Source organism: Macrotis lagotis, chromosome X (assembly GCF_037893015.1).
Source record: "Macrotis lagotis isolate mMagLag1 chromosome X, bilby.v1.9.chrom.fasta, whole genome shotgun sequence".
NCBI classification, from domain to species: domain Eukaryota; kingdom Metazoa; phylum Chordata; class Mammalia; order Peramelemorphia; family Peramelidae; genus Macrotis; species Macrotis lagotis.
This window is the reverse complement of record NC_133666.1, coordinates 510,640,946-510,785,124: the sequence shown is the minus strand read 5'-3', so window position 1 is coordinate 510,785,124 and position 144,179 is coordinate 510,640,946. Positions and strand designations below refer to the sequence as shown.

Sequence of the window (144,179 nt, the reverse complement as noted above, 5' to 3'; positions counted from 1 at the left end):
CTTGTTTATTCATAAATTCTAATTTTCTTATAAAATATCTTTATATCTAGGTCATATATTCATATTGACCTTTTCTTGGTAAATAGTTTAAGATATTGGTCTATGCCCAGTTTTTGCCATACTGCTTTCTTGTTTTCCCAACAATTTTTACCAAATAAGAAATCTTATCTCAAAATCTAAAATTTTTATATTTGTCAAATAAAAGTTATTATGTTTATTTGCTGAATCAAATTACATGTCTACTCTGTTCCATTGATCTACTTTTCTATTTCTTAGACAGTACCAGATAGTTTTTAATAATTCTTCCTTTTTAATATAATTTAAGATCTGGTAGTGCTAAACTTTATCCCTTTATGTTTTTTCACTGTTTTCTCTGATATTCTTGACTTTTTGTTTTTCCAAATGAATTTTGTTATTATTTGTTCTAATTCAGTAAAAAATGGTAATTTAATTGGGATGGAATTGAAAGCATAAGTTAAAGTAAAATTTTCCCAATTAATTAAATCTGATTTTATTTGCATAAAAAGTTCTTTAAGCACTTTGTTTATATAGCTCCTACATTTGTTTTGGCACATATACTCCCAGATATTTTACGTTACCTAATTATTTTAAATGGGGTATTTTTGCTATTTCTTCTTTCAGAGTTTTGTTTATGACATATCAGACTACTGTTGATGTCTGTGAATTTATTTTATATCCTGCTACTTTGATAAAATTATTGTTTCAGTTATAACTTTTTAGTTGAGTCTTTGGAATTTTCCATCCTGCTTCCCAGTTTTTCTGGAAGTCTTTGTTGAAGATTGAGTCTTTGCTCCAGTTATTGGGATCTTTAAGGAATCAAATGAAATAACATTTGTAAATAACTTAATACAGTTCCTAGTACACAAAAGGCACATAATAAATGTCTCTTTCCTTCTTCCTATATAAAATAAAAAGCTATTCTGTTCAGTTATTTCTGAATATTTATCATCTAGTTTATTCTCCTAATGTACATTTCTATTTTTAATGAATACTAATTTTTAATGACTACTGCTTTATAATCTAGTTTCATAAGAGCACTATCTGACCTCCCTTACCATTTTTTCTTATTGTTCATAAGAAACTTTACTTTTTTTGTTATTCGAGGCAAATTTTGTTTTCATTTTTTTCTAACACCATAAAAATAATCCTTTAGAAATACTTTAGTTTAATTTTTATGGTAGTGAATAAGCAAATTGATTTAGGTAATAATATCATTTTTATTATGTTGGTATAAAAATGTTCTACATCTATAGTGCCAAAAAACTAATAAGGAATACCTACAATTGGCAGGTTGACTTAAAAAAAGCATAAATTAACATAATTTATGCTGTATTTTATATTTATTTATTTTCTTAAATATTTCCTAGTTACATTTTAATGTAGTACCAGTGATTTTAATACCTCTGTTCTAAATCATTAATAATTAGAAAAATGCAAATTAAAGCAACTTTGAAGTTCTACATCACCTTCATCAGAGTGGCAAAGCTGATAAAAATAGACAATGACAAAATATGCAAATATACAAAAATATGATAGGCAAAAATGTTGAAAGTGTTTCAGGAAAATAGGAATACTGATGTATTGTTGGTGGGACTTTATTTCAGAAAATTATTTAAAATACTGTCCCAAAAGTTCCTAAATTGATCCAGCAATACATTAGATCAATGACCCCAAGGAGATCAAAGAGAAAAAGAAAGCTTCTATGTGTATAAAAATAGTTATAGCAACTCTTTTGAGAGAGGGGGAAAAAAATTGAAACTAATGGACTACCCATCAGTTGAGGAATGGATGAACAAATTAAGGAATACAAATATAACAAGACTATTGTGAGGAATGGTTTCTGAGAAACTGACAAGATTTGCAGGGACTGATGCAGTGTAATGATGAAATGATGATGATGATGATGATGATGATGATGATGATGATGATGGTCTTTTGGCTTTTTGTTTTTGTTTTTAATTTTTGCAAGGCAATGAGGTTAAGTGACTTACCCAAGGTCACACAGCCAGATAATGTATGAGGCCAGATTTGAACTCATATCCTCCTGACTCCAGGGTCAGTGCTCTAACCATTATGTCACCTAGCTGCCCCTGTCCTTTGTTCTTGAAAAGGACCATCAGGGAGATAATGCAATGATAAGTACATGAATTGAATTTGAGTAAGGGGGTTCTGTGCTAAATCACCAGCCTTACTTTCTCCTCCAGAGCCATCTGGGTCCAGTGACCAGAGGAATAAGGATGACTGGAGATGACCCTGGAAGTGAGGCCATCAGAATTAAGTGACTTGCCCAAGGTCACATAGCTAGTAAGTGTCTGAGATCCAATTTGAACTCAAGTCCTCCAGACTTCAGGGTCAGCACTCTACCTATTGAGCAAAGTGAATTGAGAAAAACAAGGAAAACCATTAAAAGCAAGGTGTTTCAAGAAGTCTTAGGGCAATTTTAAGTGTCTGGGTAGCTCTATAACATAATATCAACATTGCAAAAATGAACAATTTTTAAGACAAGAATTCTGATTAACACAATCACAATCTCAGAGGATCAACAGTAAAAATGATTACATGCTATTCACTTAAAAGAAAAGAGATGGACTAATATGTAGAATGAGATATACATTTTTGGCCATAGCCAATATGGAAATTTGTTTGATTATACTTACTTGCTACAAAAGTTGTGTCTTTATTTTCTGGAGGGATATGGAAAACTGAAGAGATAAAAGATAAATCTTGTATAATTGGATGGAACAAAGTCTAAATTAAATAATAAAATAAACACAGTCTGACTTATCACCAAAATAACAACAACAATAATAGTAAGTATTAAAATGATACAGATTTGATTAAAAGTGTTACTATTTAGCACTTTAAGGAATGTTCCATTTATAGCTATGGTTTTTAGTGTTTGTAATATAAATGACTGCATTTTAGATTGTGTTGTATTTTGCCAGGATTTTTTTTCTGAAGTTATTGACACATCATGTGCTTCTTATTATTTTGTGATTAGCCTGGTCTAATATAGCTATCATTTCCTAATACTGAACTATTCTACATTCCTATTATATAATCTAACCTATATTGTGTTTTCATGTATTTCTATATACTCTTAGCTAACATTTTATTTGATATTTCTCTGATAATTTAGTAATAATTCAATTTTTGTATCACTATTCTTCAGGGATATAGGATTATAGTTTTCTTTCTCTGCTTTCTTTTTCCCTGATTTACACATCAAGATCATATTTTAGGACAGAAGAAATTAAATAGAATATATCCTTTTTCTGTTTCAGCAAAAAGTTATGAAATATAATAATTAATTTTTCTTTAAATGTTTAATAGAATTCAGTTATCTCTATCTGGTTCTGGAATTTGTTTTCTTTTATGAGTTCCTTTATAGCTTATTCAATTTCTTTTAATGAGATTTGATTCTTCAAATTCTCTATTTCTTGTTCAGCTCATCTAGATTTTTTATACTGTGAATATTGATCTTTTTCATTTAAATAGTTTTTAATAAATTTCCTTTATATCTTCTACAATTGTAATTTCTCTTTTTTAGATTTTTGGTCCTGGCAATTTGTTTTTCCACTTTTAAAAAAAATCACAATAGTATTGATTTGTCTATGTTACTTGTTCTATTTGCCAATGGGGGGGGGTTGCTTTCAGTATTTTACTCTCTTCTTTGAATTTTATATTTTCTATTTTGTTGTTTATTTAGGGTTATTGACTTTTTTTTAGTTTTGATTTTTCTAGTTACATGCCCAACTCATTGATCTATTATTTCTTTTTTACACTGATAAAAGTGTCAAAAGATCCAAAATTCCCCTAAGGATCACTTTGCTGCTGTAATTTTCCTGATTTTATCGTTTATTTCTATAATTTTTTGACTTAATAATTCTTTAGGACATTTATTTAGTGGCCAATTAAATTTTAATCTTTTCTTCAAAAGTTCCTTATTTATTATAATATTCTTACTTCTTAATCAGCAAAAGATGTTTAATAATTCTGATTTCTGAATTTGTTTATAAGATTTCTATTTATAAGATTTATAAGATTTCTGTTTATAAGATTTCTAAATTTGTTTATTTACAAATAACATCTTAATATTATTATAAAATAACTTTGACCTCATGAACCCCTGAAAAGATCTTGGAAATCTTTAGAACTCCTTGGGAAACATTCTAAGAACTTTTACCCAAGCATATGTCAAATTTTTGTAAAGCTTCTATGAATAACTGTATTAGGTACAAAAGCTTGACTGTGTATACACACATATATGTGTGGATTTGTATACAGATATGTGTATATGTATATGCAGGTCTTATATGCCAATCTAAAGAGATAGAACTTTATCCCAGAAGCAATGGAAGACTAATAAAGATTTTTGAGCAGGAAGGTGTCATAAAGGTCAGATTTGAGTTTTGGAACTATCAATTTGGCAACTCTATATAAGATGAATTAGAAAGTAGAAGAACAACTGGAATCAAGGGGACCAATTAGGACAGTATTGCTATAGTCTAGGCAAGAGGTAAGGAAGGCCTGAAATAGGATAAAGAAGCAAAGATGAGGAAAGATGTGAAAGAGGTTGTGCAGGTAGCATTAATGAAATTTGGTTAGTGATTGGAGATGGGGATTAAGGGAAATGAAAGAGTCAAAGATGACTCTAAGGTTACCCATCTTCATAATTAGAAGGACAGTTGTGTCCTCAACAGAAATGGAGAAGTTTGAAGAGAGGTAGATTTAGGGGGAAATGAATTTTGATTTGATCACACTAAGTTTGAGATGCCTGGAGGACAAACTGATAGAATTGTCCAGAATCAGGTTTGCAAGACTGGGGTTCAGGAGAAAGATAAGGGCAGGAAATATAGATTTTTAAAAATTCAATGTTTTATTTAAAATATTAATCCCAATATTACTACTGTTGCTCAAAATAGTGATGTTAGTTGTGGCCATAAGACAAGAAAAAGAAGTTAAAGGAATTAGAATAGGCAATGAGGAAACAAAATTAACACTCTTTACAAATAATTTGGCATTCCTAGAGAATCTTAGAGGATCAAATAAAAAAATTAGTTGAAATAATTAACACTTTTAGTAAAGTTGTAAGATATAAAAGAATTTCACATAATAATAAGAATTTCTAATATGTAATCAACAAAGTCCATCAATAAGAGATGGAAAAAGAAATTTTAAAAAGAGTAAATTTTAAAAATAATTGCAGTCAGTATTAAATGCTTGGGAGTATGACTGTCAAGACAACTCAGAAACCATATGAACACATGGATGGTTCAACATTAGAAAAACACTCAACATGATTAAACATATCAATAGCAAAACCAACAGAAGTCATATGATTATCTCAATAAATGCTGAAAAAGCCTTTGATAAAATACAGCATCCATTCCTATTAAAAACACTAAAAAGTTTAGGAATAAATTGAGTTTTTTTAATAATAAATAGTATCTATCTAAAGCCATCAACAAATATTATATGTACTCCTGACTCCAGGGTTGGTGCTCTATCCACTTCACCACCTAACCACCCCCAAACAAATATTATATGTAATAGGAATAAAATTGGAGCATTTCCGGTAAAATCAGGAGTGAAACAAGAATGCCCATTATCACCATTGCTATGCAATATAGTATTAGAAATGCTAACAATAGCAATGAGAAGAAAAAGAAATTGAAGGAATCAGAATTGGCAATGTGGAAGCAAAGCTTTCACTCTTTGCAGATGATAAAATGGTATACTTAGAGAACCCAAGAAAATCATCTAAAAACTCCTTGAAACAAATCAGCAAAGTGGCATGACAGAAAATAAACTCACATAAAACATCAGCATTTCTATATATGAACAAAGAAGCCCAAGGGCAAGAGATAGAAAGAGAGATTCCATTTTAAAAAATATACAACATTAAATACTTGGGAATCTATCTCCCAAGACAAACCCAGAAACTGTATGAACACAATATAAAGCACTTCTCACCAAAATAAATAATTGGAAAATTGTCAAATGCTCATGGTTAGGTTGAACTAATATAATAAAAAAATGACAATTCTACCTAAATTAAATTTCTTATTCAGTGTCATACCAATCAAACTACCAAATAACTACTTTACTGAGCTAGAAAAAATAATAACAAAATTCATCTGGAGCAACAAAAGGGCAAAAATAGCAAGGGAACTGATAAAAAAAAAAGGTAAAGGAATGTGGCCTAGCTCCACCAGATCTAAAACTATATTTTAAAGCAAAAGTTATAAACGCTACCTGGTACTGGTTAAGAAATATAATAATGGATCAGTGGATTAGGATAGGTTCAAAAGAAGTCACAGTAAATGATTACAGCAATATACTATGTGACAGACCCAAAGACATTAGTTTCTGGGATAAGATTTGTCACTATTTGAAAAAACTTGTTGGGAAAACTGGAAAACAGTAAGGCAAAAACCAGGCATAGATCAGCCTCTAACAACCTTTACCAAAATAGAGTCAAAATGGATACAGGATTTAGACAAAAGGAAAGATACCATAGATAATTAATAGCTCAAAAAAATACTCTATCAGATCTATGGAAAGGGGATAAATTTATGAACAAACAAGAATTAGAGCACACTATAAACTGCAAAATTAATTATTTTGACTATATTAAAAAGTTTTTGCACTATTAAAATCAATGCTGCCAAAATTAGAAGGAAAGAAAAAAATGGGAAACAATCTTCACAACCAGGAGTTCTGATAAAGGTCTCATTTCTTTTTTAATATATCTTTATCTTATTTTATTTATTTATTTATTTTAAATTTTTGCAAGGCAAATGCAGTTAAGTAACTTGCCCAAGGCCACACAGCTAGGTAATTATTAAGTGTCTGAGGCCAGATTTGAACTCAGGTACTCCTTACTCCGGGGCTGATGCTCTATCCACTGTGCCACCTAGCTGCCCTCATTTCTAAAATATATAGAGAATTGCATGAAATTTATAAGGTTACAAACCATTCCCCAATTGATAAATGGTCAAAGGATATGAACAGACAGCTTTCAAATGAAGAAATTAAAGCTATATAAAATCATATGAAAAAATGCTCCAAAATATTATTGATTAGAGAAATGTAAATTAAAACAATGAGAGATCATATTACACCTATTAAACTGGCCAAGATGAAAATAAGGGAAAATGATCAATGTTGGGTTGTGGGAGGATTGGGACCTTGATGCATTGCTGGTCGAGTTGTGAATGGTTCCAACCTTTCTGGAGAGCAATATCGAACTATGCCCAAAGAGCAATAAAACTATTCATACCATTTGATCTGGTAATTCCAATTCTAGGTCTAAATCCAGAAGAAATAAAAAAAAAGGAAAAAATCCTACATGTTCCAAAATATTCATAGCAGCTCTTTTTGTAGTAGCAAAGAATTGGAAATTGAGGGGATGCCCATCAAATGGGGAATGGCTAAATAAGTTTTGGTACATGAATACTATGGAATACTATTGTTTCATAAAAAAAATCATAAATGATGGGACTCTAGAGAAGCATTGGAATGACACACACAAACAATCCTTCTGAATCTGATGAACACTTTATAAAAATTATCTCTTATGTATCTCTTTCCCTTAATCCTAATTCTTCATACCAAAAATTACCAATTTGTAAACATGTTTATCAAAATATGTATGAATAATGCTAACCTGACTATTTGTTGCTGGGGGAGGGAAGTTGGAAAGGAGGGTGGAAGGAAATTTTGTAACTTAAAAATATTCATGGATAAAAACAAATTTTTAAAAAGAAACTATATGAATACAGTTACAAAATACTTTTCATACAAATTAAATCAGATTTGGAAAAATATTAATTGCTTATGGGCAGACTAAGCCAATATAATTTTTACTTAATTCTACATAATTATTTTATCATTTTATGTAAAATATTTAAGTAAATTAATAAATAATTTGATTTACTTATTCAGTGCCATGCCAGTCAAACTTCCAAAAATTATTTTAGAGATCAAGAGAAAAAAAGGAACAGAATTCATCTAAAAGAGCAAAAGGTCAAGAAATATCAAGTGAATTAATAAAAACAGTTGTGAAGAAAAGCAGTCTAGCCATACCAGATCTCAGACAGTATTAAAAAGCAGTAATCATCGAAATCTTCTGATCTTGATGCTAAGAAATGGAATAGATCAGTGGAATAGATTAGGCACACAAAACTCAGTAGTAATTGACCACAGTAATCTAGGATGTGATGGACACAAAGACCTCAGTTAACTATTTGACAAAATCTGCTAGAAAAAAATAGGAAAACAGTATGGCAGAAAGTAGGTTAAATGAACACTGTATAGCAAAATAAGATCAAAATTGATACATGATTTACACATAAAAGGTGATATCATGAGTAAATTAAAAAAAGCAAAGAATGTACTTATCAGACCTTTGGAAAAAGGAAGAACATATGACCAAACAAATGCTAGAAAGCATTACTAGATATAAAGCGGATTAATTTTGCTTTAAATTTAAAAAATTTTGCACAAACAAGATCAATGCAACCAAGAGCAAAAAGGAAGCATTCAGGGGCTGCTAGGTGGTACACTGGCCTTGGAATCAGGAGGAACCAAGTTCAAATCCAGACTCAAATACTTGATAATTGCCTAGCTGTGTGACCCTGGGTAAATCACTTAATCCCATTGACTTAAATAAATGAATAAAATTTTAAAATAGAAGGAAAGCAAAAAATTGGGAAACAGGTATCTCTGATAAAAGACTCATTTTTCAAGTATATATAGAATTGATCAAAAATTTATGAGAATATCAATCATTCCCCAATAAATAAATAGTCAAAGGATATGAACAGGTAGTGTTTTTAAATGAAGAAATAACCCTATCCATAGTCATGAAAAAAATGCTCTAAATCACCATTGATTAGAGAAATGCAAATTAAAACAACTCTAAGATACCACCTTACTCTTATCACATTATGTAATATGACAGAAAAGGAAAATAATAATTGTTGGAGGAGATGTGGGAAAATTGGGACACTAATGCACTAGTGGGGATATTGTGAATTGACCCAACCATCTGTAGAGCAATTTGGAACTATATCCAAAGGGCTATAAAACTGTGCATATCCATTGATCCAGCAATACATCTATTAGGTCTATATTCTAAAGAGATTAAAGGTGGAATGAGTTCACAAGAAAGAGTAAAAAAACTCACAAGTACAAAAATATTTAGAACAGTTCTATCTGTAGTGGCAAAGAATTGGAAAATGAGGGAATGTCCATCAATACAGGAATGATCAGACAAGTTATGGTATATGAATATAATGGAACACTATTGTTCTTTAAGAGATCATGGCCAGACTTCAGAAAAGCCTTACATAAACTGATGCTGAAATGAGCAGAACCAGAAGCACTTTGAACATATTAGCAGCCACATTGTGTGAAGATCAACTATGATGTACTTGCTCAACTCAGCAGTACAATAATCAAAGACAATTCTAAAGGACTTGTGATGGAAAATGCCATCCACATTCAGAGAAGGAACTGTTTAGTATGAATGTAAAACAGATTTTACTATTTTCCATTTTTAAAATTTGTTTTATGTTTCATGGGTTTTTTCCTCATTGTTTTTTCCCTTTTGTTCTGATTCTTCTTTCGCAACATGATTAAGATAGAAATGTGATTAACATAGTTATATATGTACAACCTATATTAGATTGCTCTCTGTCAGAGGATAAGGAGAGGGTAGGGAAGGAGGGAGAAAAATGTGGAACTCAAAATTTTACCAAAAAATGATTGTTGAAAACTATATTTGCATGTAGTTGGAAAAATTAATTAATAAAAAGGGGAGCATTGTGGAAAGATCTATTATACAAATGCATTTATAGTAACTTTTTTGTTACTAAAATGTAAAATTTAATCTATACATCAATAATTAAACAATATATATTTAGGCACCTACTATGTGCAAGACACAAACAGAAATATATACATATATATATATACACATATGGACAACACATAAGCTATGCATGATACATTGTTTAGTTTCAATTTTCTTTTTCATTTTTGATATTGAAATGTTTGTGTTTGATATAAGGGAAAAAAAAGAAAAAAATCTACTTTACAGATAAGAAAATGGAGGGAGCTCTGAGACATTAAAGGATTTGTTTGTGATCATAAAGCTAATAAACATCAGAGATGGAAATCAAACCAGGTGTTTTGATTACAAATCTGTGCCCTCTCTATTACATAAAACTGTCTTTATAATCTCTAAACTATTACAAATAATTCAATAAATAAGTATGTGAAGAAATATTATTTTAACATTTGCTGATTGATAGGTTTTAATTTTTCTTGAAATAGAGCAAACCAGATTAATTGATAATTCAGTTCAAGGACTATATTCCAAGGGGGAAAAAGTCACCTTAAACTTAAATTATATTCATCAATTATATTTTATTCATAGAATATTTTAAAACAAAACTTGTGTTGCATGATTCTTAAATAAGCATCTTTTTTTAAATTACTACTAAAATCCTTACATGCAGAACATTGTTCAAAGTCCAAAGAATATAACTGATTTCAATGGTGGTGATGATGTTGTTTAAACTGAAGTCCACAATACCCACAAGTTGCAGTTTTAGTCTCTTTGTCCAAGTTTATATACACTTCTGGATGACCCAGAGCTCCTCCACCATCATACGGCATCAGTTTTCACTTCACTCACTAGTTGCTCTGCTGTCAAATCAATTGCAAAATTTTCATTTACCTCTTTCTGACGACCAACAAAGGGAATCTTCCTGTAATCTTTATCATCATAAACCTGGCCCGTGTGGGTAATTTTCCGCCCCGAGGATGATGTCTTCACACCCGAACACCCCGCGGTCAGACGGAGGCCCCGCACCGCCCGAGGCAGAGGCCCAGAAAGAAGCGTGTGAAGGTCATTGTCCCCGCCGCCGCCGCCGCTATCTTCCGCGGGCTATAGTAACTTTTTTGTAAGAGCATAGAATTGTAAATTGAGGGGATGTTCATCAATTGGGAAAGTTGTGATTGTGATGAAATATTACTGTGCTATAAGAAATGGGGAGATGATGCTTTCAGAAAAATCTGTGAAAACTGACATGAACTGATATAACCTGAAATAAGTAGAACCAGGAGAACACTATATACAGGAATAGCAATACTGTAGGATGTTCAACAATGAATGACTTAGTTATTCTCAACATAAAATGATCCAAGACAATTCCAAAGGACTCATGATGAAAAATGATATCTACGCCCCAGAGAAAGAACTGATGGAGTCTGAAAGCAGATTGAAGAGAATACTATTTTTTAAATTTTTCTGTATTTTTTCAATTTTTTTCATTTGTCTTTCTCTTCTTCATAACATAATTAATGTGTTTCATGACTGAACATATATAACCTATTATCGAATTGCTTACTCTTTCAGGGAGGAGGGAGGTAAAGGAGGGAGGGACAAAACTTGGAGTTCAAAATTTATTTTAAATGAATGTTAAAAATTGTATTTATATATATAAAGACATGAAAAGTAAATATTATCTTTAAAAATAACTAAGCAAATAATTTTTATTTATATTTTCTCACCAGGTGGACACTAAAACCAGTTAAAGAGCTTTAAATTTTTTAAATTAATGCCACCAAACTTAATTTGCTTCATGATAATTTCTATTTAAATTAATAAATTTTAATATGTAAACTATAAAAAAATATTTAGTCTCTTCAAGTCATTAGAGCATAGATTTAAAGCTAGATGTCATCTAATCCTACCTCTTCTTTTTATAATAGGAAACTGAGGACTAGATTGGTCTTGTCTAAAATCATCAGTAGGATTCTTTAATTGCTTTTCATTTTTACCTTTTTAATGGTCATAATATGCCAATACATTATTCTAATTCCTTTTTTGCCCTTTGTATAATTACATAAAAATCTTTCCAAATCACTTTATAATACCCATATTCAATCATAATAGCATTATATCATTTGATTGGTTGTCCTTTGTTCTCAAATCTGATCAAAATGACTTCACTATATTAGAATCATGTTACAGTATAGTATGTCTGTGGTTGATCAGACCAACATGATTTCAGGATGCTCTACCAAAGGTGCAGCACAAATAGGTCATGCTATCACTTTCATGGATTCTCTAAATTTGTGCATCTCATGCTTCTTTTGAGCTTTTATATTATTATCATATTATGTAATCAATGAATCAACAAGTTCTTATCAAATACGAACTATTTTCTAGGCTCTGATGTTAGTTGAACATGTATCCCTAGTTTAAAAACCCTTCTAATGGAGACACTGGGTATTGTCACTTTATCTTCAAAGGAAAAGAAATGGGATTGGGAGGTGTGGAGGATGGCAATTTTCTCTCTTATTGGAGAGATAGAAAAGAAGCAATGAAGAGAGATTTAACAGGAGGGGCCGCTAGGTGGTTCAGTGGATAAAGCATAGGCCCTGGAGTTAGGAGTACCTGGGTTCAAATCCAGTCTCAGACACTTAATAATTACCTAGCTGTGTGGCCTTAGGCAAGCCACTTAACCCGTTTGCCTTGCAAAAACCTAAGGGAAAAAAAAGAGAGACATTAACAGGAAAGCTATGTAGCACAGTGGATAGAGCATCAGCCCAGACTTAATAATCACCTAGCTGGGTTATCTTGGTCTTGTCACTTAACCCCATTGCCTAGCAAAAATGAAGGGAGAGAGAGAGAGAGAGAGAGAGAGAGAGAGAGAGAGAGAGAGAGAGAGAGAGAGAGAGAGAGAGAGAAATTCTTTCCTGAGTTTATGCCAAGTTTGAATAGTCTTTAATGAAAGAGTCTAAGAAACAGCAAAAAGTGAACTATTATCTTTGAAAGAATATAATGAGATAATTCTGAGAGAACTGAGTTTAAATCTTATTTTGTGAAGAAAATATTCTGCCAAAATTTTCTGAAAAATTTATAGAACCACCCTGAGAGAACTGAATTTTTGGACAGTGGTTCCAGTGTTTTAGAGGAGTTAGTGATTGCAGTATATTGTTAGATGTAATTCTGTATCTGACCTTTCTCACAGCCAACACATTGTTGAAATATTAATTTATGTTTTATCTTTATTTGTCACTATTAATGAATCATATGGGCAGTAATATTGATATTTCTCTAGACTATGAGGCTGGGATTTGAGGCTGAGATAGGAAAAAATGCTTAGGGCATAAGAGGATTGTTTCTCTAGTTCTTATAAATTGGGGTAGGAACTCAGAGATTATTAATATACCCATATTTGTGATAATTTATGAGATAATATCAGAATATACACAATTGTCTTTGAACCTGAGACCAGGGGCAGGCCAGGGACTAGAAGGTTGATATCTGTCCTTACCTGAAAGGTATTACTCTGCACCCTACACCACCACAAAACTACAACATGTGGGAATGTTAAGTTTAGAAATGGAAGGGGAAAAAAAACAACTTGTTATAATGCCAATATCAAATATTTGGAAAAAATCATAGTCTCTGAGAACTGGAAAACCTCAGCTGCTATTTTTGTCCATCCCTACCCGAAAAGAATCCCCATTATAATATAAACACAAGTCATAATCCAGCTTTTCCTTAATGCCTTCTAAGAAGGGATAACATTCCACTTTTCAAGGCAGTCTATTCTAACTTATGGACAATTCTAATTGTAAAAGTTTATTTTTCCTGATCAAGGCAGTCTATTCTAACTTATGGACAATTCTAATTGTAAAAATTTATTTTTCCTGATATGAAAGCTAAATTGAATTCATTGTAATTTTCACCTGTTACTCCTGATTCTGTCCTCTAGAGTCAAACAGATCTAATTTAATCTAACCTCCAGATATGAGCCCTTCAGATACTTGAAGATTGCTATCTGTCCTCATGATTAAGCATGGCCACTTCCTTCAACTGATTTTCAAGTCTTAGGCTCAAGCCTTTTTTAACCTACCTAACTGCCTCCTCTGGATACCCTCCAGCTTATGAGTAGTCTTCTTAAACTATGATTCCCCAGATCTAAACATAATGTTCCAGAAAAGGTTTAATGAAATCAGAGACTAGTAGGACTACCATCCCTTGCTTCCTGGAAGTCAGCCTTCTCTTAATGCAGCCCAAGATAACATGAGATTTTAGGCTGCCACATCATAGTTCTGATTCATAGAAGTTGTAACCTACTAAAAAATGCAAGTTCATTTTCGGAACAAATGTCATCTAACCATGTCTCACCATCGTGCACAACTGAGGTTGATTTTTTTGTATTAAAATATAAAAATTTACATTCATCTCTATTGAATTTTTCCCACAATAGATTTAACCTGAAATTCCAGTCTAACAAGATAATTGAATACTTTTGTGTTATTGTCTGGTCTTTTAGATTTTCCCAGGAATTGGAGTCAAGTTCTCTGGCCTATAAACTGTAGGTTCTGATTTCCTCTCCTTTTTTTGAAAATTGAGACATATTCCTTTTTAAATTTTTTAGTACTCCCCTTTTCCCCCCCATATTTTTTCAAATGCCATGTATAGTAATCATAACATCTATCTTTTACTTACAGTAAAATAACATCTACCTTGTCTTTCAGTAACTGGGGATGTAGTTCATCTGAGTCAGGTGATTTGACTCAGATGGTAATAAGGTGGAATTTTCTATCTCCTAACTTATCTTGGATATCTATTCCCTATTAAACATTTATACTCTGTCATTTACAATGAAAAACTCTTTCTCTTTGGTAGAGAAAACTGAACTCATTAAGAATAACTTTTCTCTGCAGTCAGTTGTCATCATTCTATCTGTTCCCAAAACAGTTCTCATTCTTTCTTTCATCTTGCTTTTTCTCTCAATATATCTTTTTTTAAAAAAAAATATTTTTTTTCTTGGACACTATTACACTGTTGGTGGAGCTGTGAACTCATCCAACCCTTCTGGAGAGCTATTTGGAACTATGCCCAAAGTGCAACAAAAATGTGCATACCCTTTGACCCAGCAATACCACTACTGGGTCTATATCCTGAAGAGATGAAGAAAAAAGGTAAAAACCTTACTTGTACAAAAATATTTATAGCAACCCTGTTTGTGGTGGCAAAGAATTGGAAATCCAGTAAATGTCCTTCAATTGAGGAATGGCTTAGCAAACTGTGGTATATGTAGATCATGGAACACTATTGTTCTATTAGAAACCAGGAGGGACAGGATTTCAGGGAAGCCTGGAGGGATTTGCATGAACTGATGCTGAGTGAGATGAGCAGAACCAGAAAAACACTGTATACCCTAAAAAGCAACATGGGAGTGATGATCAACCTTGAAGGACTCACTCATTCCATCAGTGCAACAATCGGGAGCAATTTTGGGCTGTCTGCAAAGGAGAGTGCCATCTGTATCCAGATAAGGTGCTGTGGACTATTCCCTTTAATTTAGAAAAAATTTAGAATTTAGAAATAATTTAGAAAAAAACAGATATTTTATTGTCTGATCTTGTTACCTCTTAGAATTCTTGTCTCTTCTCTAAGGATATGATTTCTCTCTCATCACACCCAATTTGGATCAAGGTACAACATGGAAACAAAGTAAAGACTGACAGATTGCTTTTTGGGGGGGGGGGAGTAAGATTGGAGGGGAAATTGTAAAACTCAAATAATATCTTTAATAAAAATTAATAAAAAATATGTTTTTGTTGCCTTTGCTTGCATAACTTGCCTCATCTTATAATGACTTTTAACACTTTTAATACTCCTTTTATAGAACTGTGTCATACCAGAGTTAACATCTGTTACCTGGACTTACTCCATCTTCTGTACCTATATTCTTAAAATTTTAGTCATTGATGAGTTTCCTGTGCTTCTACATCAGTCTCTTCAGATAAATCCTATTTTCCCTCCACATTAGAATTGTGTCTCCAGAATTCCATTCCTGAGCATCTCCACACCAAACTGGATTGAGTTACCTATAGATTAGTCCATGCAATCCTACTAATTCTTTCTTTGAACCATTTGAAATCGTCTTTTCCAAAATCTAAAGTGTATGTCTGGATTTCTCTCCTGTATCACAAATTCTAGAAGGGAATGACTTTCCCCCAACATGATTTTCACCCCCCATAACCTAGTCCTCTCTGTGAGTAAGAATCAGATCTGTAATAGAATTTGTCTTACTTCTATCTTTTAAAGGATGAAATTTTAACCATGGCAATTCAAAAGGTATTAACTGACTTTGGATCACATGTTATTCTGGATCACATAACCAAAAGAAGGAAAGAGGATGGGATATTTTTCCTGATGCTCATGACCTCTAAACCTGTCCAAGACAACAATTATGTGCCCAAGATAAAGCAATGTCAACTACTCCAGACCCTAGAACACCAGGACCCTGAAAGAAGAGAAACAACAACAAACCAACACCTACCTTAGGATCACATGGCACTCCTTCCCCTCCTAGCCACCCTTGACCAGTAGTAAGGCTGCCCTAGTTTAATCTCAGGCTTGCAACATAATGCAAGTTTGTCCTTCTCCCCATTCTCTTTTCAGTGTCCTGTAGATTCAAGCTCCAAACTATAAAAACTTACTGAAGCAGTAATAGTCAGACCCTGGCAGTTCTCTGTACTACAAAAAAAAATCTCTGCCAGAGAGGGAGGAATAGAGGAAAATGGGAAAGACACATGTCAGGGTATGAAAAAAAGGTCAATCCCAACCTTCCCTTCTCCTTCCAGAGTGTCCAGGATCCAAACTCTGACAGAAACAATTATGGCAACAATAGAACTGGCATAGCAACACTCTGTGCTGTTTGGCCAGTAAACTGAGGAACTGAAGGAACAGGGTGTGGAAACTGTGCAGGAGTGTATGGTACTTCACTAAGCCTGAGCAAAAGAACTTATTATCCAATAGGTTCAGTTTTATCCCTCAAAAAGTCACTTCTGGTAGAGATCCTTGGCTAGACCTAGAATTGCCTAATGTAGGAGGAAACAGACCCTTTGAGATCTAGCCTACAGGAAAACCACCATCAAAAGGGAGGGAGTCAGAAAGTGAATAATAGGAGAAAATAAAGGAGTGGGGGGGAGACCAAAACTACTAAAACTCTCAGGAGGACAAAAATGCAAAAACCTGGAGCAAAAACAAACAAATCAACAAAGAAAATATTAACAGCAGAAAGAAATATGGCCTCCAGATGTATTAAATGAGTTCAGACATTTGCATATAAATATTGCAAAACAAAAGTAGCACATAGTACTTGATAAGTACTATGAAATTTGAGGAAAACATGGAAGATACATTTTCCTGAGAGGTGCAAAAGAGAAGTGAAAATTAAAAGAGTAGAATTTATGACTTGCACATCAGAAATAATTGGGAGAATTAAAAAAAACCTTGTATGTTCAATAGCAAATCTCAAAGAAACAAAAGAGAGGGCTGAATAGGAATGCAACTACACAGACATGAAAGCTAATCCTGAAAATAAAAGAAAAAAGCAATAGCATTAAAAGGAAATGTATTCTCCCCTTAAGTGAAACAATTGCTCTGCTTTTTTTTTGAGTGACAATTGGGTTTAATTATTTCATTATTAAAATAATCTTTGTTGTGAGAATAAACATAAATTCTCCTCCGCCCAAAAAATAAAGATAAAAAAAATCCTCAAGAATAGTGAGAAAGGAAAAGTGTACTTAAGTTTGTGTTCAAATTCTAGCTTGCAGATCAAACTTTCTGTTGAGCTCCAGTCATTTCAACAGAAAAATTTGAAAACCCCCTGTTTCATTGAAAGTCCATCCTTTCCCCTGAAAGAGGATGATCAGTTTTGCTGGGTAGTTGATTCTCTATTGCATTCCAAGTTCTTTTGCCTTCTGGAATATCATATTCCAAGTCCTATGTAGATGCTGCCAAATCCTGTGCAACCATGACTATAGAGTCATGGTAGTTGAATTCTTTTTTCTGGCAGCTTTTAGTATCTTCTCTTTGTCTTGGAAGTTTTGTAATTTGGTTATAATATTCCTTGAAGTTTTTCTTTGGGGATCCCTTTCAGAAGGTGATCAGTAGATTCCCTCAATTTCTATTTTACTCTGCTGTTTTCTTTCTCTCTCTCTCTCTCTCTCTCTCTCTCTCTCTCTCTCTCTCTCTCTCTCTCTCTCTCTCTCCCTCTCCCTCTCCCTCTCTCTTTCTTTCTTCTTTTAGGTTTTTTGCAATGCAAATGAGGTTAAATGGCTTGCCTAATGCCACACAGCTAGGTAAATATTAAGCGTCTGAGGCCAAATTTGAACTCAGGTACTCCTGACTCCAGGGCCGGTGTTCTATCCACTGTGCCACCCTGTATTATATCTTGAAAATTGAAGTCTAGGCTCTTTTTCTGGTTGTGACTTTCAGGTAGCCCAATAATGTTTAAATTTTCTCTCCTGGATCTGTTTTCAAGGTCAGTTGATTTTCCAATGAGACATTTTGTTTTGGTTTTTGCAAGGCAATGGGGTTAAGTGACTTGCCCAAGGTTAAGTGACTTGCCCAAGGTCACACAGCTAGGTAATTATTAAGTGTCTGAGGCTGGATTGAAAGGTGCCCCCTCCAATGACATATTTTATGTTTTCTTCTAATTTTTGGTTCTTTGGTATTGTTTTATTGTTTCTTTTTTTTTAGGATTTTGCAAGGCAAATGGGGTTAAGTGGCTTGCCCAAGGCCACACAGCTAGGTAATTATTAAGTGTCTGAGACCAGATTTGAACCCAGGTACTCCTGACTCCAGGGCCGGTGCTTTATCCACTGTGCCACCTAGCCGCCCCTGTTTTATTGTTTCTTGATTTCTCACAAAGTTCCATTCTACATATGAAGGAGTTATTTTCTTCAGAGATGTTTTTTGTCTCTTTTTCCAGCTGGCCAATTCTGCTTTTTAAGGCTTTCTTCTCCTCATGTGCCTTATGGGCTGCTTTTTTCCATTTGGCCTAAACTGGTTTTTCACATGTTATTTTCCTCAGTACTTTTATATATTTCTTTCACTGAGCTGCTGACTTGGTTTTCATGATTTACCTGCATTGCTCTCACTTCTCCTCTCAATTTTTCCCCTACCTCCCTTAATTGTTTTTAAAAAGCCTTTTTTGAGCTCTTCTATTGCCTGAGTTCATTTTCTATTTCTATTGGAGGCTTTGGATACAGAAGCTTTGACTTTGTCATCTTCTGAGTGTGTTTTTTGATCCTCCATGGGACCAAAGTAATTTTCTATGGCAATATTCTTCTTTTTCTGTTGTTTTCTCATTTCCTCATCCTATGACTGATTTACTGCACTTCCAAGGCTTTTTTTTGGGGGGGGGGTGTTTGGAAAACCCCACAAAGACCTTAATTCCTCCAAGGTCTTATGAGAGGCTTTGACTGCTCTGTTGCTTGTGCTCTGGTATGTGGATAACCACAGGCCTTTCCCTCTGCCCTGGAGTTGTGAAGAGGGTCCCTGCTCCACTATGATAGTATGGGGCCCAGACTGTGACCTGGATTTGAGTGTGGGCAAACAGCAGAGTCCTGCCCTAGGGAGAGCAGAGAGGCCTCTGCAGTCTCACCTGACCCCCTTACAGTCTGTGGGCTGGGAGCTCTGGAAGTGCTGGGTTGCTCTGCCAATTCTAGCTGTGGGTTCTCACCACACAGCTGCTCTAAAGCCAGCATTTCACACTTACTCTGGTGCAGCAGAGTTCTCTCGTCACCCTTTCAAGCTGTCCCTGGTGATCCCTGGACCAAGAGGTCTGGAAACCTCCCCTTCTTCCATGTGCCCAGATGCCCCCTAGGGACCCAGGCGTCCCACAGACTATTCCTGGAAGGCTGGAACTGGTTTTCTCTGGCCCAGTTGCACTGTGCTGCAGCTGTGCTGGGGCTCTTTCCAACTTCCAGTCCCAGTGAAACAGTGCAGAACTTCTAAGTTGTCTTGGACTAGAAAATTGGATAACTCAGCTTTTCTGTGGGTTCTGCCCCTCTAAATTTTGGCTAGAGTCAGGGAATTCCTGCATTCATGCTGCCATCTTGGGTCTGCCCCTATTGCTCTGCTTTTGACAAAGAACTTAACCATCTGGATAACTGAAGTTCCCCATCACTACTATATCGTGTCTCTAAGTAAGTCTTGTGATCTGTTTTCGAAATTCCTCATCAGTTTCCTTTTTTTTTTCTAGGTGGTCTGCAGTTTAATACAATGACAAAGCCACCTCTCTTTTTTCCCTCTATTGATCTTCACCCAAATACTCTCAGCAATGTTTCCTTAACTCTGGTATCTGAGATTCTCATTACAAGTATAACAACATAAATCCCAAGTCACTCCTTTAAACTCTACTTTTTCTGTTTAATAAGTCATCTCAATCCAGAGTTACATTTCAGTTATTAATTTTAGCCAATCAAATCTCGGTGTTACTTGTGGAAGAAAACATTCTATATTCTACATATATTCAGCCAAAATCTGACAGAAGTAGTTTAATAATAAGCATTTGTGCTTGAAAAGAGGTAACATTAGGCAAAGTTCCCCTACTTAAATCAGAATAGCCCCTGATTTAAGCAATTTCAACAAGCTTTGTATCTAGGATTGAGATCTATAAGCACTTGGTTTTTTTTTTAATTGATATTTTGATAATTGTATTTAAACATAATTGTTTCTCCTTCAGGCTTCTCAGTGGTAAACAAAAAGATACCTGTCAACTAGATTAAACAATAAAATATTCCCACTTTCAGTTACCATAAATTCTCTAACAATCACTCTGGAAATCAATAGTCTTCTATTTACTAGAGACAAATTAGATATTTGATTTAAAGTAGACCATGGTACCTATCTGACATTAATTCTTAATACTAGATTCTATGGATCTATAAGTTCAAATGTCCTCATTTCACTAATTCTTCTAGTTCTTTGCACACATAACATTTTTGTTTGTATTATCAGAACAAATCAAATAGTATGATTATTTTTATAACTTTTTTATGTATTTCTAAACCCTACAAAAGATTTCAATTTTGCAATTTCCCAGCTATAAATGAATGTATCTATTCTTCCTCAGCTTCAACAGCCTTGAATTTCAATGCTTTTAATTATTTTCAGCTGTTTGATTTTGTATGACATCTCAAAGTTTTTTTAATTTAAATTTCTTTGATTAATAGTTTGTCTTTTCTAAGTGACTAATGTTTATATATCTTTTTAAAAAATTCATCCCTATCCTTATAACATTCTAGACATAAGCTTTTGGTAATCATCTGTATGAAAATGATAAAACCAATGGCATTAGTAAGTAGGCTACTTAGTAATGGCATGTTGGAGAAGTAACAATAGAGAAACTGAAACTTAGGAAATCCCTGCTCTTTATGTCTAGGTATGAAATTATTCCCAAAATGGACCTTGTAGCTAAAAGATTCCTTTACAGGACTTTGCAGAAATTTCTTATTCACTAAAACAAAATGAGATTTTATATATGCCATGAAGTAATTTTCATACTCCATAAACTTCCTACCACAGGTGAAGTCGCAAAGGTCATCCTATAAAACTCTCTGCATATGGAATGCCCATTTGTTTTTCTAACAAAATAACCCAAGAGATGCAATGTCTTAACCTAAGGGAAATTATTTTTCTCTGAATTATGAAAAATCAGCTCTTTAACCACTATTAAGTAACAGAAACAAAGAAAATACAACTTCCATGCCTAAAATAGTTCCTGGGTTTCCTTTGTGTTACAAGAACCAAAAATCATATTTGTAAAGCTTTAATCCTGACCTGGACCTATAGCCATCAAAAAATATGAATCAGAGAATCACTGGACCATCAGTATACAAGAGCTGAAAGGCAACTTAAAGACTCCCTTAATTCTACTATTTCCATTTACAATGTATAATGTTTATAACTTGCCAACACATGAATATGTTCACACATTTGGATCCACTATTTCATTGTAGGTTGATTTCCCTCTTATATCAGAACTTGTTTTAAGATTGAAGTATTCCCAAGAGTTAATTAATTAAGGTTCCATTTATACACTTTTGCTACTTACAGTTCAGTGGGTTATATTCAGCCTAATGCATATTAAATGGGAATTAATGAAGGGATTAATGTGTTGCTTCTGTTCCTAAAGAAATAAATAGCCATGCAGGCACCTCATCATCAAATATACCTGTTATTTTTCATCTCTTTCCTCTTCTCTTCCTCTTCTTCTCCAAATTTTGTTTGGTTTTTTGCTTCCTTTATGTCTTAGACTTACAGGTTGTACCTAAAATGACATGCAAAAAACTCTTAGGAATATTCAAATGTCATAATAATCTTCATTGACATTGGTTTCTTGGATTCCCTAGCTCCCTTCAAAGCCCAGAACAAACACCATCTCATACATGAGACCTTTCTTGATCTCCCCAGCCATCACAGCCTCCTGCCTCCAGCGCAAACATAATACCTGCATTTATTTTGTTTATATTTTTTGGTAATGTCCCCTCTATAGTTATCCTCTAAATCAGTACCCAAAGAGAACAGATTGAATTACTAGGGAGAATTCCAGGTTCAGAACTGCTCTGTGGATCTGTACTTCTGAAATTATAGCTCATGAGACCCCCACAAGTGCACTTATCAATTGTGTCCTAATCAACTAGGATACAATTAGTTCAAAACAAAGACACTTGCTAAAATGCAATATTACATAGAAGAGCAACCACAAAACATTTCCTCCATAAACATGAAGCTCGTTGTTGCTGTTCAGCCATATCTGACTCTTTGTAACCCCATTTAGGGTTTTGTTGGCAAAGATACTGGAGTGGTTTGCCTTTTTTTAGCTCATTTTACAGATAAGAATGAAGTAAATGAACATAAATAATAAGAGAAAGATGAATTCAAACATCTGTGAGACTTCATCTCATATTTATCAAATTGGCAAAAATAATAAAGGATGAAAACAGACTATATTGAAGGAGCTGTAGTACCATGAACTGACCCAATGTTCTGGAAAACAGTTAAGAATTATCTAAGAAAAGTTCTTAAATTGTTCATGCCAACACTAGGCATTTGCTCCTAAGAATTCAAAGACAAAAAAAAGGGGTCATATATAGAAGAATATTTATACTAATTTTTTATAGTAGCAAAATACTGAAAGAAAGTAGTTGTCCATGGATTGAGGAATAAAAGAAAAAAAATGTTGATTAGTGAATGTAATTCAATTGTAATTTGCCATAATAAATGACAAATGTGGAGAATTCAGAAAACTGCAGAAAGAATGCTATGAACTAATGTCAGGTGAATAAAAAAAGAATAAGGGGAATAATATACACAATTACTACAAATAATGTAAAGGATAACACTAACAGATAGCTGAACCCAGATTAATTGAGTTAGTACTGGAGAACAGATAACAAAACTCTATTTTCTTTTCCGTAGTGAGATGGGGCATTAAGGTCATAGAATATTACAAATATTCTTAAATTCAATTGCTTTGTTAATCAGTCTGATTTCAACATTTCATTTTGCTGAAGTGTTGATTCAATGGGAGGAAGAGATATTGCAAAATCATCATGGTAAAAAAATATATTAATAAAACTTAAAAAGAAGCTATGATTAAAAAGGAAAAAGAATTATGTATTCTAGTCCACTTCTCTATAATTTGTCCTCCATCTGGCTTTATCTGAAAATGATATTAAGACAATATGACTTAACTGGGTTTCTCATTTTTTTCTATTTTTTTTCTATTTTGAAAAGTTTTAACCAAATAAAAAATGCACCAAGGTTTTCTTTGAAGAGGTAAATAAAGGAATTAAGAGTCTATTTGATTTTTTTTACATCCAAAGATAACAATATATTTTCATTGGATATAAGATCAAGTTATAGCAAATGATAACTATTTACCAAAAAACTATCACAAAAAATAATTGCAGTTTATGTATCACCTGTTATCCAGAATAAGTAGGTAGAGAGATCATACAAAGAACTTTATGAGACCCACCAAAATTAAAACAGTAAATACATTAATATTTAGTGACTTCAGTGCAAAAGTAGAATAGTACAGAGTAGGATAGTAAAAATTACATTGAAAATATGATTCAGGAATTAGGAGGAGGAAAGGCTACAAAACAGAAGCCTTTCACTTACACATCCTATGTATTTTCTTAAGAAAAGAGTAGGGAGAGATTGGATATATTGAGCATTTAATTACATTGCAAAAATGAAATAGATTATATATAAATATATAATATATAAATAGAAGAAAATTAATAACTTACTAATGTGAGATTCACATAGGAAACATTTATTTTATTCAGACCACTATTTAGTTGGAACAAAAATGAAAATCAATATCAAACCAGCAAATTAAAAATCAAAATATGAGACAAAGTAGAATGTAATTGAGGCAATTCCAAACTTACCTATTTAAACACCTACTTATTGCTTATTGGGTACTGCAAATGGAGAAGAGACTATCACAGACTATCACATTTTTTTAAAGAAGCTGAGCAGATGTAAATTAATTGTTATTAGAAGAAAAAAAGTAACCTAGAAAACATTTTAACCAGGAAACATTTGATCTTTTGATCAAACAGAAAGATATGGTAGCAAAGGCTTCCATTGGTTTAAAATGTAAATTGAATTTAAAAATTTGTTTTACAAATTTATTTTACAAATTTTCTAGAAAATGATCTTGATGAACATGAGCATTATTGCTTTATAAAATAGGAAGAAGCTGTAGAAATAAAATTATTTTGTATACAACTACTGGATTTATACCCTGAAGAGATTATGAAAAAGGGTAAAAACATCCCTCGTACTAAAATATTCATAGCAGCCCTGATTGTGGTGGCAAAACAATGGAAATTGAGTGAATGTCCATCAATTGGGGAATGGCTTAATAAACTGTGGCATATGTATGTGATGGAACACTATTGTTCTATTTGAAACCAGGAGGGACAGGATTTCAGGGAAGTCTGAAAGGATCAGCATGAACTGATGCTGAGTGAGATGAGCAGAACCAGAAGAATACTGTGCACCCTAACAGCAAATGGGGGTGATGTTCAACCTTAATAGACTTGCTCATTCCATCAGTGTAACAATCAGACATAATTTTGGGATATCTGTGATAGAGAATACCATCTGTATCCAGAGAAAGAATTGTGGAGTTTGAACAAAGACCAAAAACTATTACCTTTAATTTTAAAAAAAAAAATCTCATTATGTAATTTTTCTATCTCTTATACTTTATGTTTCTTTCTTAAAGATATGATTTCTCTCTCATCACATTCAACTTAGATCAGTGTAAACCATGGAAACAATGTAAAGACTAACGGACGGGGGTGGAGGGGGCAGAGCCAAGATGGTGACAAGAGCAGCTCTCTCATAAATCTTAGAAACTAAGGACTTTAACTAAATTTTTGAGAGACAGAACCCACAGAGGGACCCAGTGAGGCAGTTCTCCTACTCAAGGTAACCTGGAAAAGAGCAGAAAGGCTCTGCTCCCCAGGGTCAGAGGGACAGCCCACCAGAGGGGGTGGCCCGCCAGAGGGAAAGAACTTCAGCCTCCCGGAGGCAGCCCCAGGGTGCTGGGAGCCACAGATCACAGCCGCGGGGAAGTTTCCTGAGCTATGCCCCAGGGAGCACAGGGCACAAATTGGGGGAACAGTGGGGGACCTCTGCCAAAGTGAGCTCGTGAAGCCCAGCCCTCAGGGCACACAGAGAGCATCTGGACCATAGCAGCCCAGATCCAGGAAACAGAAGCAGGAGGAACTGGTAAGCAGGAGCCCCCAGGGCATGAGCCCAATTGAACCTAGGGAGGGGAGTGAAGAGAGACTGCAGAGCTCTGTCCTCTGCCCCTGGAACAGGACTCTGGGGATCTGACCACATTCAGATCCTGATCACAGTCTAGGCCCCCCTCATAGAACAGCAGGGCCCCCCCCCACCTCAGCCCCGTGGCAGAGGGGGGCGCATATGGTCATTCACAGAACGGGAGGGAAGACAGAGCCTCACACACAGAGACCCTTGTGGGAGTGTCCCAAAAGCTCAGGAAGCACACCAAAAACAGGCTTAGGCTGGGAAAATGAGTAAGCAGAGAGAAAAAAAGAAAAATACCATTGAGAAATACATTATCTATGATCCCAAGAAGGATCAATATACTCAGTCTGAAGATGAGGAAGCATAAGCTCCTGCATCTAAAGACTTGGGGCTCAGGCTATGACAGAGCTCAAAAAAGACTTTGAAAATCAAATGAGGGAGTTGGAAGAAAAACTGGGAAAAGAAAGGAGAGAGATGCAGGAAAAACATGAAAATGAAGTCAGCAGCTTCATCAAGGAAATCCAAAAAAATGCTGAAGAAAATAGCATGCTAAAAACCAGCTTAGGTCAAATGGATAAAACAGTTCAAAGAGTTATTGAGGAGAAGAATGCTTTAAAAAGCAAAACTGGCCAGATGGAAAAAAGAGATAAGAAAACTCTCTGAAGAAAACAAATCCTTCAGACAAAGAATAGAACTCAAGGAGATTGATGAATTTACGAGAAATCGGGACTCATTACTGAAAAAACCAAAAAAATGAAAAATTAGAAGAAAATGTGAAACATCTCATTGAAAAAACAACTGATAAGGAAAACAGATTTATGAAAGATAATTTAAAAATTATTTGAATACCTGAAAGTCATGATCAGGAAAAGAGCCTTGACATCATTTTCAAAGAATTACTATAGGAAAATTACCCTGATATCCTAGAATCAGAGGGCAAAATAGAAATGGAGAGAATCCACTGATCCCCCCAAGAAAGAGATCCCAAAAAACCAACCCCTAGGAATATTATAGCCAAGTTCCAGAACTCCCAAGTCAAAGAGAAAATATTACAAACAGCCAGAAGGACACAGTTCAAATATCATGGAGCGGCAGTCAGGATTACACAGGACTTTGCAGCAACTACATTAAAAGCTTGTAGGGCTTGGAATACCGGAAGGCAAAAGAGCTTAGAATGCAGCCAAGAATGAACTACCCAGCAAGGCTGAATGTCCAAGGCTGAATGTCCTCTTCCAGGGAAAAAGATGGACTTTCAATGAACCAGGGGAATTTCAAATGTTCCTGTTGGAATGGCCAGAGCTGAACAGAAGGTTTGATCTTCAAATACAGGACTTAGGTGAAGCATAGAGATTGGAGGAGAAGGGGAAAATATGAGGGATTTAATGATGATGAACTACATGTATTCCTGCATAGAAAAATGACACTGATAATACTCATATGAATCTTCTCAGTTAATAGAGCAGGTAAAATGAGCTTTCATAGTTGAAGCACAGGAGAAATCTGAATTTGTAGATAAAATATGGTATAAAATGGAGTCAATAGAAAAAAAGGGAAATGTAATAGGAGAAAGAAAAAGGAGAGGGGGGGAATAGCTCAAGATATTTCATATAAGATTTTTCTTTATTACAATGAGCTATTGCAATGATATGGACCATGAGGGGAGAGCAGTCAGATATAACACATTTTCTTTTTCACTTCTTGCAAGGGGCTGGGATTGGATGGCCTGTCCGGGACCATAGGGCCAGGTGGATGCTGGGCCTAAGAAGTGGTATGGAGGCTCAGGGCCTCTTGGCCCCAGAGCCGGGGATCTATCTGCTGCACCACTCTACACTACCCTACAGCAGAGTCAGAGTGAAAGGAGAGAGAAAATATAGTACATGAAAGTGGAGAAATACAAAAGGAGGGAGTTGCGATCAGCAATGGCAATGGTGGAAAAATATGGAAGCAACTTTTGTGATGGACTTATCATAAAAGAATGTGATCCACCCACGACAGAGTTGTTGGTGTTGGAACAAAGACTGAAGCACATTTTTTATTATTATTATTTGGGAGGGTGCAGGGCAAAGATTTTTAATACAATTTCTTCAGCATCAAGGAAGATGAAGCCACCATATTTGTATTCAAGTATAAGAGTGTGGGGCAAAGCATCTTTCAAATTTTGTCTTTTTATTTAACCTGACTCATGTTCTGTTTCCATAGTTGCAAAATGGGAAAAATTAATGGTTTATAATTCACAGAGTTGATATAAGGATCAGATGAGATAGCACATAATCTTGCAAACCTTAAAATTATATAAATTCTAGTTATTATCATAATGGTGTGAAACTTTGAGTGTCTGTGAAAAGGTCAAGAGTGTATTAATTAGCAGACTACTTGCCCTATTAGCATACACTACCTCCTCACATTTCTGTATCAGTTCATTTACATGGATAAACAGAAAAGACATAGAGTTTGAAAACTAGAGAACTCCAAGTTCCAGAGAAGTTTGGTGACTGTAGGGGAAATGACTGTTTCCTGGTTTATAGTCAAGCCTACAGAGATACAAATGCGAAAAATACATTGGATAGTCACCTTGAATTGGGTTGAGATTTCTCACTGAGATGAAAATGTTAAAAATATTAGGAAAATAAATAAACAAATAAAATATTAGGAAAATAAATAAGAATACAATACAATAGTTAATATTGGTTTATGGCTTTCTAAATGAATATCAGTAGCACAGCAGATAGAGTTCTAAGACTGAAGTTAGGAAGACTCATAAATATGGCCTCAAAAACTTACTAGCTGGATGACTCTAGGCAAGTTACTTAATCCTGTTTGCCTCAGTTTCCTCAACTGCAAAATGACCTGAAGAAGGAAATGGTAAATCACTCTAGTATCTTTGTTGAGAAAATCTCAGATGGGGTCATGAAAAGTTGGACATGTCAAAAAAGAACAACAGCAAAACTGAATATATGGCACAGAAGGCTCATTTCTGTTTGAATTTGATGCTACTGAATCAAAGAGAAAAACAATTTTAGCTCTCTCCACAGTGATGACACTAAGAACCAAAATAAAGTAAAAACTAATAAACAAATGGTGGTGATGGTTAATCTCTAGCCCTTAATGCACTTTCACTCAGCACCTCTCGCTTCACCACCCACCACATTCTGGGCAGCAAGCAGAGTTACACAAAACTACTTATATTGCTCACAACAGAATTCAATTGCACACTCCAGTCTACAGCCTCTTTCCAGTACTGCAGAGATCTGAACCACCCAAATTTGCTCAAGCTATGATAGCAGTGAGGAAGCACTTTGTACTAACACAGAGCTTGGCCAAAGTATGGAAGATCAGAGGGAAAAGGAAGCAAAATATGTGTGCACAGTTATATAACTGTCCTCCACACCTGAGAGAAAGAGCATCGGATTGGTGTGAGTTCTATCCCCTCAAAAGTCACCTGGGACAAAGAATGATTCTAGAGAATCATGAATTGCCCAGGAGAGGAAGCTGGGCACTCTGAGATTCAACCCCCTTGGAAAATGCCATCAAAGTGGAAGGAATTTTAAAAAAGTGAGCAATGGGGTAGGACAGAGTTTGTGTGAAATTTTCAAAGGTCCCAGGTACCTTAGAAGCTTCCTATCCATGAGGAATACAGAGACAAAAGAACTAAATAAGTATAAAAGCCATGAATCAAAAAATAAAAGTTTAGAACACACAAAAAGGGATCTTAAAATTTGAAGAGAATGGGGAAGGGGAGTGAAATCCTTTCCAGAATATAAAATTTTGAAAACAAAGAAATAAAGCAGATTGAAAGGAAAGATAAAAAGGAGACCTACTTCTCTAAGAGGGGAAATAAAGGGGTGGGGGGGGGACAACAAAATAAAAGCAAGAAGAAAAAAAGATCTAACAAGCAAAGCTCCAAACTAGGGAAAAGCATAATAAGTAAGGTATGGATGGATGGATGGATCTTAAGGGTGAGTGAAAGAGAGATGATTGGAATAGAAACCAGCAGAAAAAAAATAAGTTAAAATAGTTGAAGAATTATAGTATTGCATTTCTAGAAAGAAAATAAAATTCTAATTTGGAAAAAATTCTAATGTTATGGAGAAAAATATGAACCTTGCTCAGAATTTTGATTGTAAATGGATTAACCAAGTAATCCAAAATTATTTCATTTAAAAATAACTGGAGAAAACTGGAACATAGTGCAGAAGAAATTCATCTTAGACAAACACTTTACAATATATTTCAGAATGTAGAAAGGGGGAAAATCTTTGCAAAGATTTTGTATCCAAGATATTAAAAAAAAATCAACAGATCAAAGCTATTTTCCAGCAGATAAGTAAAGAAGATAAACAGTTCTCAAAAGAAAAACTATTAACAATCACATAAGAGGGGCGGCTAGGCGGCATAGTGGATAGAGCACCAGCCTTGGAGTCAGGAGTACCTGGGTTCAAATCCAGTCTCAGACACTTAATAATTACCTAGCTGTGTGGCCTTGGGCAAGCCACTTAACTCTGTTTGCCTTGCAAAAACCTAAAAAAAAAAAAAAAACAATCACATGGGAGAATGTTCAAATCATTAACAATAAGAGAAATGCAAACTGAAATAACCCTAAAGGTTTAATCTTCAGCCAAAATAGTAGATAAGATGATACAAGATAGAAATAGTCAATGTAAAGGTATTTTGGGAAGATAGTCAAACTGATGCATTCTGGTAAAGCTGTCCATTTTGGAGAATAACTTGACATTATGCAAAGTGGCTAAAATGCCTATATTCTTTGATGTAGAGATTCCATTATTGAATCTAAACTCCAAGCAGGCTAATGATAAGAAGAAAGTTTCTATTTATACCAAAATATTTATTTAGCAGCATTGTTTGTGATAGCAAAAAATTGGGGGGGAAAGCAGATACTCATTGATTAGGGAATGGTGAAAAAAATTGGTGAAAAAAGGAAAGAAAGAAAGGAAAGAAGGAAGGAAGGAAGGAAGGAAGGAAGGAAGGAAGGAAGGAAGGAAGGAAGGAAGGAAGGAAGGAAGGAAGGAAGGAAGGAAGGAAGGAGAAAGAAAGAAATGTAATGAATATAGAAAGAACATGGAAAGATCTACAAGAATTGGTACAGGACAAAAGAAACAGAGCTAAGAAAATATACAAATGACTACAACAATGTAATCAAAAAGAACAATATCATGCAAAAGAGCAATCAAAAGTGAATGTTTAAAAATTATAAAGAATAAGCATGACTTGAAAGAGGAAATATGAAAAGAAATACTATGGTCTACAAGCATTTGACATTGAACTTGTTTTCAAACTTTTTCTATCAATCAGTTTTACTGATGTTCCCCCTATCATTTTTAAATCTTAAAAAAAATTCTATTAGTTATGTAAATTGGGCTTCTGGGAATCGCAGGGAGGAGGGACAAGAAGAAAGTACAGTAATGTAAAAGGATCAAAATATATCAATAAAACATTTTTAAAGAGATCATTGCTAGAGGGAAGCCAAGATGGCAGGGGAAAGGCAGGGCCTCTCACAAGCTCTTCCCCAGACCACTCCAAATACCTTTAAATAATGACTCTAATCAAATTCTAGAGTGGCAGAACCCAGAAAAAGAGTGAGAGAAAAAAATTTCCAGCCCAAGAAAGGGTCTGTTGTTCTGAGGTTAGAAAGGACTGCAAAAAAAAAAAAAAAAAAAAAAAAGCAGAATTGGTCAGATGGAAAAGGAGACACAAAAGCTCTTCAAAGAAAATATTTCCTTAAAATGTAGAAGGGAGCTAAAAAAAAGTTGATGACTTTTGATAAATAAATAAATAATAAAACAAAACCAAAAAAATGAAAAACTATGGAAAATGTGAAATATCTCATTGGAAAAACCACTGACCTGGAAAACAGATCCAGAAGAGATAATTTAAAAATAATTGAGTAACCGAAAGTCATGCCAAAAAAACAGAGTCTAGACATCATTATTCAAGAAATTCTCCAGGAAAACTGCCCTGATATCCTTGAAGCAGAGGGTAAAACAGAAATTGAAAGAATTCACTGATCAGTTCCTGAAAGAGATCCCAAAAAGAAAACTACCAGGAATATTATAGCTAAATTTCAGAACTCCCAAGCCAAGGAGAAAATATTACAAGCAGTCAAAAAGAAATAATTCAAACATTGTGGAGCTACAGTCAGCTTCTATATTGAGCTTCCACATTGAGGGCTCATATGGCTTGGAATATGCTATTCCAGAAGGCAAAAGAGCTTGAGTTACAACAAGAATCAACTACCCAGCAAAACTGAATACACTCTTTCAGGGGAAAAAATGAAATTACCAGATTAAATGACCAGAGCTGAACAGCAAGTTTGATCTTCAAGTACAGGATGCAGGTGAAGCATAGAGAGGGTGGATGGGAAGGGCAAATCATGATAGATTTAATGATGTTGAACTGCTTGTATTTCAGCATGGGAAGATGAAACTGATGACTCATATGACTCATTTATCAGGGCAGTTAGAAGGAGCATATATATAGACAAGGCAAAGTTGAATTTGAAGGTATAATATATTAAATATATTAATAATAATATATTAATATAATATATTAATATAATATATTAAAAAGATGAAATTAATAGGGGAGAAAGGAATGTACTGGGAAAAAGGGAAAGGAGAAGTAGAATGGGGTAAGTTATTTCACATAAAAGAGATAAAAAAAGCTTTTGCAGTGAATTGGAAGAGGGGGAAGGTAAAGGAGAATCCATAGATCTTCCTCTCATTGGAAATGGCTCATAGAGGGAATAACATACACACTCAATTGAGTATAGAAATCTATCTTACCTGGCCAATATGATCAAAAAGTATAATGATCAATCTTGGAGGGGAGTTGGGAAATCTGGGACATTAATGCATTGTTGATAGAACTGTGAACTGCTCCAACCTTTCTGGAGAGCAATTTAGAATTATGCCCAAAGGGCAATAAAAATGTGCACACCCTTTGATCCAGCAATACCACTATTGGGTCTATATTCTGAATAGATCATGAAAAAGGGTAAAAATTCCACACATATATAAAAATATCTATAGCAGCTCTTTTTAAAGTGGCAAAGAATTGAAAATTGAGGGGATGTCCATTAATTGGAGAATGACTGAACAAATTGTGGTATATGTATGTGATGGAATATTATTGTTCTATTTGACATCAGGAGGGATGGGCTTTCAAAGAAGCCTGGGAAAAACTTGCATGAATTGACACTGAGTGAGATGAGCAGAACCAGAAGAACACTGTACACTTTAACAACAACATGGGGTGATGATCAATCTTGATGGACTTGTTCACTCCATCAGTGCAATAATCAGGGAAAATTTTAGCTATAATGGGAGAATAACATCTGTATCCAGAGAAAGAGCTGTGAAGTTTAAATGAAGTCCAAAGATGATTATCTTCAATTTTTAAAAAGAAGTCTTATGTATTACATAATTTTTCTATCTCTAATATTTTCTTTCTTCCTTAAGGATATTTTTTCTCTCAACACATTCAATATTGATTTATGCATATAATGGAAACAAATATAAAACACTATCATATTGTTTTCTGTTGGAGGGAGGAGAGGGAAGGGGAGGGGAAAGAATTATGAAATTCAAAAAATTGCAAAAAATGATTGATAAAAATAATATTGTATATAATTGGAAAACAAATAAAATATTTACATTAAAAAAGAAATCTATCTTACCCTAGAGGAAAAGAGGAAAACAGGAAAGGAAAGGAATGGGAGAAAGGGGATGGGGGAGGGGAGGGAAAGTATAAGTGATAGAAGAGAAAGAAGATTGTGGGAAAGGGTTGTCAGATGTAACACACTTTTGATGAAGGAAAGGATAAAAAGAGAGAGAATAGCATAAATGGGGATGGAGGAAATAGAATAGAGGGAAATACAGCTAGTAATAGCAACTATGGGGGGGGGGAATATTGAAGCAATTTCTCTGATGGACTTGTGATAAAGAATGCTCATCCATCCTAAAAACAGAGCTGATGGTGTCTGAATACAGACTGGTGTACTTTTTTCCCCCTCACTTTATTTTTCTTGAGGTTTCTCCTTGGGGGGGGGGGGGCTGGAGGGGGTAAGTTTATTTGTACAACATGACTTTTGTCATAATGTTTTTCATGGCCACACATTTTTAACCTATATCAAGTAATTTGTTTTTTCAATGAGGAGGAATGGGGTGGGAGGTAGGGAGAGATTTTGGAACTCAAAGTTTTGGAAGTAAATGTTGAAACTTCTTTTTGCATGTGTCTGGGGGGGGGGTAATTTAAAAACTAAATAAAAGAGAGCATTGCTAACGCTGAAAAGAATAGTTTCAGTTTAATGATGAAATTGTCTTCTAGGCTATAGAATTAGGAAGAGAGAACAAGTGAAAGAAGGTACTCTTTGTAGATCACTTTCAAAAGGATTTTGGCCCCAAAATAGAGGGGAAATATAGGGTGATAGCTAGTGAGGTTGGAAGATTCACCTGAGTATTTAATGATAAATTAAACATAAACATTTCTGTGCTACAAAGAAGTGGCCAGTAGACAGGGAGAAACTGAAGATAAATGAAATGATAAGGTGGGGGGGGGATTGCTGAAGAAGATAATACAGAATAGGGAGACATTAATGTGGAGGGGTTTGCTTTAGCAAGGAGAAGGATCATTTCTCATTTTGGGAAGGTGTAAAGGAGTGCATAGTGGGTGAAGACATCTGGATGTTGTGAGATGAGGAGCGGAGTAGAGGGAGGTCTTGATGAATGCCTCAATTTCTTCAGTGAACTATGAGGCAAGCTTCTCAGAAGAGAGAGTAGATGGATGGAGAATCTGTGAGAGATTTGGGGTTGGGGGATGAAAAGGTTTAGAAAAGCCAGTATGATGGGAGTCATAATAAAATTATTATGGAGATGAAAAAAAGGATTGCCTTGCTTCAGTGAGGACTCAGTTGTGATTATGTAACATAAATTTATAATGCGTACATTCTACACAATTCCTTGGGTTTTTGAAGCTCCATTAGACAGCATCTGAATAGACGCAAAGGCAGTGGATGGTGGGAAATCAAGACTGGGGCTTATTGTAACAATAAGAGATATAGGATAAGGAAGCAAGGGACTCAGTTGAGTGCAGAATTGAATTGGTTAATCAAGGACCCAAGGTAGGGAAGGAAAGAGAGTATAACTAGTACAAGAATGATGACCTGGGAAAGATCTGGATGATTGGGAATTGGAACCAATGGTGAGGACCAAATATAGGATTAGGTAAGGTAGAGAGAAAGTAGGATGACAAAAGATTGTGTTCAGAAAAAGGAATTTCAGAGTTCATGAACACAGAAGGTAAACACTTATATACATACTGGAAAAAAGGGTATAACCATCTCTATGTGTGGCTAAGGTGAAGTGAAAGAGTAGATCACGAGAAATGAGGAAATTTAATAATAGCAAGGGTTCTTGAAGGAGTAATCAATAAATATGTTGAAATGGCCAATGTGAGGGCAAGAATTGGTAAGAAGAGAATGAATGTGAGCTAAGCACTGAACTTGTTGAAAGCAGGAGAATGTCTTGGGGTGGAATGAGGTCTTTTTGCAGATAAATTATATTAAATCCCAGAACACTACGTTCTCCTAGATAAGGTGCATAATAACTCAGAATTTGACCTTACATAAGAAACTAGATGGACAAAGATTGCCTACTGTCCAGAATATAGCATATTATTGAATGGAAAATTTCACAGAGTTGCTCCATCAGTACAAACATCTTGGACAAACACTGAAAATTGACAAGTTGAGCCCAGAGTCAAACATAGGAGGAAAGGAGAGATTTTCTTTTAGGTAATTGCATAGTGATGACCCTGAAACAAAGACCCATCTGTCTAACACTAACATTATTCCATTTGTGCTATATTACTGCAAGTCTTATAATATGGTAATCTCAGAAGAATTTAAACTGAGGATCAACCAAAAGTTATAATGGATCTGAACAAACTAACACATTACAATGAATTGCAAAGGAAAAGTGGCATAAAGGATATCATCAAAGGGGTATGAGTAGATCAGCAGTTGGATCGGTTACCTAGGAATAACTGACAAAATCATTGGTCTGCTTATTGTTAAACATGAAATGTCAAGAAATAAAGAGGAAATCCTTGTGTACATTAGGTGGGCAACACTCCCCCCACTTCAAACTACATTATGATAAATTTATAGAGCTGCATAGGAGGGCAGGTTATAGATGGGTTTTGATCTGTATTGTACATTTTGCAAATGATCTTGTACCTTATACCAGTGTTGACCTTTGACAAAAGGATTACTTTTTTAGGAATTGGATATTTCAGGTTTCTATTCATAGTAACTATTTGAGTTGTTTAAAATTCTGTAAGAAATGTTAATTGTCAGATTGTTATTGCCAGTGTTTTCTATTGCCCATTTCCCATTTTTTTGGAGTCAACAATTTATTTTAACAGGTCTGGATGAAGCTACATAATTGCATGCAATGTCTTCTTTTCATGTTTACCCTCTCTTCTTATTTGTGTTTATTTTTATCTTTGCTCTCATAATTGATATCTGACTGTATACAGATGGCTGATTCAAAAAATAACTAACCCAAGTTACATCCTGTCCAAATTTAGTAAATTATTGTTTTTATGATGATGCTCACTGTTCAAAAGTCTAGCAAATACTATCTCTCTTATTAGGGAAAGTCTTCCTGATATAGTTTTGAAGGTTCTATATAGTCCACATATATTGTTGGACTTTTTCATTTCTTGATTCTGAACCATATTTCCCAACAAAATTTTTCCTGTTCTTTCTTTTTTTCATTTACACACAAAGTCACTGAGAATGAAGGATGTTGTGAAGGAGCCTAAGGTAATTTCTACAATTCTTCATACTATGATACAAATGCTTGCAATATAAGCTGCAACTATCTTGATAGTATTATGTTTTTCTTATCGATAGAGAAATAGATGGATAGATATCATAAGCACTTCAAGTAGAGATGACCATGTGTCCCATGGAATAATACTCATTTCTTTTTGTTGCACAAAAATAGTAATTCTTCTATTTGATTTTCCTTTATTGTAGAAATTAGGCCCTCCTTCCATTCAGTGCAACTTCTTTTTATCTTAGGTTTACATTTTGGGGGAGAATATCAGGATAGATCTGGTTAAATTTCACCAGTAGCGTATTAAATTATTGGTCATTAGAAAAAGATGGTCGAATCCAATAGTTAAATTACTGATAGTAGATGGTCTAAGAATTATGTAATTCTTGGCAGGTTCTTATTCCCTTCTGACATTCATCCACCATTGATACATAAAGGAAATGGCTATGAATATAAACCATTTTGTGTTTTTGCCTATTTAGGGGGCTATTGTAATAAAAAAAATTTCAAGTGGCCAACCACCTAATGATGTCTCTTCAAACTTTCTTTGACTATTCCTCAGATGTTACAGTCTATCATTTAGGAGAAATAGTTGTTAGAACTTGTCCTCTGCTGGCAGAGTTGCAAGAACTCAAGCTCACCTCCAAGTCATGGGTAGGTATGACTTCAATAAAAAAAAACGCATCAACCCCCCCCCAAAATGCAGTGCTATCAACCAAACCTAGTAATAATAGTTCACATTTATATAGCATTTCTCGGGGAACAAAACACTTTACTTATGACAATACAGTGAGGTAGAGGATAAAAACAACTAGGTAACAATCAGTGACTTGAGCTCTAGACCTGGAGTCAGGAAGACCTGAATTCAAATGTGGCTTCAGTCACAAGCTAGCTATATAACTCTGGGAAAATCACTTACCCTTTTTGTTTCAATTTTCTCATCTGTAAAACAAGGTAATAATAACATCTACCTCCCAGGGTTGTTTTGAGGCTAAAATGAAATATTGGTAAAGTGACTTGCAAACTTTAGAGCATTATATAACTGCTAGCAATTATTATTATTATTATTATTATTATTAGCATTAGCATTAGCATTAGCTATTAAAAAAACTATTTTATGAGGAAGCCAAAGCCAAAGGGGGTTATTGATTTGTTCATAAGTCACAAAGTCTAGCATCAGACCTAACATAGCCAGTATTTTAGCCTAGGTCTCCTAACTCTACCGTGCTTTCACCACACCATACCTGCTCTTCAGTGTAAGGTAGTCTCCAGATATCATTTGACTGTTACAGAGAACTTTGAAATTATTGTCATCAATCAATATTTGAAATGATAACCTAGCAATACCCAGAAGTGGAAAGCCACAGAATAAAAATACTATTTGTGGGGGGGAAGGAAAGAGTAGGGGGTTCAGACCCAGGAACCTCAGATTTCATTGATGAGAACTCCCTATGAGGGAACTGTCCCAACCAATATACAAAAATAGAGTCTGCTCTGTAGTTTATAGTCATAGATATCTGTCTGGGATATTCAGAGGTTGGAGAAATAAATGTCAAACCACTCTAGTAACTTGCAAAAGAAAACAGCCAATGGGGTCATGACTGAAATAACTGAACTTCCAAAAGGTTAAGTGACTTTTTGGAAATATATAGTCAGTATGATTACTAGTCTTGTTGACTCAGAATCCAGTTCTCTATTCACTAGACAATCTTGCCCTCCATTAGAACCATATATGAATATATAAACTACAAATAATCAACACCATTCTGTGTGTTAGACAGTGACAGAAATGCTCCTCTATCTCTCAAAAATTCAGATACTTTATAATCTTTGTGGCTTACACACTGAGAGATGAACCTTCATATGATTCCTCTGTGGAATTCATAGATCCAACTGATGTCTTCTTTTCATAGCCTGATGCTCCCACCTTGCACCTCTCCGATGTCAAATTAATATGTTCTTTTTGAGTTCGGACTTATAACCCTAGGTTCTAGGTGAGGCTTTCAGAAACTTCCTAATTTGCTTAATGGAATGTTATACAACTTCTTGACCAAGACTCTTCAGTCTAGACATCTTATTCTTTTACTGGTGGGGGTAATCTGAGATTTACATTAACCCACTATGAGGCTCAGTGCCAACTAAAAGGATAATGTACCTTCTTTGTAACCAACTTTTCTTTCTGTGATGTCAAGGTTGCTATCTGTCAGATTATGGGACATAAATTTGTAGTAGATACAATCAACACAATCTCCTGAGTTTCTCCAAATCCATATGTCTTCAGTATGTGACTAGGACCAAAGGCAATGTATAGTGGGACTGATGCAAGGCTGAGGCTTGGCAGGGTAAGAACAGAGATAGAATAAAGGGACAAGGGACTCAAGAGAAGAGAACAGTCTAAAAGTTGAATTGGTACATCAAGGAGTCAAGATAAAGAAAGGCGAGAATGTAACTAGTACAAAGTTGGTAGCCTAGGAAAGAACTGAAGGATGGAGATATTGGAGACCATCCATAGTTAAAATCAAGAACAGATACAGGTTGTAATATGGAAGCAAAGGTGAAATGAAAAGATTGTGATCTTTTATGACTTTTTATTACGAAAGGAATTTCAAAGTACATGAAGTTGAAGGTAGAATGCTGGTGGGGAACTGACAAGATCAAGGGTATGATCATCTTGATGTGTAACTGGTAGCTTAGAAGGACAGGTCTTAGGAAATGGGTATGTTGAGGAACTGGGAGGTCAGATGTTTTAGAGAGTATTAATATGAGTATTTTCTGGTTTTCGAGGCATTTGAACTACAAATTACTTCCTGAATTCACAGTGTGTGCATGTGTATATGCATATGTATATCTGATAAATAAAATTTGGGGAAGATGGGGGTGAGTGAGGAAGCAGTGATATCCTACATTCATAATATCTCATGTTCTAGTACTAAACTTCTATTAATGTAGCATAAGATCAAAATGGCTTTGGGGGAAAGTACATCACACAATTAACTTAATATTTTCATGATAGCTCCCTGAAGTCTCTAAGTCTTTATGACTTGAATTACTGTTAAATTTTTTTAAATGTTTTTTAACCCTAAATGCACAGCTATACATTTGACCTTAATAGATTTCACATTAATTTGAGCCCATTTTTCTAGTTTGTTGAAATTTTTCTGAATCTCCATTCTGCCTTCCAAAATATTATATTTTTGCAGATAGAAGAATTCCTCCATAAGAGAATATCTAATGATCTCCACTCTTCTGTACCCTGAAAAATTTTTAGCAAGAAGTTAGAGCTTCTTGAAACAGATCTCCAAAACAATTAGGCTGCATATTGTACATTCTATTCAAGAATTCTTACTATTTAATCAACCAAAAAACAAATATTTTTTAAGTACTTAATTAACTTAGGTACTAGTTTGAGTATTGAGGATACAAAGATAATATAGTCTCTGCCCTCAAAGAGTTAACTTTCTACTAAGAGAGACAACACATCCATACATTAGTCTATAAATAATAAATCCAAGGGAAATGGGGGGGCACTAGCAAATGGGGTTCAAGGTGAGGTCACTCACAAGAGTAGAGGCAGAGGCCACACCTAAGGGGCTTCTGCTTAGGAAGAACCCCTTGATGCCACAATGCATCACTTGGGTTGTTGGATCAGAAACTAGCAATTGACTTTGGGAAAGTATACATATTTATACTGTTTTGGGGGGAAGTACAGTGTGACTTATCATTTACATTCAGGCAGCTTTGGGTAAAGCTAGAATGTTTACATGAGGCAACATTATCACTATAAATTTCGTCACATATTTTACTTGTAAAAAACATCAAAAAGTCATAGCAACGATACCTCTGCCAATGGATGGTCATCACAGGGCAGAAGAAAGTTTTCACCTCAGCATAAATGCAGTTTTTGCATAATTAAAATTTGATTATTAGGTCATCATCTGAGTAGTTCATAAAAAGGTTGAAAAAGACATTTCCAAGGACAAAACCTTAGGGAACAACAAAAGAATTTTTTCTACAGTATCATTGATCCATTATTTAATTTGTCTTGGGTATGGTTGTTCCAATAATTATAAAAGCACCTAAACAATTAACTCACATTGCTCCATCTCATCCATAAGAATATCATGTGAGGTTTTTTCCCCAAATCCATTGATGAAATCAGATATACTTTATCTGGTATGAAAATACTTTCAAAAGAAGAAATGAGATTAATTTGCCATGATTTGTTCTAAGTAAATGAATGATCATTCCTACTAAAAACTATTTCCCTTACTAAGTGCTCATAAAGTATCTATAATAACTATGAAGTTCTGTATTATAGATAAGATTTCTGTTAATTTAATCCTATAACCATTTATTAAAAATGACTATTCCAATAAAATGTTTGTTGACTGACTATTGGAAGAAATAAAAGGGTTGGATAAAATCTGGTGTCCATATTCATAGAGAATATAGAGTAAGGGGATCTAACCTATAAATCTCTACAATGAAAATAATATCTAAATTCCTATGATAAAAAAAACAAATATAATTTTATGTGAGGAATATGTTGGAACCCTGGGTTCAGGATTTACTACTTACATGACCCTGAAAAACTTCTCTGAGTTTCAGTACCCTCATCTACAGTTTGAGATAATAATACATTGCACTACTGTTGTTACAAGGATGTTGTCAGGAAATAACACTGCAAATTTTGAAATGTTTATGTAATTACTATTGCATAACATCACACTTCTTGTGGAATTCTTGAAACAAGAATTGGGTGTCCCAAAAGTCTTAGTGCCAAGTTAAATTTTAATAGCATAAATAATTATGCTTTATTAGTTTAATACCATTAAAACTTTGAGGACACTGCAGAGAAAAAAGAAATTTCATTCGGAATTATGATGCTGCTGAAATTAACAACACTGTATTCTTTGAAAGAAAAAATAATTTCTATGTGAGGTCCATGTCAAGGATCAGAAAGAGTCTTTAAAGCAGGAGTTCATAACTTTAAAAAAATTTTTTTGATACCTACATTTCAATATAATTGGTTTTCTTTGCAATCCTATGTATTTTATGTTGTGCATTTAAGAATATTATTCTGGAGCAGCCTGGTGACTCAGTGGATACAGCACAAGTCCTGGGAGGACCTGAGTTCAAATATGGCCTAAGAAACTTAAAAATTCCCTAGTGTGTGACCTTGGCTAAGTCACTTAACCCCATCACCTTGCCAAAAAAAACTGAAAAAATTTTTAAAAGAATATTATTCTGAGAATGTGTTCATAGGTTTCAGCAAATTGCCAAAGAGGTGTAAGACACACACAAAAAATGTTAAGAATAAAGGTACCAAAAAAGCAGTATTTGAGCTGAGCTTTAAAAAATGAATAGGAGTTCAAAAAGTATGAGGGATGGAGGAGGAGAGGGGAAATTCCAGACAAAAGGGACAGTATAAACAAAGGAAAGGGATTAATCCCTTTTGGTTGGATCAGAGTACATTGGAGGCAGTAGTATGCAGTAAGGCTGAAAAGATAAAGTGGTATCAGATTGAAGATATCCCTCAGGACTAGGCAAAGGAGTTTGAACTTTACCCAGTAAGCAATTTGGAATCATTGAAGAGTTTTGAGCAAAGGTGGCACAAGACTAGACCCATATGTGAAAAAGGTGAGGCTTGCAGTTAGGTGAAGAACGGGTTCAAAAGGAAAGAAAGAAGAGTCAGGGGAAAAAATGTTAAGAAGGCTATTGGGGGCGGCTAGATGGCGCAGTGGATAAAGCACCGACCCGGCCCTGGAGTCAGGAGTATCTGGGTTCAAATCCGGTCTCAGACACTTAATGATTACCTAGCTGTGTGGCCTTGGGCGAGCCACTTAACCCCATTTGCCTTGCAAAAACCTAAAAAAAAAAAAAAAAGGCTATTGGAACCATCTAAATAAACAGTAATAAGATCCACTACCAGGGTATTGGCAGTAAGAATAGAGAATAAAGGATGAAAGGAAGAGTTATTATGAAAGTAAACTAAATAAGATTTCATTATTGGCTCCTTATAAAAATTACAGAAAGAAAAAAATGAAAGATAACACTAAAGTTTTGTAGACTGAGGGAGTGGAGGTTCTACTGAAAGAAATAGTAAAATAACGATAAGTAGAAATGAACATAGTTGGAGTCATGCTAAATTTGAGGAGCTAGAAGGACATCTAGGTAGAGATAACCTCAGACAATGAGAGAAGTGAGACTGGAGGTTGATGAAGAGGTCAGGGTTGGTGAGAGATTTGGGAGTTAGTTGTGTGGAGGCAGTAGTGGAAATAAAATTAAACTAAAAGTACCTTCCCTAAAAATAAATGAGATTAGGGCAGCTAGGTGGCACAGTGGATAGAGTACAGACACTGGAGTCAGGAGGACCTGAGTTCAAATCCAGACTCAGACACTTAATAATTACCTAGCTGTGTGACCTTGGGCAAGCCACTAACCCTGTTGCCTTGCAAAAACCAAAAATAAATAAATGAGATTGCTAAGGGAGAAAGTGTACAGAGGGAAGAGGACCAAGGACTGACCATTAGGGAACACACATTTTAATGGGCCAGAGTATGAAGAGCTAGAAAAGGAGACAGAAAATGAACTGTTGGAGGAAGAGTATGCTGTCTCTGAAATCAAGAGAGGAGAATCCAGAAGAAGTCACACAAGGTTCACAGAGAGACAGGTATGACTAAATGACTGGACAACAATAACAATTTCATTTTTACAGTAAATTGGTGAAGACTATAAAGGATTAAAGAAAATGTTGGGAGGTGAGAAACACTGAGTACAGGCAACTTTCTTTCAAGAAGCATGCTGCTTGTAAAGAAGGGAGAAATTTGAGTAGCTGAATGGGTCAGGAGGGTCAAGGGAAGACTTTCTGAGGGATTAGCAGTTTGTTATAAGATGGAAAGGAGCCAACAGACAGGAAAGAGAGAGAATGATTACAGGAGCAAGTTTTTGGTAAAAGGATCAAGGATGCTGAACATAAATTTAATTTCAGTAAATAGAAGAGGTAAAGTTTATCAAGAAGATCTGAGTTTAGATCTGGTCTCAGACACTAACTTTCGACCTTAGGCAAGTTACTTAAACTTCTGATTGCCTCAGTTTCCTTATCTGTAAAATAGGGATAATAACAGCACCTACTTCACAGGATTGTCATGAGGATTAAATGAAATGATATTTTTAAAACACTGAGAATATGGCCTGGCTTGTAGCAGATGCTATATAAATGCTTATTCTTCTCTCTTCCCCTATTTCTTCTTCTGAAGAGTAAAAGAACACACAGTGGGTAATGATGCCAAGAAGTTTTGGGAAGGAGAGGAATCAGATGGATTCAATTTACTCAATGAAGTAAGAATTTAAATCATCTAGTAACTGTAGAGGAGAGTGATAGAAATGTGTCGGAGAGGAAAATATTTGAAACAATGCTGTGAGGAAGGGAGCTAGGTCATCGATAAAAACAGAGAAGGCAAAGACTCAATGGCTGTGTGGGGCCAGTTGAGGTTATGCGCCATAAATTGGCAGTGAATACAATCAGATTGATTCATCAATTGATGAGAAAACAGAGAAAAGATGTGCTCTTCTAAGCAGTAAGAAGAAAGATTTTTGTAGAGCCACAACCCTAGATTGTAACCTAAGGACAAAATATCCCAAGTAATTTTCCCCAGATCATAAATTTAAAAGCCACATACCAATTGGGATTCTAGGATAGGAGAGTAGGAGGTTGCTTTTAAGATTCTCTCTCTCTCTCTCTCTCTCTCTCTCTCTCTCTCTCTCTCTCTCTCTCACTGCTTTAGAATAGTAAGAAATACAGCAAATAAAAATAACAAAAACGGTAACAATCATCAGGGGAGATGATAAAACAATTCTTCTCAAGGTAATTCCTATAGAAAAAGTAACAAAAAGCTGAATCTCTGAACTATACCTAATATTCCTACTGAACTTGTCTGCTGCAGAGATTTATGTACCTAAGTGTCTGTTTTATACTGAAGTCTTAATGCAGCAGTGTTCTGCAAGGAGCATGCCACACTCAATGGACAGAAGTCCCTGCAGACATCTGATGTGAGTCAATTAAAAATACATTCTTCTAAAGGCATTTGATGCAAGAATCACTTAAAGATATGTTCTCCTATGAAGAAAGAGCATTATTTCTGCAGTTATATAACTATACTGAAAGGACTTAGCACCTGAAATAATCTTCAACAGAAGCTACCAGCCCCAAAGATGCACAGAAGACAAGAGGTGGTAGAGAACCAGGAGTTGGAAGAAATTCAAAAGTGCTAAACCTGTTTCTTTGTTATCTAATGGAGAAGGGAAGAGACTTTCAGTGAGAAGATTGATTATAGGAAAAGCTTGAGAGAAAAACTAGCAGAGACTGCTGAAACAGAAAAAAAGAGCAATTGAAAAAAGGAGTTAATACAACGAATAAATACTATGGATTTCAGACTCCCCAAGAGAGAACACATTGGCAGTAAATTCTATGAGGAGGAGCTAGGTGGTACAATGAATATAATATTGGACTTAGAATCAGGAAGATCTATCTTTTTGTTTTTTTAGGGTTTTTTGCAAGGGAAATGGGGTTAAGTGGCTTGCCCAAGGCCACACAGCTAGGTAATTATTAAGTGTCTGAGACCGAATTTGAACCCAGGTACTCCTGACTCCAAGGCCGGTGCTTTATCCACTACGCCACCTAGCGGCCCCAGGAAGATCTATCTTCAGAAGTTCAAATCCAGTCTCAGGCACTTGATAACTTTGTGACCCTGGGCAAATCATATAACCCTGTTTTCTTCAGTTCTTCATCTGTAAAATGAACTGGAGAGGGAAAGGGAAAATCACTTCATTATCTTTACCAAGAAAAAATCAAATGGGGTCACAAAGAGACAGAAACAACTAAAAAAAAATTATGAGTCTCCATAAATGATGCCAGAATACTCACAAAAATCTTAGAATGATTCAGGTATGCACTGAAAGGATGTACACAAGAAATGAAAGAAATAATGGTAGAAATTAGGATAGAAATTAGGTTTCTCAAAACAGTATAAATAAGTGACTGAAGACTTTAGAACAAAACATTAAGAAGCACTCAATAAGCCAGTAAATTCTCTGGGGGAAAAAACAGGTTGGGGTGGGACAAGTTTGGAAATGAGGGGCGGCTAGGTGGCATAGTGGATAAAGCACCGGCCTTGGAGTCAGGAGTACCTGGGTTCAAATCCGGTCTCAGACACTTAATAATTGCCTAGCTGTGTGGCCTTGGGCAAGCCACTTAACCCCATTGCCTTGCAAAAACTTAAAAAATAAAAAAATAAAAAATAAGTTTGGAAATGAAAGAGTAGAGAAGCAAAAAAAATGAGAATGATAATTTAATAAAATCAAAAGACAAGAAGTTTTCAAAAACATATGATCCAATAAAAACTTTAAAAACTCAAGTTGGACTATTATAATCTAATTAAAGAATTAGGGTCTTTTGGGAAAACATTATGAAATAAAAAGCCTAAATGCCATTTCCCCAAAGTATTAGAAACAGGGCAAAATTCAGATTGCTATAATCCAAAGGACACTTATGCTGCAGTCAACATTCAGAACTATATTTGTCAAGCCTATTTCCCTGCAAAAAAAAAGCAACAAAAAAGATCAAATGTCTAGTTCATATTCTTTTCTAGTCATATACTGCCTTGATGACATTATATTTCTTCTTTTACATTCCTTATTCTCCATTTGCTATAGTCCTCACACTCACTATCTCTCCATTACCCTCTACGTAATATACATTTTCAGTTCTTCAAAACATCTTGTGTTCTACGTCATTCAGAAATGCAATAGCAAAGTAGAAAGTAGCAATAAAAATGTGATGTGTATAGGTACATGTGCATATACATAGATATTCCGTTATTTCTGGAAGAAACTTTTGAGGATCTTAAAAGAGCTTTATAATTTCTGAAATATAATCTAAATACAAATGGAGAATTTAGGAAAAAAAAGAAAAGAAATAGATAAAATTTAAAATAAATAGAAAATTGACATGGCATAAAAATACTATATTTAAGAACAAAAAATTAATAAACCATTCACAAGTATGTGTATATATGTATGTGTTTATGTGAAAGAGAAAGAGACACAGAGAGACAGAGAGATGGAAAGAGGATCAATGTGCCAAAACTTAAAAAATGAATACAGTTTGTAAACATGTAATAGAGAGAAAATAAAGAATATTTTCAGAAATCAAAATACATGATTATATATAAGTAAAAAATAGAATTTAAATCAGAAGGTCTTTTGTGTGTGTTTGTTGTGGATCCCTTGTCAATCTGGTAAAGTCTAATGAACTTTTTTTCAAATTACTTTTTTTTTAAAAATATGACTCAATTCTCTGTATGTTTTAGAAATGAGTCCTTTGTCAGAAACATTAGTTGTAAAGATTGTTTCTCAGTTTCCTACATTTCTTTTGATCTTGGTTACAGTGGCTTTGTCTGTGTAAAAGCTTTTTAATTTAATGTAATTGAAATCATCTAGTTTGTTTTTAGTGATGTTCTCCATCTCTTCCTTAGTCATGCACTGTTTCCCTTTCTATAGATCTGACAGGTAAACTAGTCCTTGATCTTCTAATTTGCTTATAGTATTGTTTTTTATGTCTAAATCCTGTATCCATTTGGATCTTATCTTGGTATAAGGTGTGAGATATTGGTCTAAGTTTTTTCCATACTAACTTCCAATTTTCTCAGCAGTTTTTATCAAAGAGAGAGTTTTTATCCCAATAGCTGGACTCTTTGGGTTTATCAAACAACAGATTACTATAATCATTTCCTGCTATTGCACTTAGTCTATTCCACTGGTCTACCACTCTATTTCTTAGCCAATACCAGACATTTTTGATGACTGATGCTTTATAATATAATTTTAGATCAGGCAGGGCTAAGCCACCTTCTCTTGCACTTTTTTTTCATTAGATCCCTGGAAATTCTTGACTTTTTATCAAATTACTGTTTTTTAAATGCATAAAATAAAATACATAGGATTACAAAGCAATTCAATTATATGGAAATGCAATTATCCAAAAAAAAATTAAAAACAAGTTTCCAGAATCAGGTTAATCCCCAATTTAAGGGAAATAGATACCCTACCAAAAAAAAAAAATCAAATGTGGGGCAGCTAGGTGGAGCAGTGGATAAAGCACCAGCCCTGGAGTCAGGAGTACCTGGGTTCAAATCCAGTCTCAGGCACTTAAATAATTACCTAGCTGTGTGGCCTTTGGCAAGCCACTTAACTCCATTTGCCTTGCAGAAACCTAAAAAAAAAGAAATCAAATGCCCAAATAACAAAACTAAAAATAGAGAACTTCATCAATTCAATCTCAGAGAAATAAAATAAACCATAAATTAACACATTTTTAAAAAGCACCTGCTCCAAATGCCTTTACAAAGTCTAACAAAACTTCAAAGAGAAATTCATACATTTGACATTTCAATAATTGTAATCAATCTATTATTATCTCTTTGATGTAGCTATGCCCTCCAGTGAAACCGATCACAAGTCATCCCTACCTTCCCATTCTATGTATCTCCTGTCTAGATTCTCCCATAGATCTACTATTCTATATATCTTCTGATATTGCATGGATATAAATGAAGCAAAAATATTCTCAATTGGTTAACCCTTATTTTCCCCATGTGACCAATCTGTCTTTTTTCTGGCTGAGTATTTTCTTTGATGGTATCTTTTTTTTTGAAAATTCTCTTAATTGCTATATGTTACACAAATCTAATGTCTATCAAGTAACTGTGTTTTGCCCTTATGGTGATCTTCCACTTTTATTCTTTTAGAAACAGTGATATTCCCTGACTCTGCTATTCCTCCCTATGTGAATATTGAAGTTAAAAATATGGGCTTTTATTTCATAGCACCTTCTCTACAACATAGTTTTAACTAATTGCCTGAGGACCCCAGGAAGCTAATAACTTACCCAGGGTCATACATCTAATATAGGTCAGAGATATGAATTGAAACCAGATCTTCTGCCCTCTAGGCCAAGAATTCAGAGAAATCTGGAAAACCTGTAAGACCTCATGTAGAATGAAGATAAATAGAACCCAGAGAGTCCTATAATAACATAAATGAAAACAACACTGAAAGACAATATAATTTAGAGTAAGTGAAATGATCAATATTGGCTCCAGATGACTAATAATGGTACACTCAATCAATGTTTTAGTTGAGAGATGGCAAACCATGAGTGCAGAATATTACATATTTTATCAGTATTGACTCCCTTTTTGTTTGGTTTGGTTTTTACCATGGAATGGAGTTAAATGACTTGCCCACAGTCAAACAGCTAGGTAATTATTAAGCGTCTGAGGTTGGATTTGAACTCAGGTCCTCCTGATTCCAGGGCCCATGCTCTAACACTGTACTACCTAACTGCCCCAATGGTTCCCATATTTTACTTCACTTTTGTTTTTCTGTTCTACATATGAATGGTGGGATAATTGGGCATTGAATTGATATATAAATCAATATGCATATAAACTGTGGGGTTTTTTGTTTGTTTGTTTGTTTTTTTAGGTTTTTGCAAGGCAAATGGAGTTAAGTGGCTTGCCCAAGGCCACACAGCTAGGTAATTATTAAATGTCTGAGACTGAATTTGAACCCAGGTACTCCTGACTCCAGAGCCGGTGCTTTATCCACTATGCCACCTAGCGGCCCCTAAACAGTGTTTTAAAAATGCCACCCCAAAGTGACAATTCTGAATTAATCAAATTTTAGGTATTTCTTTTCTCTACATAAAATCAGAATGGATTGAAAATACAATTAAAATTCTGAGGATCTGTTGGTCTTTTTTTTATTTAATTTATATGTATACTATCCCAGAAGCTCTATTATGGAAAAGTAAAGAAACTTTATCCAGTAAAAAAAAGTTCTGATTCAAAATTTAGTATAGGCTCAATTTTATCTCCATATTTCCTGTCATCAAATCATAGGTAAATTTCTTTATTTTCTAGAACCATAGTCCTACTCACTTGAAAAACTGATTATTTAATATACCCACAAGAATATTGTGCTTGCTTGTTAGCTCAAAATCAAATGTATATTACTTATGGGTCCTAATAAAGGGATAGTTCTGTGTTTTAAAAGGCTTTATAAAACCCTTCTTAGAAAAAAGATCAAACAAAAAAAGTGGAAAAGTAACAAATTATTACATATAACTGAAGACAAGTTACTTTTCTCCCTTCCCAAAGTTAAACTGTATAAAACCTGAATATTTTCTATAACTGAAATTTTTTCATGGTATACAATTTTTCTTTTCTTTTCAAATAGCATTAATAACAAAAGCTAACCTTTATACAATATTTTAAGGTTTGCAAAGCACTTGACATAAACAACAATCCTGTGAGGTAGGTTACTTATCACATTGGTTTTATAGTTGAGGATATATTTTTTTTTATTTTTTTAGGGTTTTATTTTTTGCAAGGCAAATGGGGTTAAGTGGCTTGCCCAAGGCCACACAGCTAGGCAATTACTAAGTGTCTGAGACCCGATTTGAACCCAGGTACTGCTGACTCCAAGGCCAGTGCTTTATCCACTATGCCACCTAGCCACCCTGAGGATACATTTTAGGACTATGCTGGGGATAATATAAAATCAAGTGATGTGCTCATGAAGATATAAGGAAGAATCAATATCTATGATAAATTTAAGCATGTATTCACGAACATGAATATGTTACCAATATGTTAATATTCTGAGCATTACATAATCTAACATATTGATTATATGTTTTGGTATTGTGCACACTCTAGGTAATAATAATAGCAACTAACATTTATATAGTACTTTAAGATTTACAAAGCACTTTACATCATTTGCCTCATTTGAACCTAACAACATACCTGAGAAATAAATACTATTACCTATCACTATTTTACAGAAGAGGACACTGAGCCTGAGAGATAAGTTTCTTGTCCAAATTCACATAGCAGGAAATATCTGAGGTAGTGGTTAAATTCAGGCCTTCCTTATAATAAATTCAGCCTTCTACCTACCTGGTATGAAAAAAATAAAAATTTACTTTCTTTTCATGAAATCCATATATGGTTTGTGATGGGTGCTTCTCTCCCTTTCATACTGAAGGCAACAACACCATAGCTCTTTGCCTCAACATTTGTTCTTTCCTTTTAGGTGAAAGAGATTGGAGACTATTTCACTTTTCTTTTGTTTTGTTTCTGTGAAGCAATGGGGTTCAGTGACTTGCCTAAGGTCACACAGCTACTAAGTATAAGCATGTGAGGCCAAATTTGAACTCAGGTTCCCCTGATTCTGGGGCTGGTGTTTTATATACTTCATCACCTATATGAGTCACCTTGTATGAGTTTTGATGGTTCAGGAGAGCAAGTCACTCTGGGATTAGGAGTGAAGTCCATTTTGGCTTTTGCAACTAATCTAGCACCAAGGACCCAGCTCATTGCTTATTGAGGCAAAAGCTCATTCAGCAGCATTGTTTTATTTATGTGATAGGAACTGTGCCTTGTAGAAATTGATATCACAAAGGGGAGAGTATGTAGCCCCAAAGTACTAGGAGAGGAATTATTTATACATCAATTATTGCTATATCTGTGTGTGTGTGTGTGTGTGTGTGTGTGTGTGTCCCTTTGTAAAAGCAAACTGATGAAAATTAATTAAATAGAGCTAATGTCCAAGTCTCTAGAAATCAACATTGGGAAGAACCTCACCAAGACTGGGGGCTTGAACTAATAGCATTAAAAGAAGAAATTCATTAAATCCTCAAGGGTACTGGTAGAACAGTGAGAGGAAGCTATAGTCAGTATCATGCAGAGATGATAAATAACTGGGCAAAATATTTGCTAAAATTGTTTAATACAAACTGAGAAATAGGTTGATGCAACAACATTAACAGTACATCACATATTTTTAGCATCACTCATCTTTCCCTATCCATCCTCTATAAATGATAAATTAGATCCTAGAAAAACTTCTATTAGGATTGGCAGTGGTCCTGTTTAGGGAATTTTCTGTGCAGGAAAGGCTCTCTACCAAGATGGCAGCTACTTTTTGTCTTAGAGCTTGTCTTCAAGACTAGAGCATGAAGAGATTAAGCTACCTGCTTGGCATCAGATCAGCATTATAGGTCAGAAGCAGGGTTCAAAACTCTACTCTTCCTGGTTCTAAGACTGACTCTACTCCCTATTCCCCATTGCCACTATTTACAGAGCAGAACATCATAGCACTGAAGATGACAACACTTGGGGGTTCTAGTCTTTGTTCACAGGAACATAGCATCGGGGTTCAGAAGCTGCCAGTGTTTAGGTTTCATAGCTCCACATGTTCTGGAGCATTTTTTTCAGAAGACTTAGTATAAAGATCTGAAAGACAGCCATGATGAGATGGATAAAGTAAGAAAAGCCTGGATTTCAGTTTCTGTGACCCTGGCCATGTCACTTAACCTCTAATTACCTCCTGCAATTTTCTAAAGCTATAAATTGCTGCTCAGGTGTTAAAGGGAGTTCAAAATATCAATGAAACCATAAGTTTGGGCTAAAAAATTAGAGCAGCAGCAGCATCTTGATTATAATCAATAGCATTTAGAGCTAATAAGTGCATAACTAGTATTTTGCACCATCCTGAACACTTGAAATAGAAAGTGATAATTGCAGAAATATGCCCAACATATCTTTGATCTTCCCTTTGCTGCAATGGCCTGAAAAGCATTTGGTCCGTCTTTGCAACAGCACTTTTCAGTTTGGGTACCATTGAATATTCTTTTTTATTTCTGCAGAAGTTTGATTGCCAAATAGCAATATTTATAAATGACATTTTCTAGTTTTATTCTTTTTTTTTAATCCCTTTATGGACCCTTTGGAATTTAAGTCGCTGCAAGGGCTCTCTTTTGCCATAACACTGGGAGGTGTTACAGAGTGCAGTGTTCCCTGGGAATACAACGTCATCATGGTGAGTGCTCAGGCCTTCCTTCCACGAGTGCCTGGCTGGCTTGGGCGCCGGACAAGCGGCCTTCTCGGGCTCGTACTGATTCCAGCAACATGTGCTCATGTGTCAAAAGAAAATGTCTGCCACCCTGAACAATATTCAAACCACATTTCATTTGGCAACACGTTCAGGCCCGGTTCTGATTTAAGCACAGTTCGCGTCTACTGAAGGCGTCGGAAAGCATCTTGAATATTAAGGAAAGGGTGCCGGCGCGATGTCAGCTGAGCCGCTGCCCCCACCATTCTCTCCGGCCACATGCTTCTGTCTGTCAGCTTCTGCCTCATGATCCCCCTCCTGCTGCGGCATTGATTGGGTTTCAGGGAGGAGAAAGGCGACCCGGGGTTTAAAGGGCTCTGACTCCCACCTGTCATGTATCATCCACATGGCCTAACTTGCAAGGAGCACGTGTGCCTTGCTGGAGGACTCTCCCGCTGTGGCTCGCTTGTTGCGCTCTCGGGTGCAAGGAAAAGCGGGTCACCGAGCCGTCCTCACGGTCACCTTGGAAACGCCCCAAAATGAAACTGGCTCCCCCGGCCACGCACACAGTGCTCGGATCTCCACATCTCCTAGGGCAGCGGCGCCAGAGGGCCGGGGCCGCTGGGCGGGGCGAACTGAAGCCGGGCTAGGCGAAGAGGGAAAAAAAAGCCGACCCGGCTCAGCCAATAGGAGGCGCGTATGCAAATACGAGCCCTGTCGCCTCGGTAACCGTGATGCACCTTGACCAATGAGAGCCGAGAGGGCCCCGACTGGCGTCCGCGATTGGGAGCGGGGAAGGCGGCGAGGAGACCAATGGACTGGGGAGGCCGGCGGGGGCCGGCTACTGGGCGGGGGTATGCAGATGTGATTTGAAAAGCCGGCGGGAAATCCGAGTTTCGCGGGAGGACCTTGGCGCGTAAACCGTATCCCTTCATTCATTGTCAGCAGCAGCTTCCTGGAGCCATTTTTCAGCTGCCGGCCGCAGCACCGGGGCTGCCGCCGCCTCCTCGCAATCCGTTGCATCGGCCGCCCCCGCCACCTCCATCCCCCCTCACGGCCCGATATCTGTGCTGCCGGGACCCTCCTCTCTCCGGAGCCCTGATTATTTTTGGCCCCCGGGGCCCGTGCATTGCGGAGAAATAAAAAGAAAAGAGAGAGAGAGAGAAAGGGGGCTTGGAAGCGCCCCGGCGGGGAGGAGAGAAGGCGGAGGAGAGACCGGGAAACTCCGACTGAAAATAATAAAGAAATTGAAAAAAACCATTATAAAAAATTAGAGCAATAAAAAAGAGCACGCGCAAGAGATGAGAAAGGGGATCCAGCCCGCCCTGGAGCAGTTCCTGGTGACCGCCGGGGGTGGGGAGGGGGCGGCCGTCGCCGCCGCCGCCGCCGCAGCCTCCATGGACAAAAGGGCAGTGCTGGCCAGCCCCGGCTTCCCCGCCGGCGCGGCCCCCGGCGCTTACATCCAGATCCTCACGGCCAACAGCACCGCCGCCTCCTCCTGCTCCGCCCTGCAGAGCGGGGGTGCTGCCGCCGGCCCCCCGCACGCTAGCGGCCCCGGCGCGGAGCCCACCGCCGGCAGCTTCCTCTACTCCACCCCGCACGGACCCTCCGGCCGCGCCGGGCTGCTGCAGCAGCAACCAGCCCCGGGCCGAGGCGGCGGCGGCCCTCCGGTAATGCCTCCCCTCCCCCGCCCCCGGGGGCGCCTCCTCCCCGGGGCCCCTCGGCGCCCGCGACGCCAGGCCCGGGGAAACTTTCCGCGCGCCCCCCCCCCCCCCCGCGCCCCGGGTCTTCCCTCGCCCTGCCCCCACCCCACCCCAAACTCGAAGCTTCCTCTTTCTCCGGGCGTCGGAAGGGGTCACGCCCCGGATGGAGAAGAAGTTGGGGGGGAGGGCGACACAAGTGGGGGGCCCGGGGCGGCCTCGGGCCTGGGGCCCCCCGGCGCGGCCGCGCCGCGCTTTGGACGTTCTGGGACCCGGCACTGCCGGCAACAAAGGAGCGGGGGAGGGGCGGGGGCGTGCTGCGCGGGGGCGGCCCGGCCTGGACCCTGGGGGCCCGGCCCGGCCCGCCCTGGGCCCCGCGGGCCCGGCCCGGCCCGGCCCGCCGCGCTCGGCCTCTCCCCGGCCCCGCCGCTGACGTCTGGCACACGTGCGCCCAGGACGCGCCTGTGACTGGGGAGCGGGAGGGGGCGCTGGCGGGGCCGGGGGCACCCACTTCCTCCCGCCGCGCCTGCTCCCCGGCCCGGGCCGCGCAGGCATCCCCGCAGGCCGCCCCCGGCGCCCGGGCCGCTTCGGAAATGCCCCTCCAGCAGCAGGTCAGTGGCGGGCCGGGCCGGGCCGGGCCCGCGGGGCCGCGTGCGGGTGCGGGAGGGAAGTGAGTAAGCAAGAAAAACCCGCTAACTCGGGGCCGGGGCCGCGGGGCCCGGGCAGGGCAGGGCTTCGGAGCCCCACTCACCCCGGGCCCGCGGCGTGCGCATGGGCGCAGTGCCCCCGAGGACCCCCAGCCCCCCATTAAGCGCCTCTGGGGGTGATGTTTGGGGGGGAGACTCCGAGAGCCCCTCAGCGCTCCCTCCCCGCCCCCAGCCCGGGAGGCCCCCGTGGTAGGGCACCCCTCACCCCTGGGTGATCAGATGAGAAAGGGGAGTCAACGGGACCGGACCAAGGTCACACGGCCCCCGGGGGCCTTCCAGGGAGGTGGATGGAAGTGAATCCCGGCCCCCCCCACACCCCCCAAGAATCCAAGCCTGGAATTCTTAGAAGGAGGAGGTGGAGTTAGAATCCGGGTGGCTGGGCTTGGAGAGAGAGATGCAGGGTCTGAGGGGAGAAGTACGGACGGGAGCTATTTAGGAATAATAAACACTGTGTACCTCCGCAGTCCTTCCTCTCTGGGGCTGGGATTTTGGGCTGCTAAGGAATAAGTAAAACTGAATAAAACAGAAAAATGGAAGCAGTTCTTGCCCTTGAGGAGCTAGGGGCGGGGAGTCAGGGGGAGGTAGAGAGCAAAGATGCAGAAGTAAAGACAACATATACACATAGATAATATATATATATATTTGGTAAGGATATAGCTATTAGAAGTAGGAAGGTTGGGCGAACATGATGGGAGGGATAAGAAAAGGTTCAGACAGAAGAAGAGACAGCTCGGTTCTTTGGAGCTATTTAGGATTAAAGTACTCTGTACCTCGATAGTCCTTTCTACATTTGGGTCTTAATCTATGTTCTACCCAAAATACATGAAGTAAATGTTTAATCAAGTTAATAGTCAAAAAAGAGGCTAGCCATCTATAGGGGGAGCAAGGGAATTGTTAAGCATCCCTAGTTTGTCTTGATTTTCTCATACACACCTCAGTACACCATGCTTTTTATTAGTAGCATTGTATCACTGACTTGACCAAGACAAGCTTCTACATGTTTTATGTCTATTTGTCTTGGTATAATTCTACCACTGTATTACAAACCTGACCTGTAACACCCAAGCACACGCTTGCTTCTTTTAGGTCTGCGCTGAGATTTGGGTGATAGTGGGAAAATGTGAGAGCAATGAAATGCTTCTCTCCTGGTAACTAGTTAAGAGAAAATACAAATCTCTGGTTTAATTCTTGAGTGACAACATGGCAGAGTTGGACTAGAAATCAGGACCACCTAGCTATATAATTCTATTGTTGATGGCCCCTTTATTCTTCCCTTAAAATAGGAAGAAAAGAATCAGCAAAATAGGAAGAAAAGAATCACCAATGCACCAAGGTGAATGGAGAGCTAAGTGATATATGATTGTACAAAAGAAGAATTTTTGAAAACATTTTTTTCAGGTAGCTATAGCAGTGAATTGTTTCTAGTCCTAATTATATTCAGTTTTATTTAATCCTAAGTAGCCCATATTTGCAGCCCCAGAAAGGAAGGGCTATAAAGGAACATTGCTTATTATTCCTAAATTACTCATATTCCCAAGAATTCAGTACCTCTTCCTGCAGATCCTACATCTCTCCCCTCTTCTCCCTCTAGTAGAAAGAACTTGGAATCTTTAAAGGAATATTTGCTTCTTTCACTGGCATGAAGAAGTGTATAGGGCACTAGACTCAAGAAAACTTAAGTTCAAAATCATCCTCAGACACTAGCTTTATGATCTCTCTATGCCTGTAAATTCTAGATGGCCCCCAAGAACCTGTGATACTAGCAACATGAAGGAGCTTTATAATCTATGCAAAACATCTTTTTAAAAGCATTGGGTCAAAACAAGATAGCATGGTAAAGAGATTAATAATTACATCTAATTAGACTTTTTCCTTTGTTTTTTAAGCTGCCATCTCAATGATGGGAGAGAAATGTTGAGTGTTGTAGGAAGCTTTGTCTACAGAGATGGTAGGTTGTTGACCTCCTCAGGCACTTGCTGTGAATCATTTTTGCCAGAAATGTTAACAGATTTGGGGACAGCCATTCACATTTACTTTATCTTTGATTTCCTGGTGATTACTAATAGAGAAACCTGTGCTGCCTGACCTCCAAAAGAATCAATTCCCCTCCACCCCCAAACTTTGGTCATGGTAGGGTCAGGCTGTAAATAAGCTATTCCAGCTAGCAACAAAGTGGTTTTTTCTGGGTTTGGATAGTGAATGAATGAATGAATGATATGGAAGAATTCTGAAGGAAAAAAAATCACAGCATCCATTTTGTATAATCAAGAAAAACCTCAACTCTGTTCAACTCCAAAAAACATCAAACTTGTTTTTATTGCTAATGAGAAAAAGAAATGATTTTTTTACATTATTGCTAAAAGTTTTGGGAATTTCAAATGCCATAGACAAAGATCTGTCAACCCTGATGCAGTTTAAGCTAAGCAAAACAACCTACTGATTGTATTCTGCCAGAGGGGGAAAAATCCTTTCTTGAAGTTTCTGTGTTAGAGCAGAACCATAGGTGCTATTTCAATGGGCTTCCCCCCACCCTGCTCGAATATAAAAGAAAAATGGGTTCCTATGGTTCTGTTCTCAATAATCTTGTTTCTGCTGAGATATGTATGTGGTGCCAAATTTAAGACTAGAGAAAAATGTTAGCCTCTACACTCCCCAAAATGGAATATAATGCATTGCCCACTTAGCAGCACCACTGTAATCATTACAGATGGCACCCCTGTAATCATCGTCTAAAACAAAGCACACTTTTAAATGCTTTAGTGTGGGCAAAAGAGGCTCAGCTTGTGTGCAGGAAACAATTGTTTGGTTTGGTTTGGTTTTTCTCTAAATCATCACCCTGAGTGGTATTTGGTCATGAGTGGATGCTCACACTAATAATGTGCAGTGCAAAGCCAATCTAGGGAAGAAATTGTCCTGAGGTAGAGCTTTGTAAGTAATAGCACCTGGACAGCTTTAAATTTTTACTTTCATCACCCTGTCAAGGGATTTTAATTGGAGACCCGGTTTTAGAGCCTTGCCAAAAGCCACACCATTTACACATTAAATCTTGAGTGCCCTTGCAAGTGTCTTCATTGATATTTAGTGACATTATTATGTAGACTTCCCAGAAGATAGACACATACCCTATATTTGGTTTCATATGTCACAACCATCTTCCCATTCCCCCCATTCATCTCTCCCATCGCCCCAAAGGAGTAAAGAAAATAAGCCTTCAGCTGTAACAGTTAACTTAAATACCCCACAGATTTCCATGAAAATTAAACCAAAAGAAAACAAGTACTCTTATTGGACTGTATCTGACTTTATTGACCTATATTTATAGGTAAATTCTTCCTCCCCCCCATAGGTATTTATTTTGTGCCCTTTTTTCTTTCAAAGAGATATATTGTCATGGTTTCATATATTTGGGAGTCAGGCTACATTCCAAACGGCATAGTAAATAAATTATTAGACCTTTTTAAACTTCTGCCTTATTCTTGTATCTACCCTTATTTCTTTAGGCACTAAGTGTTTTCAAATTCCAAGAAGCTTGAACAGGGAAGATTACATTGTCATTATTCTTGAAATAAGTGGAAATGCAGTATATGTAGTAGGAAACCACTAATACTATCTACTTCCTCATTACTTAGATCCTCAGTGAGGCATCAAAGAATGACTTGAAGAATGCCTATTCCACAAAGAAGACAATTTTGGAAAAAATTGCATAAACCAACAGTGCAAAATTGGGGGGGGGGGGATTGGAATCATTGGCTTATTGGTTCCTTGAGGAAACATCTAGATGCAGAATCAAACAAATTTCACTCCTTTCAGGAGGAAGTACCACCCCATCTTCTGGAGGAGTCATTTAAATTCAGCTTTCTGGAAAAGAAAATGTGCCTTGAGAATTAGAACTTAAGAAATTAATGGTTATAGTAAGGACCCTCTACTCTCAGAAGGGTTTATTTTTCTAACTTCAACTACTGGAACCAGAGGACATACTAACTATGTAACCTTGGGCAAGTCACTTAATCAGTCTCCTTGGGTCTTAGTTGCTTCATGGGTAAAATAAAAGCTTTGGACTCCTTACTCTAATCTGTGATGACCCAATAAATGTTACAAAGGTCATGCACTATGATGGTGAGGACCCTTGTGGAGCAGTTGTAGATTGACTCCTGGTAACTGGCCAGCATATCCAGTTCTCTCCACAATAATGAATATACTGGCTCTTTCCAGAGCAATATCTTCCCCGTCCTACGCCCAATATTTCCCCACTCTGCCCCCTCCGTTAGTGTTGCAAGCTTTCAATCTCCTCCATGGAAATTAGCCCTTCAAGGCAAATGTAACTAACCTTTACCAACTCTGCAAGAGCCGTTGGAAAAATCCCTCCCCCCTTGCCTGTAGCTAAGCCCCCTTAGCTATAAAGCCAGGACCAGCAAGAACCCCACCTCTAACCTTTTCCTGGGAGGGACTTAGTGAATCACGCATCTGATTTCATTGTCTTCCCCTTCACCCTACTCTCCATCTTCTAGATTTTACTATTACGATGCTAGATCCCCAGACCTCCAATTTTGCTTACTTTTTCTTACCCTATATATCTAGGCAATTACTAAATCTTGTTATTTTACCTCTGCTTCTACTCACATGGCTACTATCTTAGTTCATGGCCTTCATCTACTCTTAACAGGAATTATTGCAGTAGTTTCCTTATTGGTCCCCTTGCCTTTGCCCCTACCAGTCTAAGCACAGGACTGTAGAAGTAATTTTCCTAAAGGGCAAGCCTGGCCATGTCACTCTTCTTACTTACTATCTCCAAATTGACTCTAGGATCAAATATTTCATCATCTCATTTTTAACAATTTATGTTTGCAATGTATATAACACATGATATAATTTATTCATATCTAAATATATACTTGATAGTGTATGATCAGAATTTTTTTTTACTTATGAAAGTGTTTGATTTAAACTACTGATATAGATAGCTGACAGTTGTGTATAAAATAAGAAGGAACTATGTCAGAGTTAAATAAAGGACCAGGTTTCAGTGTTAGGATGACCCAGGTTGAACTTTACCTTTTGATACATCCCAGGAGCATTACCCTAAGTAATCAATCTCTCATTGTCCCAGTAGTTCTCTTTAAAAAAGTTGCAAGAAGAGTTGCTGGTTAGAATTGGTGGAAGGTCACCATGAGTTCACTACCCCAGTTGAATACAAATCTTAATAAAATATAGGTATTATTTATATAATAGATTTTAAAATCAGGACATTAGCCATGGTAAATCATTAAATATGTATTGTGTTTATTGTTCCAGTTACTAGGCTAAGCACTTCTAATACAAAGAGGCAAAGGAAAGACCTTGTCCTCAAGGAGCTTACTATCTAATGGACAACTTAGCAGCAAATGACTGAAGAGAGGTGAATTAGCTGTCTCTTTTGTATGAAGTCTTTCCTACTCTCTTAAGCTGCTGGTGCTCTCTAACTTGACATCTTTTAGATGAAAATACAGGCCAGAGTTAGTAATAAAGGTAGACCTGGGATGCAAGGCTTTAGATTCTAAGTTTGGTCTCATTACATGTTACCCAAAGTTTTTCCAATGAGGTAGATAATAGATGGGCATCATTTTGCAAATCCTTAAGTGCTATAAATATCAGTTATGTCCCTTAAGTGTAGGGAAATATATAATACTTTAGAAGATTTTCCAATAAAAATGATTAATTTTTTAAAAATTGTCATAAGGGACTAAGTTTTCAAAAAAAACAACTAATTTGTGAGGAACATCATGTTCCCCAAAGATACCAACTCATTGAAGCATTATTGTATTTGCTTATTACTCAGATGCTAGGTGAAAAAGAATTTTTAAAAAATGGAAGGAATGACTAGCTTTGAGTAAGTTATTCATAGGGAGTGATTTGCAAATTTTGTACTAATGTTTTCTGTGAACTTGACAGTTCCAACCTTGGAAAAATAGAGAATATATTTCACAAAAAAAGGAATCAGGATGGTATGTGATTTTTTTTTTATTTGTTTCACAGGAGTGACACTTTCCAGTTCCAGGTTGAAGGCTTTCTCCCAAGTTGTCCTACCTTGAGGGTAGCATTTTCATCTCTTTTATGGGCCTTCTCAATAGTACTGGGTAGCATTACCCACTCAGGGCAAATCTCTGATGCCATCAAAGTATTGATGTTTAATTCTGGAAAACTAAAGTTAATTGATTTCCTTAAAATAACTTTATATAACTGAGAGACATTAAAAATAGAATAAACCCGAGTGTATTGTTGAATAGGAGTCACACAACTTAAATTCAAATCCTGGCTTTTCCATTTAATTACCTCCATGACTTTGGGCAAATGACTAAATAACCTTGTTTCTCAGTTTGAAATAGATGACCCAGCTTCCTTCCAGCTTTAGATTGGTGACTAAGTATGATTCTGTTCCAGTACTTGTATTTAAAGCAAAATATAATCTAAGTTGGCTCTGATTTATTTGGTACCTTTTAGGTAAGGATCAAGAACTTAATAAGAACTGTTGGCTGTGATTCCATTGGTAAAGGAAAATGGTGAAATTGGGGGTTGATTGATATTGAGTCTGATTCTTAAGTCTTTTTTAGCACTACTGCCAGAGCCAGGTTTCCTTCTAGCAGCTACTTCCCCAAGTCATTACTTAGCTGCCAGCTACAATTGCAAGTGAGGGTTCTGGGGATTTAGAAAGAAGGGAAAATTGCCATCCACCCACAGATTGGGAGAATGGCTCTGTTCAAGGTAACACTTTTATTGCTGGTTCCTGGGGCCCTCAAATAACAGTTTGATGACAGTGAGCATATCATTCTTTTTAAGTCTGATGTCTTCCCTTTTAGGTTTTCTAGAGTGATCAGCAATCCCTCCTGGGTGTGGATGGGAGAGTCTTCATTCAGCCCTTTTCTCAGGAATGGTTTATGCCTGGTGACCTTTGGTCCATCAACTTATATTTTTAAATATTTTGATAATCATATTTTATTATAATCTATTTCATTGGTAATCTTAGATATTTTATTCTATGCATTGAAAAACATCCTGAGAAAGCATCAGTAGGTTTCACCAGACTTCCAGAAGGTCTGTGACACAAAGGTTTAAACTCCCTCTCCTTTAATTGCTTAGGAAGGACCTTAAAGGCCATTTAATTTAAATTAAATCCTAATTTTACAGATGAGAAACTTGAGACTTGGGGTAGACTTGCCTGAGGTTATACCATTTGTGAGTTTCAGATTTTAAAATTCAAGTCTTCTGATTTAGAAGCCTGTGATTGAATTGGGAAAAAAAGGCCTCTATGTACTGATTTTCAGTATAAAGAAATTTAGAAGAAAACTTATTCTAGAACCACTTATGGTATAGAGGGTTCCTAGGTTCTTTTCCTGTTCCTATTTTTTTCCTGTTTTGGTTTCTATGGAGTACCAGAAGTGCATGACCAAAGCAGCCACACACACACACACACGCACACACACACAAAGTCATTCTACTAAATGTGGGTATGTGGGTGGATGGCAGATTTCCCTTCTTCCACGTCCCCAGCATCTTTCCTTGCATATGTATTGTTGGCAGCAGAGAAGTATCTTAAAGGAGTAACCACTGGACAAGGAAAACCTGGCTCAGTAAATGGTGTTAAATAAGTTTGGGAACTCATTCATACAGATAAATGCATGATTTCACCACCAAGGAGAAATATAGTAGTAGTACTTGTACTAAAAGATAACCTCAAATTTCCATTTTAATTATCTGTATAGATATAACTAAAAGCATTGTTGAATATAACTTTAGTAGCCTCCTTTTTGAGAGAGCAAATATTAGAGAGGGAGACCGCATCCCTTCCTTTATAAACAACTTTTATTCTTTTTTGATAATTATTAAGCCTAATTTCACCTAAAGTATTGCAGGAGGGGCAAGGTTGTGGTACAGAGTGATTTAAACTTCATTGTAAACCCCAGCACCTCCATATTACCTTACGGGCCAACTAACTTCCAATCATTTAACAAGCTCTCATTAAACAATACATTTGTGCCTGACAAGGGACAGTTGAAATAGTTGACTTCTTGCTGTTCTAGTAGTAATGATGTATTTATTTCATCATAGAATAGGTATTGAAGTTATTGCTTTTTTACAGATGAAGAAACTGAGGTTTCAAGTGACCTGCCCAGGATCACATAGTGAATACCTGAGCCTAGATTTGAACTCATGTTTTCCTGACTTGAGGCCCAGTACTCTTATCTACTGAACTACCCACCTGCCCAATTAGACTATATAGTTCTAAATTAACATGATATAATAGATCCCTCACCCCCACCCTTCATCCTGCATTGGTACCTAGCATCATGTTTAAGAAAGCCTGTTAAATTATTCTGATGGGCAATATTGGGCCTTTTTGATATACTTTTGAATAGAGGAATAACTTGATAAAAGTAGCATTTAGGAAAATGAACATAGAGACATTGTGTAGGACTTAACAAGATCAAAAGTCTTTGGGATGTTGCTGGAACCATCTGGACAAGTAATGGCAAGATATTGTGGATTAGGGTGAGGACAGTGGGATTAGAGGAGCATGGTAAATTTTAGAGTCTTTTCAAAGGAGGAACCAAAAGTAATGGATGAGTAAGTCAAGTGGGAGGCATCAGAGGAGCCAAAAAGTTTGAATCTATATTTTAAACATTGGAGGCTAATCTACTGTTGCTAAAAGAATTGTGAAAGTTTATATTTTTATTGCTACCAAGATGCAAATGGTGAGAATCTCTTGGGTTGCATGCAATGGAGTAAGCCAGTTAGATGTCAGTACTAAGACAACCACCAATATGGTCAACCCCCAGAGTAGAGAGACACTAGGTACCCTGGGGAGGGGTCAACCAGCCCTGGTTAGAAATAACAGCTCAAAGCTTCCCTGCTCATCAGTAAAGTTGGACTAATGAGTGACCACTGCACTTCCAGGATGGGAGAAATGGGAAGACCTAGTCCAGAGGGTACCACTTCAGAGAAGAAAATAATGAATTTTGGTTTGAACATGTTAGGTTTGAGGACACAATACTAGGGCATTCACATGGAAATATCCATCGAACTATTGAAAATGAGAGGACTAAGCCCTGACATAATATTTGGAATCATTATATGATAGGGTAAAAAAAAAACTGGGTTCCTTTTTGAAAACTGGATATGATTATCATAAGTTCTTTTTGTGAGGGATCTGCCTTGTCCCATTTGCATTGAAGAAGCCTCAATGTCCACCAGTTTCCAAACCTGAGAGAGAGTTGGAGAGAGTGGTTGAGTTGTTTTTGAAGAAAAGTAGAGGAAGAGAGAATATCATGAGCTAGGGATTAGTGGGTCTCTGAGTCAGAGAGACATCCTGCTTGGGTGATCTTAGACCAGTGATCTTACTTCCCTCCAGAAAACTGAATGTATAAGTTGGGGTACTCATCTCTGTTAGTGGAAGGAATTTCTTCATTCTCTTACTAATGAAATCAAGGATCTTATTTTTAAAGCTACTTACTTATCCCATTTCCTTTTCGCTTAAATATGTTCTTAATGACAATGAAGACTCTTTCCATATAACACAATAAAAACTACACAGGACAGGAAATCTGGTACCAAATCAACACTGATCGAGGAAGTACATCACCAGTAGTTCTCTATCCTTATGAAATCACAGGGGGTTGGGGGGGGGGTTACTTTTGTTTTTTTTTTAAAGATATATAATTCTGTGGTGAAGTATGACACATCTACTTATTTTACTTTTCCTTTTATATCTTAATTGTACTGATTGTAAAGTTGCATTTGTATTCTGATAGTTCTGGTGTATTCAAGTTTAAAAATGAAAGCATCACACTCATCTGAAAGAAGAAACTACGAAATCTAAGCATCTATTATAATTGGTTTTAAATGTATAGCTGATGTTTGACTATTTGTAGCTTTCCTTGAAGTGACTGATTTTGTTGCTATAATTAGGTAGCAGGATAAGTTTTAGAATTTCTGCTGTTAATCATACTAATGCTATGTATAGTTTGTTACCGTTCATATTTTCACATGGTCCCTAATTTTCCTTTTCCATATTGGTACTCCAGTCGTTTTCACATTGGGAAACAGCCTGTAGAGTTTTCAGTTGTTTCAGGATCCCATCTAGACATGGGGTATACTTCTGTACTCCCAGATGGGTAAATTTGGGCTGTCTACCCTACTGGACTTGAGCCCTGACGACTAGAAGCCACCAGGTTGCCTTGGGGGAGGGGCAAACTGACCCAGATTGGAAATGGGTCAGGTCCAAACTTGTAAACCTTCCAAACTGTGATAGTCCCTGGATTAGATGGGGAGAGTCAGTTGCTTCTATTTTGATTTTTTTTTAATGGAACTTTTTCTGTTTTCCTTGACTTTATGGAAGCTCCAAACTACCCTATAGAGCTTACCCACATGGTGGTACAATAAATGTTAAATAAATGTTTAAGAATGTTTTTGCTTTTAGTCATCTCTGTTGGAACTCCAGTTACTTCTCTCATATCTCTCATGTCACATTTATGCCTTTTTGATTATAAATCACTTTCTTCACAGAAGTGCAGCAAAGTAAATAGATAGTACTAGCATCCTCATTTGACGTGACTTAGAATAGTGAACCTGAGAGGGAGGGTGGCATATTTGATGGGTAGGACACTGGACTTGGAATCAGGAAGACCTGTATGATGGACCTTGCCTCTGTCATTGACTGACTATATAATAATCCTGAGTAAATCAGTTACCATCTCTCAGCCTTAGTTTCCTCATCAGGAAAATGAGGGGATTGGGTTAGACAGTCTAGTAACTAATGATCCCTTTTCAGTTGGTTCATTGGGAGAGATCCTGAGATCATAGGCACATTTGCCTTTGTCTTGTAATAAAAGGGAGCTAGACTTGATGAAACCTTCTAACAGTATATCTGTAGTCCTTGAAAAAAACCAGAAATCTAGACACATATTATTGACTAACTAGATAAATGGATAAATGGAGAACAAATTCTTTGTTCAGTAGAGGAATCCATAGCAACTCTGGGAAGTGAGATTTCCCTTTATGCTCTATTCTCAAAATAATCTTGTGTTCATCTTACCTGTTCACAACTGCAGCAAGGGTTCCCAAGCATTTTCTTAATTTTATTTTATTTGATGTCTGCTTTGGTAACAGGAGTAGAGCTCCCACAAGATTGGACTTATGCATATTGTGGCTTATCAAAAAAGCTTTCAAATGCCTAAATTTATGCTTCCATTAACAAGATTAGAGCTCTAAGGAACCTCAGTCCACCTAGTTGAATTAAGGTTAGAGATTTGTCCAGGGTCACACAGACCATATGCAATAGACAGTATTTGAAACCCTTTACTTCAGAGTCAGCACTCTTTTCATTATCCCACGCTGTGGGATTCCTCCTATAAGAAACAGGTCCATGTTGAATACCTTTTTTAAAAGTATTTTTTAAATGTTCTTTCTTTAAGAGATTTAAGTTCTTAATTTTTATCTCAATAATATCTCAGTGTTCTGCAACTTTCATATTAGATACAGTGATTGACTTGGTATGCTAGCATTTCCACAACCTAGAACTTTGTCTTTGGTTGCCTAAGCTAACCGGTAGGTAGATTTGGTCATGCTTTTGTTTATAACCATCCTCATCTTTTAAATTGGAATAGTGAAATGAGTTTGAGATAATAATTGTAAAGTGCTTGGTGTAGTAGCTAGCATATAGTAAGCAACATATCATTATGATGATAATGATGTGTATTATCATTATCATCACTATTATTTGGAAGATTCCCTGATGCCATAGTAGTGAACTGGTATCAAAGTGGACCTGGTAACAAATCCCGAGTTTCATCAGTCTTTTCAGTCTAACCTTTAGAAATGAAATTGAGGGGTGGCTAGGTGGCACAGTGGATAGAGCACTGGCTCTGGAGTACCTGGGTTCAAATCCAGTCTCAGACACTTAATAATTACCTAGCTGTGTGGCCTTGGGCAAGCCGCTTTAACCCCATTACCTTCCAAAATAAAAAAAAACTAGAAATGAAATTGAATGTTTTTACTTTTCTCTTAGAGGACATGTTTATTTGACAATAATTTTTTTAAAATTTCAGTCTTAACTTTTCCTGCTATCACTCTGTCATCTTAGAAATACTTTTTTCTTTGCCAATTCTTTATATAAGTAACCAGATTGAAAGCAAAGCAAACCAATTTTGCTGGATTTAAAAACATTACTAATACTTAAGTATTTTATTATTTTGATAAGTTAATTTCATTGGGAGGAAAATTTTTGATGCATAATATAAAAACAAATGCAATATTACCAGTTATTTTTGACAAAAAACTGCATTACTTGTAAGATGCACATGGAAAAGATCCAACACTGCCCACTTTTCCCTTGGTGTTCTCCTGAAATGGGCTCCAAAGTCCCCAGAGAGAATCTCTTCTTTCTATTTCCAGTCACCTTTAAACTGTGGCAACATCTGGTGGTGGTGGTGACAGTTTTAAATATGCCATTTGTGGTTGATTGTATTGTAGAGGTTGGGAAAGTGAGGCAAACCACTGCTCATTTCTTCCTTCCTGTCTTGTTAGGGATCAGCTTTGCTGTTTCCGTGAATTTCAAAATTTTCTGCTTCTCAGCAGGGGTGGCTGAGGCGTGGCTTTTGAACTATGGCCACCTCTGCAGAAGTTCTAAGGTGACTCAGCTGTCACCCTCCTGTCCTTAGGCCTACTGCCACGGTTGAGTTCAGTAACTTTTAATAGAAGTAAGTAAAACCCATGTTTATGGATAGCCTTGTTGGATCTGAAACACAGTGGCTGAGCTTCTGTTCTCTAGATTTGAGTAGTGCTGGGGAGCTAATACATTAAGAAGGTTGTCACAGTTGAGCTTATGGATTGATTCAATTTTTGGTTCTGCTAACACCTGATTATTTTTGACAATTATTTGACAAATCTAGGTTTTACTTTTTTAATAATATGGAGTTAATGTAGGACCAGCTAAGGCCTTGTGGGACATCTTTACCTTATTGATATCACCACATATCTTTGGATTTGGTTTTTAGTTAAAAGCATGCTTAGGGGTGCCATTTTATTCCTTCACTTGGGGGTGAACAGACTTTAGGGCTTGAGGGGAGAGATGAATTGATGGTGATTTAATTCACAAGATTGATTAATAAACCAGACAAGCCAGACTCTTAGTTTATCCTGAGAAATATAACTGCCAGGGAAACTGAAATATTTCTTGGCTGGTCAACCTGTTCTTACCTCATTAGGGAAATTTGGGGAAAATAAAAAAGGATCTGCTGGTGGTTAGTGAGAACAAAGGGGGTAGAGAGTGGTCAGACTCAGACTATCTTGAGGCACCTGTTTTCATTGTAGAGATGTTACTGTCTAGTGGTCCAGGACCCTTAAATCCAGAGCATCCTCTCACTTACTTAGCCCTCTGAAGATAGCTTTTACTTTAGCTCTGCTTTCTAGATTCAATGCTCCAGTTTTTTCTCTGTTCACATTTGTCCTGTTGACTTGTCATTTCTAAGATGATAGCTTATCTTATATTTATTATGCTTAGATTGACATATTCTTGATGGCATTTTAGGGAACAATCTAGCCTCCTCAGCAACACAATTGGGAATCATACTTTGTCATGCATTGCTTGCTGGGCAGATTTCCATAGATGACTGGATGATCTCATCCATTTTAGGCAAAGAAAGTGATTTGTAGCTTACTGGCTTCTGTCACCTTGTTGTAGGGACCAGAGAGTAAAATAAATACTTCAAAGGGATATTAGTATTATTGCTGCTAGAAGGACAGTAGAGAAGAAACAGTCCTCCCATGAGAATGGTAATTCAGTTCAGTAAATGAGAGGCAGCATAATGTAGTGGATAGAGAGGCACCCTTAGTAGTGGTTCAAACTTCGTCTCTTATCCATGCAAGCTGTGTGACCCTGAACAAGTTGCTTGACCTCTCAGTGCAAAGTTTCTGCTCTCAAACAGATCTCAGTTTAATGGGGAGATAAATGCACACAATTCTGTGCAAACAAAAGATACAACTGAATGTAATCTTCATGGAAAGACCTTTACATACAAAAGGTGATATTTGAAGGAAGCCAGGAGGCAAGAGTGGAGAGGTAGGGGAATAACAAGAAAATGCTTGGAGTCAGGCAATACCATACCAAGGAAGTATGTCACTAGATCAAATAGCATGTGGAGGGGAGTACGGTCTAAGACTGGAAAGGTAGGAAGGAGCCAAGTTAGGAATAGTTACTGACCTACATTAGTAGAGTTCCCTATACTAATGAAACCAATGGTCTTGGACTCCCTTCCCCCCCCAAAAAAAATCTCATCAGTTAATAATATTAACAATAAATAATGATATTTATTATTAAAAGAAATTAGAAGATATAATGCTTTCTGTTCCCAAGGACCTTACAATTTTATTGTTTTTCAGTTTTGTCCAATGTGTGACCCCATTTGGGGTTTTCTTGGCAGAGATCCTCCAGTGGTTTGCCATTTCCTTTTTCAGTTCATTTTATAGATGAGGAAACCAAGGCAAACAGGGCAAAGTGACTTGCCCAGGGTCATACAAGGAATCTCTGGGACCAGATTTGAACTTTGGAACATGAATCTAACTTCTGGTTTATTATTAAGGTTGCCCACCTTACAACTTTTTTTTCTAAACTTTTATTTGTGTGTGTGTGTGTATGTGTGTGTATGTGTGTGTGTGTGTGTGTGTATATATATATTTGCAGAATTAAGATTGTGAATCAACATTAAAGAACTCTACCAGGTTTAAATATAGACATGATATTGCTTATGCTTTCCTGGTACTGCTTGCTTTTTTAAAAAAAAGCTGACAATGAAAAGGGGTATTAAGTAAAAAGCCTGTTAAGTGCACCTTTTTTAAGTAAATTCAGTTTTTTAAATCTGTAAATTATATTGGTATTTATATACTTGTTTTTTTCCTTCTCTGTAATGTTACCTTATGGAATAATTTCTTTCACAGATCTACTCTTGGCCTTTTATAGTTGGATTTTTAAAGCCTGAGGGCAGGGTAGGTTTTGTTTCATTTTTGGTTTTTATAAGTAGGAGAAGGTAAATTGTGAGTCTTAACAAAACTACTTCCAGGAGTCTTAGAAAATTAATTTTATTTATTAATAAGTATGTATTAATTCTATATGTAAATGTGCCCAGGAGGCCTGAAGCATACAAAGAATACATTTGAACCAGTTTAAAATATTTAACAGAATTTATTTGCAAAAAATAACTCTGCATAAATGATTAGATGTTAAATTAATATCTTGTGCAATTAAATTGGTAATTTGGGAAGATGTTCCTAAGAAGTCAATTTTTTTTCCAGTAGTTAGTGGGAAAAATCTGTACAGAAAGGTTTTGGAACAACTCCCCTGGCTTAATGGTTCTTTCTGACTGAACTTTGGCATTATCTTACTTGAATTATCAGTACAGCTGTTCTTTGCTCCTCCCACCCATAGTCAACAAACTGTATTATAATACCTACTGTGTGCCAAAGACTATGTCAAGTAATGAGAAATATAGAAACAGAAATGAAGCCTGCTCTATTCTGTTGGGAGTGTGTAAAATAGCTGGGTATAGGCATAATTAAGTATGAATTCAAGACATTGTAGGTTAGAGAGATGAAAGACATTCAAAATTGGGATCAGGAAAAGCTGCAAATAGAAGATAATGCTTGTGTTAGGTCTTGAAGAAAGTAAGGCTGGTATTCTTAGGGCCAATTTTAGGGGGAGATTTTTTTTTTGAATGATGCATTGATAAATATATTTCAGCATAGCAGATTTTCTTTGTGAGTTTGTATGTTGTTTACATGTAAAATTTTGATAAGAGGTAAGGGGTCCATAGGGATCTGTGACACACAAAAAGGTTTAAGAATCCCTGAAATAAGGGATTCTGTGAAGTAGATATGAGGAGGTAGTACATTCTACCTATTGTAATGGCCACTGTAAAAGCACAAGGATGGAGATGGAATACCATAGGGGGTTAGAGTTTAGCAAGAGTTCTTAACCTGGGATCTTGTTTTGTTTGTTTTTTTTAATTTTAGTGTAATTGTAATCCTTTGTAATTCTATAGATTTTATTTGTATAAAATTCAGAACATTCTGAACAAAGACCATAGACTTCACTATATTACCAAAAGGAAATCATGACATCTAATATGGCTAGAAGAAGTAGAGTGATGTGTATAGTAAAGCAAGGTGGGTGGGAGTCACATTTCAGAGGGTTTTAGTAGCCAAACAGTGGAGTTTATTTTGATTCTAAGGGTGATGAGTCTTTATTGAGTAAGATATATGCTTAAGGGAAATCACTGGAAACTGTGGGAAGGATACATTGGAAAAAGGAGAGACTTGAGGAAGGGAAAACAGTTTTGAAGTTGTTGTTTGGCTAAGTTAATGAGTACCTGAATTAAGAGGTGACAAACTTGTGAGTCTAGAGACAGGTCAGATGGAGAAGTAAGAGGAAGAGATGGCCAGATTTGACTTCATTCAGGCATGGGAGAGTTCTGCTGGTGGTGAGTTCAGTGTTAATGAATCAACAACACAGTACACATCTAGAAAAAGGAAGAGGAAATTAGTTGATCTCTATGTGAGGCTGCTCTAGAAAGTGCCTTAGTAAATATTGTGACTAGAGGTTCCCAGCAACCTAAATCTTGTATTTTCTCCTAGAAGAAATGGTTCAACATTTGCTAATTCAGTGTTTGGAGCAACTTCATAGAACATAACTGTGGGGAATGATGAGCACTTACATTCCTCTTTTATTGATTCCCAATTAAAAAAGGTAATTTTTTCAAACTATCTACTCTCCTCAATCCTCCTCTACCTCTCTCATCTTTCTCTTTTTTCACCTGAGGACTACTCCTGTTACTTTACTGAGAAAATTAGTGTTCCCCCTCACTGTTCATTTCAAATCCCCTTCTCATCACCAAATTGCAACCATACAATCATCTCATTTTCTTCTCTAATCACCCATTTCTGTCCATCAGTCCTTTGCTAATAATGTTTGTCTAAAAATTTTTTAAAACATAACATTCCCCCTTCCCAATAAAGAGGCAGTTAGGTGGCACCTGGATAAGGTGCTGGACCTTGAGTTCAGAAGACCTGGGTTCAAAGTTGACTTACTGGCAGTTGACCCTGGACAAGTCAAATAACCCTATTTACTTTAGTCTTTTTATCCATGAAATGAATTGGAGGCAGAGAGGACTAAAACTACTGAACCACACCCACCTCTCCAATCTCCTCATCCTAACCCTTTCTACCCCCCCCCCCATTCTCAGCAAAAGTCCTAGAAAAAGATGTCAGCGCTCTTTACCTTTCCTATAATAGCTGCCTATTAAAATTCAACTTCATACTTCACTCATTTGAAACTGTTTTCTCATTTGCCACATCTGATGGTCTTTTCTCAGTCCTCATCGTTACCCACCTCCCTGATCCATCTGACACTGGTGTCTACCCTGTCCTCTCTGGATTTTCATAGCAGTAGTCGCACTGGTTCTATCCCTGGATGTCTTACCATTGTTTCTTAGTTGTTTTTTTTTCTTAATTCATCATTATTCATTTATCACTTAACTGGATATTTTCCAGGGTTCTCTTCTTCTCTCTATTTTTTTTTTTTTGGTAACCTCACCAGCTTCCATGGATTTGCCTACTATCTCTATGCAAATAACTTTCAGAGAGACCAGAGTGATGTGTATGGGTGTGCATACACCTGTGTATTATGCGTGTGTGTGTGTGTGTGTTTGTGTGTTTTGATATGCTGTAATTCCACATCACCAATAACTTTGAAACATTTCAATTTGACCCCGTCTTTGAATCTTACCACTTCTGTCTACTTATATAGCCACTACCTTGGTTCAGGCTCTATTTAACTTCTTTCTTGTCCAGATGTTTGCCAGAATCTCTTAATTAGTCTCTACCTCTCATCTCTACTTAGCTTCATTCACCCTGTACACAATGGCATAGTAATGTGGATCTTTTCAATAGCCATTCCTCATAGATGACTTGAAATGTCCCCTGCAGAATACATGAATCCAAATCTGTTTCCTTCCAACTTATGTCCTCCATTAATATCCTGTACTTAACTATTTTGTGTTAATTCCCTAAGAATCATTGTGTTTATGTGTATCTACATAAGTGTTGAGTTCTGTTTTGGATGTGTTGAATTCAAGATGTTTCTGGGATATCCACTTTGAAATATCCTGTGGACCATTAATGATGTGAACTAAAGGTTAGGAGAAAGACACAAGCAGGAGACATCTGCATATATGTTTATATATACATAAACACATGTTTATGGTTGTTTACATGTGGAGAGAGGGATTTGAGAGTCATCTACATAGGAATGAAAAGACCTATGAGAGCTTGGTCGATAAGAGACTAGAAATAGTCCTTGGAAAGAGACCCACAACTAGGTATTTTTGTTATTGATTGATGATGCAGCAAAAGGAGCTTGAAAGAGTAGAAATAGACTAGAAGGAAGTGTTTTGAAAACCCAAAGAGGAGTTGAGTATTCAGGAAGAGAGGATATGTCACAAGGAACAAAATTTTGGGAAAGTATTATGAAATAAATGAAGATTGATTTGGTAATTAAGAAGTTATTGGTAACTTAAAAATATGCATATGGATGAATGTTGAAAACTTTCATAACATGTTTCTGGAAAAATGAAATGTCAATTTAAAAAAAGAAAATTAGTTTTTAAAAAGGTTATTGGTAACTTTGAAGGAAAACGATTTCAAATGAATGATGAGATTGGAAGTCAGGGTTAAGAACTGAGTGAGATTAGAGGAAGTAGAGCTAATGAGTATAGACAGCTTTTCTAGTAGTTTTGCTGAGAAAGGAAGGAAAGGGCTAGTAGAGTTTAGCAAAAGTTTTTTAAGGGTAAGGAGAGTACCGTGTTAATAGATAGCAAAGAAAGAACCAGTAAAACTGGAGAAGTTGATAATCAGAGAAAAGGGGGCTGAATAAGGACCAAGTTTAATAGAAAAAAAATTTTTTTATGTGATTAAGGACACTAGGGACAACTTTATAACAAAAAATCTAAATTTGGTCTTTTATTACCAGACTTGGAATCATGGAGATATGAGTTGGAATCAAAAGTGAAATATTAGTTGTATGAACTTTTCACAACCTCAGTTTCTTCATCTATGAAATGATATTAATAAAAGCACCAACTTCCATAGTTTTGTTGTGAGGACCAAATAGGATAACATGTAAAGTCCTTTGCAAGCCTGAAAACACTATGTAAATTGTCACTAATTTGTTACAAAAAAAAAAAAACCCTGAAAAATACTTTTGTATAGGGCTATTGGTAAAAGTTATCTATTCATGTACTTTAAAAAAAAAAGTCACCATTAAAATCATTTTATGTTTTTGTTTATGTCCGAAATTTTAGATCCATTTCAGAAATCTTTCATGTTAAGTGTAGCAATAGTTTCCTAAAGGGACTGCTCTGTTACTAATACTGTATCTTACCTTCAAGGACCAAGAGGTACTGGTTTACCTCAGTAGAGCTCTTCTGATTGTCTCTTGTCCATTGTAGTTCTTTTGTTGCTATCGTATCTAGGAGGCTAATTTCTATTAAACAACATGAAAATATTACTATTGGTTATTTTCTTTACATTTCATATAAAATTCACTCTTTTTCCCCCCCTTCTATAGTATTGTTCCTGAGTACTGGCTTTTTCCATTCTTGACAAATGATCTGTACCCTGTAACTGTAGCTCAGCAGTACTGATATCTGTTGAAATTGGACCTAGAAACTAAATGTAGCTTCATGAAACTGTGGGTAAGACATTTTTTTCCCTTTCTTCTTCACCTATTTCTTCAGAATGTGGAGTAAAAACATGATAATTATGAAAAGTGATTTTGAAGTTTAACATGCAATAAAAATCTTATTTTAATCATTTTCCCAGCTAGCTATTATAGATATTTAAGTACTGTAACCATCAGCACCATCTTTCAACTGCAATGGGAAGAACAGACTGGAATCTAACTTCACTTTCTTATCAGATAATAGGAATTGGGGGTTTATGCCCTGGTACAGTAGTACTTATTCCAAACCAATCTAAATGCCAAGCATTAAAAGTCTGATGAGGTCTACTGAATTGAGTTATTCAAACAATTTTCTTTTTTATTTAGCACCTTTCCCTTAAGGAATTTAAATTGTTTTGTAAATAATCCCTCAATAATTATTCCCTCAAAATTTCCTTAAAAATACAAAACATATCACAAGTTATTTTATAACTGAGAGCTGGTTAGACTGAGAAGCAACTACTTTAGGATCAAACAGTAAACGCGATTAGTTGTTTGGGGAACAGGAGTGTTGGTCAATCAATGCTAGTAGTTCCCCTTCAAAACTGCAGGTGAGGGGCGGCTAGGTGGCGCAGTGGATAGAGCACTGGCCCTGGAGTCAGGAGGACCTGAGTTCAAATTTGGCCTCAGACACATAATAATTACCTAGCTGTATGGCCTTGGGCAAGTCACTTAACCCCATTGCCTTGCAAAAACTAAAAAAAAAAACTGCAGGTGACCAAACTGGTTCAATGTCTGGTGAAATCTAGTTCATATTTTAAACAATTTGATAGTGTCAAGGACTTTTATGTTGAATTTTCTTTTCTGGGTCATAAGTAACTAATAACTTCAGAGGTGGAAGGAGCTGTAAGGCATCATTTCTATAAGGGTTGACTTCCTAAATGGTGGCTATGGGAACTGGGCTTGGAAGAAGGGTTGGTGAGGGAGAAGGGTGCCATTATTCCTCAGGCTCCTTGACTCAGTGTCCTAGATTGTCTCCTCGATTGGAGGGAAAAGTGATGGTTAGGATGATAATATTTGTAAATATATCTAGTCTATACATACTTCTTTGATCTTAGGAATTTCCTCCACTGAGTTACTGTTCCAGTCTTTAGAGTTGCCAGCGTCACTAAGATAAACCTGAGTGATTTATCAACTTTTTCCCATTGTGACATAGCTAGTTTATAGCAGAGGGAGATGAGATTGTGATTCCACAATTGCCAACTGGCCACCCAAACTCAAAGGGACACAGAGGTTAGGAAAAGATCCCATTAGAACATCTTAAATTGTGTTGGGTCGCCTTTCATGAGAACAGATTTTGTGAAAGTTGTTTTTTGGCTTCCTAAGTCATCTTCCAAACATTTTTGAAAATTCCTGGAGAGAGCAGGAATTCATTTTTCTTGTTGAGGGGTCCGCTTTCTCTGATGAGTCAACTACCACACTGTGCTGCATTCATTTTCTAAGTGGTATGCCCTAGAATAGCATTCATTGCTTCAATCTTCACCTACCTTCTGAACTTTCATCTACATGGATTATCCAATAGAGCACTATTTCCTTTGGTGGGGTTCACATGTGAAAATGTCACGAAGGGGGAAGCTCTGGTTCTTTTTGGCCCCAATGCAGGAGCAATACAAAGCAAATCCAAGCATATTCTAGAATAGCTGGTGGCTTTCTCTTAGAAATCAGTGTTAAGGGGGCAGCTAGGTGACGCAGTGGATAGAGCACAGCCCTGGAGTCAGGAGTTACCTGAGTTCAAATCTGACCTCCAACAATAATTACCTAGCTATGTGGCCTTGAGAAAGTCACTTAATCCCATTTGCCTTGCAAAAATATTTTTAAAAAAAAATCAATGTTAAGACTATCCATCTGATACTATATTTGTTAGGGAGGATTTTGGGGGAAGGGGTTCCTTTTTTTCTCTAATCTCTTTTAAGCCCCACTGAAATTGATTTGATCTGCTTTGTAGTTTAGAATTCTCCTCTTAAAATGAATTCCTCTTGCCTTTGAATGGTTTATTTTTTATCAAAATTAGTAGAGGAGAGTTTTAACTTTGATGGTAAACATAAATACTCAATTTTAAAATTAAGAAATTGGTAAGTTTTCATTCTGCAATAGTGAAATAAGGTTTAGGCAATTTGAAAATACCAGAGAACACCACTATGTCTGTCATATAAATAGAGCATTTTATCTCCAGATGCCATACTCCTTTCTGATTCTGTTTACCATCCAGCGGACAGTAGTTTTTGGAAGGGAATTGAGAAAGCTTGCCTTGACAGCTATTCTAGTTTACCTCAAATGAATGACTTTATTTCAAACCAGGTTGTGTAGATTATTTTAGATGTCATTTTGCAGTGCCACATCTGGACTAAGTAATACTTCAGTATTAAAGGTGTATCTCAGATTGAGAAAGAAGCCCTCATGAAATTAATCTCTTGAACATATTTAATGGAGAGAAGGAAATGACTTGAGTCTTATTTAAAAGAAAAAGATAATTTATAACAGCCCAGTAAAAGTGATGGTTAGCAAAGAAAAGTATCTCATGCCACTTTGAGGTACCATTAGTACTCAATGAGAGCAAGGTATCTGCAGTATTGAGCCGCCAATTTTATTTAGCTTTCTAAGAAGCCTCTATCTGAACTGTGTATGTATAGTCTTATCAAAAAGTGAGGCTATTGCTGTGGGGGTGGGAAATAATAGTCAAATTTCTTGATATTTTTGGAAAAAAGAACCCAGAAAACTCTTCCGTTTAACATTATTATTTGACCTAGGTTCCTAGCCTTTCTTTAGCATTAATTGTCTAGAAATTAATAACATATTTTGCCCCAGGTAAATGAACTGAAATCAGTTAATCATAGCAATATCATATTTATAAACATGGAAAGCATTTTCCTTACAACAGCCTCATGGAGTCACAAAATTATAAATCCTAGAGCTCTATACAGCCTCTTGACTAACTGCTTCATTCAACAGATGAGGATGGCCCAGAAAGGTTAAATGATTTGCCCCCATTTTATACAAGGGAGTTTAAATGGTCTTCTAACTATAAAGGACCACCCTTTCTCCCTGTGCTTCCTCTCAATATATATTCAATATCTACTTACAAAGATATAGAAAAACCATATGGGATACATGAAAATGAATAAATGAAAAGTTATGTATGTGCTATGTGCCAAACTCTGAAGATGCAAAGGCAGTCCCAATTCCCAAGGAGCTCACATTTTAATTGAGGTAAATAACATATATAGGAGAATTAAGCTTCACGGCCATTGGAAAGGTCTTCCATATTGCAGAGAAAATTACAGGTGGTAGCTCACTCCCTATTTAGGGAAGTGGTATGAATTTATATATCATGGTATCTGGGCAGAAGCCAAGAGTTAGAGAAAGAGAACTATGAAGTCCAGTTAGCTCTATTCTACTTTTGCACAACTGAAATTAGTGAAGATAGAGTAGATGAGAAATAGTAAAAGTGAAAGAAAATATTTGCATTAATTAATCAATCTAAGAGCTATTCCAGTATAGTTAAAGTAACCAAAGGCATTAAATATTTTTCATTAAAAAAAACAGCTTGGTTTTCGCTGCAGTTGGATTAAGTGATTTGCCCAAGGTCACATAGCTAGGTAATTAGCAAGTGCCTGAGGCTGGATTTGAACTCAGGTCCTCCTGACTTCCGGGGCCAATGCTCTATCCTCTGCCATCTAGTTGCCCCCCATGAATATTTTTCAAAAGGAATTGGAAATTATATATGACCCCATAGAAAATGCCTCTGATTACTAATAGAGAAATGCAAATTAGAACAACCCTGAAATTTGACCTTATACCATTCAGCCAACAAAATTTGAGAACAACCAACATTGGAAAGGCTAAACGAGGGAGGAGGGAATGCTGATGAGCCCTGTTGATAGGGGTGTGAAGTGATCCAAATGTTTTGGATGAAAAATGTTAAACTCTCCCTACCTTTTGATTTAGCAATCCTACTATTAGGCATATACTCCAAGGAAGTCAAAGTCAAAAATCAAAGATTTTCATAGCAGTGTTCTTTGTAGCAGAGAGATAGAAACAAAGTGGGTATTAATCAGTTGAGGAAAGGCTTAAAAAACAAACTATGGTATAGAATATATGGTAATATTATTGGACAGTAAAAAAAAAAAGATAAATTCCAAGAAATATGGAACAGTTTGTAGAAACTAATTATGAACCACAAAATAAGCAGAAACTAGAGAAGAATACAGTTAATGAATATAACTTTAAATGAGCCTCTTCAAAGAAGTTGCATGCTTTTTCAGTGATGGAAAAAACAATACAGGTGCCAGAAAAGAGATAACACAAACTTCTGTCATAATATGAGGATAGCACATTGAAAACACTTTTAGACAGTCTTGGATAGCTTTGATTATTTTCCTTTGTCACAAGGAAGGATGCATTGTAGACATAGAATTGGAAAATGACTTGTATAGAGATAAAAAGCATCTTCAGTCATTTCAGTTGTATCCAACTCTTCCTAAGTCCACTTGGCGTTTTCTTGGCAAAAGTATTATAGCAGTTTGCCATTTCCTCTTCCAGCTCATTTTACAGATGAGAAAACTGAGGCAAACAAATGATTCCTGGGGTCATACAGGCTGATTTGGGAAAGATGAGTCTTCTTGACTCAGGGCCCCAGCATACTACTCACTATGCATTCTAACTGCCCATTAAAAAAAACATTAATTTATATTATTAGAAAAGGAACATGACAAACAAGATGTGTTCTCTGCCCTCATTGAGTTTATAATCTAACTGGAGAGGCAAGATGTTTCTTTTTTTCTTTTTTGTTTTTGTGGGGCAGTGGGCTTAAGTGATTTGTCCAAGGTTTCACAGCTAATAAGTATCAAGTGTCTGAGGCCAGGTCTTCCCAACTCCAGGGATGGTGCTCTGTTTACTTCACCACCTAGTTGCCTTTATGGTTCTAAGAACAAGGCGTTCAGAAGAGAGAACTCTCACCTAAGGTTGGCGTAGTCAGGATTCTTTTAAAGAAGCAGCTCTTGAGATGGACCTTTAAGAATAGTTAACAAATTCAGCTGGTTGAAGCTAAAGAAAACATTTACAGAGCATTAATCTGTGCACTATTATACACAGAAGGAACCTGGAATCAAGCAGAGTATAGACAAAGCTAGTGGGCCTAGAAGAGATTTCACAGCTTGTGTAGATAGCTTCTAGTCTGAAGAGATGCATGTCCTAGCAGTAAAAGTGGAAACAAGCTCTGTTTCGAAGGTCAAAGGACTTGGATTCAAATCCTCCATCTGACTTAAAGACTAGTTGCTAACCCTCCCTGGGTCTCAGTTTTCACATATGTAAAATGAAGAAGTTGAATTTGATAGTACCTAAGTATCCTTTTAGTCTTAGATCTTTGATCCTGGACCCAAGTCTTTGTAAAGGGACATCTTATACTAATCACCATTTTGCTTAGTTCTTCCCCCCACCCCAACCCTAATTTGAAATAAGGGTCATTTAGATTCTGGCCTTTCAACTTCAACCTTCTGTTGCCCTTCTCTTAAAAGAACAAGGCGTTTTCATAGGTCTGTAAGATTTGAATGCTCATATGATTTGAGAATATTATAAATACTACCTGATTGAACACCAGCTACATAATGGTATCTGGTTAGAGTAAAGTTTGTTCAGCCCTATAGAAAGAAAATAGTAACCTTTTGGACAAAACCTTAATTAAAGCAGTCAGTCCTCATTCATTTCTGACAAGAATTTATAGAAGAAGAGCAAGGTATAATTGAAGCTATGTATAATTAGACAGAGTGCCCTTAAGGTATCAAAAGAAAAAATGTTTTATGCTTGTTACCTCAAAGGACTTTCCCAGTTCTCTCATATTCTCTTGTATTTTCCTCTCCATTTTGTTTAATAATGACTTTCAAAACTCATTGTTTTACTTTACTTCTCACCATTTCAGTGGGAAGTTGTGTTCCTGCTGTTGTGATTTAAATGAGTTTTGCCTTTTGTACAACTGTCAGAGATGAGATGTTGATACTTAATGAGTTTAGTTGCTATATAATCCATTAGGACCTTTTGGTGACTTGGCATAACTTGTGAAACCATGTTGAATACTTGCAACTATAGACACCAATGAGTTTGAAGCAATGAAGCAGTTAGCTTACTGTTTAAATTGGGATAAAGCATACAGAACAGTTATGATATGTACAGACACATGCATAAATACTTAGTAGTAGTTGTTTCTTCCTCTCTTTATGGTCATAGTTCTGGTGTCACAAGTATATGGTAGACCTTGCAGCCTGACTCATTCTTACACTCAAGCAAAGAAGGGGCTTGAAGTCTTTGTGTATTTAGCTAACCCAAGTCAGATAGATAGATAGATAGATAGATAGATAGATAGATAGATAGATAGATAGATAGATAGATAGATAGATATAATGTCTCTGTGTCTACAGATAGATAGATAGATATAATGTCTCTGTGTCTACAGTTTTGGAGATGAATAGCCATTACTTCAGAGTACACGAGAATATATTTTGGGGTCAGAGACTGGTTAATCATCCAATTGTAGTTTTTCAGGACTCAACTGAATGGCTTGTGTAGTTGGGCCCCAATTTCACTTTAGATCTCCTTGACCTCATTTTGTTCTTCCCCTTTGACCTTTTACCAGGGTTTAGAGTTAGTTTTTTATTTTTTCTTGCCAGAAAGGTGGAATGTCCAAAAAGTCCCAAAAAATAATCTCTTCCCCCTCCCCCAACCTTCTAAATTTCCTTTTTTTTATTGATTGGAGTACAAGAATATTTCCAGTCTCTCACCCTATGTGCACCACCTCAGGCAGTCTCGGATATTTACTTCCCACCCATCCCACCCCTAATTAGCAGTTACCAAGCCTTGTTAATTCTGCTTTCACAATGTATCTTATATTCATCCCCCTATTTCCACTTAGACCATGAACACTTTAAGTCAGGCCCTTGTGATATTACTGTGGTTAGTATTTATTTCTGCTTCTAATTTATACACTATATTTGTTGCCAAATGGATCAGCCAGGTCATTTTTGCAAATCAGAAGCTTTTATTGTTGCCTATTGACTTCACATATATTCTTACCAATTATTCTATTCAGTTTTAGTTTCCACCTCTACCAAATGGGAATGTTAACTCATTGAGCTGTTGATAATCAAATTAGGTAAACTATTAAAGCTTAAAACTACAAGACTTTGAGGACACTCTATATCATCTATATATATCTATCTTTCTCTCTCTCTCTCTCTCTCTCTCTCTATATATATATATATATATATATATATATCTACCTTAAAGCACTATGTAAATGTTTGTCATTTTTGTTATTTTCTATTTCTGTAATACAGTATCCAGTCTCCTGTGTCTGTTCTCTGTACCCAGAATGCCCCTCCCCCTCACTTCTGTTCTTTGAACCTCCAGCTCCCTTCAAGGCTCAGCCTATGTATCACTTCCAAACATGAGTTCTTGCCTAATGTCCCATCTTTTATGACTGCCACCTTCACATTAGTAAATTTTTTGCATTTATTTGATGCATGTCTTTGACTTTCTCTTGTAGAATGTCAACTTCTTGAGAACAGGAACCACTGGATTTTTTCTTGGTACCTGAATTCCAACTAGTCTGAGACACACACACACACACACACTCACTCACATCCCCCACACACAAGAAACTTAATAAATGCTGGTTCCAGTATCCAGAACCTATTACAGGGTGCATGGCAGGAAATCATTTGAAAGATATGTTGGAGCCAGATAATTTAGGCTTTTGATGACCACTCTCGGTAGTTTGTAATTTTTTCTATAGGTTTTAGGAAACCCCAGAAGAGTTTTTGAGAAGACTTGTATGCAAGAGAGTTTATTTTGGAAGTGGTATTAATAATGAATGGCAGAAAATAAAGAATGGAAACAGACAATTTTTAGAAGCTATTATAATAGTATAAGGCCTGAACTAGGAAGGGACAGGTGTGAATTGTGAGGATTGATGGCATATGGTCACTTGAGTAGATACATTAGAGGAGGGGAATGAGAGGGAACTGTCAAAGATGGGTCAGTGACTAGCAAGGTGCTGCTGCTGCTACCGCAGTTTGTGGGGAGCTTAGGAAGGTAGGTTTGTGGTGGGGGGGAGTTGTAGATTGCTGGGTAGAGTTTCTGGCTTGTCCTGATGGAAAGAATTAGAATCACAACTATTATTATGGATAAATGAGAGTATTAAAGAACTAATCCCTATGGGAAAGACCTATATGTGTCTAAGAAGCAGCATGCTGGTGTGTCTTATTTAACACTTAAAAAAAATAACAAACAAGCTTGCATTTATATTGAAGGATCCGAGCTAGAAGGAGAAATAGGAAGCAGTTAATAGAAAAACATGGGGTTTGGGGGGTGCGGCTGGGTGGCGCAGTGAATAAAAGCACCAGCCCTGGAGTCAAGAGTACCTTGGTTCAAATCCGGTCTCAGGCACTTAATAATTACCTAGCTGTGTGGCCTTGGGCAAGCCACTTAATCCCATTTGCCTTGCAAAAACCTTTAAAAAAAAGCACTGGATTTAGAGTCTAAGGACCTAAATTCAACCCAATTCCTCTTGTATACCTGTGCATCCTTGGGTAAACTCTTGGCCTCAATTTCCTCATCTGTAAAATGAGGAGGTTGGATTGAGTCAGAGGTGTCAAATTTGCAGCTCACTCCCAAAGCACAGGAACTAGATTAAAAAGTAATTTGGGGAAGGGTAGGATCAAGTTGTGGCTCAGGAGTTAGGAGGACCTGAGTTCAAATCCTGCCTTAGACATGTGGTATTTCCAGTTGTCACACAAAAAAAAGTAATTGGAAAACTTTTAATAAAATATATGTGCATGTATATATATGTGTGTGTGTATATGTATATGTAAACGAACATAGTATATATTTATGTTTTTGTGTTATTATACTTTATAGTAGAGTATATTGAAGTTTTCTAAGTCTATATGGAGTCCAAAGTTCTGAGTTTGACACCACTGGATTAGGTGATCTCTGAGTCACCCAATAGGACCAAATTGAGTGGGTGGTCCTATAGTAGAGATCACCATATACAGAGCTGTGCTAATTGAATCTTAAGAGGCCCATTACAGTTTTGCTGGTGATATTTTGACAATGCAAAAGTAAAATATGAAATATATTTGTAGCTTTTATCCCTGAGATTTCATATGATCCTTTTGAGAATCATAATGACAGACCCATGATAACTAATTTTAGATTTCTTTTACTTTTTTTGTCTTTTTTTTTAGGGTTTTTTTTTTTAAGGCAGTGGGGTTAAGTGGCTTGCCCAAGGCCACACAGCTAGGTAATTCTTAAGTGCCTGAGGCCGGATTTGAACTCAAGTACTCCTGACTCCAGGGTCAGTTCTCTATCCACTGTGCCACCTAGCTGCCCCATCTTTTACTTTTTAAGGCAAAAAAAATCATTAAATATTACAGGTCAGATCCTATTGCAATGAATGCCATTATTGGTGTAATATCTTACAGTGAGAAAGATCTCTAAACCTTTGCTTCCAATAATTTTTAGATAGTATTTGATATCATAGTATTCCAGTTTAGTAAAAGAATTTCAAGTAACAAGTTCATTTCTTCCCTTCTGGAGTATTTGCTCTAACAGACTCAGTAACCTGTAGTATCTTAGTCTGTTTAATCTGCTTAGTCGTTAAATCTTGACTTTCTTAAGCAACTTATCTACTAGAATAGCATCATACTATTTATTTTCAAGTATAGAATATGTCCTACCCAATGGTTGGGAGAATGTAGATGTGTGGACTTGGAAATTCCAGCCATTGGTCCCAGAGTGGCCATGTGGGCCTGGTGGGATAGCTTCCACTTATTGACCTACTACTATTTTCTCTTCACTCTGAGCCCTGTAGAATGCTCAGTTTTTTCTTCCATCTCTTTGTCTTAATGTGACTCTCCTTGTAAGATAGTGTTCCTCTTCCCATAGGACTTACCTCTCTTTTTTTCTCCAACCCCAGACTTTCTCTAACTAGATTACTAAATGATAAGTGTTGAAGATTCATGTTATATCAGGGGTTTTTAATTTGATGTCCATGTTACTTTTTGGAAAAATAACTTTTTCAGTGTAATTTATAAATCTTGTATGTTTTATGCATTTAAAAACTTTGTTCTGGAACTCTATAGATTTTACTGGACTGCCAAAGGGTCTATGATTAAGGGGGTGTGTGTGTGTGTGTGTGTTTTAAAAAGGTCCCGAATCCTTAATCAATTTAATCCTTTCAAAATTGTTAGAGTTTTATGGGTTCCATGTGATGTCTTTCTACTTTTTTTTAGGTAACTTCAGCACCTGGTTCATATTCCACATGATTATCCATGGTGATAGACAATATATAAGAGTCATATATCCAGATCCTGAGATAGATCTCTAAGACCTATATTTTATAGAAGAGAAAACTGAGGTCTGGGGATGTTAAATAATTTGTTCAAGGTTCTTCAGACAGTATCATTGAGATTTGAACCTAGGTCTTTTGACTCTTGAGACTCTCTAGATGGGCTTTGACCTAATTGTTTTCACAGCCTGCTTGACATCATAGATCTTTATGTCTAGATTAACCATATACCTAACAACCCTAGAATGTATCAATAGTAAGCATGGTTTCTTCTGAGCTTATTTCCATGGTCTCCCATGTTTGCCGTGTACTTTACCCCTTTCCTCAAGTCTACCTTTTAAAATCTCTGCCATCCTGCACTTCCTAGCCCAATTGTGCCACCCATTTAGCAAAACTTTCCTTTTCCATTCTGCCTCCTACCATCTGAGCTGGAAGTGAACTTTCCTATGAATTTTCACTGCCTTTTGGAGCTCTTCCATGGCCCTTGTCATAAGGCTTGCATTGCATCAACCCTTTGTGTCTTATTCTCTCCTAGAGGACAGTTCCTTTGTCTTATTAATCATTGTAACCCCCATTCTCTAGCACAGGTATCTACCAATTTGTGTCTGTATTGTCCTCTCTACCTTCACCCCCATACACAGTGTCTAAAATTTTATAAATGGTTTATGGAATTTTGGAAATAGGCATCTACCTTTCCTAACAACAGTCCTGTAAATTCCATTTGAGATGGATGAGTGGACTAGATGAACTCTCAGGTCCTAGGTGGCCTGAAAAACCCAAGGTTTTATCCTAGAATTCCTTCCATACCTGCTTCTTACCTCAGATTCACTAGCTTCTCCCCAACAGTAGTTGTACATTTAGAAATAGTCTTAGCAAGCTATTCTGTATCTCTGGATGGTGAACCAGAATGGTGAAAAACCTTGCTATAAATCTAAGGAGCTGGAGAAACTTTCTAGAAGAAGAGACTAGGAGTGAGGGCATGATTGTCTTCACGTATAAGTGGGATAATATCTGCCAGAATTTGTCATGAATGAAAATTGCGTCATTGTAGATTTAGGTTTAATAAGGGGGAGGAGGTAATTCTTTAAAATTAGATCCAAATGACATCCAAAAATAGAATGAGTTGCTTGGAGGAGAGAACCAGGGCAAGGACATGATGAAATCCAGAAGGGTAGATGGGTAGGAAATGATGAGATGACTGTGTGCCCCCCTCAGTTGGAGCATCTGAGAAAGCCTCTCCAGTAAAATCGAGGTGGGGTTACTGAGGAAGTATGAGTTTTGATGATGTCCAAGTGGGAAATGAACTCCGAGTAAAGGCTGGATCACCAGTGCATACATATTTGTCATATTATAGCAAAGATTCATGGTTCGTGATTGTTTAGACCAAGTAGCCACTGATGCCCCTTCCAATTCAAAAATTCTGTAACTTGCTCCTCAGTAATCCCTCACCAATACCCTGGATTTCTTCTTTCCGTTAGCATTTCTAATAGTCACACATCTTTTTCTGTATTGGACAAAGATGTGCAGACGTGCCCAGCTGGCACTTCCTTTCCCCAGAACTCATTTCCTTACTATAAATTCATATTTGTCAACATTTTTGTTGCTTTTGTTTCTATTGTTGGTCAGTCAGTAAACATTTGGGAAGTTCCTACTGTGTGCAAAGAAAGGCAAAACAGTCCCTGCTCTCGAGAAGTTCATTATCTAATAGGAAAGACATCATGCAGACAATTGTGTACAAATAAGATATACAAAGAACAAATTGGAGATAATCAATGTCCTTTTTCAGGATGTTTTTTTCTCCTTGACACTTTCCATAAATACTATAGTACCTTGTTTTTCTTGTATACATTTATGTTTATAATTCAATACTACAATAATAGAACTTAATTGTTAGATAATCAGTATAAAAATATGGACTGATTTGGAAAGGAGCTCAGGGGTCAACTAGCTGTTCTTCACTCTTGTAACAGATCCCATCTACATCTGGGCCAGATAAACCAATGTTGCCAGGGGAGCCGATTTTCGCCTTTACACAACTCTTTTTCTGTTATATTCCTCCCTGGTTAGATTACAAACTTGTTGAAGACAGGAACCCTACACCAAATATGGGTAGTTGACTGACTTTGAATTACAAGTTCTCCACAGATTTTGTCTGTTTCCTGAGGACCAGTTCAAGTTCCAAGAAGTTCATTACCAATTGGATACATATTGTGGTCAATATTTTGACCACAACAATTGCCAAGGATTCTTTTTTAAGTTGTAAAGTGGTTACAATATATAGATATTAGGTGCTGGGAGACATAGAGAAACTATATGATATGTGACCACTGCCATCATAAATTTCAGTCAAGTTAGGAGATGGGAAGGGACTAGATGTATAATTTCATTGCTATAGGGACCTCCCAGGTGAAGTATACTTTCTCTGGTACTTATACTCTTGAGTCCTGAGCAATTAAGAAGTTTGTCCAGGATCACACAGCCATTATGTGTCAGAGGAGAGCCTGGAATCTACATCTTACAGACTTCAAGGCTTGTTTTCTATAGGATACATAACACAAATTAACACATATGGCCTGGTTTTCAGTACACTTTACAGTCAACATGATCAGATTTGTACAATTGTATTCTTCCACCCCCAGTTCAGAGATTAGCCACACAGTGTTGGAAATGTAGTAGATACTGTGTAAATACTTTAATATGAAATAATAATAGTTCACATTTCCATAGTACTCCAAAGCACTCTCTGAAGACCACAACTGGGAGGGAGGGAGATCAAGTATTATCTCCATTTTATAGGTAAGGAAAATGGATCTCAGAGAAGCTAAATGATTTGACCTGTAGTCACACTAAGCATATGTCTCCTAGCTCCAAAGTTATGCTCTCATCACCACACCATTCTAGATAGATGATTATAGAGTATATAACAAAGGATTATGCTCACATAGGGTGTGGCTCTCAAACCTGTATCCTGGTGTCAGTTACACCATTCCTAATTCTTAGAAGGGCATTTAAGTGCTCCTTTTTCTGAATCCCTCAAAACATTCCACAGGGATATGTGAGACAGATGACTTTATGGAGCTATTGACTATATATAACAAAACAGCTCCATTGTGCATCCCTAGCTCTCAGAAGCCCATCCAGTTTGGTGAATTAAGTTATTTGCATATGTTCCTATCTCCTCTCAGAAGCTATTTTACTCTAATACTTCTAAACTTAGTTCTGCCTTAGATGTTACTGGATTAGATATGGTCTGTGGACAGCAGCAGTAGTGACCTATGGACAGTGTACCCTTAGTGTGTGGTACAGTGGAAAAATCACTGAACTCTGATACTTGGTACATGTGTGACTTGAAAGTGGCGGAAGTCAAACTCAATTCTCCTGCCTCTGGAGTCATCCATTGTCCTCCCCTTAGCCAAGGTTCCTTTGGGGACCCTAGAGATATTCAGGACTAGAGACAAAAGTTCTGTCATGGCAAACATAGCAGGGGAACAAAGTCCCTGATGTTGAATTGAGGCTGGAGCCTGGATAAGTAAGCAAACTACAGTCTTTTTTTTGTTTTGTTTTGTTTTCACATACAGTCCTTTGAGGTATTTTAGTAGACCCATTTTACAGAAGAGGAAATTGATGCCTACAGAAGAGGAAATTGATACCTAAGTTCATTATAATTTACCCAGAGTTTGCATAAAAAATTAGTTAAATGGGTTAGTGCCTTCAGCTAAGCTTTTTGATTTTAAAATAAAGTCTCTATAAGTGATGGTTTGTTTTTGGTTTGGTTTTTTTAAGCTACTAAAGTCTTTGAAACAACTTATTAACCTTTTTTTAGGTGTGTTTTTTTTAAATGTGTGATTCATTGAAATACTGAGCAACCAGACTGAAGTAGAATAAAGTATATAAAAATAGAATGACCACCATAACAGCTGACTCTTTGACCATTTCAACATATCATTACCTATCCCTTTTCCCTTCAAAAAGCAAATAAACAGTATCCACAGAAGAGAAAATCTGCTTTCATGGAAAAGGGGGGGGGCGAAATTTTCCAAAACTAAGGACAAGCATGGAGGCTTTGTCCTTGCTTAGAAATATCAGGCAGTTCTGTTCAACATTCTGAATTCTTTGAAGGTAGAGTAAGGATGACAGGTTCTCTTTTTATGTTTGTATGTTTTTCTGACCATTGGTTGTTTCTCTAGCCACATACATACAAAAATCAAAAGTAATCAAATTAGGAAGAAGGTACACTCTTGAACTTGACGGTCTGGGAGAACCAGTCATTTTTAGAATCACTCCAGTGCAGTCAGAATTTGAACTCCCTATTACCCATAGCTGTATCTGAGAACAACATCTTCTTCTGAAAACATCCAAATTAACCATGACAAGTAGGTGCCACTTAAAAAAAGGAATGAACTGCCAAACTTCTCTGGAAAATAAAATAATATTCATACCTGACTAGCAGTGATCAGTAATTGACTACTGGTTGAAACTTCTAACCAAAAAAAATGGAATAGTCAAACATTTGCTTTCTTTAATTTTTGGTTTCTTGAAGCTATTCTTGTTAAACAATGCAGAGCTAGTATCTAGAGTTTCTCAGACTCTTCATTTGTCTGATAGAAGTGGCTTGTACCAATCAGGACTGGGAATGATAGCATTACAGGTATACAAAAGAACCCTAATTAGCTCTTTGTCTTGGAAGGATTGCATGAAATTGGAGGAAAGGCTTGGAATCTAGAGTCTTAGAGATTCAAGACCCCACCTCTACCCTAAAGACACTAATGGTATGATGGTCATTTAAACACTCAGCCTTAGTTCACATCTTTAGTAAAAGAAATAATAGTACTTGCCTGAATACTTTATAGAATAATTTGGGGGAAAACACTGTAATAAATCCCAAAGAACAACAGAAGTAGAAACAATTTAAAACAATTTGTGTTTAAGATTAGACTCTGGGCTAGAATTTTTTTTTTCCAGTTTTATGACTGAGTGTATTCTTTGGACAGTTGTACTTGAGCTTTGAAGGGTCTTTTGAATTTGTCAATCTTTATACACCTCCATGTCACAACGGTCCCTCTGGTTTGTATTGAGCATCACAATTGTCATACTTACTTGAAAGTGAATATGAAAAGTAAACAGTCCTTTTTTTTTAAACATATGAGGAGCCTGTGTCACAAAATGGTCAAAGTGTTTGTCCAAGGTCACCCCAGTTAAAATCTAGGTCTCTAGGGGCAGCTAGGTGTAGCAATGGAGTACCTGGGTTTAAATCCGGCCTCAGGCACTTAATAATTGCCTAGCTGTGTGGCCTTGGGCAAGCCACTTAACTCCATTTGCCTTGCAAAAAAAAAAAACTAAAAAAATCTAGATCTCTTGTTTTTATCCCAACAAAATTCTTTTTTTCTATATAAATAGTAATGTGAAATCATTTTTATGGGCATGTTCTGAACAGCACAACTGTGATTTGTTAGCTTACTGTCCACAGCACTTAGTACCTCTTTACTTTCCTTTGTTTTAGTTTACCTATGATTCTGTTGATTCTCTCCTACCTAGTGAAAAAGATAAATGAGCTTTTTCATTTACTGATTCAATTCTACAAGCATTTACTGTATCCCAGGTGCTAGGTGCTGTGCTATGCATGAACAAAACCATCCCTGCTCTCCTGTTATTTTCATATCCTAGGACTCTCCTAGTGTGGAAAAACTATGCACAAATGCAGATTGATCCCTGCTCTAAAATTTATAATGGCCTAGAAAATTGCCTGAGGAACTGAACAGCCAAGCCTGTTTTGTCAGATCCAAGCCTGTTTCCCAAGTCAGGACTTAAACCTAGGTCCTGAAGCCAAGGCTGGCCTGATAATGTAAGTAATATATAATGTGGTGAGGAAAGAGGTAAGTACTGACGACTGGAGGAATCAAAGAATGCTTCATGACAGATGCATAAAACTTTGGGGAAAGAGAAGGATTCTTTAAATTCCTTAAATTTTAAAAGGGACACATGAATATTAGGGTGAAGCACTAGCCTGAAAAAAATCATTGAAGTAGAAAATGAACTGTTGAGTTTAAGCAATAGCTAGTAAGTCCAGAGCTTTATGGTTTATGAGTTTTCCTATCTACAGTCCTTTTGTGGTATTATTTTCATTTTGTAGATGAGAAAGCTGCTTGGAGTGATTTTTCTATCCAAGGTAATACACCTGGTCAGTTCGAAGGTCTCCTGTTTCTAGGACTTGGGTTCTTTCTACTGTGCTAAAGAACCCAAAAAGCCAATGTGACTCTAAGATGCATTGTTGGAAAATATGTATTTATTATTCAGAATGAGAAACTTTAGTTCCCCTGAAATCTGCTTCTAGAATGATGTGTGCAATTTTGAGGGGTGGGGTGGGGTGGGGTGGGTAAAGAGAGACATTGGTAGACCTCTCTGAAGTTATAGTTATGATCCCAGTCTTAAAATATTTGAAGGTTTATCCTCTAGGAAAGGAATTGAATTTTGCTGTTTGATTCAAGAGGGTTGAGGTTAAAGCAAGGCAAATTTCAATTCTAAATGAATGGATTATTGAATGAGATTAAAAGGACATATAAGGCACTGATTGTGAGCCAGAGATTGTGTTTAAGGACTGAAGATAAAAATGCAAAAAGGCAAGACAATCTGCCCTCAAAGAGCTTTCTTTCTAAATAGAAGAAGACAACACATACAGTTGTACAAAAAGAGAATGGGCTACTTTCTGAGTAGGCTTCCCATTTCTGAATATTTTCAGGCAGAGCTTGGATGACCTGTTCTTTGGGATGTTGTAGAAGAGTTAGGGTCATGTGGAGACAAGAAGAATCAAATTCTAGGCCAGCCTGCCTCCGTCTGTAAAACTACCCAATGAGGTCAGAACCAGATCAGAATGTAATTTGGAAATGATTAAAACAGAAGAAATAGAAGTACAATACATCATATATAATGTCAATTTGAGATTTTCAGCGTGCAGGGATCTGTTTGAGTATTATACCACAGTATAGAAGAAAGCTCTGAAAAACCTGAGTTCAAATTACTGCTGTCATTTTCTAGCATGTGATGTTTGGATCAGTCACTTATTTTCTGTATAAAATGAGCCACATCACTTACTTACAAGGTTTTCAGCAGGTCATATAAGACAGGTGTATGTAAAGTACTTTGCTTTAATCCATTAAGCATGAGTAAGTGTTAATATCAGGAAAACCATGCATTAAAGGTAAGAGTTGGATAAGATAATCACTAGGATGCTTTCCAATGCCATGATTCTCTGCTTCTCTGAGATTGGAATAATTAGTGGAAATTTACAAAGAAACCGTACACAAAAAGAATTTGAGCCTTTTAAAAAAAACTAGAACTTTAGAGATCACTGTCCAATTTCCTCATTTTACAAATGAACAAGCTGAGGTTAAGTAAATTGCTTTAGCACCCCTTGCAAATAGCAAGAAACCATAATTTGTGATATTTTAATGTTCTTTCAAATAATGATATAACATGTTTAACAATAGTTGACTCAAATTATCTGTGGTGGGCATTTAATTGTTGACCTTTACAGAATGATTTTTTTTTCCACTCAAACCATTTTTCAGATAACTTTTTTCCATATTTTTATCTTGAATAATCTCTTATTCTAATTACTAATTTTTCAGGCAGTTGGTATATTTTAAAGGTTTTTGTTCATTTGCCTATTGTAAGGACTCAGTAAGGATTGAACCCTATGGTTAGAGACCATGAGCCCCTTTTTCAAATTTTAAAATGTTCTGAAAACTTCTCTTTAGTTGGCCTGATCCATTTGGGATTTGATGAATAGACTCTACCACAGATTATACTACTCTACAATCGAGGGTCTTTAAAGAGCTCACTTTCCATACACCAAAGTGCTGTCTAGACAGCAAAGTAAAAGGGAGATTTGGTAATTACATGGTTCATTTAATCAATGAAGGCAGCCAATCTAGGCAGTTCTTGCACCAGGGTTTTGGATTATCAGATTAAGTTAGCCAGATAATTGCCAGCTGTCTCCTTTGCCTTGTGTTCCCTAGACCCCCAGCTCAAATCATGTCTACTGTTGATAATAAAACAAGCTACTGGTTTCCATTTTAAGAAGAAAAAAAGCTGCATATTAGAATGGCATTTTAAGTGCTCTATTCATGTGACTGACTACTGGGATGTTTGTCCCAAAAAAGTGTCTGCCATATCAGAGTTCCTGAATCTAAAATTTGAGGCTTTCTTTGTTGTTCTTTGGAGGAAAATCTACAGTGAATGGGGGTGGAGGGGAGGAGAATGTACGATTCAAAATTCATCACTGTTTGAGACTTGTGAAAGTTGGGTCGACATTTAATTTAAATTTTGACTGAATATTATTTATGCTAATTTTCCTAGCTTAAATGGGAATTCCAACTGTATAGGTAATGTTTGAAGATACTTCTTTGTTTTTAGGACTACAAACTAGTCCAGAATTCTTTGTACCATTAGATTAGATCTCAGAGGTCCTCTAGTCTAACCTCCTACCTTCATTATACACATGTAGAAACCGAAGTTATAGATAGTAATAAAAGAAGATGTAGAAAATAAGAGGCAGATGTGGGATTTGAACCCAGGTCCTCTAGCTCCAAATCATGCTCTGGCTTATTTGAAAAAACTTTTAAGTCTTAAGGTACTCCCAAAATTTATTCTATAATCCGAAATCACTGGGGATCAAATGAATGTTTGGTACTCGAGTGAAAAGGAATCATATATCCCTTTGCTCATTTACCTTTACTAAGTTGGAGTATTTTAAAATAAGCAATGCTACTGACCTGTATTCTTGACTAATTTCAAAGATAGAATGATAGAAATCTTCCATCCTGCCCACCCGTTTTTTGAAAATGTAACTTATACTTGCATTGTTCTCCCTCAGATATACAAAAAAGCACAAGTATTATCCATCATGAACATTTTTATATTCCTTTGCAGCCATTATTTTCAGTCTTGGAATTTTCATGTTGGGTAGAGCACCAGATACTGCCTGAAGAAGACTTGAGTTTAAATCCAGCTTCAAATACTTACTAGGTTTCCTCATTTGTAAAATGAGGATAATAGCACCTATGTCTCTTGAGATTGTTGTGAGGATCTAATGTGACTATTTCTAAAGCATTTTGCAAACTGTAAAGAGTTATACCAAATACTCAACAGTTAACATTAATATAACTGCTGAGTATTTGGTGTAGTTCTTTCACATGTAAACATTTGGTAAATAGTCTTGATACAAATGATAATGAAATCTTGTGTCCTTCCTGTTTAGTCCTAGCCTCCAAGTAGGAAAAAGCAAACTGAAATAGAATTAACTCTTGATTATTTAAAGGTTGATTAATTACCCAAGGTCCTCTCTTTCCTTTTCTCTTTAAGTATCTTTCTGTTGTTCCACATCAGCAATGATAAGGGAAATGCAAATTAAAGTAAATGGCAAAGACAAAATATGGAAATAGGCTAGTATAGCAGAGTGATAGACAAACCAATACCCTCTTGGCCAAGCAGTGATTAGATAGAACCATTTGGAGAGAAATTTGAAATTGCGTTTTTAAAAAAGTGACTAAAAATGTCTTTGAGACCCAGAGATGTTATTGCATATGTACCCCAATGAAGTCAAAGACAGAAAGTTCTTATATATACTAAAATATTCTTGGCATTATTTTATATGGCAGCAAAAAAACTAGGAACAAAATATACATCGATGGGAGGAAAACTAGACAAATTGTGACCATGACATCAGAGAGGTGATGCAGTGAGAAGCACATGAAATGGATTTGAGTGAGATGGTGCTATATTAAGTAACCAGCCTCACTTTCTCCTCCAGAGCCATCTGGGTCTAGTGGCCGGATAGGAATTAGGACAATTGGAGATGACCTGGATGTGAGGCAATCAGGATTAAGTGATTTGCCCAAGGTCGCACAACTAGTTTCAAGCTTCTGAGACTGGATTTGAACTCCTGTCCTCCTGACTCCAAAGTCAATGCTCTATCCACTGTGTCACCTAGCAGAGTGAAGTAAGAACCAGAAAAAATAAATACACCATAACTACAACAATGTAAGCAGAAAAAAAACATTCATAAACTGCATACTTATGAACCAACTTTGACCCCAGGAAAGAATGAATAAAGTGTACTTCCCTCTTTCATTACAGAGGAGATGACCATGGGTTACCTGCTATACTTCCATGTATTATCAGCCATGGTTGATGTGTTGGAGTTTTTTGGGTTTGTCCCCCCCCCCCCAAGAAAGCAGGCAGTCTAAGTTATACTTGTACAATCATGTTAAGCATATTTCCACTTTAGTCATGTTGTGAAAAAAAGTATCAAAACAAAAGGGAAAGACTACACACGCAAAAAGTGAAAATAGTATGCTTTAATCTGCATTCAGACTCCCTAGTTCTTTCCCTGAATTTGGATAGCATTTTCCATCTGAATCTTTTGGAATTGTCTTGGATCGTTGTATCGTTGAGAAAAAGGTAAATCTATCATAGTTTATAATCAAACAATGTTGTTGTTAACCATGTTCAATGTTCTGGTTCTGCTCAGCATCAGTTCAAATAGTTAAGGTCTTTTCTGTTATCTGTCTGCTCATCATTTCTTATAGCATAATAATATTCCATTGCATACATATATCACAAGTTGTTTTGCCATTCCTGTAATTTGCAGTTCTTTGCCACCTCAAAAATATCTGCTTTACACATTTTTGTACATATGGTCCTTTTTTTCTTTTTCATGATCTCTTTGAGCTACAGACCTATTAGTGGTATTGCTGGATCTAAATGTATGCATAGTTTTATAGCCCTTTGGGCAGTAGTTTCAAATTGCTTTCCAGATAGTTGGATCAGTTCACAACTCCATCAGTGTTCCAATTTTCCCACATCTTCTCCCAACAGTTTTCTATTTTCTTTTCTGTCATATTAGCCAATCAGATAGCTGTAAAGTGGTCGCTCAGAGCTGTTGTAATTTGCACATATCTGATCACTAGCAATTTAGAGCAAGTGTGTCCAGCCCTCTTGCCACCCTCAAAGCCCATCATGTAACATTATTACATTTTATTATTATAGTCATTGGTAACATGGGTTACATTTTAGTCATAAAAAATAATAAATTTTCTATGCCCTGATACATCAGTTTTCTCCAGAGGTCTTTGATAATCTAACTTTTCTAAAATTCTATTCATCTTCTTAAATTCATGTTTGTTTTGGGAAATTGTTTCACTTCATCTTTTTTGTAGCTTCTATCCAGAATCTGTTTAAAGGCTGGAAAACGTTATTCTTAATGGAGTTCAGGTATACAGTTAGAATTAGGACTTCTGATTCCCGAATTGTATTATATAACTTAGCAGCACCAAAGAGGAAGAAGTATTTATACACTGGGAAAGGAATTTCAAAGAAACAGAACTCTGCCCTCTCCCGAGGACAGAGAGATAAAGGGATAAGGGCCTGGAAGAAGCAGATTCCAGGAGCTGTAGGACTCTGAATGGGGAGCCATTCTTCCTTACTGAATTTCACTTGCCTTGATAACTCTTCCTTATTTATTATTAGTCTCTCCCAGAAGAAATTCCTTTTGTTCTTCCTTATTTAAGATATTTTTGACCTATAAAACTTTACCTCTATGTTTCTGAATGTAAAGGGAGCATTTGTTTTATAACTGGTTGGATGGAATCATCCTATTTATGATCCAGGACAGTTGAGGGTGTGTGCTAGGACTTTGTGTGCTGTCTTAACTTGTGGTTTCCACTTTACTTTAAAGGAGATAATTTTGGGGGTGGGGAGGGAGTTAGAGAGGTGTCTTAAGAAATAGTTTCACCAGTCAGTCTACCTTGTAAGTCTTTCATTCACTTGTTAACAATTTTCTCAGTTAGTTGTTCTTTTCACTAAATAAAAATTTTTGTCTTGTACTGTTTACTCATGGGAAGGACTTCTCATGTGTTGTATTATTTTAACAGTTATCTTAAATTCTGTGTTTCTTATTCCTCCAAGCAGTTTATAAATATTGTAGGTGCTAAGAAAAACAAATTAAAATTTTTTACAGTAATTTAAAAAACCCATTATGGTAGATATAAATTACTACTCTGTCTCTTGCCCCTATTTATTGTGTTGTCTTAAGGAAAACAAGGAGTATATGAGAAGAAACTCCCAGCTGTCTGTCGTTGTGGATGGGTAACTCAGATCACCCAAGTGCCTTGCTTCTAGTAGTAGTGAATAATGTTCATGTGGTTTAATAAAGCATTTTTAGAACAAGGGAAATTTTTATCTTTATTATTTGAAATTCATAACAATTTCATCTGCTATAAAATATGCTTTTGTTAAGTCTTTTAGATCTTCTCAATACCAACATGACTACATACATGCCTTAGTATCTGGAAACATTGAATGTGTGATGAAGGATTAGGAAAGTGACTTCTTCAGTCTGGTGTGATTAGACGTTTTTTAGTAATGTTTCTTGGGTACCATTGATAGGGTGAGAATAAATTAAAAGAAAATACGGGGAAGTAGCTAATTTCCAGAATCAACATGGTTATTGACCTTCTTGCATTTTCTATTAAGATTTGATTTGCATTCAGACCATGTAGTCAGCAAAACCTTTTGAATTAAAATAACACAACCAAAATTTGAATACTCTTCCAAGAAAATGCTATTAACAAGGATATTTTCTAAGTTAATACTCCAACACTTGAAGTTGGACCCCAAAATACTTGTTGAACCATGCATTTTACAAGTATTTATGAAGTGTCTATTCTCTACCAATATGTGAAATGTTGCAAGAAATATTACAGAATCCGAAGCAAAAAGAAAATTCTTCCCTCAAGAAAACAGTATGGTAAAGAGCACTGACTTTGGAAGCAGAAAACTTTAGTTCAAATTTGACCTTATCTGCAAAACTTTATGATCTCCAATATCCTTTCCAGGTCTTGATCTTTGATCTTCTGTAAACACAAATTTAAAATAGATAAAAAATCCTGAGTGAAAGTTTCAAATCATGACAGAGAGGTGCAGTTGAAAGTGTGCTGAATTTGATATCTGTGGACCTGAGTTCAGATCCTAAATTTTTAATTTACGACTTCTATGACTGGTCCTCAGTTCTCACCTATAAAATGACTGTGTTAGTAGCTTTATAGGTCCCTCCAGCTTAAAACTGTAATTTTTTTTTTGCAAGGCAAATGGGGTCAAGTAGCTTGCCCAAGGCCACACAGCTAGGTAATTATTAAGTGTCTGAGATCGGATTTGAACTCAGATACTCCTGACTCCAGGACCAGTGCTCTATCCATTGCAGCACCTAGCTGCCCTTAAGACTGTAATTATTCTTAAAAAAAAAACCCAAGCCAACAGTTTGGAGCCCTCAGTTCTCATTATGGAACAACTATTAATAAGTTGTATGACTGTTGACAAGTAATTTAATTTCTATGGACAGCTCTTCTCTAAAATTATAAGAGGACTAGAAGAAATGTTGAGCAGTACACTTTCCAAAAAAAATAATGCTAAGTGAAATGAGCAGAACCAGGAGAACATTATACACAGTGACAGAAATTTAGTAAATTAAACAACTTTGAAAGGTATTGAAAAGCTATTTAACTTTTCATTAATTATATCTTATCAATGATATTATGTAAATTAATATCATGATCATTATTTCAAATTTTCTGTCTGTTTACCTTGAAAAAAGAAATGACTCTGAAGACATTGTAACATTAGTAGGAGTAACAGTAAATTGATCTGAAATGGAGTGATTTGTCTGTCATTGGCTAGTGCAGTATCTGAAGCAATATTCTATTCTGAACTCTGAATTACTCTCCATAGCTAGAACTTCTTCCTTCTTTGTTATTTAAATTTTCTCCCTAAAACTCTTAGGTTCTAGGGCAAGGGACTCCAGATTTCAAATGTTTCTAGGACTTTCTAATCCCTGAAGTTGGAAATTTTTACTGACCAAGATAAAGGAGCATGGAATTGGATGAGATCTTAGTGATCATCTATTATTCCTAGCTACCTACTTTATAGTTAATCAGTGAATATGTATTTTATCAGTTGCAACGTTAAGCTCTAAGCATATAAAAATATCCTTATTTTCTTGGGGAATATTTTTTTTCATTTTATTTTATTTTATTGAAAGTGAAAGCATAGGGGCAGCTAGGTGGCACAGTGGATAAAGTACTGGCTCTGGAGTTAGGAGTACCTGGGTTCAAATCCGGCCTCAGACACTTAATAATTACCTAGCTGTGTGGTGGCCTTGGGCAAGCCACTTAACCTCATTTGCCTTGCAAAAACCTAAAAAAAAAAAAAAAGTGAAAGCATGCCAACCACTATGTATAATTTGGGGGTATCAGAGGGAAGACACAAAAATTAAAGGGATTTGATAAGAGGAGGAGGAGCCTGGCTATCCAAGTATGAAGAGACCTGCCAGATTGTTACCTGGTTGGGATGTGAACTCCAGTTCCAGGGCTCTTTCCACTCTGCCTTTATAGTTTAGCCAACAGGACTGATTACTAGTCTACAATATGGGTCTGCTGATACCATCTAATCTTTTCATTGCATCTTACTCCCTAAGAATAGGGACTGTGATGAACTTTGAATATTCATTTGTAGGGTTACTACAATTTTATGAAGTCACCATAATTTGCTGTTTTCACTCATTATAGATGGAAGGACAGCTTCTAAGTTACTGATACAATTCTCATATTTTTAATTATATACTTACATTGTTGCTGCCTTGAAATGAAAAGCTATGGAAAGAATATGGGATGCTATATTAAATTACTTTAAAATTAACAGACATTTAGCTACCCTAGTTAATAAGTTCTTAAAGAAGAATAATACTTAAGAAACCAACAATGGCACAGTCCCTCCTTCCTCCCCCTTTGTTATTTAGTACCCATTGATGTGTGTATGTACATTATATATAGTATACCATTATGAACACATACATAAACATAAATATGCTTACATATTCACACAGTATACCTAGAGCATTCTATAGACTAACTCAAAATAGGAGTTTTTATGTGGTTTGGAAAACATTGTATCCTTCTAAAGTTCCTTACATGCAAAGTAGATTTTGCAATCATCTCTAATGCAATTTGACCTTCTGAAAGTCAGCAACTTTGATCTTTAATTATCACTTGACATATGCATACTTTAAGTAAAGTTTTAAGTTCTTCCTTTATATAGAACTCTAATTTTTATTTTAGTTTATCAATGTGAAGGAAACATTTTATAAATTAAAAAGTAGCTGCTTTCTCCTTGTAAAAGAAAAGATCATTGGCCAGTGCCAATTTGGACCTAGAATGAATTCCTGGGGTACTTCCCAGTTCACATGACTCATAACCTTTTTTTTTCCTCTAAGGCTAATCTTATTCCCTAATAGATGAAATTAGTTTGCTGATTTTATTATCCTCTTTACTTGCCAATATCAAAGTTTTTTAATGATTTTTGTCTATATGTTATTTGATAGGATTTCTTATCTCCTCTCAAGAAATTATATTTCCTCCCCCCAAACATTTTTGTATGAACTTCTAATGGAGCAACAGATTTGGTGTCAGAAGACTTGTATTTGAATGCTGAGAAAATTACTTTACTTCTGATCCTGGTTCTTCATCCTTTAAAATGAAAGTGTTGAATTAAATGACAATCCAATAATCTAAACAGCTTGATTAGGATTTTTAATAGGTCCCGTTTCAGCTTTTTAGTTTACTGGTCCTTAACTGAATTGAATGATGGTTGCTTTTTCTTTGACAGTAATGCTAACATCTATTTTCTTTGACATATGTTTTATCATCTTAGAGATTTATCTTTATTTACATTATTGGGGGTTTGTGTATATTATTCCTTTGGCTCCACTTGCTTCATTCTGCATTGGTTCGTACAAGTCTTTTCCGCTTCCTCTGGATCTGTCCTGTCTCATTTCTATAGTGTGATATTTCATTACATTCTTGTATCACAGATGCTCAGTCATTTTCCAATTCTAAATCATTCTTCTGTAGGCTAGTGGTTCTTCAGAGTATTTGTTGCTTTTATCTCTGTCCAGGGAACACTTCCCATTTGCATTTAAGTTCTTGAGAAGCCTCTCTTTTTGAGATGAGGTCACATGGTATAGTGCATTAAGTCACTGGACTTAGAATCAGGAAAACTTGGGTTCCTGTTAATATACTTCATACATTTAGTATGTGTGATCTTAAACAAGTCATATAACCTCACTGTAAAATATAACCTCATTTGTAAAATGAAGAAATTGTTCTTGTTATCTCCTAAGGTCTCTTCCAGCTCTGAATTTAGTAGGCTCCTATGAGATATCATAGAAGCTAACTAACTCCACCAATCCACATGGGGATATCATGCTTCCTTGAAAATCATGGCTTGTGGTGAATGATTTCTCTTTGTTTCTTTGGTCCCTCTCCTCCTAATGTGATCGAATAAAAAAAAATCTTGTTTTAAAAAAAAAATTTTTTAAACATTTCTTACTTGGGTATTTGTAATTCTAGAGAGTTATTCCATATACTTACAGAAGTCATGGAACTATTTCACTAGTAGCAGATCTTTGTTAAGAATTTCTGCAGGTAAAATCAGTGTCGTATAATAAAGAACCAGCAAAACTGGTTTTGGGAAAATGCTAGGAAGTGTTGCACCATTGAAAACTTGTCTTGCCACCACAAGGATATCATTGTTTTCTTTTCATCTCTTTCCTTTCTGCCTGTTTTCTTTTCATCTCTTTCCTTTCTGCCTGTAACAAAAATTTGAAATCAGAACAGAAGGATTGTAAGGTCCTTAGATCATCCTCAGTGTGCTAGCCTTAACAGATATACATACATATATGTATGTATGTGTGTGTGTGTGTATACCAACTAGAATTCCAAGAAAGACTGATATTTCCTCAGATTTAATAATGAACCAGAGCCCTTATGCATTTGTTGTGATGTAGATCTGAATATGAGGACTAGCCCATCAAATGTCTTCTTCAATATGCCTGCAAAATTGGAGTTAAGATGGGACATATCAAAATGTAAGATAACCACAGCACACACACACAGAAAATAATGACTGTATGATTTACTTCCTCAAATAACAACATAATCAAAATTCTCAGCCTCTATTTTTAGTGCTTTTAGTCATTTGAGGAATGTGGTATGCTTGTAGCTGCCTTTTCTCTCCCTAGAACTCTTTATTAATTTTGGTGTTTTCATTGGCTTCATAATGTTAAAATGTTAATGAATCAGTATGCCTTGGTGATTCAGTCAATAGTGAACTTTCCCACTTGTCTCCAGGTCAATGCTTTTGACAGATTAATTTAAACTCTCATCTGGGGAATTGGACCTGCACAGTCTTCTATTGGCTTTTTAAGAGTTCCTGAGAAAACTTTGGTCCATCCTGTAAGTTTTGATATAAACATTGCCTTTTTCACAGAAACAATTGGTGGTTCCTTGCAGAAAAATTCCATGGTTTGAAAGTTTCTAGCTACACATAGGTGCTTCCTAGGTAACCTTTTTTATATTCAGTTAAAAGGGAATGCAAAGTTGGATTAAGTACAAAACATTTACCAAGTCAGAGATGGTGTTTCTCTTCCAAAACACCACACAATTTACAGAAAATAAAGTAAGCACTCTTTCCCACCAGTCCCTGAGGCAAGGGTGTATGTGTCCTTTGATACTTTGTCTAGGGTGCTGTTTGGTCATAAATGGTGCAGTAACAGGGTGGGGACTAAAGAGATGTTCTCATACCTCTTAAAAACTCCTGGTAATTCTGGGACCAAGCCTTTAGTAAACTGAATGAAAAAACTCAGAGAGTAATAATAGTAGAGTTAAGATGAGTCCCACTCTCGCTTGTCAAGTTGGGTCCTTGCAGTATTTTAAGAATGATAATTCAGTTGGACAGGCCTGGTCAACATTTTCATGTACTGTAACAGAAGAGGTAACTTTTTTTTAGTTGAGTCCATCTGAGAATCAAATGTTGAATGTTGACATAGTTGCTGCTTGGATAACCCATCACCTGCCTAAACAGAATCAAAAGAGGAAATAGGGAAGATCATATTTCCAGTGTTCTTGTGGCCTGATCATGCCACATCCTGAGAATGATCTGGGTACCACATTTTAGCACTGACATAAACTGGAGACCACTGAAAAGAGCATGAGGAGGATGTTGAAAGGGCACGTGTTTTCAAGATGCCTTGAAGGAACTAGAGATGAGTCTCCTGGCCCAGAGAAAGCTTAGGGATGATGGAATGCTAGTTCTCTTTAAGCATTTGGAAGACCCTCCTAAGGAAGACTTAACTCTAATGATGTGATAACTATCTGTCTTCAGAAAGACTGGTGTGAAAGAGGAATCAACATTGCCCAGCTTTGCCACAGAACAAAGAGCAATGTGTGGGAGTTGTAGAAATGCAAATTTGTTTGATGTGAAAAAAATTTTTTTCCAACATTTAGAATGCTTCAAAAGTAGAATATTTACAACTGCTTGCCCACTTTTTAGGAATATTATAGAAATTTTTGTTTAGGTACTAGACTTCTAAAAGAATATTTTACTTCTTTTATTTTTAATTTATGGAATAAAACAAGTATTTCCATAACATAATTTTTTAAAATCATTTTAAACACAACTACCAATCTATTAAGTACTACTTGCTATTTCTCTTATAGGAATTTGTAATTCTTTATAATAAAATTGTCACATAATTTTCTCCTTTTTTTTTTCTTTTTTCTTTCCCTCCCCTTTCCTCCTTCCCTAAAGATGGCTACATTAGACACACACATAAATAGGTAAAATCATTCTGACTGTTAATTTTTTCTCTGGATGCAGATAGCACTTTCATAGGTCCTAGATTTGATAGTCTCTGAGGTTCCACATAACTCTTAAATTTTGTGATTATAACGTGAAAAGTTATCTGGAATATGTATTAAATTAAACATCTCTGTTTATATCTGGCCTCAGATGCTTACTAGCTTGCTGTATGATCTTGGCCACTTAACCTCACTTGATTCCGTTTCATCATCTGTAACATGGGGACACATTGGAGAAAGAAATGGCAAATGATTCCAGTAATTTTGCTGAGAAAATCCCCAGAGTCCATGGGCTCACAAAGAGTTGGATACAACTGAACAATAACATGATTTTTAGGGAGGATTGGGGGAAGTGAACTACATTAAAGCATCTTCTACATACCCCAGCACTGTGCTAAGGGCTTTACAAATATGATCTCACTTGATCTCTCCCTGTGAAGGAAGTGCTTTTTTATGATGTCCATTTTACCTTTAAGGAGACCAAGATAGGCAGGTTAAGTGACTTGCCCAGAGAATTACAACTAGCATATAATACTGTATTTGAATTTAGGGCTTCTAACTATCCACCATACTTTGTAGATAAGAGAAGAGATTGTTCAGCATATTTAAGGAATTTAATCTCTTAGTTTTTTCCAGGGAATGAGTCCAAAGAACTTTTAGTGTCTAGTCAGTGTTTGGACTATATTTACCTTTTCCATATTTGGATAATTGCAACCTAATTTTTAAAAATTTAGTGATCTTTATAATCTTTCTGGTTTCCCTTCTATATCCTACTTTTAGCAAAGAGCTTGTGGTCTAACAATGGCAGAGAGAAGAAACTAAGAAATAATTTTTGTTTTTGTTTTTACTAATTTCAGCAGAAAGCTTTTCAATTTTAGGTCTTTACCTGACCTACACTAAGATTTCTAGTGAAATACCACAAGCTAAGCAAAGCATTTTGAAGGAAGATGGGTTTAAATTTTATAGGGCTTCATGAAGAATAGTTTCATCTTTCTATTGCCTGGATTTGCCAGCAAGTAAGAGCTATAAACAAATCATTCTCAATACTCTTGAATCAGGAATATTGATTCTTTTGTCTGGCTTTTTCCACATGACTTTACATTTATCTGTTATGTCATTTTTCTAGCCCAGTATATTAGTCCAGGTCATTTTGAATCTTAACTTATTTAATATATTTCCTGCCCCTCCCACATTTGTGTTACCTGCGAGTTTAATGGTTATGCTGTCCATATTTTTGTCAGTTATCAATAAAAATGTTAAACCCAGGTCCAAGCACAAAGGGACATTCCACTGAATACCAATTAACAAGGTAACATTGAAACAACAATAACTAGATTTGGCCCAGCTATTCAACATGTTGCATGTATACTTAGTTGTATTCTAGCTAGCCCCATATCTGATCTATATTTTCCATAAAACTGTCATGAGAGAATTTGCCTTGCTTTGCTCAAGCAGGATTACTCTACCATATCAGTCCAGTAAAACTGTGTTTAATGAAGTCATGGTGATACTTGGCAGTTAATCCTTTAAAATCACTGTATTCTTTTCTAGATATTCACTATCACATCTTCAGTTTTGTCAGAAAGGCAAGTTAGGTTCATTGGCCTACAGACTAACCCTTTTCTTATCTACAGTACATCTTGTATTTTCCAGTCTTTCAAAGATCATTATAGTAGCTCAATAACATGTCAATGGTTACTTTGTGCTAGATACTCTGGGTGGGCAATGTGGCCTCGAGGAGTGGACATTCTAATCTGGGAGACAAATCTGTACATATGACAGAATAGATACAAGAGGAATTGTAGGGAGATTAGGGAAGGCTTCATCAAGAAAGCTTTTTCCATTCAGCTTCATACGGTAGTCTGGAGAATAAGAATTCTTATCCATCTCATGATTCCTTGTGTAGATTGTGAGGCAGAGATCTTTTGAGTGGTTAGGAATCTCATTTATGATTCTTCAGTTTTTAGGGGATTGGTACAATAAGTACTTTGTAATCTTCAAAACATTTATGTTTACTGATCCCACATCAGCAAAAAATAAAAAATATTAGTTCTATTAGGATTCTGCTGGAGATACTCCATGAGATTTGCAGATACCTTTGGAAAGCTAGGTCTTCCTCTTTTATGATGCATTTGTCCCTTAGATTTAGAAGATTTAAATGAAATCATCAATTTTGTGCCAACCAGTGAACCTCATATGATCATAACCTATGCAGAAATAACTTGTTTAAGAAGAGATGTTAAAGCAGTAATTTGCCCTACTGAACCAAATAGTTTTTGTAATTCAACAAAAAAACTGTTGGGCAGCTACATCATAGAGCATTAGACTTGGAATCTGGAAGTCTTTTCTTTCTGAGTTCAAATACAGCCCTAGATACTATCTGTGTGTTCCTTAATCCTGTTTACCTTAGTTTCATCATCTACAAAATGATCTGAAGAAGATAAGAGCAAACCATTCCAAGTATCTTTACCAAAAAAGCTCTAGAATAAAATTGGACACAGCTTGACAACAAATAACCTAGAAATCATGAATTCTTTGGGCTCTTCAGTTAATTATTTGACAATAATAACAATAATGAATTCTACTGTGGAAAATTGTGAAAGCTACCTCTTTCTTGCCTCTATTTTCATTGATCATATCATTATATTTGTAAGTGATTCTCAAGGATTTTATAAAGATGGAGAAAAAAGCATGTAGGCAATAGTTACTGTTGTCTGTTTGATAGTTTATTTCTATAATAGTTCCTTAAAATACCCCAGCTTGTTGTTTATCTGAGTCAGGTGATTCAAACTCATCAAAGCTACTAAATACTCAATTACTATTTCTCTATTTATACTGGGTATAAATTGTTTATTGGCCATATTTTGTTCTTTTTCCAGCTCCTTGATAGAGAAATTAGAAACTAAGTAGTGGTCCAGCAACTCTGCTTTTATATTGTCATTTGTCAAGTTGCCATTCACCCAGACACAGTCTTATTTCTTTCTTCAATCGTCCCCTGTACCAAATAATGATAAGAAAAAATAAGATATTTACCCTTAACTTTTCTTTCTAGTCCCAGATCATTCTGACCTTTAGCACTTCTGAAACTTTCCTTACAGAATCATGTCACACTTCTATGTTGTTTTTCTATTTCCTGTCCTTTCATCTGTGTACACAGCTATTAAAAATCTAAATTGGTTGTTGAATTCTCCTTATAGCCACATCACTCTTTCTCGACAGTTTCCCTTTTTTCCTTCTCCATTTACTTCCAAAAAAATTTATTCTCTGGCTTCCTCATCCTTTTAACTTTAATTCCTACCCTAGAATTCTACTTCATGGTATCCTACTTACCCGTTCTTGTATCTCTTGAAATCAGCTGTTCCCAAAAATCTAGCACAAATGGCAAGTGAACCATTTTTTACCTTTCCTTCTCTCTATCACAAATTCTAGAATTGATTGATCATTTCTGCCCCAGTGACCAGAATCATGTGTTGAGAAAAAGATCCAAAGTAGATTTTACCTGTCTTGTTCTGTTTGAAGGATAATTATTAAATCAAGCAGAGAAAGTATGAGCTGTTGAGCTTTTGAAAGTGAGGGAGCTCAACAGATATCCAGGTAATTGAAATCCCTCAACTTGCCCCTGTGGCAGGTTTGTGATCTGCTCCCTCAATTCCAATTCACTTTTTACTAGTCCTATTTTTTTATGTAAAATATATTCTTCCAAAACTATATTCCATTTATGTGTCATATTCCATCAAAGATTTTTCAGTCATTCTCTCTTCCATAACCTAATCAAGAAGAAAAGTAGAGTGGCCATGTGGTCAACAGCTCAGCTAAATAAATATTTACTCAGTGGTTCATTAAATTTTAGGCTGCTTTGGAGCTAAAATGATATAAATACTAAAGAGAACAAGTCCCAGGAGTTTGTAGCATGCTAACTTGGAATTTGTCATTTTATTGATCAAGTTTCATAACAAATGACTAAAACTATTACATTTCATGAGAAAAGACTAAAACTATTACAAAAAAATAATTAACAAAGCCCACTCTATCTCATCTCTAAAATGGCAGAGTTGGATTATATGACTTTTCCTTCAAATTCTTTCAAGGTCTATCCTAATCTGATCCTAAAAACAGTGACTGGTAACTATAAAATGAGAACTTGGCCTTGAGAGAATACTTACTGGAATAGTGAAGCAGAAGATGGCAAGGGGAGACCAGGAGGAGAGGAGAAAGGAGATTTCAAGGGAAGAACTGAAGTGGATATGTTGGGAAGTCATTATATGTCCTGCAATTCAGAAAATGACATCTTGAAAGGTAATGCTAAGAAGACCCAAAGTTAAAAGAAAGTAGCTTTTGGTGCTCCTATTTAGGACCTCAGACCATCTGATTGGAATAATGGAGCGAAGAACTCCCAAAGCCTCTATCAAAGAGGGCTCACTTTCCTTTCCCATTAGATGAATTGTACCATACTCTTCTCTAAGATTCCCCCTTGACACTAGTACCTTTTCTCTCCCTCCCCCCACCCCAACTTTTTCAGCTTTCTTTTGTGTTTTGTCTTCCTCCATTAAATTGTAAGTTCCCTGAAGAACGGGATGACTTGCTTTTTCTCAATTTGTGCTTAGTATTTTGTAGGCCCTTAATATACACTTGACTACTGATTAGAAAGGGTTTTCCACTAAAGTAGAAAAGTTAGTAAACATGAACCACCAACATTTACTATTGTTTCCACCCTCCTCCCCAAAGGAAACAGAACTCTAATATCTAAGCTTCATTCATTCATACTTCAAACAAGACAAGTTAATTACATATTATTTGGTTTGAAATAGTGGCAGGTAATAAGTGAAGGCAAAATGGGAAATGGAAAAATCTATCAACAACCATTTCTAAACACCTGATTTGCCAGACCAATGGGAATTTAAACAGCCCCATGAAAGCAAGGCCTGCCCTTGAGCTTAGTTCTCTAAGAATGATGTAATCTCTTCTGAACCTGTCATTATAGGCAAAGATTCTTTCATTAAATTTAGGTGTTTGGGTAGAGAAGTTACCTCCTAGTATTCAGAACACCTAAGTTTAGTATTCAGAACACCTAAGTTTAAAAATGTCAGATGGTCCTATTTCATGAAAGTAGGATTAATCTTGGCAGTTATTGATTCATCACTCTTCTTTCTCACATCTATAGCTGTGCTTTGAAATTGTTCATTCTGCAGGAGGAAAAAAAATCCTAGGTACCTCCACTTGTTATTAACAGGTACCAGCTTTTTAGTGGTAGATCATATCTACCAACACAAGCAACTTAAGTAAAAAAAATAGAGAACATCTCAAGCCCTCACATGTTCTGTTTTCATGAACGATTAAAATGTTTCTACTCAGAAACACTGGCAGCATTGAACACACTACATCGTAATGAAGTGAATCCAGCCTCTATGGACATCATTGAAGAGATAAACACCAGATGTAAAACTAGCATCTAGCTGTTGTGGAACTCTGCCAAATCAACATTCACAAGAAGTTTGTTCATATACTGTCTGCCCCAAACTCCTGATGGCCACCTTGGAAGTATTGCTCCAGGTCTTTGGGGAAAAGAAGAAAAGTGAGAAAGGATCATAATTGATGATTGACAATTTGTACATTTATTTGCTTTTCAGAGATAATTGATTCTTATAAATGCTATCCTGGAACTCCCAAGAAAAGGGATACCAGCTACAAAGAATATCTAATAAACTCAGCATCTTAGATTGAACCATGATAAAAAAAAAAATGAACATTACCTGCAAAAACAAAGAGTGCATAGAAATGGAGGGGGATTTGTAATGAGTGTACTTCAATCATTGTCTTCAGCAAGAGCAACATATGTGGGAAATGAACTCAAAAACCCAGCTGAGATAGTGTGAATAAATAGCTGGTCTCAAATTCAAAATCTGGATTCAAGTCTTGCCTTCTATATGTCCCCTTGAACCTCTCAGTGCCCTTGCAAGAAGCCTGCTTATTATACTAAGTTGCAGGGCAGGTTCTGGTTTGCATTGATAGAGTTCCTTCCATAAATGAAATCACAGTTCCCATTCAAAAAAGAATTCTGTACCAGAAACAAGATAAAAGGATCTCTTGTGTACTTGATCTTTTACTCATCCCTCCTGTAATCAGGACATTAGATTTTTGAAGTCAGAACCTTTATCTTGTCTTTTTAAATGCATGGGTGCTTTTGATCTTATCAACAAGTGAAGGATTTTTGTGGAAGGGAAAAAAAAATGGATTTTAATTCAGGGTTTGGCAAAGATGTCAGCTTAAATTTTGACAAAATGTCCTCTACCCTTTTTCTATGATAGCCATTTAAGTTTGTGTTGGGGTTTTTTTAAATTATATGTTTGACCTCTTCTTGTGTGGTTGAAAATAGAGGGTGGGATAGGGAGAAGGGACTCACAGCAACAAATGGACAGCCAACTTCTTGTTTCCATTTCTCTCCAACCTTGCTCATTTTTCTTCATTTAGCCCCCCCCCCTTCTCCAATCCATAGCTATTTCTAGAATTCCCAGAAATCTTTGCCTTCCTAATTAATGCAAATATATTCACATAGGAGGTAATCAACTAGACCAGGAAAATGAGTTGTTTGGTTTGGTTTTTTCCATACCTACTAAGAGTGGAATTTCAAGAGTTTTTAAGAGTGTTGTGTGTGTGTTTTAAGGAAGAGTGAAGAAACATAGTTTCTGTGGTAATAGAACATTGGACGTGATACCAAAAGAAATGGTTGTGTCTGAATGAGACAGGAACCCAGAACAAAATACCTAAGAGTTAGCTAAATTTTCAGCCTGTATCTCCATCTTAGCAACTTTAACAGTGCCCCTTTAGTAGGTATAATGATCACTTCTCTTTTTAGTTCCTGAAGATGTTAAACTGGTTAAAACTTTCTAAAGGGCCCAAGCCAGTTATTAACTTTGTGTGATATGTTTTGTTGTGTGTGTAAAAAAGTAACAGACAACATACTTTTTAACATCTAGTTTATATCAATTTAAGACTTAATTTCTTCATAGTACTTAATCAACTACTAGCTAATTTGTAGAATGGCATAAGGGAAGTCATGAAAAGCAGGCATATTTGAAAATAATGATGCCATAGTCTACAGCTTTCTTAATCCTTTAAAAATATTTTGCCTTATACTATTGTTTCTTCCCCTAACCTAATCTATCCTATTTTTCTGTTAAACAAAAAATCTCTATGGAAATATCTCTCTTTACCACTTAACCAAAAATATTGTACTATAAAATTGGACTAAGATCCTCAGGAGGAAAGTTTCATCCCTAGTGACCCTTGAGCTGAGAATATAGTTTGTAAAATAGGCTTGGAGAAAGGGAACAAACTATACATGTTTTTCTAAGGTTCCTTGAGCAAAAGTGACCACAGTGAACTGTGGTTGTTGGTGCATTCTCCATCCTTATGGTTTATGATTTTGTGATGGCGCTAGTAGCTAAGAAGGAAAAGGAAAAGGGAAACAATATCCTTCATGATCATAAGCCTTTGGGGCATTTGTAAAAGATTATAGGATGTTCCTGAAAAAACATATGAGTAACAGATGTCAGCATTACAACTAGGGCACAAACCATTGCAAAAATAATTTGTATTTTTAAAATTAACATTTCACTGCTTAGGAGGAAGTTCTTTAAATAGTTCCCAGGTTCATAAAAAAAATCTTCAAAAAACACTCTTCTGGATTTCATTAGTAGAGCTGTTTCACAATGGAGTGTTTGTGGAACTGTGTCCACTAGGACCAACTACCCTGCCTGCTGCCCCTCATTACTAAATTGATGAGAATTTAAAGCGCCAGTACCACAAACCATCCCAGGGTCTGACTTATACCAGAATGGATGGAAACACTCCATCATTGGAAATAAGGGAGTCTGAACCAGAGATGTTAGCCCCAAGACTTCCCAAAATCAGATTTACTAACTAAAGAAGGATCATAAGTTGCTTTCTAGAAGAGAGAAAAGGGTTGCTTGTTGAGCAGATATTAACAGAAACCTTTTGAGACTCTAAAATGCCCATCCAATTTTAATAAAAGAATTAAGAACATGCTATTTTGACTGTGAGCCAAATAAAATTCTTGAGCATCTTCAATTAAGAAGGTTATTTTTCTAGAATTAACTCTAAAAATCAGTATTCATGGTAAAAATTTGTTCTTAGGATTTGATTACTTTTCAAAATGTTTCTGCATGAGGAAAAGATAGAAAATATCAAAGAGATTAATGTGAAGCATCAAGGCTGGTGTCTAATTTTTCTTTTTGGAATTTGTTTAATTTCTCAAAGTTAAGACAAATCTATTTGATTAATCCACTGCCATTTCTTTCCCCAGAAACTAACATCTTTCATAGATTAAGAATGTGATTATATATGAAACATTGATTTGAAATAGCCTGAACTGTGATTTCATCAGTGCAGGGCTTTCTTAAATGATAAGGTAATACCTATTGACTCAACTACAATATAGAAATTTTAACATAGAAAATAAAATGTAAAAGATAAAATAAAAAAGAAAGCCAAGATGGAGAATGCCATCTGTATCCAGAGAAAGAATTTTTGTTTTAAAAAAAACTTATCTTATTATGTAATCTTGCTATTTTATTTTTTCCTTAAGGATATGCATTCTCTCAACACATTAAATATTAATCAATGTATAGCATGGAAACAATGCAAAGACTATCAGACTGTCATCTGTGGGAAGAGGAAAACAAGATTGGGGAAAATTGTAAAATTCAAAAATAAATTTTAAAAAAAGAGACCAAAAAAAATAAAGTAAAAAAGAAAGCCAAACTTACTACATATTTGTCTTGCATTAAAGGACATAGAAATAATAGTAATAGAGCACATGTAAGAAGTAGAACTGGAATTTTAACTTTTAGCAACTCTTAATCAGCCACATTTGTCTTTGCCCCATGTAATTTAAACCATAGAAAATAAGTTCCTTGAGGGTAAGGACTGTTTACATTTGTTTTTGTTACTGACATATTCCTTTTTAAAAAGTAAGTTTTAAGGAAGTTAAAATCAAAGATACAAAGCAATAATGCTAGGAAATTTTTAGCTTTGAGACCCAAGTCAGAAATGGAGCAGGTCATATGAGGGGTGGTGGTCTGTGTGGGTACACACTGTCATCTGAACAGGTTGCTGTGACCTAAGTATAAGCAAAGAAATCCTCACTGGGAAGGAGAAAAAAGAGAACTCTTTAGTGTGATCCACAAAAATAATTGATTCCAAGACCCCAAGAAGAGATCATAATCAAAATCATTAGGCATATAACATTCACTACTCTTTGCTTTTTGACTTGTTAATCAAGAGTTTTATTCACCAGCTTAGCTTACCTGTTCAATACTATTCTTTGATAAGTATGTTTTCTAACAAGGTTTTTCACCTTTGTGTGTGTGTATCCCATGCCTACCAAGGACATGGAGAAATATTCTAATATTCTTATTTAGCCAACATATTGGGTTTTGTAACTATGTTTATTATAAGATCTTTTTTGTGGGAAATGGTTGGGTTTTTTTTTCCAATGAAGACATAGAAGAAAAAATTAGCAATGAAAACACTTTAAAAATAAAGAGCAGACAGAAGTTCAGAAAAGAGATCAACAGGGCACTATTGGAACTTCCATTTTAATTTGAATCATTTACACAAATATTTTTGAACAAGCTTTGCAAGTAGGAGAAAAACACTATATACCAAAAGTTCAGTCACATGTAATATACTTTAAATTGCAGTTCTTTGAAGATAGGCTGTTAGCAGCTTGGTTACAAAAAGGACAGAAAATGAACTTTGGCAGAAATATTTTTATAGTCTGGTAAGGTTTATATTCTTCATGTGATAAATGGTCAAAGGATATGAAGAAGCAGTTTTCAAAAAAAAGAAATCCATAGTAATAGCCATATTAAAAAGAATGCTCCAAATGGCTATTAATTGAGGAAAATACTTGAAACTATGGGGCTATCTAGCTTGTCTGTTCAGGTATTAAGTTGATAGTTCCTTTTTAGATCTATCCCAAAATGCACAAATCTGAGGTTGAAATTCTACAGTTGCTTTCCACAACCAAAGTTCCAACATGCAAATTTCAACTGAACTCTTATTCTAGAACATCAGTATAATATGTTGGATCAGGACTCTTATCCTGTCCTGTCTGCTGCTGATTTGTCTGAATTTATATTTGATTTGTATATTTTTTTTGCCCTATTTTTTAGATTTCTCTAAAATATAGATAAGGTTCATTTAAAGGAGTTTAGTTAAAGGTGCCTTGAATTTATGTGTTGTTTGTTTTGAAACCTGAAAAATGTTAAGACTTAAAAAAAAAAAACCCTGAGCAAATCAGTTCTAAGTCTGTATAATATGAAATATTTTTAATTTAATTTAATTCTGTTAATTTCTATTTCTCTGATACCAGCTTTTCAGAAGATATAAAGAGCATGAGTATTTCATTATTTTTGTTATTTAGTTGTAAATATAAAATATTGCATTTCTACAAGACACTATGGATTTGCTTTACCTAATGTTACATTTTAAATAACATTTTTGTATTTTATAATAATTAACAATAATAATAATAATTATGAGGCAGCTAGGTGGCGCAGTGGATAGAGCACCAGTCCTGGAATCAGGAGTACCTAAACTCAAATCCGACCCCAGACATTTAATAATTACCTAGCTGTGTGGCCTTGGGCAAGCCATTTAACCCCATTTGCCTTGCAAAAAAGTAATAATGATGATGATAATAATAATAAGCATTTAAGTAGTGCTTTAAGATTTGCTTGGTTTTGCATTTGATGTGTGCATGTATACACAGAGAAACTAGAGGTTCCCAATTTTATCCAATAATGCAGTATCATGAGGAAATAAAATTTCTTGTCTAACAAGGGGGGAAAAAATGAAAAGAAGCTTTGAGTTGAACCTTTTCCCTACCACTTCCTTGGGAAGAAGGGGCAGGGAAAAATAAAAAGAAGAGTGATCTATAGTAAAGATAAAGGTCTCTATTGTTTCCATTCAATTCCCACTTCCAGTTTTTACTGTGCTGTTAGGCAAAGGATATGCTAACTTTTCAGAGGATATAAAAGCATAAGTATTTCATTCTAAAATAATTGTTATTTTTGTTATTTAGTTGTAAATATAAAATACTGTAATTACTAATGGTTATGTAAATATTTCCCAATTGCTTTTGAATGAAGTTGAATGGAAAATTTTTATTTCCAAAAAGTAAAAATAGACACAAACATCAGTGAGAAAATGTGCTCATACAGCTACTTGAACTTACTGTTTTTGTGTAAGATGTATGTCAAACTCTTTGTAAACACAAATTAATTAGTCTTATCTGTTAATGAGATTGATAGATATTAGTATTCAGAACTGACCAAGATTGTTGGTGGAAAAAGATATTCAGGAAACAAGGTTCCTGTCCTTAAAAACTCAAAAAATAGGTTTGTGGTGATAGAGATGCCTAAGTGATTGAGACAAGAATTGAGGTGTTCTATTCCCTTTCTAAACATGCTATTAAAATTCTTCCCTGTTTCTTCTGTATTTGAAATAGGGATGATAAAGTGGCAAAAGGTGTTGATCTTGGTTTAGAGAGAAAACCAGCTTCTCTTGATTTCAGTTATTCAACCATGTTACTGTTCAAGCTGAGATTAATACTGTTGTTGTCTTTCTTTCTTTACATCTCTCAAATCACCTGAACCAGTTATTTATGCCCCTGACTTATCTTTCCATTAGATTGGAAACTTCTTGAAGACAAAAACTATTAAAAAAAAAAAAACAAGCTTATATGTTCTTCATGAAACATAGTATACTTATATCATGAACTGCTTAATGTCTGTTGAATTAAATTGATTTAAAATCTTTAAAAATCTTGTTTTATAGGCTATAGTAAAATCTCAGTAGTGAGATTTGAAGCCCGAATGACCTATTTCTACTATTAATTGATATCCTATGTGTCCCCCTTAACATAGATCCAATATTAGATATTGAACATTGTCATAGATAAGACAGTGGTGGGTCTCAGAAGTTTTTGAATGGGTCTTTATAAGAAGACTAAGAACTCGGCTGAAAATGAGTGCTGGATGTTTTTATTTGATTATCTAATTGAATATGTTTTATACATATATCAGTATTATAATTATGTCACTGTCAACATCTAGCACATTACTGGATACATAATTGTCACTCCAGAAATAATTATTAAATTGAAAGAATTGATTGTTAGGATTCTAGACCAGGTTTGATAGTGGAGAGTAAGTATTTTGTTTTTCCAGTTGTATTTTAAGTTTGAGTCTCTGAAATTCCTTTTAATTCTAATGATTGGTACCACCTCGTACCCCCCCCCCCCGCGCCAGCCGCTGCTGTCGCGCGCGCGCCCCCCCCCCCCCCACAGTTCTGAAAATTTCTGTAGATCTGGAAGAGTTTTGTCATTCATTCCTTCAGGATTTTTTAGATGTAATCAGTTATGGATATGGTTGTACTTTCTTATAGGCAAAGCGAAGGCTGGAACTAGGAGAAAGTGGTCATCAGTTTCTCTCAGATGGTCTAAAAACCCCCAAAGGCAAAGGAAGAGCTGCAGTAAGAAGTCCAGATAGTCCAAAAAGTAAGGAAATATTCATTATTCTTTTTCATGTAGGACTCCCAATTTTCACAGCATGTGGCTGAAAGAGTGCAAAATTTGGAATAATTTTGGCCCATATTTCATTCTTTTTAATCTCTTTTCTATTTCTGTCTTCCCTACCCCACCCCCCCAAAGTGCCCTCAATTTTCCAAGTGAAACCTGCTGAATATATATATGTCTGTGCATGGATGCTATGTCATTGTGAAATCTTTACTGCAGCATACAGTTACATTTTCAACCTAAATTATAAAATGTTTGGCACTGTTCTGTAATCAAATTTAATTTTATATAATTGGTGTTGAGATTAACCAGATCAAAATGAGCAGTTCCCCACACACATTGATTCTGTAACTAGGTAGCATTAGAATTGATTAAAAACAGAAAACTTATGGTAATTATTACTACCTCTGTGACTGGGCAAAGACACTTAAATTGTCTTTCTTTATAAGTTGATGTTGTACTAAATTCCTTCCTCCCATAATCATAATTTACAGTCACTTAAATGAGAGAAAGAAAAATTGTGTAGACTTAAGGCGGAACTCAAGGGGGAGTCCCTGTAGAAGCCAAATTGGCTTCTCTGTTGAATAGAAAAAGAATTCTCTCTTGGATAAGGACTTGGGTTCAGATCCCACTTCTGATGCTTATTTACCTGTGTGACCTTAAGTAAGTCGCTTAGATTCCCTACAAACAGTTTCTGTTTCCTTATATGTAAAAGGAGAAGTTTGAATTATATATCAATCCCAAAGTTCCTTTCAACTATATTTGCAACTCAGACCTTGTCATCTTCATGAGGGCTTACTAAGTAAGTTAGCTATCAAAGTAATCAAAGTAAGATGGAATCCTTGATTTGAAAATATAAAAAGTCTAGGGGGGGGGAATAAAATAAAAAAGAAAAAGTAAAAAGTCTAGGGGACTTGGTAGGTGAATTGTGCTTTTTAAGTTTACTCTATTTGTTTATTCTTATTTTGTACAAATAATTTTTTTTATACATTACTAAGATATTCTTGTTTAAGAGTAAACATAATACCCCTCCCCCCAAAAAAAATATAGACCTGCATGAGCGATAAAGTAAAGGGGAGAGAAAAAAATTAAAATTAAAAAAATTATAATAATAATTGTAGGTATGGCCAGGTGGCACAGTGGATGGAGCACCGGCCCTGGAGCCAAGTAGCACCTGAGCCCAAATCCAGCCCCATACACCCAACAATCATCTAGCTGTGTGACCCCATGTAAGCCACCCCAACCACATTTCCCTGCAAAAAAATCAAAAACAAAAAAAGACCCAAAATAAAATAAAATAGTAGTAATAATAGTAGGGGCAGACAGGTGGTGGACAGAGCGCTGGCCCTTGAGCCAGGAGCACCCGGGTCCAAATCCAACCTCAGACACCCAACAGTCACCCAGCCCCATTTGCCCTGCACCCCCCAAAAAAAATAATAGTAATAAAAAAAATGTGCTTCAGTCTGTGTTCCAACACCACCAACTCTGTTGTGGGTGGATCACATTCTTTATAGTAAGTTCTAGATGAATTATTCTAACAGTATTTTACACAGAGATAATTAATGTTTTCTAATTTAATTCATGGTACAATGGACTTTGCACTGGATTTGGAGGCAGACAATCTGAGTTCAAATTCCATCTCTGTCACCTTACTCCTGTGTGACCTTGAGCAGGTCACTTAATGTTTATGAATCTCAGTTTCTTATCTGTAAAATGATGATTGTAGACTAGATACTTCTCAGGTCCCTTAGATGACCCTATGAAGTCTTTGTTTGAAAACTTGGAAAATGTGAAAAAAATTAAAGCTCAATTACAATACAATACAGTTTGCCATATTATAGAATTAAATATCATATGAAGTAAGTATTGAGTACTTTTTGAAAGTGACTTATTTACTAAAAATCACAGTATTACTTGCAATAGTTTAATCTCTTACTATAGTCCTTAGGATGTCAGCTCCTTTTCAGTATTACAGTGGGGCTTCAGAAGACCACACACAAGTACACACGCAACTTAATATAAGGTGCATTAATCCCTTTTTAGAAACTTTCTACTTCCCTGTCTTTCATTCCAAAACTTTACTATGTATAACTTGCCAAAAAAAAATACTGTGCTTTGGATGCTAACTCATGTGCTGGAATGGGAAAGAAGGCTTGCTTCATTGCAGAGAAACCCTTCAGTTCTGTACCTTCACCCCCATCCCCTACCCGTTCGATTTTTGTTTTTCTTCAAGCTCCAAAATCTCCCTCAGAAAAAACACGGTATGATACGTCACTTGGTCTGCTCACCAAGAAGTTCATTCAACTATTGAGCCAATCCCCAGATGGGGTCTTGGATTTGAACAAGGCAGCCGAAGTGCTTAAGGTGCAAAAGAGGAGGATTTATGATATCACCAATGTGCTGGAAGGCATCCACCTCATTAAGAAGAAATCTAAAAACAACGTACAGTGGATGTGAGTATCAGTCACTCTCACTATGGGGAATAACTTTAAATAGCAAAACCTTTTCTTTCAGATTTCACTTCCCCATTCATATCCATATTCCATTTCTTTCCACCATTCCTTCAATTCATTGTCTTCCTTCATCTATTTAGTTCCTTAGCCCAAATAATCTTAATGATTAAAAAAATGAAATTTTTATTTGATTAATAACAAAGACAGAAGAATTTCTATTTGGTTAACCCAGAACAGAGAAATCTTTGAAATAAACAGTGCTATCTCAGATACCAGCCAGAATTTATTTTTGAATGACAAGTGACTATACATGTGTGGTGTGTAGGTGAGTGTGGGGGGGGGTGTGCACGTGCACTTGCTTATGTGATTCATGAAAAAGATACATATTCTTTTGAATCTTCAAAAATAAAAGTAGGAAATAAATTGTGACTTGTGTCAGCCATATACATATCAGATTAACCAAGCCTATGTCATTGAAAAAGTAACTCTATGAAGTTTGGGTCTTTGCCTTTCTTCATTTTGTGTGTATTTGGCCAGAATTCTCAATTATTTTGCCTCCGTTTTATTATCTGTAAAACAGGAGTTATGGATGTCATCATTTGACATATGTGCCCTTTTAACAGGACTACATTATGACTTAAAAAATGATAGTAACCTTTATGAATTATTGATAGAATACCTGAACAGAAAGGAGAAAAGAATTAAATTATTTTAAGCACAAGAAGGGAGGAACAAACTTATTATTACCTGGTGGCTTTATAAGATAACGCTTCAAAAGTGCTGTGATGGACCTCCTTTTGGAACTTGAAAGAAGATGGAAAAGTGTAACATTTTTTTTGTCCATTTGACTGGAGACAACACACAGAGAGAAGAAACCTATTGGCAGTTAGACCTTCTTGGTATCTGCTATCCTCACCCTTCTTTTTCTTATCGATTATAAGTGACAAAACTTCATTCCTTCTCTTAGTTGACCACTCTTTGTGAGAGTTGGAACCATTCAGTTTTTGATTTGACGTGGGGTGTTTTTGATTTTTTGTTCTGGTCTACTCTTGGTCTTTGTAGAATATGACTTAACAGTTGGCTCCATCCAGTTTTTGATTTGAGTTTTTAGGGTTTGTTGGTTTGGGTTTTTTGGAGGGGGGATCTACTTCTTGGTCTTTGTAGAATATGGCTTAGAATTAGAACCATCCAGTTTTTGATTTGAGGTTTGGGGGTTTCTTTTTTTTTGGTCTGCTTCCTGATCTTGGTAGAATACTGCTTAGAGCTGCAACCATCCAGTTTTTGGTTTGATGGGTTTGAGTTTTGGGATCTACTTCTTGTTCAGATAATCTCTTGCTTTCTATTTTTTTTATTATGAGTGTTTATTTTTTAAGTCAGATGGGGTTTTTCCTGTTCTTTTTTAATTAAGGCCTTCTTATGAAGGAAAAGTATTCTTAAATAATAATGATGATGATGATGATGATAATCTTGTTTCTGTTGTAATATTGCAGTGAAAAACTGTAGAACTGCATCTATGTAAAAATTTGTATAAATATTCATTTTTAAAACTTGATTTATAAGCTTTCTTTAAACTCTCCTTGTCAGGGATGCTTAGAAAACGCATCATTCCCACTTCTATTCCCCACCACCCCCTCCAGTCCCCTGAAGGTTTATGAATAGCTTTGCAAGATAACCTCTCCATTTCTAGGGGCTGCAGTCTCTCTGATGATGGGGGAATGCTGGCTCAGTGTCAAGGTTTGTCCAAGGAGGTGACAGAGCTCAGCCAAGAGGAGAAGAAGCTCGATGAGTTGATTCAAAGCTGCACCTTGGACCTTAAGCTGTTAACAGAAGATTCAGAAAATCAAAAATATCCTTTACTGCAGTTCAGTGAGCTGGCTTCTGCCTATTCTAGGGTTCCAGAGCCAATCTCCAGATTTAAAGGAGTCTGGATCATGCTGAAGTTTTCTTCTAGTTTAATCTGTGTGTTTCACCTGGGGGGGTGGGGTGGAGGTAGATGTGTGTGAGTGTCTGTGTGGGTATGTTTTCTTGTTCAGTAATTAAAAATGTGTAAAAATATTTTCATGATCCCAGTAAGAGATAGTTTAGATATAATACCAGTGTTTTTTAAGAGAAATTAAGAGGAATTCTTACTGAAAATAACCTGTAGTCATACAAGTAACAGGGGGCATGCTACTTCACTAACTTTTTATAGTATAGCTGTTATTATTTAATGCTAATTTTTATGTTAATTTTAATGTTAATTTTTATGACAACTTCTGCATTAGATTTAACTTCAGCATGTTTCACAGATTTTTGGTGTGTCCCTAACACTAAGGTTCTAGATTCTTCTTTGCTAGCTAGGTGTTGCAAATCATCAAGACATAATACTAAATGTGTTTGGGGGATAAAAGGACTGAAAAAAGTACAGGAAAAAAGACATTATCATGCCATTAAAGAAGGAAGACATTGATCCCAGCATTTCCTTTTAAAAGCAACAATTCCTAGAGAGAAATTTCCCAACTCATGCTTCATGAAAACTTATTTCTCATGTTTCAGTATCTTAAAATGCAAATTAATGCTTCCAGACAAAACCGAGAGATTTTTTTAATGTGTATGACTCATTGGGCAGAAAGAATTTTTAATTCTTGATTAACAGAAAGCAAAATTGATGGGACTCTAGTTGCCCCAAGATTTATTTCAACCCAAACTTTCTGGTCATTTGATACTTAACTTTTGTCAGTGGGGAAATAAAACTGTTATTGTCACATTGATCTATCATATTTCTGGGCCTAAGAAGATCTTTTATTGAAATTAAGGAGGCATCAGATTTTTCAATATAGAATAATTTTAGACAAGATTTTGGAAATGTTTTTTGTATCAATGGTTCATTCAGTTAAACATTTACTGTATCCATTCCATACAAGTTGATCTGCTGAGAAGGAGAGGTGATTATTAATGAATTAGAGAATCGCTGAGCTAGTTCTGTTGGCAGAAATGAACAGCAGGGTGGAGCACCCTACAAGGATTGTTCCACGTCCCTTATTTTTTTGTACCCAATTCCAGAGACGCTGCTCAGGACCTGATGAACAGCCTTTCAGGACCTGGAATAGCTTCAGATATTATTATCATCTACACCAACTTTCTCAGCATTTTATTGTAAATATAAAAGGCTCAACGCAGGTTGCTGAACTTAATGGAGCAAATTCAAGAACAGACCAAAGAGAAAGACCTTTCAAGTTCATATGTTTATAGAGTGTGTTTGCACAGTCCAATTTTGTACAACTTGTTGACAAATATGTTGAAATTTACTTTCCTAGAGCAAATTAAGTAATTGTGGATGAGATTTATTTTAATAAGCTTTTATCACTTGTGACAAAAGTATGTGCCTGTGATGGTGTTCCTTGATTTTCCCAGTACTCATCAGAACTGGCCAGGGTAAGGAAGGAACCCATGACAGAAATAGTATAGCATTGCCCCAAAACTGCTGGAATGGAGATTCCTCTCTCTCTCTCTCTCTCTCTCTCTCTCTCTCTTGCGCGTGCGTGCGCGCCATTTTTCCTCCATTGCAGGTTTCCTCCCATAACCATGGACAATATGCTTTTATTTCCCCTTTAATTCTCCTGAGACAGAGATTATATTCCCTTCCCCTTCTGCTCAAAAAGGCAAACAAGTTAACAACAGAATACAAAATTGAGTTTGTATATTGAAGTCTCATTAAGATATTAGTAATCAAACCAACCCTAAGTAACATTCAAAATAAATCCCATTGATCCCAGTCTTTCCCACCCTCAGTAGCCTCTTATCATTTCAACAAAGTATTTCTTTGAAAGTCCACTATGTGCATTGTCTTAGATAGAATATTTAAGACATGGTCTCTACCACCAGGGAGTCCACTACTAAGTGGTGTGGCATATAACATTCACAGATAAGCTACCTATGATAATAATTGATATTTGATAATAGTATTAAAGAGATGCAAGCAAAATGTTATGTGACACCCATAAGGAAAAGATCATTGTCTAATTGGAGGAATCAGGGAAAGCTTTGTGGTAGAGGTGGCATTTAAGATGATTTTTGGAGAACAATTTCAATTAGCAGGAGTTAGGGGTATGAGGAGGAAGGAGGGAAATGCTGCAGGTGTAAGGAGCAGCTCAAGGGACAAGTAGGCTGGCATTTTCTTTAGTTGAAATTCTACTCCATCACCATTTGTTGTGATATTGCTAACATCTAGGCCTGTAGCCACTCCCTGTCCTTCCTGACTTCAAAGCTTGGCACCCCAAGAATCACCTCCCACCAGGTTCCCACTTCGGTTGCATTTCTCCTAGCCCATTTGTAAAGCCTAGAGACAGTGATACCCACTGGGGTCCAATTAACTGTTCACACCTGTTCCTGCCCAGCTGCCAGCTTTGCCTACTTATAAAGGCAGTTTGGGATTTTTTTTCCCCTCCCTAGGAAAAATGGCTAATCCATGCTCACTTTGAAATTTTTATAATCTCACCAACACTTTTCCACCTCCAGGAGTTAGTTCCCACTAAAACTAAGTGGAGGATGATTTAATCACAGCAAGCCTTTGATCACATCTTCCTTGGAAAAATAACAGGTGGTTCATAACACAGCCCTGAATAGAGAAAAAAAATCTCAATGGAGCCAATCGTGAGGATAATTTTGCTTTTTGTACCAATACTGTTTGGAGATTTCATGTTGTCATTTAATAATTTTGACAATTAAATGTTAAAGATTTCTTTAACACTGATCACATTAGCTTATGTTACATATCAAGATATCCGAAAAATTAGTGGCCTTAAAGACCAAACTGTTATCGTTGTGAAAGCCCCTCCAGAAACAAGACTTGAAGTGCCTGATCCCTTAGAGGTAAGGACGAGACTAAAAATTCCTATTGTTGCAAAGCTTTCAGCTATAAATATTTTCTTAAACTCACGAAATGGGAAAATTAGTGCATCATTTTCTCCTGAATACTTGCTATTTCTCCTGGCTTGCGGTAGGAGGTGTGAATTTGTCTTGAGGGTTTTGTGAGTTAACCAATAATAATCTGTCTTCTATATTTTTGGGGGACATAGTCAGTACAGCAATTTGTTTTGCTCAACACTGCATATTTATTACAAGGGTTTCGTTTTTTTTTTTTCCTTGGGAAGGGTACAAGTGGTAAGTAGAGAAAAATAAATAGTTTAAGGGTAGATTTAGTTAAATATTTAAAGAAATATAGAACTTTTTTCTCTCTTGATAGATTTTGATTAAATCTACTCCTGATTCTTGATAACTTTTTTTAAGCAATGATAAATAAAAGTATGCACTCCATCCTTTCAATACCACTTGGAAATGTCATCCTTTGTTCATTCAGTACAGTTGATCCCAATTTTAAAGTGTATACTACTAAGAATTTTTTTTATTGTAATACTAATAAGGTAGACCTTTTAACATCATATAACAGATAAGTAATGGAATTCAAAAGTACAGATCCTAAAACTTTTCTAGTGACACTCTTTTCATTGAAAGAATACATTTTTATTTCTTTTCTGAAATTTTGATAAACACTAAAAAAAGGAGGTGGAAGTGGAGTGTCTCTCAGATATGTTTATGACCTTGAAACATGCTTATTGATAATTACTCCGCTTCTGTGATGAAATCATAATGAAGTTTAGTAGGGAGAACTGCCAGAGTTTCATCTCCTACTGTAGACATTGCTTTTATATATTTGTAGAGCCTACAAATTCATTTATCAAGTAACCAAGGACCCATTGAAGTTTACCTGTGTCCAGAAGAGAATGAAACACACAGTCCAGTCAAATCCTACAACCAAGACCACAATGGGAATATTCCCAAATCCAGTTCCAAAGGTAAAAATTTTGGTTTGCATCATTTAGTAACTTGATATGAAGATTAATGCATTGAGAATCCTGTTTATGTTCTATAAGTTTAGTCTTGGTATTTTGCTCTCAATGAATCTGTTTTCTAAGACTTGTTCGGTTTTTTTCTTTTTATTTTATTTTTACACTATTCTAGTTGATTCAGTCTAAGGAATTATCATTTAAATTCTCATTATTTGGATAGAGAGGTAATGAAACTCCATACTCCCGAATTATTCTGCTATTGATAACTTTGAAGTAGGTAGTAAAACTTCTACTTAGAAAAGAGCAATTTAATCTGTTGTATTTGACCAATATCCCCTTCTGTTAAAGTGCTAGAGAGTTAAGGTCCAAGAGAAAATAAAAAGAAAATTGTGCGGGGAGATGTTTATTTTTCAGAACTTAATTTTTTTTTTTCAGCTGAGATGAGGATACAAAAGGTAAAAAATCTTGGGGCAGCTAGGTGGCACAGTAGATAGAGCACCAGCCCTGGAGTCAGGAGTACCTGAGTTCAAGTCCAGCCTCAGACACTTAATAATTACCTAGCTGTGTGGCCTTGGGCAAGTCACTTAACCCCATTGCCTTGCAAAAACCTAAAAAAAAAAACTTCATAAAAATGATTGTCTCCTAAATTATTCATTTTTCTTCCAAATCTTAACCTTTTCACTACTCCCTCCCTATTTTCTTTTTCTTAAATCTTACAAATGTACCTCCATTATCTTTAAGAGAAGCACATCTTGTATCTTCCCCTTTTATTTTTTCACATTAAACTGGCACATCTACCCATATGCTGACTGGTTTGAAGTTTGACCTCATCTACTCAGCTTCTTATTCTTTGTTTTACAAATATCTTACACATAGCCTTCCTTACATCCCAGGTCCAAGAGAGAGTAGCACAAATCCTACCTCCTTGTTTGTGAAATAAAACCACAATGGGACTGGCAGACACATGATTTAGTCTTTGATAATTTCCTGCCAAACTTAGTCACAGCTAAGGGATACAGACACAAATGAAGTAGTCTCTGTACTCAAGAAGCCCATATTCTTTCAAGGGAGACAACCCTGAAACAATATGCAAAATTAATAAGACATCACTTTACATAGAATTTATACACATTTAGTTCCACAGAAGGTGGGGCCCCAGCCCTGACTTCTGGCAGGTGGCCATGGGGTGGAGGAAGGGTAAGAAGCAGCAATGACTGAGGGGGTCCCAGGCACTGAAATTGCTCTGACAAAACTGGAAGGTAGTGAGACGGTGAGGGAAAATGGAGGTTCTGCTGAACAATCCAACTTACATTAAATAAAAGCTGCTTCACTTATCTGGATTATAAAATACATGAATTAAAATAATGTATAAAAATGAAAGGTAGGTTGGGACTAGATTATAGAATGCATTCATTGCCAAATAGAGGAGTCTATATTCAATCCTGTAAGTAAATATAGGGAGCTACTGAATTTATTGAGGAGGGAAATAATATGATCTGACTTGTAACTTTAGGACTATCTCATTGGCATCTGTATAAGTTGGATTCAATAGGGGTGAACTTCAGTCAAGGATGGTAATTAAGAAACCATTTGTAGTAGTTCAGGTGACAGGAGATTAGGACCTGAAATTGGTGATGATGATCTTTGTGAGTAGCATACAAAAAATATGGATGCAAAAATTGAAAAGGCTTATTAGATGCTTAGAAATGTGGAATGGGGAGAGAGGAGTCAGGAATGACTCAGCTGTTCAAAAAAAGAAGTGACTTTGGGGTAAATGTAATGAGTTCTATTTTATACATGTTGAGTGCCCGAAGAGATGATATCCGACTTGGAATGTCTTCTAGTAGTAGGTGGGGAAGAAAGGGAGTTCAAGAGAAAGGCTAGAAGTGATAAATAAATTACATCGATCGAGTAATCAATCTGGGAGTCATCTACATAAAGGTGATCATTAAATCCTTAGGAATTTATGGGGTTATTGAAAGAGAAGTGGGTGCTACCTTGGGGTAGCACAGCCTAGTAAATATTTAACAACTGACTATCTGAAAACAACACGTTTAAATTTAATCTTCATTAATAATATTTTCTCCCTCACTTTTTTAACTTTAGATAATTGACAAAACAATAAATCAAGCCCAAGTTTGTAGTATTTGCTGATTTTTTTTTTGATGCTCACGCTGAAAATGTAATCATGAAGTCTTGTAAGACAGTATGAGCTGGCCTCGGCCCACCTCTGTATCTGGTATATTTACTGTTAAGGGGGGGTCTGCCTAGTTTGGAAGGTGCTCTGGCAAAGAAGATTCTGAAGGAATGGACTTAATGGTAGAATGAGAATAGCATCCCAGAAACCTGAATAGAGTCAAAGCCTGCAGAGAGATCAAAGAGGAAGAAAACAAGTGGCCATTAGATTGTTGATTAAAGAGATCATAGGTAACTTTAGAGACAATAGTTTATATTCACTGAATTCAGACATATGAGAAAGGTCTGAACAGTGAGTAAGAGGAAAGGAAGAACAAGCAATAAGAAAATAGCTTTTTCAAGAAGTCTGGCTATTAAAGGGAGGGAGGAGTAAAGAAAATTAGCTTGTGGGAGATACTGTAGCACCAAATTATGATTGTTTTTGAAGGTGGGGGTGGGGTGGGAGGACTTGATATGTTTATAGGCATCAGGAAAAGAGCCAGAAGTAAAGAAAAGATTTGAGAGTTTATATAGAAGGGAGTTAGCCTTTGTGAGCTTGGAGCAAAGAGAATGGAGGATGATGTCAAAGGACTGAAATATAGAAAAGGGAGATGGTGGAAAATGGCTTCAGTTAAGAATGATTTCATCTTATTAAAGGCCTTGTGATATACTTGCTATACTTCAAACTTGAAATCAGGAACATCTATATTTAAATTCAAAGTCATTTACTAACTGTGTAACTGAGCAAATTACTTAACCTGTCCACCCCAGTTTTCTTCACTCTAAAATTGGGGACTGATTATAACATCCATGTCAGAAACTTTTGTGAAGCTCAAATGAAATACTGCATAGAAAGCTCTTTACAAATGTCCACCATTATTATTAAATAGTTATAATTCACTTTTAATAATAAACCATACCTCATTAAAGAATACTTAAATGTTATTTTTTTCCTAACATTTCAAGGGTTTATCATTTGGGGATTAGAGTATTGGAGCCAGCTTTATTTGTTTTTGTTGTTTTTGCAGGAGGCAGGGAGTGAATTTTTTATTGTTGTTTAGTAGTGTCTGCCTCTTCACTGACACCATTTGGGGTTTTCTTGGCAAAGATTCTGGAGGAATTCACCATTTTCTTCTCCAGTTCATTTTACAGATGAGAGAAAGAAAGTACACAGGGTCACATAGCTAGTAAATATCTAATGGTGTATTGAACACAAGAAGATGAGGCCTGGCACTACTATCCCCTGCACTACGACTCGCCCACATTTCTTTTTAAAATTACTAATTGTCAACAGAAATGAACTTTCTCATCTTTATAACATTGTTTGCCTTGAGTTCTGATAGTGCATTTTGTTTAATTTAAAGTAGATAAGGAGGCAGAGCAAAAGAGAGGCTGTCCTTTTATTGTGACATTTCCTGCTGAGCAGAGTGCTTTGAAACAACATATCCCTTCTTCCAAAGATCATTCCTTCCTTCATTTTTCTTTGTTTTTTTCTCTTCCTTTCTATCTTACTTTATAGACTTGGCCTCAACCAACTCAGGACATGCCGATTGCTCCATTTCTATGGCAAATCTTTCTCCCTTGGCTTCTCCAACTAATCTGCTCCAGCAGACTGAGGACCAAATTCCTTCAAACCTAGAAGGACCATTTGTGAACTTATTGCCTCCCTTGATCCAAGAAGACTACCTACTCAGCCTTGGGGAGGAAGAAGGCATCAGTGATCTGTTCGATGCTTATGATTTAGAAAAACTTCCATTGGTAGAGGACTTTATGTGCAGTTGATTGTTTTGTGTGAATTCTCTCTATATATAAACCAATATTTTTTTATCATGGAACTAGAACATCTGTCCTTCAGTGTTGTCCCTTGCCACCTTCTTCCTTCAAGAATATTATCAAGTAAACTACAACTTCACAACAAAGCTGACATTTTACTGTTTTTTTCTAAATATTGAATTAAGCGCACAGTGGAAGGCTTCCTTTGGGAAAGCCTTGCTTTGCCCTAGGTTCCAAAATGTTGTGGATGAAGCAGCAGGTGGAAACGTGTGCAATCAGGTAGCTGTACCTTGCCCTCTCTCCTGTCCACCTGCCCACCCTCCCTTCCCAAGTGGCCACTGTGCCTGAAGGACGGGCTGGTGGAGAAGGGCCAGAATCACGTGGTCCACTTGCAAACAGCAATCTTCCTTAATAGCATTTCAAGCCGTGCCTTCTTTGTAGAATGCATGTCTTTGGGGTCTGCTAATATGGAATGGAACTTCAGGAGGCATCAACTTGAAGTCATGCAAAAGTATGAAAATGGATTTCTTCAGCTCTTCCTAGGAATATTTAAATTGTGGTCCTAACTTGGTTTAAGTTATTTACTATTTGTTTGGTATGAGGTAACTAATGCCCTATTATGCCTTTGGCTTGAAGTGTTCCATAGAATATGTTGCAAATATGAGTGAAATGTATTCAATTTCTGCCACTCCAAACAATTGTGGATTTTCAGGTGCTCCCATAAAAATCCCCATTTTATTTGTATCTTTAAAGTTTATTTGTGGCACATGGCTACTTAGGAATTCTTGGTATGTTTTTTGTTTTTGTTTTTCTTTAAGCATTTAAGCCTTCCTGTGGCACCATCACCATTTCAATTTAATTGTTTACTTTGAAGCAGTTTCTACTAATTCCTTCCAGCTTGGGGTAAAGCTGGTAAGAACTGCTGCTGCTAAGCAAAGTTTCTAAACCTGTGTGATCCCAGTGCTTGTATGGGCCTTTGTTTCACCCTGGTCCTTTCTTGGTGGAATGGAGGACTAGGGTGAATCAGTATTGGATACTAATGCTTTGGGCCACCTGCCAAAAGCCAATGCCAGATTCATGGCTGCAGCAGTTCCAAGTGGAGGTCGAGAAGAACCGCTTCATTTAGGGGTCTTTTTTCTGCCAATGACTACAGGAAAGGGCTCTCTTGCATCACTCTCAGGGACACCACTCCTAGGGATGGGGTCAGGAAGAGACCTCTAGGAAGGATGATGTTCCCATCCCAGGAGGCTGAACAATATTTAATTTAGTAAGTAATCACAAAAGGTATTTGGTCCGGGAAATGACTGGCCCAAATCCTATACCCTCTTACTTGTGAGGGAGTATCTTGGATTGGAGGGAGGCAAGGCAAATAAGGCAGTATTAGTTAAGGTGTGGTAGAATTCTCCCTGTTTCTTCTCAGGGAATGGTGTCCAAGTTTGGGGAGTAGGGAGGGACTTTGTGTTAGTTTCATTGGGGTGAATATCCAAGGATGCTTTCCCTTCTCCAGAGGGAAACACATGTTCTTCACAAGTCAAACTCATAGTTGGAGTTTGTCTGTTTTGGCTCCTTGATGCCTCAAACTCCATTTCCTGAATGCTGAGAATTCTATCATCTGGAGCAACACACGGAGTTTGGGGGGAGAAGAATTAGAGTTAGGAAGACCCTCAGAATGAACAGTTTAATTGATATTTTGTGTGCCTGTCAGTGCTTGGGCACATGGGCACTTGATAAACAGAGCAAACAAAAAAAAACCTTGATAAATTTTGAAAAGAACTTTACCTTACCTTGGAGTTGACTACAGACAGAATTCCATAATATGCAAAGTGGTGAGGGAGTCCTAAAAGTGACCCCAGCACCCTAAATACTTGTGTACGTATCTGTGGGTATATATATTTGAAAAAGGAAAAACAATGTAGAACAAAGATGCACAGTGTGTATTCTTGCCCCCACACACCCTGGAGCTGGTACAGAATGGTGGTGGTACTACATGGGGGGGGGGACTGGGAGGGAAGCTTTGTGTTAAGTGCCTACTGGAAATGCACTGTGGGTTTTTTTTTTCCTGTAAAGGAAACAATTTATGCCAAGCTTTTTTTTCCATATACCATATTTATCTCATCTGGTTAGCTGCCTCTGCTTCCAGCTTTGTGTAATTCTCTTCGCCAGCAACACAAAGCTGACTTTTCCCAAAGTTTAAATAGTGAGTATCACCTGACTGGATTGTTTATTTTTTTAATCCTTTTGGTAATATAATACCATATTTATTGTTTTGAAAGTGAGAAGAATCCTAATACGTCTTAAAAGTTCCTTTGTGTGTAAGACTTTTTTTTTCCAATTCATGGGCTCATTTGATGTACCTGAATTAGGGATCCCATATTGTATTTTTGTTTGCAAGTTGTTTTATCTTTATCATCCTGTCTGGCACACAAAGTGGGTTAGAACTACAGTATTTTGTATTATTTACTTTTGAGTACTCTGTATTGCAGGTTTTTTGGTACCCTTGAGTTGCTGCTATAAAAACAAAAGCTCACATCTGAAATGGCTAAAAGTTTAAGTTACTTGTGTGCAAATTCTGACTGAGTGAGCCTTATAATATAGAATTGTATAAAGGGCAACACATTATTAGCTGTCAAACAGTGTTAAGTGTGTGTTTATAAATGTACAAATATGTGCATAGTGAAGGTTTTATTTAAGTTGCTAATGTAGTCTACTCACATTTTAGTCATCTAGCCATTTTGTATAATAATAGAAATTAATTTGTAAACACTGCCAGAATATTTTCTAGCTGGTTTGTAATTTTTAAAGAGTGTTTGGTTTTGTTTGTTTCTCGTTTGTTTTTTATTTTAAGATGTAGATCTGTAAATAAAATTGCAGTATTTAAAGCTTTAGCTCTGTGGAAAAAGTAAACTTGAGTTCCAAATGAACACGTGAATGAGGAATGGAAAATGTATAAGGAGATTAATGGAAAGTGAAAAGAATAGAGGTGGTCTGGTTGTAGACATTTTTTTTTTTTGCAGAGGAAATACCATTTTGTACAAAGTAAACTGTTCTCCCAAAGAGGGAATAGACAAAAATAATACTAATCAGTTGAGTTTTGTGTTGTATGTTAGTTTAAAAAAATGGAACGTGTAAAATAATGTAAAAAAAAAGTTAAAAAAAAAGCTTTTATGATGGGTTTTGTAAATAGATTTGTTACAGGATGACCTGTTCTCTAGCTGTGATCTTACCACTTCAAATGGATGTAATTTGAATAAATTTTGTATGGTAAAGAATCAATAAAACAATTTTTTAAGAGTTTAAATTTGTGAATGGATTTGTCCTTTTAAACATTTATTTTTAAGACAATTAAGATTCATCTTTAAAAGCATTACAGTGCCTTTTACATATTTCATGGCCTTCTTTGGTTTCATCAACTTGCCAAAAATCCTGTTTCTGCCCTCCTCGATATAGACCCAACATAGCTAGAGTACCCTTTATTGCACCACCCCAACCCAACCCAACACACAAACACATCCTTATACCAGAAAAGGCCTGATTCATGTCCAGGGACCCTAAGTTCCACCTGCAATGTCTTTTCAAGAACCTGTTCCTTCTGAAACAAAACTGCCAAAATGCATAGCCTCTACTAGGACCAACAAGCCTAAAAACAAGGTTATCCACCCAAGGCCAGACCTTACCTTTTTGCATACCCATTTTGAAGTCCCCGAAATAAGGCCACCCACTTCCATAGTGCTAAGCTAACAAAGTGATGAGTCAATAAGGAGACTAAAGATTACCAGGGCACGTAGGTATTTAAACTATGCAATTTACATGATCCAACAAGATAACAAACTTGGCATTTTCTCCAATTCTTACAGATTCTCAAACTTGCCTTCCAAAAAGGAAATTCAATTATGCACAATAGAGAAAGCAATTATAGTTTTCTCTATGGACCCATAAACTAAGAAGTCTAACAAAGTACAGCCTTAAACATTCACAGTGAAGAACATTAATCCCTAACCTGGTCACTTGACACCCGCTCCCCCCACCATCCTCCTTGGTTCAGCGTGGTCAGCCAGGTTGGTCTCTGAGACCCATTTAGAAATTTTCCCAAGAAATCCTGCCACTGTCCTTACCCTCCCCCCATTTTTTTCAACAAGTAGAAGACTTCAATTCTGCCCAGCTACTGGCAGAGGAAAGACAGACATAAGAATGAGAACTTTGCTGAGGTAGTAGCACTCAGCCAGAAAACAAACACGTGGAGGGAACTGAGGAAGGCACCACTGGGGGCTTTACCAAGCCTGAAGGAAAGGGGACTGGTGTCCAACTGAGGCCTACACTCTCCAAGAAGTCACTTGGGGCAGAAACAGGCCAGTGAAAAATAGCTTTGGGATCCCAGGGAACACCCCCCCAAAAAATAGGAGAGTTGGAAAGTGATAGAGGAATTTTCAGAGAAAAGATTGAAATGACTAATTCAGCAATGTAAACCAACAGGGCATATTATATGAAAAGGGAATGTGGGCTCCAGATCATCTAAATTAGACCTTAACTATTGCAAGATGAAGGAAAAGGACCCTATTGATTCCCAAGAATACGAACCCAAGTAAACTCTAAAAAGGTACAGGAAACATCAAAGCAGAATATGTGACTACACAACAAAAATAATTGGAAGGAAAAAAACCTGAATTCATAGTCCCAAATCTCATCTAAACAAGCGAACAAAAGATTAGAAATTTTAAGTACATGGAGAATTAATTTTCTTTCTGGAAGAAGGAAAAAAAGCTAAGCAAAATGATCTCAAACATTTAGAGACAATTTAAGGATTACAAATCAGAACACAAGTCAAAAACACTAAATACTATAATAGTTATATATTGTTAGTTATAGTTATATTTATATATATAATAATTATACAAGAAAACCACCCATAACTTCTGAACAGAGAAAACAAAGTGCTAATTGAAAGAATCCACAGAGTGTCAAACTTTGCCTTCATGAGTCAGGGAGGAAAAGGAGGAAGGGAGATAATTTGAAACTCAAAAAGAGTGTTTTAAATTATTTTTAAAGAATTCACAGATTGCCTCCAAAAGAAAAGATAAATCTATGCTGAAAACTGCCATTTAACAATTCCAATGCCAAACCACACATGCTGCAAAAGACCTAAAGAGAGAATTAAAGGAAAGAAAATTCAAATTAGGTTTTTGTTTTTGTAGGGCAAATGGGGTTAAGTGGCTTGCCCAAGGCCACACAGCTAGGTAATTATTAAGTGTCTGAGACCAGAAAATTCAAATTAACAAAAGACATCTACATTAACCAAAAAACTACTAATGAGATGGAATGTTTGAAAAAACTAAGGAGCTCAAGATGATAAGAAATACCTAATTATCTGGGAGAAAAATGAATGTTCAATAAAATAAGGGCATTTGAAACATTTCTACAAGAGTAAAAAAGATAGGAGCAAATATTTACTTTGCAAATACCCCCCAACAAGAAAGGCAGACAAATAACAAGGAAAGTTTAAGAAACAAATTATTCCCAAAGAAGAAGAAAAAAGGAGTGGGGGTGTGAGAAGGGATATGGAAAAGACATCCCTGGGGTTAAAAAACAACAAAATAAGATCAGAGACATCATTAAGACATTTCTTTATAAAAATACACAGATAAGTATGAAAACATCAAATAGAATAGCTGAGGGTGAAGAAACAGAGCTGAAGTACTATGAACTAAACCTCACAATAACCCATCAAAAAAAAAATCTGATTTTGTGCATACCCTTTGATCTAGCAATACCACTACTGGGTCTATACCCTGAAGAGATGATGAAAAAGAGTAAAAACATCACTTGTACAAAAATATTCATAGCAGCCCTGTTTGTGGTGGCAAAGAATTGGAAATCAAGTAAATGGCCTTCAATTGGGGAATGGCTTAGCAAACTGTGGTATATGTATGTCATGGAACACTATTGTTCTATTAGAAACCAGGAGGGATGGGAATTCAGGGAAGCCTGGAGGGATTTGCACGAACTGATGCTGAGTGAGATGAGCAGAAATAGAAAAATATTGTACACCCTAACAGCAACATGGGGGTGATGATCAACCTTGCTCATTCCATCAGTGCAACAATCTGGGACAATTTGGGGCTGTCTTCAATGGAGAATACCATCTGTATCCAGGGAAAGAATTGTGGAGTTTGAAAAAAGACCAAGGACTATTAACTTTAATTTAGAAAAAAAAAACCCTGATATCTTATTGTCTGAGTTGCTTACTTTATGTTTCTTCCTTAAGGATATGATTTCTCTCTCATCACATTCAGTTGGGATCATTGTATACCATGGAAACAATGTAAAAACTGACAAATTGCCTTCTGTGGGGGTGGGGGGAGAAGTAAGATTAGGCGGAAAAAATTGTAAAACTCAAATAAAATCTTTAAAATTAAAAAAACTGATTTTTATGAGAACAAACTAGAATGGAAAGGTGTATAAGAGAGGGTAAGGATGAACACAGAGGGGAAAATGTACATATCCTAATCAAGTCAGGGATAAAGGATGTTTTAATAACTCCTATGTTCTCTCAGAAAGAAGATAGCTTTCCAGAGATAGCTTTCCAGAGAGACTAATGTGACAAAGTGTGGGATGGAAATGGGGAAGAGTAAATATCGATTCAAGGCTGAGAGAAAATACCAATAAAAGATGTTCTCATGATGAAGAGAGATTCTATGATGGGAGGTGAGGACTTTAAAATGGGTCAATATTAAGAGATTTAGGGGCGGCCAGGTGGTGCAGTGGATAAAGCACCGGCCCTGGAGTCAGGAGTACCTGGGTTCAAATCCGGTCTCAGACACTTAATAATTATCTAGCTGTGTGGCCTTAGGCAAGCCACTTAACCCCGTTTGCCTTACAAAAATAAAAACCCTAATATTAAGAGATTTAGTACTTAGACTAAGAGAAGAAAAGGAATCAAAGTTTGTAGGGACAACTGATATGTAGGAGGGTCTGAAGCAGAGAAGAGATTTCATGGCAAACAGGAGAAGGAGCATCTTGAGAACTGCAGTTGGTAATGAAATGAACAATTATGGATGTGCAAACATTTCTACCAAAGTGCAATATTTCTATCTTTTCTCTCTTCCAATAATGGATATTTCCTAAAAGAGGAACTCCACCAAAAATTATGTAGGTGAGATACACACACATATATCTATATGTGTATATATATATATATATACACATATAGATATAAATAAGGTGGAAAAGGGATAATATCTATAAAGCAATATCACAGAAATTTTAGAAGAGATAACTCAAAATAGTTATCTTAGAATATTCAATTCCATGAAAACACAATAGACTGAGGAAGGAATAAACTAGTTAAAGGGCCCTGACTAGAACAGAGAAATGATAAAAGGAAGAAAATAAATTTTTTTCAAAAATGGCTCAGAAAAAAAATTTTAAACTAGTTGAAAGGGGTAGAGTGGGAGGGATACTTTATTTAAAAACTAAACTAAAAGGGAAGGAAAAGGAGTTGAACTTAAAAGATAAGCTAATTTCCAAACTAGAGAAAGGGATGACAAATGGAGGGGATTTGAGGGAGAGGGGAAGAGAATCTGTGGGAATAGGCTAGACTTAAAGCAAGGATTAAGTAAACATAACTGAACAGACAAAGTACTCCACACAAGAGGAACAACAAAACAATAAAATTCCTAATGCAGAAAATGAAAGCAATAGTAGAGATAAATGGAAGAAAATATAAGCTTAATTCAACTTTAAATGAGAATAGATTTTTTTAAATCCTATAAAATGAAATGTAGTGACAGATTGGATTAGAAAACAAAATTCCACAATCTGTTGCTAAGAGGAAACACACCTAAAAAGCAGTCATTTGCAGAATAAAAATGAGGACCTGGAACAAAATTTATTATGCATCAGGTGAATCTAAAAAAAGCATGAATTGAAATATGCTACCAGGCAAAGCAAAAATAAATTCACAACCAAAAATTGTTATAAACTGCTGAAAGAATCATAGACAAGGGGGCAGCTAGGTGGTGCAGTGGAGAGAGCACTGGCCCCTGGAGTCAGGAGGACCTGAGTTCAAATTTGATCTCAGTTCAATAATTGCCTAGCTGTGTGACCCTGACAAGTCACTCAACCCCATTGCCTTAAATTTTTTTTAAAAAGTCACCATAAACAAAAAACCCCAAATTATCAATATTAAATTTACAGACTCCATATGCTCTAGCACCTAAATCCATGAAGAAAAGATTACAAGAAGATATGTCACAAGTGGATGTCACAAGATTTTGCTGTCCTCCCCTTCCATTTTTGGACAAATATAAACTCAATAGATAATATAGAATTAAACAAATTGATGAAGAAACTGGAACTAAACATTTAATTGCATCTTCTAAATGGTACTGCTAAAAGAATATACATAATTCTTAGGACCATATGGAACTTTGCAAAAATTTACCTTGTAGTACAAAGCACAGAAATATTGCAAATAAAGGTTAAAAATTAGAAATACATCCTCTTGAAACCGTTTGTAATGATTAGTTTTACTGATTTTTTTCTCTTCTTTTTTCCTTAAGGAATATTATTTTCATATAAGGTAGATCTCTGGGAGGGTGGCAAAAAAGGATATGGGGAAATTTAAATGACATAAAAATAAAGAATTAATAAAAATTTAATTTTAAAAATACCAAGAAGAAACCAAGTAATGAAATTAAAGCTTTGGTTTAACTTATGTTAGATAATATTGATTATTTGTTTTATAAGTTAATACCCATGACAACTTTCTCATGGTTTGAGGAGCATAGTAAAAAAGAATCACAAGAGGTCAAATGTCAGAGAAGAGAAGGAAAGATTAAATTTAAAACTACATTCACTTTCTTAGTAAATTAATATACTTGAAGGAAGAACAATAGAAGGAAATCTTTTGGGTGAGGACAGCAGAGAGAAAAATAAGTAAGAAATATTACTATAAGACCTGATCTTGAGAATGCAGAGAGACAGCATATGTTTTATTCTGAAAATGGGAATAGGGAAAGAATTTTAGATTTTTGGAAGGTGGGGAGCAGGATTCAGTAGAGCATTCTTGGAATGGGAAGTAAAAGTTGAGATATACTCAAGAAAAGGGAATGTTCAGGAGGAAGTATTGTTACATTCCCTTGAAAATGAAAAGTGTGGAGGAGATTCCCATAAGAGATTCTGTTCAGGGAGAGGGGCACTTCAGGAAACTTATAAACAGGAGTCTTATTACATATAACTTCCTATCAATCCAGAGGAGGATATCTCTGGTTCCCTGGCACATCTGGCTCATAGAGATGGAGAACAAGGGAATAAAAGAGGAAGGAGAAGGAAACAAGGCCTCAAGATAGAAGGGAGGGGAGGAAAAGGACATAAAACAGCCCAAGTACATATATTGTGGAATATCCTGCCTGATGCTCCACTGCCTTTTTCAGGAAGTAATATTGTTGAAAATAAGAAACTTTCAAAGAAAATTCTTTCAAAATAATAATAATAATAGAAATGGAAAAAATAATATAAATAAAATGATTTATAATCTATAATAAAAATATATAAATAAAGTAATAAGGTAAGATAAAGGTAGTTGGGATTGAAACTCTTTAATAACACCAGAAGCCACTCTAAATCAGTGTCATCTAGCCTCAAGGTTCAGATCAAGATTCACTTACATAAAATAATTGCTTTGTTAAAAAGTATTTTAAATATACCAGAATATTTTTCCATTTTAATCATAGAAAAAATACATTTTTCAGGAAATTTGAATCCTATTCCAAATGAACATTCACATCATTACTGAGTAAAGAAATCTAATTACTTTGCATATATTTGATATTTAATTATTTATCCCCTTCACCCCTAGGGGAATGTAAACAATTTGAGGGATTGTTTGCTGGGGGTTTTTTGTGTTTCCAGCTCCTTCCACAGATAATTTACTAATGTTTGTTAGAGGGGAATTGAATTGAATTGCAACTGAACATAGAATTGAAAATTTTATGAACTCATAAATTTTTTAAAGAAAATATTGTTTTTCTGAAAAACTAAGAAAGCAGAAAGTCAATTTGATTTTATTTTTTAGAACTAAGGCAAGATAATCAAACTGCAAAAGAAAATTAATAAGGCAAATTAACAAAGAAATAGAAAGAACCATCAGAAGTAACTATTTATAGTGTTATGTGAGCCAAAATAAGAAACTGGAGGAAAAATAAAGATTATCCACAAAAAATTAACCCACCTTTTAAAAAAAATAGATTTTAGGTGAATTAATCTTAGAAATGGAAATCAAGTCATAAAAGATATCCAAATAAAAACTTAGACCATATGTGGTTATAGGTAGATTTTTATCAAATATTTTAAGAGTAATTAATGGGGTAGCAAAGTGGTACAGTGGATAGAGCATTAACCCTGGAGTCAGGAGTACCTGAGTTCAAATCCAGCCTCAGACACTTAATGATTACCTAGCTGTGTGACTTTGGGCAAATCACTTAATCTAATTGCCTTGCCAAAAAAAAAATTAATTAACAACTATACTAGAAAACTTAGTCTCACTCAGTAGAAAAGACAACCTATCAAACTTCTTTAATGACACAAATATAGTACCAGTGCTCACACCAAGTAAGAATAAACTAGAGAATAATATAGACTGTCACAAATAAATACTGATGATAAAATTCTGACTGCAGAAAGGTCTATAAAAAATTCCCTTATTATTATGTTGTATCAGAAGTGCAAGAATGATTTAACATATCATTAAACAATTGGTTTGAGGATATTCAAAACTTGAAAAACATTAAAAATACTTTTACTTATTATTGAGGGAAAATAAAATATTATTTAACAAGCAATTGTTCCAATTACCATATAAATAACAAAAACAATTTAATTTAATTACTGGTTGCATAAGGACTTTCTACTGAATAAGACATTAATTTATATTAAATTTAAAAATATATAAGCACAGAAGGACCTTTGTTCAATGTAAACAAAAGTATATATCTGAAGGCAAAATTAGTATTATTTGCAATGAAGAAACATAGTGCACAGTGTATGATCCTTTCAGGCAGAGATTCCCACTATCCTCACTTATAGTAATAAAAATAATAAATTAGAGGTATAAATTTAAGCAAAAAGAAAATAAAATTATCTATATTTGTTTTAAAAATATTTTAAATGTACCAAAATATTACCCAGAAAACTATGGAAAAATAATCAGAGTAATCAGTGTTTATTAGCTTCAATACTGAGAGCTTCAAAATAATTCTACAAATATCAGCATTTCTGCTAGTTCTTTTTTTTATTTTTTTAAGGTTTTTTTTTTTTTGCAAGGCAAATGGGGTTAAGTAGCTTGCCCAAGGCCACACAGCTAGGTAATTATTAAGTGTCTGAGACCGGATTTGAACCCAGGTACTCCTGACTCCAAGGCCGGTGCTTTATCCACTATGCCACCTAGCTGCCCCCATTTCTGCTATTTCTAATGACAAAAAGGGGATAGAGAAATTTATCTACCAATAAACTCAATATTAAATATAAATTCAGCGTTAAAACACTGAAAATGTAAAAGAAAGCAAATATAATTGGAGGGAATCATTGCTAATGCCTTCATCAAAAACAAACATAATTTATGGATTTAGTTCTATCATAATTAAATTATCAAGGAACTAATTTACAGAAATTGAAAAAACATGCAATTCATTGGGAAAAACAAAGGGACTAGAATCTCAGGGTAGATGGTAAGAAATAGGATTGAATGCCCAGATATCAAATTGTATTGAAAAGGAGTAGCATCAATATTATTTGATACTGGTAAAAAAAAAAAAAAAGGTGTTTTTTAAGTGAAACCAAGCAATTGACTAGATAGATAAGCAAAAAAGCAAACACTCAGATTTAATAGATCAATGCATAAAATCACCAAGAACACAAAATAACTTGAAGAAAAAAATCCTGTTTGAATAGCACTGACCTCCCAGAGTTCTTGGTAGAATCATACCTTTAGGTAGTATAGTAGATAGAGCATTGGACCTGGAATTAGTAGAACTTGAGTCCAAATCTGGCTTCAGCTACTTCCCCAGCACATAGAAGGCACTAAGTAAATGCTAATTATTTAAAACTTCAAGGAAAACCAGATATCAATTTGTCTCAAAAGAAAACGGGGGGGTTTAGGTCAGCAACATACACTATATGTATATGCCTCATCAAGCTCCCAATGCACACTCAACCTAAACATTATTTTTTAAAAATCAGGAACAGGGGCAGCTAGGTGGAGCAGTGGATAGAGCACCGGCCCTGGAGTCAGGAGTACCTGAGTTCGACTCCGACCTCAGACACTTAATAATTACCTAGCTGTGTGGCCTTGGGAAAGCCACTTAATCCCATTGCCTTGCAAAAAAACCCAAAAAATAAAAAACACCCTAAAAAAATCAGGAACAGAAGATAACAGTAAAAGTACATAATCAAACAAGATGCAAAGATGAGCTAAAAAATAAAAACAGACAATTATTTAAAAAATAAAATTTAAAAGCTTTTAGTAGTACAAATAGAAGACAGATCCAAGATAACAAAGAAAAGGGACACCCCTGAGCTCTCCCCCAAACCCCCTTAAACACCTTTAAATAATGTCCTAAAACTACTGGAGTGGTAGAACCCACAAAAGGATGTAGTGAAACAATTTTCCAATCCAAGACAACTTAGAAAGTCGGCAAGAAAGGTTTGATGAGTGCAGTTCAGGTGAGGTCAGACCAGAGCAAACTGGACCCCAATAAGCCAATAACAGACCTTGGGAGTGACTGAATTAGCAGCAGCCGCTGTTTTGGAAACTTTCAGCACACAGATGGTAAAGGGGGTGGGGTGGGGGGTTGAAAAACTGCCCAGAAGGAGATTGCAAAGGTCTCTCTGTTGGTACTGGGGACAGGATTCTATTGCTTATACAAGGACCTGGATCACAAGCCTAGAAGGCAGACCTAGCATGAAGAGGAGAACTAGCATCTCAGAACTTGCAGCCATAGTGGAGTAAGGACTTTGATTACAGATCCAGGGCAAAAAAAAACAAAAACAAAAACAAAAAAAACAGAACAGATCACAGACCAGGAAAATAGCAAACACACCTTTCCTTAGATTATGCCACCTTGGAAGAACTGAAAGCTTACAGAACCTCAGATTAACTCTGAAAATATCTGCACAAAACTCCTGAACCTTGGCTTGGTATACTTTATACCCTGGAAGCAGAGTCCCACTTTAGTAAAGAGTTAAAAAATACTGAGAAAATGAACAAACAACAGAAAAAAATGATCACAGAAAGTTACTATAGTGATAGGGAAGATCAAAACAAATGACCTGGAAAATAGATGCAGGAAAGATAATTAAAATTTTTGAACTACCTGAACACCAGGATCAAAATTAAAGTCTAGAAATTATCAAGGAAAACTACCCTTATTCTAGAACTAAAGGATAAAATGAAAATTAAAAGAATCTGCTCACTGCTGAAAGAGATCCCAAAATATAAACTCCCAGGAATATTATAGTCAAATTTCAGAGCTCCCAGGTCACGGACAGGATAACATAAGATTTGGCACCTTCCACATCAAAGATGCAGAGGATTTGAAGCTAGGACTACAATCAAGAATCACCTACTCATTTTGGTCTTCTTCAATACCAGCAAAACTGAATATAATCCTCCAGAGGGGAAAAATGGATATTCAGTGAAATAGAGGATTTTCAAGAATATCTAATGAAAAAACCAAAGAAGAAAAGAAAATCTGACTTTCCAATACAAGATTTAAGAGAAGCCTAAAAAGGGAAATCATAAAGGACTTAATAAGGTTAAACTGTTTTCATTCCTTCATGGGAAGTGTAACACATTCTTAGGGCAGTTAGAAGGAGTATTTACCAACAGAAAGCACAGGTGTGAGTTGAATTTAGATATCTAAATATCAAAAAAATTAAATTAAAGGGTCAGAAAGGGTAATACATGGAGGGAAAGGAAAAGGGAGAAGTAGAATGGGATAAATTATTTTATATTAAAAAGGCAAGAGGGGCAGCTAGGTGGCATAGTGGATAAAGCACCAGCCCTGGAATCAGGAGTACCTGGGTTCAAATCCAGTCTCAGACACTTAGTAATTGCCTAGCTGTGTGGCCTTGGGAAAGCCACTTAACCCCATTTGCCTTGCAAAAACCTAAAAAAAAAAATTTTTTAAAGGCAAGAAAATTTTATAATGGTGGAGAGTATGGGAGAAGAGATAGGAAATGCTTGAATCTTATTCTCATTTGATTTGGCTGAAAGAGGGAATAACATATAGTCAGTGGGTATAGAAACCTATCTTATCCTGCAGTAAAGTAGGAGGGAATGGGGATAAAAGAAGGGGAGGGTGGGGTTGATAAAAGGGAGGGCATATTAGAGGAGGTGGTAATCAGGAGTAAAACACTTATGAAGAGGAACAAAGTAAAAGAAGAGAGAAATGGGGGGCGGGGAGAATGGAGGATGGAGGGACATATAGTTAGCAATCCTAAGTATGAAAAAATTTTGAAGCATGTTTCCCTGATATAGACCTCATTTCTCAAATACATAAGAAACATTCCCCAATTGATAAATGGCCAAAGTCAGTTTTTAGAAGAAGTAATCAAAGCTATCAAAGTAATCAAAAGTAAGTAATCAAAGCTTTGAAAAGGTGCTCTAAATTATTTTTCATTGGAGAAATGAAAATTAAAACAATTCTCAGTTACTACCTCACCTCTATTATATCAGCTAATAGGTCAGAAAAGAAAAATAACAAATGTTGGAGGTAAGACACTGATGCATTATTAGTGGAGTTTTGAACTAATCCAAACATTATGAAGAGCAATTTGTAATTAGGTCCAAATAGTCATAAAACTCTGCATATCCTTTGTCCTGGCACAACTAGGTCTCTGTCCCGAGAGAGAGAGAGAGAGAGAGAGAGAGAGAGAGAGAGAGAGAGAGAGAGAGAGAGAGAGAGAGAAATCAAAAAGAAAAAAGATTTATATGTACAAAAATATTTATGTCACTTCTTTTCTGGTGACAAAGAATTGAATATTAAGGGGATGCCCATTCAATGAAGATGACTGAATAAATTGTGATATCTGATGGCAATACTCTCAGAAAAACTTGGATAGACTTACATGAATGGATGCAAAGTGAAATTAGTAAAACTAGGAGAACAATGTTCTTAATAACAGCAATATAGTAGAATGATCAACTATGAATGAATGAGCTATTTTCAGCAATACAATGATCCAAGATCACTCTAAAGGACTGATGATGAAAAAATGTTATCCATTCACAAAGAGAGAACTGAAGAAGACTAGATGCAGATACTTTTTTACTTCCTTTATTTTTCTAACATTTTTGTCCATGTTTTCTTTTCCAATAGGACTAATGGAAATATGCTTTGCTTAACCTCACATGTATAATCTGTGTCAGTTCACTTCTCAATGGGGGGATGGGAGAGGGTGGGAGAATTTGAAACTCAAAGTTTAAGACTTAATTTTAAAAATTCCTTTAACATGTAATTGGGGAAAA

General features: G+C 36.1%; 1 protein-coding gene and 1 long non-coding RNA gene across 5 annotated transcripts; one reads left to right on the top strand and one right to left on the bottom strand.

The window, feature by feature from the left end:
• The first annotated feature begins 53,474 nt into the window (after window positions 1-53,474).
• Window positions 53,475-131,932, top strand: E2F3 (E2F transcription factor 3). 2 transcript variants are annotated; one of them, XM_074206954.1, is made up of 7 exons: window positions 53,475-54,209; window positions 116,301-116,412; window positions 118,682-118,883; window positions 120,571-120,731; window positions 123,622-123,734; window positions 124,582-124,717; window positions 128,406-131,932. In XM_074206954.1, exons 1-7 carry the CDS (start codon window positions 53,841-53,843, stop codon window positions 128,666-128,668), a joined length of 1,356 nt encoding a protein of 451 aa, XP_074063055.1. In that variant the 5' UTR covers window positions 53,475-53,840; the 3' UTR covers window positions 128,669-131,932. The 2 variants fall into 2 exon arrangements, with proteins under 2 accessions (XP_074063055.1, XP_074063054.1); XM_074206953.1 differs by having other exon boundaries at window positions 53,477-54,209; window positions 118,664-118,883.
• Window positions 60,929-75,859, bottom strand: LOC141502291 (uncharacterized). 3 transcript variants are annotated; one of them, XR_012472487.1, is made up of 4 exons: window positions 75,789-75,859; window positions 74,406-74,507; window positions 71,338-71,487; window positions 60,929-61,124 (listed from the first exon to the last, which is right to left on the bottom strand). It is a non-coding gene; the product is annotated as an uncharacterized LOC141502291 (long non-coding RNA). The 3 variants fall into 3 exon arrangements; XR_012472488.1 differs by lacking the exon at window positions 60,929-61,124 and adding an exon at window positions 64,033-64,180; XR_012472486.1 differs by lacking the exon at window positions 60,929-61,124 and having other exon boundaries at window positions 71,166-71,487.
• Window positions 131,933-144,179: the final 12,247 nt, after the last annotated feature.

Bases quoted from the DNA above. Each gene is read 5' to 3' on its own strand.
- E2F3 (XM_074206953.1), top strand. From the start codon at position 53,841: ATGAGAAAGGGGATCCAGCCCGCCCTGGAGCAGTTCCTGGTGACCGCC. The intron at 116,413-118,663 runs GTAAGGAAATAT...TTTTTCTTCAAG, and splicing joins AAGTCCAGATAGTCCAAAAA to CTCCAAAATCTCCCTCAGAA. The intron at 118,884-120,570 runs GTGAGTATCAGT...CTCCATTTCTAG, and splicing joins AAAAACAACGTACAGTGGAT to GGGCTGCAGTCTCTCTGATG.